The 144,179-nt window shown below is 37.6% G+C and overlaps 2 protein-coding genes and 2 long non-coding RNA genes across 8 annotated transcripts; 1 reads left to right on the top strand and 3 right to left on the bottom strand.

Annotated features, from left to right (window-relative positions):
- Window positions 1-26,086: 26,086 nt before the first annotated feature.
- LOC116267404 (phosphatase IMPL1, chloroplastic) lies at window positions 26,087-94,472 on the bottom strand. 2 transcript variants are annotated; one of them, XM_031649100.2, is made up of 14 exons: window positions 94,388-94,472; window positions 94,097-94,309; window positions 56,247-56,344; window positions 51,742-53,038; window positions 50,440-50,933; window positions 48,594-48,661; window positions 41,887-42,020; window positions 41,359-41,447; window positions 37,271-37,328; window positions 37,144-37,196; window positions 33,794-33,892; window positions 33,583-33,696; window positions 31,889-31,990; window positions 26,087-26,344 (listed from the first exon to the last, which is right to left on the bottom strand). In XM_031649100.2, exons 5-14 carry the CDS (start codon window positions 50,755-50,757, stop codon window positions 26,246-26,248), a joined length of 1,134 nt encoding a protein of 377 aa, XP_031504960.1. In that variant the 5' UTR covers window positions 50,758-50,933; window positions 51,742-53,038; window positions 56,247-56,344; window positions 94,097-94,309; window positions 94,388-94,472; the 3' UTR covers window positions 26,087-26,245. The 2 variants fall into 2 exon arrangements, with proteins under 2 accessions (XP_031504960.1, XP_031504961.1); XM_031649101.2 differs by having other exon boundaries at window positions 50,440-50,863.
- On the bottom strand, window positions 70,999-103,619 carry LOC116267403 (transcription factor TCP24-like). 4 transcript variants are annotated; one of them, XM_031649098.2, is made up of 3 exons: window positions 103,281-103,619; window positions 100,978-102,563; window positions 70,999-71,016 (listed from the first exon to the last, which is right to left on the bottom strand). In XM_031649098.2, the coding sequence occupies exon 2, from the start codon at window positions 102,385-102,387 to the stop codon at window positions 101,014-101,016; it is 1,374 nt and encodes a 457-aa protein (XP_031504958.1). In that variant the 5' UTR covers window positions 102,388-102,563; window positions 103,281-103,619; the 3' UTR covers window positions 70,999-71,016; window positions 100,978-101,013. The 4 variants fall into 4 exon arrangements, with proteins under 4 accessions (XP_031504958.1, XP_031504956.1, XP_031504954.1 ...); XM_031649096.2 differs by lacking the exon at window positions 70,999-71,016 and adding an exon at window positions 79,865-80,058; XM_031649094.2 differs by lacking the exon at window positions 70,999-71,016 and having other exon boundaries at window positions 100,782-102,563.
- A 3,934-nt stretch (window positions 103,620-107,553) lies between these two features.
- LOC116267744 (uncharacterized) lies at window positions 107,554-110,178 on the bottom strand. Its single transcript, XR_007572094.1, has 3 exons — window positions 109,749-110,178; window positions 109,406-109,463; window positions 107,554-107,801 (listed from the first exon to the last, which is right to left on the bottom strand). It is a non-coding gene; the product is annotated as an uncharacterized LOC116267744 (long non-coding RNA).
- An 18,350-nt stretch (window positions 110,179-128,528) lies between these two features.
- On the top strand, window positions 128,529-132,807 carry LOC126409220 (uncharacterized). The gene is made up of 2 exons (XR_007572015.1): window positions 128,529-129,876; window positions 132,135-132,807. It is a non-coding gene; the product is annotated as an uncharacterized LOC126409220 (long non-coding RNA).
- Window positions 132,808-144,179: the final 11,372 nt, after the last annotated feature.

Here is a 144,179-nt window from a genome sequence, read left to right as displayed (position 1 = left end):
AAATTAAATCCAAAATAGAACTTTCAGATCCAAATTAAATCCAAAATACTACTTTTAGATCCAAAACCCAAGTTCAGATCCAAATCAATCATTTAAGACTAATTTGCCCTTTCTTTGACCAAAAACCTCCTTTTAGAGGGTGATTTTAGTCTTTTTAAACAAGACCGATTTGCCCTCCTTTTGACCAAAAAACCTCCTTTTAGAGGGTGATTTTAGTCTTTTTTAAACAAGACCGATTTGCCCCTCTTTTGACCAAAAAACCTCCTTTTAGAGGGTGATTTTAGTCTTTTTTAAACAAGACCGATTTGCCCCTCTTTTGACCAAAAAACCTCCTTTTAGAGGGTGATTTTAGTCTTTTTGGTAAACAAGACCAATTTACCCTCCTTTTGACCAAAAAACATCCTTTTAGAGGGTAATTTTAGTCTTTTTGGGTGGACAAGACCATTTGCCCTTCCTTTTGGCCAAAAAAATCTCTTTTGGAGGGTGATTTTAGTCTTTTTAGGTCAAAAAATTCAAATTTTGGGTTTTGGCTCCAAAATCCTCTATAAATACCCCCCATATCCTCCCTCTTGGGCAAGATTGGTCCTTGGGAGAAACTCTAGTGTATTCTCACTTGAAGACTTAGAGTTTCTCTTGAGCTCTCTCTCTCTCCCTCTTCCTCTTTCATTTCCTTCTCCAACTTAGAGCAAGCACTTGGAGCTTCATTCAAAAGGGGATCTTCAAGTGAAGGTGTTCATCTTCCTTAGTCATTTCCCATTAGAGGTATGTAATCTTCATCCCTCTCATTTCTCTCTTCTTTCTTTTCATTAATATTCTTATTATTATGTTATTTCTTTTTCTTAAATAGTCTTGTTGTTGTTTTCATTTTCTCTTCTCATCTTCATCTCCCCATGGCCAAAGGAGATAGCACTCAACCTCTTTTTAGAGACAAGAGGCTATGCTCAAATGCACCGGGAGCATGATGAGATGATATTTTATTTTATGATTAAATCATGCTCTTTCAAGTATTCTTGTTGTTCTTGTTCTTTCTCTTTATAATATTTTCTTGCTTTTCTTCTCTTCAATATATTCTTGTTGTTGTTATTCTTTTCCTTAATGAATATATTTTTGTTGTTATTGTTATTTCATTTCTTCAATATAGTCTTGTTCTTGTTATTTTTTTTTTTCTCTTCTTCCTCTTCCCATGACCAAAGGAGATAGCCCTCAATCTCTTTTTAGAGACAAGAGGCTATGCTCAAGTGCATTGGGAGCGTGAAAAGATGAGAGGATCTTTCATTTCATGATTGAATCATGTTTTCTCTTTTATTAAATATAACATTGTTTCTCTTTCTACATTTTCTCTCATCTTCATCTCCCCACAGCTAAAGAAGGTAGCTCTCAATCTCTTTTTAGAGACAAGAGGCTATACTCAAAGTGCACCGGGAGCATGGAAAGATGAGATGATCTTTCATTTTAATCATGTTCTTCTTTTCATGAATACATTCTTATTGTTCTTTTGTTTCCTCTTATTTTCCTCTCTTCCTCATTTCTCCATGGCCAAAAAGATAGCTCTCAATCTCTATTTTAGAGTCAAGAGGCTATACTCAAGTGCACCGGGAACATGAGAAGATGAGGTGGTATATCAATTCATAGTTACATCATGTCTTCCCTCCTAATTGAACTTTGCTTTTTCCATCATCTCTTTCTTTCTTTCTTCCTTGAAGTTATCTATATATTATGCATGCATAGTTGCTTGGTTCTTTACTTACATGTGAATGCATGTCGGGAATGAGAGTGTGGTTTGGGGACTCTTTATTTTCATATTAATCTTTGAGGTTGGGACTTGTCCAACCCGGGATAAACCCTCACGAAAATGTACATGTTAATATGCATTTCCATATCATTTTGCGCTAGTTTCCTTCTTAATCATCACATTAGGAACCCTAACGAGTGCCTCGTTATGTTGCTTGTTTTCTTTCCATGCCCAACGGTGGAAAAATATATCCCTTACAACAAACCAATAATACATTCTATGCTTATATAATCATATTTTTCAAAACATTTTCAAAAAAGAACCTTCTAACATGGCCTTAGGACTTAGCTTAGACTCTTGCATGAGTCCAAGCTCCCCTCCGGCCCACATTAAATTTGAAGTTGGTAATTTTAAGTTGTTCCTTGATTTTTCTAATCTTGTGAAGGTATGGATGTATACACATGTTATATACATTTATGCCAACATGATGACCCCATCTTCCTCTCTATGCTTTCATTTTTTATTTTATAAATTTTCATATGTGCATGAATACGTATGTACATGTGCTCATTTCCTCTCTTTCAAATATTTATTCCTCTTTTCAGACAATATCTTCTTTTATAAATTTCTTATACCCATATATGCATATGATATTTTTCTTTTCCTCTAAAATCTCTCTTTCTCTTCGAATCAATACATCTTTTTTCTTAAGCTTTCATATATGTGTATATGTGATGGTATGTACACATGTATGCATGTCTTTCTCTATATCTCTCTCTTTCCTTTCATAAGAGTGTTTTATCTTTTATATTCTTTTTAACACTTCATCTCATGAACTTTCTATATACCTACTTCAATAGACCACAACCAAGTATGACCCAATATTGGAATCATGCTTGATGGTCTACAATCTCTATCACTTTTCAAAAACTTTTCCTTCTTATGTACAATAATTATACAACGAAATCTTAGATGTATGTTGTGTAGGAATGACATTAGATGAATGTTGTGGTAGGAATGTTTTACATTTTTTCAATCATATAGGGTAAATGCATCCATGCATTCTCACCCACTTTATTTCACTTATGATCACAAAACCTCTCAAAGAAACTTAAGCAAGAAGGGATGAAGCTCTAGCTAGGTGGTAACTCTCTAACCTACTTAAAGTCTTAAGAGAACACTAAAATGATTTCAAAATGTTTTACAAGCTTTTCAAATGATATTTACTAGTTTCACTTTTTCCTCAAAACATTTCACATTTTCATGCAATTCTTCAAGAACCTTTTCAAAAGTTTAAACTCCAAACTTTCAATATTTTCTACACCGCATATAGAATAAAAAAAGATGTTTAAGTTAAACGAAATGCATCAATGATAAACATAGTCCTTGGTTGATTACCCCCGGTAAAGGCGCCGGGAACGGTCGATCCTCGTACCGACGGGCGAGTCCCTTTCTTTCATCTTTCAAAAGAAAAACCTTATTTTTCTAGGAGCACTCCAAAACCAATGAAATTTTGGGATGCAAACAGATGGCGACCGTGATGGACCCGTCATCGTTTGGCTATGATTATTGATGCATTTCACTAATTTGAACATCTCATGTATTGCCAATGATAAAGCATGTCCCCTATTTTGGCCTCGACCCCATTGGCATTTCATTGCATTGTTTGATGATTGTGAATGTTTTCTTGCACATAGGACTAATTGAGAAGGATCAATCATGTTCACACATATTTATGATCACATACCACCCTTCTCAATTTAGGAGTTGTTTAAAAGCCATGTTTGCTCTTCTATTTTAATCTTCAAACTTAGGCAACATTGCATTAGAGACAACTCAATTTATATGATTTCTCATATTTCAAAATTCTTCATACCTATTTGTCCGGTCATCATGTTACGGGCTTGGTCTTTGGTAGTAGCACAAGACTAAGCCTTACAACTAGACCACACCTTGGGCGGGAACGCCCCCTCGTTAGTACCATGAGTGGTAATTTATGGTATATCGACGAGTGATCAAGAAGAAGTTGATGAACTCTACCCTTAGTTGCCTAAGGAAGAATCTATGCTCGTACTAAGCCATTTGGCTAAGGTATATAAGCATAACTTGATATCGGATTATCGTCACACAAAATTATCTCAATTTCTCAATTAGGTTCCTATACCCAATTTTTTAAAAAAAAAGAAAATTATTTCATGATAGATGTTGATGTGCGTGAAACCTTATGTGATGATTTGCAACCCATTCACACATCTACCTCATATTGTCTTTGTCAACCTAGTCAATGTTTTCCACTAATTCAATTTTTATCTTTTAGAGTCATCATTCAAGATGTATTCTTTCCAACGTGGTGTCACATTCCCTTATGATCACATCCTCTTTGGGGAAGGTCCCGAACGGTCCACCTACATTTCTCTTGAGTCTCAACCTTTGGCTCCCGAATAGTATCGGACTTGGTATCCCACCTTCTCTCGGATGTTTCCTTCTTACATTGAAGAATGTGGGCTAGAGACAGTGGCAGTTGGAGGAATGCAGTCAGTTAATGGAAATTTGGTACATGCAATCGCCGAGCGTTGGAACCCAAGGACCTCCTCTTTTTGGTTTCCATGGGGAGAAATGACAATATTACTAGATGAATTTGCCGAAATACTAGACCTCCCTACCCCAACTTGTGACCCAAATGATCTATTGGAAAAACAATTCCTTATGAGCCCAACCAAGGTCAATGCAAATGACCTCATTGCTCACTTTACTGGACAGAAAACTTGGCCTTTAGTAGAAAACCATGAAAATCAAAGCATCAACATGAAAAATTTGTATGAAGAATTTGGAACCTATGTTGAACCTTCTACCCTACCTCGAAAACCATAGGGAGAATTAAACATTGTATGATGCTCTGCACAGTAGGAGTGACCCTTTTTACCGATGGAAGTGACCTTTTAGATGTCCGTATTGCCCAACTTTTTCGAGTATTGGGATATAGAGGGACCCGACACTTGTCAGTAGCAATGACAGCCTTAGCCTTCCTTTACCGAGGACTCACCCGCTTTACCATTGGAGATATCGACTTCATAGAAGGATGCACATATGCTTTACAATTGTGGTTCCTCAAGCATGCGGGACCCCAAGCCAGTCTATTCAGAAACACTGATGGATCATTGACAACCTTGGAGCAATACCGTCATTTGATCGAGCAATTGAATGAAGGAGAGATCATTTGGGATTATTGTGATCGTCGGCAGAGCCTACCCCGATACATTCACCATCATCATGGGCGTACCACACTCTTGGGCCCTTACTTCATAGTTGATTATTGTGCTGATAGATGTATGAGACAGTTCTCTCAAAGGCAGAAGATGGTCTATGTGCATGCACCAATTGGAGCTATTCCCGAATTTGACCTTAGTTCTCCTCAATGGACAGCATTGTTTGCAGTAGCTCGACAAAAATGGAAGACACAAATATCATACACTTGGTTCATAGGCCCAGTGGTGAAGAAGGAATATGCTGAGTGGTGGGATGCCAACGACCACCATCCATCCTTCCCTAAAAGTTTTATGTTGTCAACTTTGTATTCCTTCTGTCGTTGTCATCTTTATTAGTATCTTTGGATGTAACTTTTAAAAACTTGTAATGCAATACCATTTTGTCATCATTTCCGTCCAATAACTCTATTTTCTTATGTCATAAGGTGAATACTTGAAAGCCAACAAGATGGTTGAAACTAGATCGCAAGCTAAGCAGACTCCTCAAAACGAGGCTTCATCATCTGAACTCCGTCCAGAAACACTTGGCCTCCCAGCAATCGAGCCAGAAGCTTACTATATGTTCTGTTTGTTCATGGAGCGATTCATGAAAGAGCAAGAAGAGCAAAAGGCCTTGATGGTTACTCCAGAGCCGGATAATGAAAAGACTGCCAAGCAAAAAAAAAAAAGAAAAACAAGTCTTTTGTTGAAAATCAGGATGAAGACTATTTGGGTTCAAATTCGGCAACTAGTAAAGAAGAAAAACTCGAACTGTTTTCTCTCAAAAAGAAAAGACAAAAAAGAAAAATAAAAAGGAAAAAGTTGTTATGATAGAAAACAGCTCACCCAGTCCTATCACCACTGAAAGTTCGGAAGAGAAGCCCAAAAGGAAGAGAAAACCTACCAAGAAAGTCAAAAAGACAAAGAAATACATCATGAGCAACAGCTCAGACAGTGAGAGTTTGAAGAAAAAGTAAAGGAGATCAAGGGCAAGAAGAAAAGACCAAGCCAGAATTAATCGAATCAAGTGATGATGAAAGTCCGACTAAGCGCAGATTCTATGAAATGGAGAAAAGAATGAGCAATCTTGAGCTTAGGGGGAAGGGGAAACGTTTATACTCATGTGAGGACTACTACCTTGGCATTGAAGGGGACGAAGACGTGAAAGGCTTGCCCAGAGAATTCATCAGATATGATGGAACCACTTGTCCACACGTTCATCTTTCAACATTTTTCAATGATTGCTACAAAATCCGGACAAATAACAGAGCTTTGTTCTGATATTTTCCAAGAAGCCTTGAAGGCATTGCCGCACAATGGTATAAAGAAAATATCAATCCGATCGAGCTGAAGGAGTTTGACAAGTTGATTAACATGTTTGTTGAAAGATTTGAACAAAATGCTCCCATGGCTCCAACCCTCAGTACCATTTGCAGTCTTCGTCAGAAACAGGGAGAAAAGGCTCGAGAATTCATCCAAAAATGGAGAATTCAATGCAATAAGATGAAGGAGCCCATTTCTGAGACACAAGCCTTGTCACTCATTAGGAAAATATTGCCCAACCCTTGAAAAGTCTCATCCGTAATGCCCCGATCAAAACCTTTGCTGAGTTAATTGAACAAGCAAACTCGATAGAAGAAGGGATTGAGGAAGGAGATTTGATGGAATTATTGCTCCTAAGTACAAAGAAGATGGAAAGAAAGGAGGAATGACACAACTGCCTGCACAATTCATAGCCAATGCTGGCATTAGAAAGGACCATGATAATAACTACAAGCATGACAAGGGAGTCAGTTTCAAGAAAAACACACAGTTTCTCAAAGGCGACGATGAAAGGAAAAACAAACACCCAGGTTGGAGCTACGACCGGAAATTCACTCCTTTGAGCCAGTCTCGGGAGAAGATCCTGGAATACCTTCTCGCCAAAGGAACTATCGTCTTGCCAAAAATATCAGAGCCTTCGAAAATGATGGGAGGAAATAAAGAAAAACTGTGCAAGTTTCATCGTACCCCTGGTCATGACACTGATGATTGTTTTGTCCTCAAAAATATTATTCAAGACTTCATCAACAAAGATCTCAAGATTGGTGATGATAGTACCCCTGAGATACTAATGAATCCATTCCCTGACCACGGGAAGGCAGCAGTAGCCATGATCACTATAAGCACTCCACTTTCGTACCATCCACAAGAGCACATTCGACCTTATATTGGGAGCAACTCACACAAAGTCATGGTGGTAGACCAAGGTAAGGAACCTCTAGATTTCATTGCTATGATGAATGGCAGGATAGAAAGTTTGCCCAAGAAACTTCTTATGATTCCAAAGACTTTTATCTTACAAGGCGACGAATCATCAAATGACTTCTCAGATGAAGATCCATGCTATTTAGACGTTCTCCCCTTGGAAGAGTGTATGGATGAGGGAGACTCGATTCAAGCTTCTAAAAATCAGTCAATTACCTTCTCAGAAAAAGACCTCTCAAAATGGGGATATTTCCATGAAGATGCTCTTTACATCGTTGTTCAGGTCAATGAGATGACGGTGTCACATGTTTTGATTAATGGAGGAAGTGGTTTGAATATTTGTCCTGATCTCACGGCTAAAACATTGGGGTTTCGTGAAAACAAATATCGTTCTGATAATACCAAGATCTACGGATACGATGGCCGAGGCATGAACAGCAAAGGTACCCTCGACATGAATGTGATCATTGAAAATACTAGCCATTGCATTGTATTTCATGTGGCAGATGTACCACCAGCATACAACCTGCTTTTGGGACGACCTTGGATCCATCAAGTACGAGGGATCCCATCCACTCTTCATCAATGCCTGAAATGGAATTTTGGTCCATCAGTCATCACTGTCCGTGCTGAGGATCCGATCGAGAGGTTGATGCAACCTATGCTCCCTAGGCCAACTGATCTGGTAGATGTACCGAGCATAAGAACAACAAAGGACAGACCTTTGGAAGAATGGATGCAGAACATGGAGATAGGGGAACCATCCGGGAATGCTTATACTATTTCAAGCAATCGTGCAAGTTACCAAGAACACCTATTGTATGTTCATTTCATGAAAAACCCCAAGGGTTTTCAGTTGCTTCTGAAAGGTGGCTACCGTCCATTCACTGGCCTTGGGAAAAATGAAGATGGCATCTTGCAACCGATTAGCATCTCTTTTCAGATGAACATGAGAGGACTGGGATATCATAAAGGAATTTGAAGAAGATCTTGGGGGCTAATAGTATTCACTTTTGTTTCAAAATCCTCCCATGAATTTTGTAATTTTAAACATCTTTTTGTCTGGTCTCATGAGAGGACCCATTCTATGAACTAAGAACCTTTTTTTTTTATATGCAAATGCAAGTAATTTTTTTGTTGTCAATTTCGTCCAACTCTTTCCTTTATCCTCTTTACAGGATGTCGGAACTCAATATGTCTCAGTTTATTCTTTTTCCACGAAAGTCCCCCAGAAAGCATTTATCGAACAAGCAGTCGGTGAAATGGAACCTATGGCAATACCCGAGTCAGAATTACCAGAATTCACTCAGATTCAGAAACAAGAACATCATTCATCTTTGGTGAATGATCCAATTGAAGAAATTAATATTGGAACCAGTGAAGATCCTAAAATTCTTCAAATTGGCACCAGTTTGTCAGTGGATGAGAAGAAAAGATTGGTGGACTTTCTTATAAGTAACCAAGAAGCTTTTGCTTGGACTTATGAAGATATGCCAGGCTTAGACCCCCAATTGGTCGAACATCGTTTGCCCTTAAATCCTAATTGCAAGCCGATTAAGCAAAAATTGCGCAAGCTTGACCCTCGACTAGAAGGCCCTATAGAAGAAGGACTAGAGGACTTGCTAAAGGCAAAATTCATTCGTGCCATCGATTACCCCGAATGGTTGGCGAACATCGTGGTGGTTCCCAAGAAAAATGGCAAAGTTAGGTTGTGCATCGACTTTCGAGACTTGAACAAAGCCACACCGAAAGATGATTATCCTCTTCCAAACATTGATCTGTTGGTAGACAGTACTGCAGGCCATGCAATGTTTTCTTTCATGGATGGATATTCGGGATATAATCAAATCAAATTAGCAGTCAAAGATCAACCTAAGACCGCTTTTACTACACCCTGGGGTACTTTTTGTTACACGGTAATGCCATTCGGGTTGAAGAATGCTGGAGCAACCTATCAAAGAGCCATGGCCGCCATCTTCCATGACTAGATGCATAAAATCATGGAAGCATATATCGATGACATATTGATCAAATCCAAGACAAGAGAAGATCACATTGAAACTCTTGCCCAAGTATTCGAGAGGCTTTTATAGTACAAGCTTCGCCTGAATCCTCAAAAATGTGTGTTTGGGGTTGAGTCAGGCAAACTGTTGGGTTTCATGGTCAGTAAGAAGGGAATTGAAATGGGTCTTACAAAAGCTAAGGCAATAATCGATATGCCACCACCTACCAATATCAAGGAGTTGCGAAGCTTGCAAGGACGAATCCAATCCATCAGACGATTCATTTCCAATCTGGCCATGAGATGCGAGCCATTCAACCAGCTACTGAGGAAAGGTGTCAAGTTTGAATGGGGTTTTGAATGCCAACAGTCATTCGAAAGGATCAAGAAATACCTTCTAAATCCACAAATTCTAAAACCACCAACGTTGGGTAGACCATTGCTGCTTTACATCACAGTGAATGAGTCAGCATGTGGCGGCTTTTTGGCACAGTATGAGGAAGGAAGTCGCATCGAATATGCAATCTATTACATTAGCAAGACTTTTGTTCAGTACGAAAAGAAGTACTCTCCAATAGAGAAAACTTGTCTGGCATTGGTTTGGATGTGTCAGAAGTTGAGACATTATTTATTAGCTTGTGAGGTCAAGATACTCTCCAAACTAAATCCTCTCAAGTACATCTTGGAACAACCATTCCTTAATGGGTGTATCGCAAAATGGCAAGTTCTGTTGATGCAATATGATCTTGAATATGTGTCTCAAAAGTCAATCAAAGGACAAGCAATTGCGGATCAGTTAGCAGACTTCCCTCAGTACGAAGAAATCCGAACAAATGATGAGTTTCCAGATGAACATGTACTAAGATTGGAAACGGGTCCTACATGGAAGATGTACTTTAACGGGTCCAGAAATGTGATGGGAGCAGGCATAGGCATCTTACTCATCACTCCAGAAAGCGAAATGATCCCGTACTCTTTGAAACTTGATTTTCCATGTACCCATAACATAGCTGAATATGAAGCCCTCATACAAGGACTTCGTTCTTTATTGAGTTTTCAAGTGAAAAGAGTGAATGCCTTTGGCGACTCTCAGCTTATTATAAATCAAGTGAATGGAGAATGGCAAGTCAAATATGAAAAGTTGGTGCCATATCAAGAAATTGCTACCTCCTTAATCTGTCAATTCGAAGAAGTACAATTGGCTCACGTAAAGAGAGAAGGTAACCCTATTGCGGATGGCCTCGCGAGCTTAGGATCGACCATCACTTTTCGAACCAATGAAGCAATCCGTTCTTTTGAGATTGGAAGATTAGAACACCCTGCTTTTGAAACGATGACGCATGTTCATCATATCCAAGGGGAGAATACGCCTTGGTACCATGACATCAAAAGGTACATTGAAAGCGGAGAATTCCCAACTAAAATGTCTAAAAATGAACAAAAATCAATACAACGTATGTCAGCGAGGTACTTTATCCTAGCAGGGGTATTATACAGACGTGGATTTGGCACTGAATACTCTCAGTGCCTTGATGAAGATGAGGCAAAGAAAGTAATCGAAGAATCACATCGAGGAGATTGTGGAGGCCATGTTGGTTACCAAACCCTCACCAAACAAATAATTCGAGGAGGGTATTATTGGCCTACCATGCAAAAAGATTGTCACCAATTTGTCAAAAGATGCAAAGAATGCCAACTGCATTTTTCAGTAATTCATGCCCCAGCCTCTCACTTGCATTCTGTGACATCTCCTTGGCCATTTTCAATGTGGGCCTTTGACGTAGTCGGACCGATATCCCCTGCAGCTTCTAACGGCCATAAGTATTTTCTTGCTGCAACAGATTATTTTACCAAGTAGGTAGAAGTCGTCACACTCAGAACAGTGGAAGGACGTCATGTAGTGTCCTTCATTCACAAAAATCTTCTTTGCAGATTTGGAGTCCCTCATGATATAGTATCAGACAACGGAACTCATTTCAAGAATGAAAAGATGAGGCAATTGTGCAGCAAGTACCACATCACGCACCATTTTTCAGCTCCTTATTACCCCCAAGGCAATGGGCAAGCAGATGCTACCAACAAGATCCTGATCCGCATCTTGGAACAGACAGTAGAAACTGGAAGAGATTGGCATGAAAAGATGCACAACGCTCTATGGGCATATCGCACCACTATGAGAACTCCAACAAATGCCACTCCAGCAGAGCTAGTCTATGGAACAGAAGTGGTTCTACCATTACATGTGTTGAAACCTGCTTTGAAGTTCGCTTCTCTCATAGAGCTCCCTCTTACTCGATATCAACAAAAAAGGCTAATGCAACTCGATTTGCTAGATGAAAAGAGGCTAAAAGCGGCTGAACATGTTGAAGCTTATCGCCAAAGGGTAGTCAGACAATTTGCCAAGTCAGTTATCGAGAGACAGTTCAAAGTGAATGATTCAGTCCTACGATCTGCAGTGTACCTGAGAGGACGACCACGAGGCAAGTGGGCACCAAATTGGGAAGGCTCATATGTCATTAAGGAAGTTTTGCCCCACAATTCATACCGACTAATTGATGCTGATGGGGTGGAATTTGCCGATCCTATTAATGCCCTTCACCTCAAGAAATTTTATGCCTAGTTCTCTTGTATTCATTTTTCAATCAATGTCAAAACATTTGTGTTTCCACATCGACTATTCAATCTAGATTCTTCCCAGTTGTAAAACATGACAATTACACTGGGGCATTTTTATTTTTTTATTTTTTTTATCGCTCAGGGCTTGAGAGCAATCCGTGCAGGTAAAGGGTTAAACCTGCAATATGAGGGCAACCCATGCAGGCAAGGGGTTAAACCTGCAATGCTAGCCAAAGCAACCCATACAGGCAAAGAGGTTAAACCTGTGCTACAAGCCAAAGCAACCCACACAGTTAAAGGGTTCAACTTGTGATGCAAGTCAAGGCAACCCATTCAGGGGGTTAAACCTGAATTTGAAATCGGCAAACCCATGCAGGTAAGGGGTTAAACCTGCAATTTAAGCTCAAACAACTCATTCAGGTAAGGGGTAAAGCCTGAAACATCTCTATGAAAATGTCTTGTTTGAAAAATTTGTGGCGTTTATCTTTGTCACTAAGCACGGCTAACACCGGCTTATTAACAAAGAGGGGCATCTGTAATCACCCCAAATTTTTCTAAAGGACTATGATGTTTTATCCAAGTGCAAAATTCAAATTTAAGCACAAGATTTCCAAAATACAACTTTCAGATCCAAATTAAATCCAAAATACTACTCGTAGATCCAAATTAAATCCAAAATACTACTTTCAGATCCAAATTAAATCCAAAATACTACTCTTAGATCCAAATTAAATCCAAAATAGAACTTTCAGATCCAAATTAAATCCAAAATACTACTTTTAGATCCAAAACCCAAGTTCAGATCCAAATCAATCATTTAAGACTAATTTGCCCTTTCTTATAACCAAAAACCTCCTTTTAGAGGGTGATTTTAGTCTTTTTGGGCAAACAAGACCGATTTGCCCATCCTTTTGACCAAAAAACCTCATTTTAGAGGGTGATTTTAGTCTTTTTTAAACAAGACTGATTTGCCCCTTCTTTTGACCAAAAAACCTCCTTTTAGAGGGTGATTTTAGTTTTTTTTAAACAAGACCGATTTGCCCCTCTTTTTGACCAAAAAACCTCCTTTTAGAGAGTGATTTTAGTCTTTTTGGTAAACAAGACCAATTTACCCCTCCTTTTGACCAAAAAAACATCCTTTTAGAGGGTAATTTTAGTCTTTTTGGGTGGACAAGACTCATTTGCCCTTCCTTTTGGCCAAAAAAATCTTCTTTTGGAGGGTCATTTTAGTCTTTTTAGGTCAAAAAATTCAAATTTTGGGTTTTGGCTCCAAAATCCTCTATAAATACCCCCCCATATCCTCCCTCTTGGGCAAGATTGGTCCTTGAGATAAACTCTAGTGTATTCTCACTTGAAGACTTAGAGTTTCTCTTGAGCTCTCTCTCTTTCCCTCTTCCTCTTTCCATTTCCTTCTCCAACTTAGAGCAAACACTCTTGGAGCTTCATTCAAAAGGGGATCTTCAAGTGAAGGTGTTCATCTTCCTTAGGTCATTTCCCATTAGAGGTATGTAATCTTCATCCCTCTCATTTCTCTCTTCTTTCTTTTCATTAATATTCTTATTAAGATGTTATTTCTTTTTCTCAAATATAGTCTTGTTGTTGTTTTCATTTTCTCTTCTCATCTTCATCTCCCTATGGCCAAAGGGGATGGCACTCAACCTCTTTTTAGAGACAAGAGGCTATGCTCAAATGCACCGGGAGCATGAAAAGATGAGATGATATTTTATTTTATGATTAAATCATGATCTTTCAAGTATTCTTGTTGTTCTTGTTCTTTCTCTTTATCAATATCTTCTTGCTCTTTCTTCTCTTCAATATATTCTTGTTGTTGTTATTCTTTTCCTTAATGAATATATTTTTGTTGTTATTGTTATTTCATTTCTTCAATATAGTCTTGTTCTTGTTATTTTCTTTTTTTGTCTTCTTACTCTTCCCATGACCAAAGAAGATAGCCCTCAATCTCTTTTTAGAGACAAGAGGCTATGCTCAAGTACATTGGGAGCGTGAAAAGATGAGAGGATCTTTCATTTCATAATTGAATCATGTTTTCTCTTTTATTAAATATAACATTGTTTCTCTTTCTACATTTTTTCCTCATCTTCATCTCCCCACAGCTAAAGACGGTAGCTCTCAATCTCTTTTTAGAGACAAAAGGCTATACTCAAAGTGCACCGGGAGCATGGAAAGATGAAATGATCTTTCATTTTAATCATGTTCTTTCTTTTTATGAATACATTCTTATTGTTCTTTTGTTTCCTCTTATTTTCTTCTTTTCCTCATTTCTCCATGGCCAAAAGATTAGCTCTCAATCTCTATTTTAGAGTCAAGAGGCTATACTCAAGTGCACCGGGAACATGAGAAGATGAGGTGGTATATCAATTCATAGTTACATCATGTCTTCCCTCCTAATTGAACTTTGCTTTTTCCATCATCCTCTTTCTTTCTTTCCTTCCTTGAAAGTTATCTATATATTATGCATGCATAGTTGCTTGGTTCTTTACTTCCATGTGAATGCATGTCGGGAATGAGAGTGTGGTTTGGGGACTCTTTATTTTCATATTAATCTTTGAGGTTGGGACTTGTCCAACTCGGGATAAACCCTCACGAAAATGTACATGTTAATATGCATTTCCATATCATTTTGCGCTAGTTTCCTTCTTAATCATCACATTAGGAACCCTAACAAGTGCCTCGTTATGTTGCTTGTTTTCTTCCATGCCCAACGGTGGAAGAAATATATCTCTTACAACAAACCAAATAATAACATTCTATGCTTATATAAATCATATTTTCCAAAACATTTTCAAAAAGAACCTTCTAACATGGCCTTAGGGACTTAGCTTAGACTCTTGCATGAGTCCAAGCTCCCCTCCGGCCCACATTAAATTTGAAGTTGGTAATTTTAAGTTGTTCCTTCACTTTTCTAATCTTGTGAAGGTATGGATGTATACACACGTTATATACATTTATGCCAACATGATGACCCCCATCTTTCTCTCTCTATGCTTTCATTTTTTATTTTATAAATTTTCATATGTACATGAATACGTATGTACATGTGCTCCATTTCCTCTCTTTCAAATATTTATTCCTCTTTTCAAAACAAATATCTTCTCTTATAAAATTTCTCATACCCATATATGCGTATGATATTTTTCTTTTCCTCTAAAATCTCTCTTTCTCTTCGAATCAATACATCTTTTTCTCTTAAGCTTTCATATATGTGTATATGTGATGGTCTGTACACATGTATGCATGTCTTTCTCTATATCTCTCTCTTTCCTTTCATAAGAGTGTTTTATCTTTTATGTTTTTTTAACACTCTCATCTCATGAACTTTCTATATACCGACTTCAATAAGACCACAAACCAAGTAATGACCTAACATTGGAATCATGCTTGATAGTCTACAATCTCTATCCCTTTTCAAAAACTTTTCATTCTTATGTACAATAATTATAACAACGAAATCTTAGATGTATGTTGTGGTAGGAATGACATTAGATGAATGTTGTGGTAGAAATGTTTTACATTTTTTCAATCATATAGGGTAAATGCATCCATGCATTCTCACCCACTTTATTTCACTTATGATCACAAACACCTCTCCAAAGGAACTTAAGCAAGAAGGGATGGAGCTCTAGCTAGGTGGTAACCGAATTAGAGCAAAATCTCTAACCTACTTAAAGTCTTAAGAGAACACTAAAATGATTTCAAAATATTTTCACAAGCTTTTCAAATGATATTTACTAGTTTCACTTTTTCCTCAAAACATTTCACATTTTCAAGCAATTCTTCAAGAACCTTTTCAAAAGTTTGAAACTCCAAACTTTCAATATTTTCTACACTACATATAGAATAAAAAAAGATGTTTAAGTTAAAACGAAATGCATCAATGATAAACATAGTCCTTGGGTTGATTACCCCCGGTAAAGGCGCCAGGAACAGTCGATCCTCGTATCGACGGGCGAGTTCCTTTCTTTCATCTTTCAAAAGAAAAACCTTATTTTTCTGGAGCACTCCACAACCAATGAAAATTTTGGGTTGCAAATAGTGGTCGTCGGAGATGTTCCAGACTTTAGTAAGGAAAAGTGTAAACAATGATAGAAAAGTGGGATGATGCTAAGGAATGGACTAGAGGCAAAACACCCGATAGGCGAGTAGTCGCGACGTGATGGGTGCGTCAACCAGACGAACGGACGAAGGCTCAATTCAAAAGAAATCAAGGGAACGGTAGCTGAACTTCTATCGCTCGGGGCAGAGTCATTGAGGACAATGACGATTTTGGTGGTGGGAGAATGTTGCCGGCCGGCTGTGTCTGGCCCGGCCAAGCCAGTAAAAGGTGATGCTGCTTGGCCAGCTTAGGCATAATTGGAAGGCATGTGGGATTCAATCGCGTGCCGAGTCTAGCAGAAAGCAATGCACGTGGAATGTGCAGCGCGGTAGTGCGACGACAAGGCATTTCAATGCATCAAGATCAGGGGTCCCTTTGGAAGTGCAAGTCCGTCGTTGGGGAATCCAGTGGGTTCCCCACGCGTAGTGTTTGGATACACAAAGGGGTGCGCGTGGGTTAGGGGCAATTCCCCCCAGTGGGCGCATACGCTGCGTTCCACAACCGCGTAGAGTCACGTGGGGGTGAGCAAGTAAATGCTCATCGTCGAGTAGGGCGATGGTCGGCCGCGTTACTTAATGACATATAGTCGTCAACTGGCTTCGGCTGGGGACTTCCTCCCAAGGGAAGTCTACCCCCACCCAGAATTCGCTTGGATGCAGATAGGCACTTGGAGGAATGTCAATGTTCTGACAGGGCCTAATGGCCACGGCTTGCCGATGGTCGACAATGGGATAAACCTGGGTGATGGTGTACCGAGTGCTTATCACTCCTCGTCTAGTCCACAGTCCCGAAGAAAAGATGAATGCTTCCGCTAGCTTAAGAGAAAGACGGCTGGCCAAAGGCTTTGGGGAACGCCTTCGGCGCCGCGCGGGCTGGAGAAACTCGGCCCGTGACACTCTCCTTGTATCGAGTCTTCATATTAATCAGGCAAAATGCTTTGTTAATCCATTCAAAGTGACTAAGGGTGTTTGTAGTGCTATTTTTTAATTGCCCTATCTCTTACTCTCCCACTTACTTTCTTGGGTTTACCATTAAAATTGCTGCCAATCACTTCAACTGATTGGACTACCTATGTGGACAAGATCAAGTCACGACTTTTGTCTTGGCAAGGCAAATACCTTACAATGGCAGGTTGTTAGTGCTCATTAAACACATCCTCTCCACCATTCCTGTGCATCTCATGTCTCTTGTTTGCATGCCTCCTAAAATAGTCAAGGTTATTAATTCCTATTTGGCACATTTCTTTTGAGCTGACCCATTATCTGGTGTTTTTAAGCATCATTCTGTTGCAGGGTCTTCGATTTGTCTTTTTGATGAGCAAGGCAGCTCGTCAGCTGCTAATTTTCAGCTATAGAGTGTAGCACTTTTCCTCTATTGCATAATATATATATATATATATATACACACACACACACATTAAGTACCTGCACCCGCTCCTCCAACATAAATATATTATACTGGAGCTAGCACTTCCCCTTGGTTCGTGCCACCATCATCCACCTCAGATGATTGCATATGCTGAACTTAAAGTTTTGTCACACTTCAGTGACCTCCCTTCACTCCCCATGTTTCCTCCATGTAGTGGCCTTGGGCTGAATGCATGACCGGCAGATTTTCTACTTCTACCATCTACCACTCTCTACTTTCCCCCATGCCAATGTTATACCTCGGTAGCCGTTGTCGTCTTCTAGGCTTCCATCTCGTATCAGACTATATTTTTTGTTCATTCTTCAAGACTAAGTTCAGATACAATGCAATCTTCAGTGATGGGGAATGCCTCTAGCGAGTCGCTGTGTGCTGTGTCAACAAGCCGAAGAGACTACGTACCCGATATTTTGGGCTTGTAAGGAAGTGCACTGCTTATATCATACATTCAGCTGACACCACCCTGAAACGGTAAAGGGATATAAGCAGAAACTGCTTAGAATGAAGATCATGCCAGATCTTAAATCAGCAGGACTACAATCAGCAAACAGCCAGAATGAAGATTACGCCAGCCACCCTACAGATCACGTCAGTTATTAAAGAATATGATGATAAAGGAAAGCAAGCTATGGTTACAAATGAGGATCGCAATCAAGGAGAGCAACAACCCAACAAGGAAAGTCAATCCCCAATCAAACGATTGTGTGCAGCTCAAAAGAGCAACATAATCTCTCCTAAAATCAAGGAGAAGATTGATGTGTAAACATTATAAATAGTGGAACGAACCTCTCCACCAACACACGATGGAAGAGCCTCTCTCGTGGACGTAGGTGTGCTTCACCGAACCACGTAAAAGCTTGTCTCTTGTTCCCTCTCTCACATGGTATCAGAGCTGTAAAAGCTTTCACGAGCGGATTTGTTTTGGTGACCTAGAGAAGCCGGCATTCTATAAGTGCCGCCGGTGGAAAGCCGGCATTCTATAAGTGCCGCCGCTGTTGTCCAAAAACTTTCCTCCGGGGCGCCTTTTTCGAGAAGAGCTCGGATTGATCTTATTTTTGGAGCGTCCCTTCCTCAGTGTTCCAGCTAACTACAGTCCAAATTTCAAATCAATCCGACGATCCATTGATTTTCTACGATTTTTTGAAGGTGGTGAGTTTTTTAGTATATCATCAATGGCTCCCATCGTCTCCTCTCCTTTCCCATACCCTTACAACTTAAATGTCGCAAACTTTGTGACTATTAAGTTGAACCAAACCAATTTTTTGATATGGAAAACCCAACTGCTTGGACTTATTGAGAGCCAAGATATGATTGAGTTCACTGAAGGAGAGATAGCTGCGCCCGAACCCAGCGTCCAGCATACCAAAGAAGACGGTACGGTGGAGGAACGAGTGAACCCAATCTATCAAGCATGGCAAAAATCGGATCGACTATTGCGTGCATGGATCACCGGCACTCTTGCAGAAGTCTAAAGGGGTATGGCATACTCTTATGACACATTTCTCTCATAAATGTCAAGAGAGAGGACACTTATGCAAAAACTTCAGACTTATAAGAAAAGAAATATGTCTATTGCTGATTACATTTGTGGGTTCGAAAAGATATGTGATGAGCTTGCGGCCATAGGCAAGCCTATAGAAGACCATTCCAAAGTTTTTTGGCTCCTTAGTGGATTGGGATATGAATACGAGTCTTTTACCACCACTATGATGAAACCCCCAACACCGTCCTACATAGATGTGGTAGCTTTACTTCAGAGTCATGAAACTATGCGGAGTATGTATCATGAGGATACTAGTCAACATGTTGCTTTTTACACCAAAAAATATTCAAATTCCAAGTTTAAATCAAATAGAAATCAGTTCTTTAACTCAAAGGGGCGAGAATTCACACAAGCAGCCCAAGGAAGAGTGTTTCAGTCGGCCCAAGGAGGAGGACATTTTTCAGTCGGCCCAAGGAGGACGACAATTTCAGTTCAATCCAAACAAGAATGGTGGACGCGAAGAGAACCAAAACAAGAACAAAGGTGTTCAATGTCAAATCTGCCACACAATGGTGGACTTCAAACTAATTGTTGGCATAGGTTCAATCATGCTTTTCAAGTACAGGAAGTACCATAGGCATTGGCAGCAATGAAGATAGCTGACGGACATGATGACAAATGGTTTCCTGATACGGGGGCATCCACACATATAACGTCTGATCCAGATAACCTTACAAACTATACTGAATATCATGATAATGATCAAATCATGGTGGGAAATGGCGAAAAACTAAATATCACCCACATTGGAAATGTTGATATTGAAAACGGAAAAAAATGTCTACCTCTCAATAATGTTCTGGTTGTGCCTCAAATTAAGAAGAATTTAGTCTCTGTCAGCCAGTTAACGTATGAATATCCATATGTTTTTCAATTTTCTGCTGATGTTTTTTCTGTTAAGGACAAGAGGGACAATCGTCTAATAGCGTCAGGCAGTAGAACCGGAGACCTTTATGCGTTTCAAGAAAACTCCAAGGATCGCCAGCATGCAGTCTTCTTTTCCAGCAGGTTTCGGTCAGTCAATAAAGAAACGTGGCATCAGCGGTTGGGCCATCCCCATCATCGAATAGTTGATTTTCTTGTTAGCAAAAATAATATTGAGGTGAGCGGACCTCAATCAAGAATGTCAGTTTGTTCTAGTTGTCAACTTGCCAAAATGTGTCGACTTCATTTTCTTCCTATAGAAGAACATTCTCAAATCTTTCTTGAACGTGTTCACTGTGAATTATGGGGACCAGCCCCTATCACATCTACACAAAAATTTCGTTTTTATGCTATATTTGTTGATGAAGATACAAGATTTGTTTGGTTATATCCTCTTCGGCACGTGTTCACTGTGACTTATGGGGACCAGCCCCTATCACATCTACACAAAAATTTCGTTTTTATGCTATATTTGTTGATGAAGATACAAGATTTGTTTGGTTATATCCTCTTCGGCACAAATCTGAACTTTGCCAAGTGTTTATGGATTTCCATAAACTAGTTGAACGGCAATTTGAGACAAAATTAAAAATATTTTAAACCGATGAATAGACGGATCCTAGAAGATTATTTGAGAAATCATGGCATCCAACATATTAAGTCATGCCCCAAAACGCCACCACAAAACGGACTGGCTGAACGGCGTCATCGGTCAATAGTTGAATTGGGTCTCACCATGTTCTTTCATGCCCATATACCCATGAAATATTGGGTCGATGCTTTTTTAACTGCTGCATGGTTAATCAATCGGTTGCCTACACCCACCTTGCAAATGAAATCGCCATTTGAATGTGTTTTGGGGATGAAACCAGATTATACATGCCTTCGTATTTTTGGAAGTCGTTGCTTTCCTTACTTGAAAGATTATGCCAAACACAGATTTGAACCACGATCGTTACCTTGTGTATTCTTGGGATATAGCTTCATTCATAAAGGCTATCACTGCTTATATCCTCCTACTGGCCGTATATATACTTCACGACATGTGGTACTTGATGAAGCTTGTTTTCTGTATCACAAACCTGGCATATTATTTTCCAAAGTCGAACATCAGCTGCAACCTGCAACATTCAACGATTGGACCGATTTCCCCAATAATATTCAAAGTCCGGATGATAGGCAGCTCACTGTTGGATCTTCCACTTGTATGCATCATGAAGATCTCCCACCGCCAGAAGTGTTACCACCTAGTTCTCCTACCCGTACTTCGTTCGAATTCTCTACACATCAACAAGCAGTGCTATCCCCTGTTGCCGCTGACTTAACATCTTTGTCTAATGAGCTTCTGCCTCAAGTGAGCCTGCAACGTCTTGCCACCATACCAGCGACGATTCCCATGTTGCATCTGCTCCTTCATCATCAAATTCTCATGGTATGATCACTCGAGCAAAAGCGGGTATTGCTAAACCTAATCCTCGTTATTTTCTTGCTATGAATATTCCGCTCGAACAAAAAACGGCGATGAAAAGAAGAACTCAATGACCTTCATCATTGTCAAACTTGGACACTAGTTCCACGACAACCACATATGAATGTGGTTAGCACGCGCTGGGTTTTTAAAACCAAATTAAAAAGTGATGGTACTTTGGAACGTTTGAAGGCAAGGCTGGTAGCTCGAGGGTTCAATCAAATTCCGGGGATTGATTTTATGGAAACCTTCTCTCTTGTTATCAAACCAGCTACAATTCGCATTGTTCTTACTATTGCCTTGACAAATCATTGGGAGATTAAACAACTTGACGTCAAAAATGCGTTCCTCCATGGCAACTTGGATCAAACTGTCTTCATTTAACAACCACCAGGGTTCGTTGATCCTTCCAAACCCACGCATGTCTGCCAACTACACCAGGCTTTATATGGACTTCACCAAGCTCCTCGAGCTTGGTACGATCGTTTTGATTCATTCTTGTTAACAAAAGGTTTCTATGCCAGTATATCCGACTCTTCCCTGTTTGTCTATCGAGAAGCTCAAGGTACAATTTTTCTCCTTCTTTATGTTGATCACATCATATTAACGGGCAGCAATAGTATCCTTCTTCAACAGTTTGTAAAAGAGCTGAGTATTGAGTTTGCCATGAAAGATCTTGGATATCTCCATCACTTCTTAGGCATAGAAGTGGTTAAGACCAGAACTGGACTCTTCTTGAATCAACATCGTTACGCCTTCAGTCTACTTGCACGTGCAAACTTGCTTGATTTTAAACCTACGATCACACCTTTGGTTCAACACTATCAAACTCCTGTTGATGATGAAGTTTTTTCCGATCCCACACTTTTTCGGAGTCTGGTTGGGGGGCTCCAATACTTGACATTTACAAGGCCAGACATATCATTCAGTGTTAATTATGTCAGTCAATATATGAAGACACCAAAGACTAGTCATTTTCAGCTTGTCAAGCGTATACTCCGCTACATTTATGGAACTATTTCTGATGGTTGTACTCTTTCTCCTCAGCATGACTTTCGGCTCCATGCCTTCTCCGATTCAGATTGGGCGGGATGTCATGACACTCGACGCTCAACTACTTGGTACTGCACTTTCATCGGCACCAATTGTATATCTTGGACAGCAAAGAAACAGCCCACTGTTGCACGATCCACAACTGAAGCAGAGTATAGGTCTATGGCCTCTGCAGCCGCTGAACTTACATGGATTACCTATATCTTGAAAGACCTTGGCATATATTTGAGCTGCGCTCCAACTCTATATTGTGATAATATGTCTGCCCTACAGGTTTCTATCAAGCCCGTTTTTCACTCTCGGATGAAACACGTTGAATTAGATTATCACTTCCTTCGTGAAAATGTTGCGCTTGGTCACCTTACCACGCAATTTGTACTATCATCTCAACAATTTGCTGATATATTCACAAGGCATTATCCAGCAACCCCTTTAATTCACTTAGAGACAAACTGGGCTTGACCAAAGCTCCGCCCAGTTTGAGGGGGGATGAAACGGTAAAGGGTTATAAGCAGAAACCGCTTAGAATGAAGATCATGCCAGATCTTAAATCAACAGTTAAGGAATACAATCAGCAAACAGCCAGAATGAAGATTACGCCAGCCACCCTACAGATCACGTCAGTTATTAAAGAATATGATGATAAAGGAAAGCAAACTATGGTTACAAATGAGGATCACAATCAAGGAGAGCAACAACCCAACAAGGAACGTCAATCCCCAATCAAACGATTGTGTACAGCTCAAAAGAGCAACGTAATCTCTCCTAAAATCAAGGAGAAGATTGATGTGTAAACATTATAAATAGTGGAACGAACCTCTCCACCAACACACGGTGGAAGAGCCTCTCTCGTGGACGTAGGTGTGCTTCACCGAACCACGTAAAAACTTGTCTCTTGTTCTCTCTCTCACACACCCATCGCCCATTGTCTCCTTTGCCTATGACCTTCTGTTTAGACCCCTTCTTGCTCGCCTCTCCAAAAAAATGGCCCTTCTTATGACGGACTTGATTGTTCATCTTCTGGTGGGATATTTGGAACACTCTAAATGATTTCTTCCATGGACTTGCACTTGATTTCTATAGTGTGCTTCATTTTATTCATTCGGAGATTTTGTTAGTGGTCAAAGCGTCCTATAAACCTCAGTTTAACATCTTCTTTCTCTGTTGTAGTTTTTTATTTGCTTCTATTTGTTGTTTTATCATGCACTTCTCTTGGATGTCGTTCTGTTTAATGAGAGTTCCTTTAAGCTCTCTCTCTCTCTCTCTCTCTCTCTCTCTCTCTTCCCTCCTCCTCCTCCTCCTCCTCCTCAAGGTTGGTATGCATGGGACGACGCCTAGTATTGGGGTTTACATATGTAGGCTGTAACACGTTTATCCAAACTCAATATTGATTCCCTATCTCAAGAGAAGACATCCAATATTAATTTTTCTAAAAAATAATCCTAGTAGGAGTCTACCTCCCCCTTAGGCACTTTTTAGTTTGTGTTCATGCAACTCTTTTTTTTATTTATCTTAAGCCTTAAAACTTTTACAGTCGCTAGAATAATCCGCTTGGTAATTTTTAGAAATGATATTTCTTATTTCCTGAATTTCTTTTATCTGGTCCGTGTTTACGGTTTAGCTAGGTAATTTTCACATTTTACTCTAGGAAAACAAAAATAAGAGACTTAATTACGAAAATTTCACTAATTGATCGACCAAAACATCTTAATCTTATTATTGTCTGCTATAAGTCAAAGCCAAAGTTTGGTCTGCACATGGAGAAGATGCCAAGCTTGCATAAAGCGTTCTGGATTTCAGTTGGAAAGAACATGTGCGGGTGTCTCAGAGCTGAACAGTCCACATAGCGTTATTTTGGTTCTTTCAACTAGTGCAGCACCTGATCGGCAACAGTTGGGATTCACCTTTGCCCCAGGTTAGTGAAGAAAAGGCTATTCGGGATCTAATACTTGGGAGGCCCCAGATGCGACGGCATTGGAAATGGGCCTTCTTATGGCTAGTATGACTCTTAACTCTACGGTAGGAGATTCGGAGACGCAGAAATTGAGGAATCTATAAGAAAACGGATCTAAATTCGCCAACTAATTCCTCATTAGAAATCCTAAATGTTGCCTGGACTATTTGTAAAAACCAAGAGATTAGCTGCTGCTTTTGTTTGTTTTTGGTTTCTTTTATGCATGAATTGCTGTTACCTTATATTATTTACGGTGGCATCATAAATAATTGCTATACCGTAACGTATTGCTAATGCTTCCATTCCAAATGAATGACGGACTAGCAACATCCCACCACCTTAAAAAAAAAAACTCGAAAGCCCTCTCATTTTCCCTACTGCGGGGTTCCTTGCCTGCCCCGCTCCTTGCCTGCATTTGCAACAATAATGGCAGCAATGCACCTTTGAACTTAACTACCATCAACCCATCACTTATGACACAGAAGCATAACAGGCATGGGAATTGAACTAGAGACGTGCTTCTTAACATGCCTCCAATCTTCACATGCCTCCAATCTGACCAGCTATACTATGCCCTTTGAGGGCCCAAGGCTGTTGCTAATACTTCAGATGCATGGTTTCTAAATATACAACATCCAGCAGTTGGGTAGGATTGTCACGAATTAAATTATAATCAAATTGCTTTCAATTGGTTATCATTGTTTGTAATCAGAGATTATACAATTCAAACAATTACGTATCCAATTCGAATGAAAATATCTATAGATAAACCCCTGATTCAAGATCGATTACCAATTTAACAAACAGACACACACATTCAAATAGCACAATCTTGATGTGGTTGTTTTCTTTCAGAACTAGCCTAAGAAAATTGAAGATCCAAAGTTTGTTATTTACAAGCAGTGGCAGAGCCCCATGTACCCACATGTAGGCTGTTGCCCACACTAGCCCACAAAATTTTATTTTCATAGAGGATCTTTTTAACTATTTGTTTATTTACATATGTTAATGCCACTAAAGGTATGAAAGTTTTTAAATTAGTGCCCCTCAGCCTAAAATGTCCGCCCCACCACTGTTTGCAAGGTAGATTATTTAACCCTGAAGTGATGGTCAGCGACAGCTCGGGCCATTAGAACCTTTTTTAGTACTGCTTGTCCCTGAAGATTCCGATTCTTGCAGTTCAAGCACAAAAGGCTAGCTTTCTAGTATTAATAGTACCATGTGTTTTAAATGATTTTAAAATAAATATTAAGAACAAATAATAAATTGTTAATCCTTAATTATCAGTAGTTGAGTAATCTTTGAAAATAAATATGTGAAACATTATTGCATCATTTACTATTTATATACTTATCTTTTAAATATGTTCAGATTTTTCACTTGCCAAAAAATTCCCAAGGACGAGATTTCTAACTGTCATTGCATAACTGTACGTAGCAAACTTATACACTACAATGTGCAACGCGAAGTTACTCCCACAAGCTCAAGTTCAAGATCTGACCTAATAAATCGGCCCCTCTATTGGAACAAATGAGATAACTGTTCTATCAAGCTGTTCTCATGCTTCACACCAGATCAAAGATGCTTTACGCACTAAGATCTGCTTATGTGCAAGATAGTGGTCATACTTATGCAACTGGGTTCAAACTCGACAGCTTCTGAAAGCAGTGAATTCTTCTCACGATACAGCAGTGTCAATGTTGTCCATAAGCCACTCTTTTCTATCTTTATTGTTGGAATGCAAAAGCCAACAAAACAACAAATGAAAAAGGATGACGATTATATTAAGATGAAAAGAGTGTGGCCAATGCTTCCCTTGATAGAAAGTCTCATATATTTCAAGGCACTTCTGAGATGACTGAAACATTGAGTAGCCCTGATTCTGCACCTAACTCTTGAAGTAACCCAAAGCAAAAAGCAATTCAAAGATCTGTTGGATAGTTCTCTGGTTTAAACCATAGAGAAAAATCAATGCCTTTGTGTTTAAGTTTCTCCGTTGCTGGACCAATCCTTTCTAAAAGCTGCATATATAAAAGTTCCACTGTTAAAAGGACACTAAATAAAAGCAGGTAACCGGAAGTTGAAAGAAAACTACAGTGGTGAATGGAAAAAGCACAAAGTTCACATGAGCATCCAGGGTCATTGAACCAAAAGAACACACAGGTAAGATAAGTGAATTTGACTAAACCAGGTGATAATGAGATCGTGGATTGACAGCCACGTATATTGGTCAAGGGGGTCCTATTGATATATCACTTAGTACATATGTTCATGCAGTAGACAGCATGGTACATGTTCATATGGATCTTCTTGTGTATCTTCCTATCTATCAATATATCCACCATACAATTGGGTGAATCTGTTCATGCAACAGTTCCTGTGAGAGGAGGACTTAAACAAGAGTCCTACATTAATGAGGTAGAGATTTTCTTGCGGGGTTCACAAACCTTTACCTGCCCATCACCCTGGTTCATAGCCTTTTTTGAGTGGCAACTGAAACTGACCACAATGCAAGGGGAGATTGCTATATCAGGCAATCTAGTGGTTTTAGACAGGGTCAACACAGTTGGTATACGAGTCAAGTTCAACATTTAGATCTACATATGAAAAAAAGTGTTTCCTAGGAGGAGGAAGAAGAGAGACGGGCGGTGGAGTGTAACAACCAATATAAGAGAACTTGAGAACAGTATCATATTGATGAAATTGAGATCCTTAAAAGCTTAGGCACTCTATACCAGTTCAGTTCGTCCATAGCCGTTTTTCTGACCAAAACCTACTACAAGGTTGAGATCCATCATATCAGATACTTAATCAATTTCGGACCAGACCAGAAAGAGTTCAATTTATTTTGCAAAATGAAGCAAGTGATCAAGCTATCAAAGAAAGATGAAAGAATTTATAACAGAAGAAAGCACTAAAATGTAAAGCCAAAGGGCAGGCTCAGTTGGCAGCTTACATCAGGGACTATCTATGTCACATGAGTGCTTCATTTAGGGAACCACACCTGCATCCACGTGATGCAGGTGCAGCTCCAACATGCACCCAGGCCGCACCTGCCTCTTGTCCTCTCAATTTTTTTTCTTTTTTTTTTCCCTCCTCTTTCTGTCTCTTTCTTTCCTTTTTACTGTTCGCTCTCTTTCTTTTTTGTTTCCCTTCTATTTTTCCCTCCTCTCTCTCCCTCCCTCCCTCTCTCTCCCTCCTTCCCTCCCTCCCTTCCCCCTTCCCCCCAACCCCCCACCCCCTTTTTAGAAAGAGGAGAGCACCTGGTTGTGCTTTTTAAAGAACAATCAGCCTATTGTCCATTTTAAAGGACGACAGACTGGTCATCCAATAACAAGGATGACCAGACTACCAATAACTTAAAACAACTTCCTTTTATTTAGTGAGAGTTTTCATGAGCCAGCTTTGTTTGTATCTTCCATAGAACAAGGAAATTTTTGTTACTTTTGTATGTGGATGACATGATTATTACAGGCGATGATTTCAAACTTATTGATTAAACAAAGAAAAAATTTGCACAAATGTTTGAAATGAAGGATCTAAGATTTCAAAGGTACTTCTTGGGTCTTGAAGTTGCCTACTCAAAAAGAGGTTTGTTTGTTTTTGTCCCAACATAACTGTGCAGCTGATTTGGTGACTAAGGTTAGACTATATGATGAAAAGAAGAAAATAGTTTCACCTATGGAGGCCAATGTGAAACTAAAGCCTTGCGAAGGGAAAAAATTGAAATACTTGACTGTTTATAGGCAACTGGTTGGCAGTCTGATTTATCTCACTATTTCTAGGCTCCTGACATAACATATACAGTTCCTGTGGTTAGTCAGTTTATGAATGCACCCAGATCAACACATTTAGCTGTTATCTTGAGAATTATTAGATACGTAAGAGATAATATGGAGTCATGGACTATGGCATGCTTTTTCATCATCTAATTCTGAAGACCTTGTGGCCTATTGTCATGTTGATTTTAGTGGATCAATTCATGACAGAATTTCCACAACAGGATTTTGTATTTTCCTTGGCAATTCTATGATTTTCTGGAAGAGTAAAGAACAACAAATAGTGGCTTTATCGACAACTGAAGCCGAATATAGGGCTATGGCCCAAACTACAGCTGAGTATTTGGATAAGATGGCTGCTAAATGAGATTGGGCTTCCAGTGTTAATAAGACTAGGTTGTTGTGTGACAACATGAGTGCTATTCATATTGCCAAAAATCTAGAGTTTCATGAAAGAACTAAACATATTGAGATTGATTGTCATTTTACAAGGAAAGCATATGAAGAATGATTAATATCTCTATAACATATAAGGACTGAAGACCAAGTTGCTGATATATTCACAAAGAGCCTGTCACCATCTAAGTTCAGAAATTTTGTTGGCCAACTTGGTAGCATGCCAACTTTGAGGGGGACTGTTAAAGATAATAGGTCTTGTTAGAATATCTTGTATAGGGAACCGGGTCTGAATATGGACCCGGTCCCATGGGCGTGGGTACCGAGAGTGGCTCGGTACCCTAGGCGGGTCTCCCTCTTTTATAATCCCACTTATTGTGTAACTGTTGATTAAGTGGAAATAACATTCTCTCTCCTAGGGTTGCGGTTTTGCCCTTAGGTTAGAGCTTTCACCTCTTACTGAGGTTTTCCACGTATATCGTGTGGGATAATTGAAAAAATTCAAAACATCATTTTTAGACATGAGAAGACGAATGTTGCACTTGATGATTCTGAGTTTTTCGATCATGTGCATAGAATTTTAGTAAGAAGATGGAACAAAAGCAATAACCCTTTGCATTGTATGGCACACTCTTTAAATCCCAAATATTATGGACAAACATGGTTGGCAGGAGGTACTGGTCGTGTTCCTCCTAATCGAGATCCAGAAATATAAAAAAATAGGGAGATATGTTTGGGAAGACTGTATTTTGATTTTCATCGGTTGAAGATAATAAATAATGAGTTTGCGAGCTTCTCTGGTGGAAGAAATGATTCAATACAAGCTGCAATGGCAAGATATGAAGAAGATCTTGTTAATTGGTGGTTGTGTTTTGGAGCATCGACACCAAATCTCCAACAACTTGCGCTGAAGTTATTATCTCAACCTGCAACCTCTTCATGTTGTGAAAGAAATTGGAGCACTTATTCTCAAATTCACAACATCAAGAGAAATAAGCTAACTAGTAAGCGAGCAGAAGATTTAGTTTATGTCCACTCCAACCTACGCTTACTTTCACGTACTTCAAATGATTACAGGTATTTCTTTCTTTTTGTATCTTTGATATGTATACATGATTTAGTTTATGTCCACTCCAACCTCTTCATGTTGTAAAAGAAATTGTTGCAACTTGCAGTTCAGGATCATCCAAGTATTGGGATGTTAATCCAAAGGACATTGATGTGGAACTTGAAGGAGAACATGATTTGCATGCTCTTAACATGGACCTTACAGAACCTGTTGCTCCTTCTAATCTTCATGATGCGACTGAGGAGAATCAAGAAAGCTGACATGTTTGTATAATTGTATGTTAATTACTTCCATACTGTGTTTTGGACAATGATTTTATTCTGTTTGCAATTTTTTGATATATATGTGTGAATATGTTATTTTGTTTGAAATTTATATATATATATATATATATATATATATATATATATATATATATATATATATATATATATGCCCGTGTGTGTACGGCCGTACCCCCGTACCCAAATTTTTTGAAAATGATCCGTACCCGTACCCGTACCCGCACCCGTACCCGTACCTATGTGACATAGCTAAAGAGCATAATCTATTAGTTAGAAACATAGTCACAAAGATCATTAATGGGTTTTAAACAGCAACTTTTTTCTAAGTATTTTTTGGCAAAGCTGAAAATCTTGGGAAAGAATCACCAATTTTGTAGAAAAAATAAAATCCTAAAAATTTGGAAAAAGTAAAATAAGTGATAACAAAAAAAAAACACAAAAAATAACTTGATAGAATGATAAAAACTATGTTTTGGTAATGAAAGAAATGAAGATAATTAACTTAACTTATGTTTTATACTTTAAAGCATTGTCACATATATCAGGTATTATACAACGAGGAATTTCTCGGGTATAATACGGCAAAGTTGTATATCTCGAGAAAATCTTGGCAAATTTTAAAAAAATTTAAAACATTTAATAAATCCTAAAAGTTATAAAACATAAAAATTAATAAAAATACAACAAAAATGCCAAAAAACACGTATAATACATATTTTTTTTAACATTTTTTCTTTCCTGGTGTTTTTTTTTAAAAAGACGCATTGTTTTCACATTTTATACGGTTGACTTATTTTTCGTGTATTATACGCGTTTTTTTTAATAAGACACGTTTTATGTGACAATTTAAAGCAAAAATAATGTAAAAATAACAAGAAAAAAAGGCTACAGAAACACAAAAATTCATTTGGGAGTTTTTTCAAAAAATGGGAAAAGATGGGTTTTTCCCATTTTCTTTGCTTTTAACATTTTTATTGGTTTTTTTTCGTAAAAAAGGGTTTTCTATGACTATGATATAAATGATGAAACATGGAAAAAGAAATATTATGAAGAACTGGCACATTTATGGGAGGGGCTATCAATTTGATCATGTAGAATAGACAATATGTAAAATGACGAAAGAGAAAGTGAAGTTTTTGCCAATAACAAGGGAGTGGCCGACACATGAGGCAATCAACCTGAACCTTTGTGAAAGGGAGACCTTCCACCCTTCGGGACCATGTCTACTCTACTACTTTAAGAGGAAGATGGCAGAAAAGATGAGGACTAAGTGAACTTGGAGAGGTTAGTTCTTGTTGGGCATAGCTTCATAAAGGACATTTATGAAAAGCAGAGGAAAGGCATCATCCACCCGAGGTTGTGGTAGTGGAACTGAGGCTGGGTGTAAAAAGACATGCTAAGAAGATTTACATGGATTCCTGCAATCATCAAAGGCATGGTTTATAAATCATCATTCAGTTTGAACATGAAAAGTATGAGTAACCATATGCCATTTCTGAGAAGAGATGATAAAGATCCAATATTGATTATCCGTGGATGAAATTACAATCATAGATGATGATGATGAAGCAGGAACAAAAGACCCAAAAGCTTATATAAGAGCATTTGATATGAAAGGCTTGGATGTTATCTTATCTCTTTAATATTGAAGACCTAGGATTAAGATAAGGCACTTTTCTCTTTGAGAAATTGTGTTAGACCTACTAAAGTGGGACTGCTTAGATATAAGAACTCAGAAAAATAAACAGCCCAAATGTGTCATGGTTTCTAAATAGTCTCATATCTAAGATTTGAGTAGACTTTAATTTCCATATATGCCTGTAACATTACTTTATGCCCTTATTTGTGTCTTTTCCTGGATATGAACTGAAACAAGGGGGCTCTTGATATTACCTCAAGCCAGTTTTGGCAAGGTCAAAGAAATATTTAAGAACTATGAAGCTGAATTGATAATAAATGACATCCTATTCAAATGACTCACCAATCATACCAAAGATAAAAATTAGTGGGTAAGAAAATATATGCATTTGCACTGACCTTTCTATGCAGAACACCATTGGAAACCAAGACAGATCGATCAAAAACACAGAAATTACCACCGTCCATGCGTGTGACGGTGCCACCAGCCTCTTCAACAATCTGATAATGATGAGTGAGAGAGAGAAAGAAGGATTATGAAAATTGAAAACAGGATTAAAAACATAATTACCCTGCATGAGAGGTTAACCAATTCAGAAAACTTCTATTTTTCCACCTTATGGAAGGAAGTAAACCAAGAACTAGTAACAGTAGAATATATAACAAGTTCAGAAGAGTTCCATCTTAAGATCCATTGAGCGAGCTGTTGGCATATCAAGTGCATGAAACATAGAAGTGCAAAAAAATTTCATGATTGAATGCCATGAAAATCTTTATCACAAATGTCAAAATAACACAGGTCTATGTTTTCAAGGGACTCACAGTGCTTAAAAGAAAACATAGTGGTAATGCCAAAACCTTTGTTATCTATTTTGGGAATACATCAATCCATGTATGTTTTCTATCTATAACAACAAAAAGGGACACTCATGAAAACTAAATCAACTTAAATTCAAAGAGTAATTTTGTCACTCCAACGAGAAGTAGACGGCCTCCGCAATGAGAAAAAACCACCCAGAATTGAAAGGCGAACATGCAAGGACACAATAATAAAAGGAAACGAACAACATAAAACATTCAAACATAAATTCTCAGTTCTTTTAATTCATACGAGTTACTGCCTAATATCCATTTCTAACAAATATGTACAAGTTTGTCGTAACGGCTTTCTGCTAGACAAATCGTGAATATCATGCTAACAATGCATATCATTGTATACATATGATTTAAACTGAAGCTTCTGAAATAGATTTCTCCAACTTGGTTCCTTCAAGAAGTGGTTGAAGTGCTTCCACGGTTCCACCAATTGAGACAAGGACATTAAGCCAATTATGCCCCCATCTTATTGAGATTGTAGATTTTAGGTCTAAAGAAGAAGAAGAGGAAGAACATGAAAGAGAGATGGGACAGAGAAAACTCAATCATCTATTAACCCTAATCCCAAGTTAAAAGCGACTAGGGAGCAGTAAACAGAATTATAGAAGAAGTCCAAACTATAGAACATAAATATTAAAGAAGACCTCCTGCATTAATAATATCAACCCATGACTTATTATTATTTACCAAAAGAGGCCCACGACTCCAACTGTTTATTAAAAAAACCTACACTAATATTAACTCTCAACACTCCCCCTCAAGCTACAGCATAGATGTCGATCATGCTTAGGCTCTCAGCTTTTACAACATCTTGTAAAGTCAACAATGGGAAGTGGCTTGGTGAAAACATCTGCTACTTGATCTTCTAAGGATACATGAATGGTTGAAATAGTTCCTTCTTGCAAAAAGGAATTGAAAGATATTGACATGTGTAGCCATGAAAAAAGTGTCGTTGATGCATTATACAATATACATATAATTATAACAACAAGAAGGTGTCAATTTTTAAGAAACTGAAATCAAATTTGTTCCAAAGTTCTGCATGATCATGATGTGCATTTAGCATAACGATAGAACATGTCATCTATCAAGATGCAAATCATGGAAAAAGCACTTAAAACCTATAAGGTAGAACACTGACTACTCCTCCAGCACATACTGCTTCAGCAAGCAGAAAGGAAACGTAGGAATTCCATCAGCAGGGATATTATTATTACCAGGACCCCAGCAGCCATATCCCATGGTTTTAGACGATATTCCCAGTATGCTTCTACAATACCCAATGCCACATGGCACATGTCAACAGCAGCGGCACCAAGCCTTCTTACACCCTACATAAATAACATATAGTGGACCAACTTTAGACAAAAAAACAAGACCTCAGGAACTACTAAAAACTTATCTTTACAGTTATATAAACTTATATACCCTGCTGATGTCTGTAAATTCTTTGAACAAATCAATGTTAGTAGCCCATGCATCATCATGCTCGTAACCAAATCCAGTTACAAGTAAAGATCGCTCCACCTAAAAACCATATGCTAAGCATCAGTTGCACTTTCAACGAAACCACCAAATATTGCTTAATGACCAATTTGGTTCTGACAATGAAACTACAATGAGGAGACAAGTTACCATAAAATTAAAGAATAACTTGATGCAAGGGGAAATATGCTGTAAGATATGCAATAATAATCCAGAACTGCAAATACAATTAAAGGCAGTTAAGAGTAGAAGGTAAAAGACAAAGAAAACACATTTATAACGATCCAAATAAAAATCCAAACTCTGAAGCATAATATATAGAAATATTTCCTAGTTTCTGTGCTGTTTGAAGGAAATCCAGAAAGTGTCCAAAACGACTTCAAAGACTAAAGTCCCTGAGACTAACTAATTACAACAACCACATTGTATTAGATGTATGGATCTGGAAAAATCTCATCTAGATTATCAACTATCGCTGATGCTCCTTGGACTAAATTAAGGGATTCAAATGATAACTAGAATACATTTCCATATTATTAGAGGCTTATATGCTACCTTATTGTTAAATACATCTTGCGGCATCCAAAATAAATTGAAAATAATCATGGAAGACAGAAAACATCTGGTTTTTCCATCTGTAGCTTTGTCACTTCACTATACTTATTTGTGAAGTATATACGAACTGTTTCTAGCCAAACTGCTGCCATATTGGATGAACCTTTCAAGTTAAAATGACTACCCATCTTCATTTTGCAGCTCAATCAGATGTAACTTGTAAGTATATTTTGGAATTGCAAATTGATAGAACAAATAAGTTGAATAAAAAATGAATATTAGTGTCAGACATGGTCATGCTAAGCCATCGAGATTGCTCGAGCCACATCCTATCACCTTGGTCATTTAGCCTAGTCATGTAGCCTGAATAAGGGTCTATGCCCTTCATGCCTATTATGAATTAGTTGGTAGTCAAAATAAGTACCCTGCACAAATCGTAATGAAAATCTTCTACCCAAAGCTTAGACTTCAAGGCATTTCTGGAGCTGAACTCAAACCCCACCAACCTTTGGTAGCGGCACAGCTGGAGAGCCTTTCTGCCTTCAACAATAGAAAAGTTTTCTTTCTGAACCACAAAATTTGTCTGAGTGTGCATTTGCTTGAGTTGAAAGCCAAAGCCTGCTTACTAAGGATGGTCTGGTCAAATAAGGACCAGATGCCATCTTGTGGATCAGCCCATGACAACTGGTGTTAGATCAGACACTTTTCTGGACACTCTTCTGCAATCTATGTTGTCAACGCCAAAAAGTTTGGAGACAAATTAATGTACAAGATTACAAAGCAGCATCATGTTAATTGAAATGGAAGTGAACAAGTCAACGACCCACTGCAGACAGACAAGAAGCATAGAAACAAGAAACACGGAGCATCTAAATATGGAGAAATTTCCTTGGGAACTTCCTTAGGAAAGGAATTTGTACACTTGGATAAGAGACACATAGGAACATGCCAGCTAGTGGCTAAACGAGAAGAGATGAGGATGGACTATCCTAATGAGTAAACAAAATTCCAATACCACATGGATGCTCTCCTCTCCCAGTTCAGTTTGTGACCTCTAAAAGTTTGTTGCAGGCCTGGCAGCTGAATTGAACAATGTGAAACAAAAGGGCTTAATGCCAGAGAAGGCCACAATAAAGTGAGTCTTTCTAGAAAATTGCAACAAAGAAAATGTCAACAGCCACTGCCTCTCCTCCCACAGTGCATCTGCCTCCCTCCTGCTGCCACAGCCAGATATGCTCGTCTTCGTCCACCTTTTCTTCTTCCTCTTTCTCCTTCCTATTCCTCCTCCTTCCTCCTCCGTTCTCCTCTTTTTCTAATTTTTGACAACTTGGCTGCTGTACCCAAGCAGCAACTGCACCCATGTCATGCCAACATAGGTGTGGCATCCAAATTGGCACATTCACATGACATAGGCCTCAGTTGTTCATTAATAATCAATACAGGTGTGACACAACATTGGCACATCCATGTGACATGGACCTCAAAAAATTTCATCAGACCATAGACTGGCTTTGAGAGCATTATTAATGATAGGGATGCACACTTCAACAGGAAATTTTGTCACGAAGCCTTCAGACAAATTGGCCTTCTAGCGAGCTACCACTCACAAACAGATTGTCAAACTGAATATAGGAAAAGCTTGCTGGAGGAATACTTGCAACACTTTATTGGAAAAAATCAAGCAGGCTAGCTGTGTCTAGTTCAAGTGGCATAATTACTTTACAATGTCTACAAGTCCAAACTCTAAACCTTCTGACAACAGCCCATCCAAAGTTGTGACTGGAAAATAATCTGTCATGCCACACAATGTAGAAGTTTAGGGTTGTAACAAGGCACCTTTTGCCTACTAGTTTCTAAAGGGCCGGCATTACCAAGCAGGGTTCACAAATACATTTTTGAACAAGGTAACAAGGTGCACAAGAAAGTAATGTAGATGAAAGTTGGAGCCTAGATACCCAAGAAAAGAGAAGAAATGCTGGTGTAAATGTACCCTAACCAAATGGGAAACTTTCAACAGCATCACTAGAGTCTCATCGACCAGTGTGATGGTCCCTTCACTATCAAGAAGCAGATTGGCAACTTAATGTACAAGTTGGATCTCTTGGAGAGCTTTCAAGTACATGTTCTCCAGATTAGCAATATGAAGTCATTTGAAGTTAAAGGAGATTCAGGTTGAAGATTCAGTCTGGTCATAGAAACTTTAAATGAATCCTAAATAACATCAATACCTACTTGGGTGAAACAGTTGGATAAGTGCAAAAAATCCAGAATACAACATGAAGAAGAAGCAACAGCCAATTCAGAGGATAGATTTAATTTAGACAGGGAGTTGTGTTCCTTGCCCTTTCGCTTAGAAGGTTCTTGGTATTCATGTCTAACCTTCACAACTAAGTGTCAACCTAAGTGCCTTGTGCAAAAACTATCTTCTATTTGAAGCATTTTGCTTAAAAACAAATTCCTAGAGATGAACTGAAACTCTTCACTGATCAGCAGCAAGTCACATGCAAACATGCCAATCTTCTGCCCCATAATGCACAGGTTTTACTTTGAACAATGAAAGATGCTTTTGAACCAAATTCTCACGCATTCTCTACATTAGTGTGTAGTTCTACTTGTGTGCTCATGTAAGTTCGCCTGTTCACCAACCCAGCTGTGTCAAGCACGAACCAGATGCCACCACAGATTCTGCAATCAGCCCATGACAGATATAATGTGAATAACATTTCTCAACAATTCACCTGATCTGTTTTGCTAACAGAAATTCTTTGGCCATTGCAGAAAGCCCCTCCACCTGCAAGGATTTAAGGACATGAGAAATAAGCATTGTCACATAAGGAACAAGCACGACAAAAGATATCCTTTTACCAGCAGTAGCAGAAAATACTCGGGTATTCCAACACATGGGACCCCCCACGAACTCAACCTGTACATATACTATTTTCAATCAGAATCCAGTGGCAAAAATAATCACAGCATTTAATAATAAAAATATAAAAAACAGCATATGCACACATCTAATAAGAATCAGGCTAATAGGCTCTTATGAGCTTGCAACATCAAGGAATGTGATTTTTAAGTCTTGACATCTACCTTTCAGCAGGATTTGTTCATAAGAGAAGTCAAAAGCTTACTAACACCTTGTTAGTGGTCCTTAGCCTGGCTCCAGCTACTCTTCTCCTTTCTCCCACGCTAACTCTCCTCTACCTCTGTTCTTCTACAGTCATCCTCCAATCTACCACAGGCTATCTGCTTGTCTTCCCACAGCTGATGACCTAATGAATGTCAAGAACCTGAACCATTCTCTCCAGCTGCGATTTGTGATAAGACGTATCGAATTTGGTAGTTCTGGATTCAGTCCAGATCCACATGTGTAATACATGCAGCTGTATACAATGATATACTTTGATATTCATGCACTTAAGAGTATTTTTGTCACACCCTGACCTTTTTTATCACATTCAACCTTTGTAATAGCAGATCAAAGGTCCTGTATGACTCATATGGGCCTATGGCCTTGTAATCATATGCAAATAATCCCCTGGCATTTGTTTCCGTCTGTAGTGGGTAAGAAATGAATGCAATCCCTCTCGAACTTGCATGCACTGAAATTGAAAGAGAGAGGTGCAGCCAATGCCACCCTTTCCTCATGAAATCTTATTTTTCAAAAGATATTGCATCCCTTTTTCTCTTGCTTTCTTGCTCTCTTGCAATTATTACCCATGAGAATGAGACCACTGTGCAAATTGCTTTGGCAAGTGTACGATACCAAGATTGGCCTCGCCTGTCAGGTGATGAACTCATTGCTAGAGGGACAACTTTCTGAGTACCATCAGTTAGGCTGTGACTGCAATTGTTAAAGCAATCGATCAATGTGTCTGGTCATTTTTTTGAAGGCTACAAGTAAAATAATTAATCAGTCACTAGACCGCGGTATGGAACAACTGGAAGACAGCTTTTAGCATAGCTAGGAGAGGATGAATTGCACATTCTATTTTAGGGGCTCAGAACTGATCCTTGGAGAATCAACTATCTCTACTGGGAGAAGTATGAGCCATTGGTGGTGTGCCACGTATGGAGTTATTGAACTGAAGAGATACAATGGAGCTGAAGACATGAAAGAATTTAAGAATCCTTGTGACATTTGGAGTAGTATCTAGAGCTGAATTAGATTCAGGGTGATTTCCTGAATATAACTACAGTTGTAATGTTTCCGATAGATGATTTCGTACTATGGTTGCATGGGCAACATACTGATGCTGATAAAGGTCTAAATTCAATATGAACTTACGATGAACTTAAACAGGAGATGCAAGACTATCTCCTGTTATGTGGGCAATGACAGCTCATGAAACCTAAACAGACAAGGTCAATCCGCAACCATGTTTGGCTTTTATGACCCAAGATGTTGAAAATCTCAGATTTTCAAATGCAAATAGTTTGTTCCTTTCATGATTTGACTACAAGCATGAGCCTATGCACAAGTGCAGAGTGCAGGTGATATAATATATATATATATATATATATATATATATATATATGCTAGTTGTCCATAAACAACAATATTATCAATAACAAGCTATCATTCTTATGATTCCGTCATTGAACCAATGACAGAACAACAAATTAACAAGATACATAAAGTCTTCAATTTTGATGCTGACGACTTTTACAGTTTCATCAATATCTTCCATGTTCTCATTGTGATTACCAAAATCATCAAAAGAAGGAATAACATGACCAACTAAACCCATGTTAATTGCTGGTTTCACAAAATACTATGACAATTATGAGTATGATTGATGTCTATGCTCTAGCTTGAGGGGGAGTGTTGAAAGTTGGTGTTGTAAAGGTTTTCTTGTTAATATTTAGTATATGTGCCTATTTTATATTTTTTAGTGTTGTGGGGTGTCTTTAATATTTTTGCTTTATTTGCAGACTTCTTTGTAATTTTTTTTATTGACCCTAATCCCTTATTATTGTGGGATTAGGGCTAATGCAATATTTTGATTCTTTCTTCTCACTTTATCTCGTAACATATGACCAAAATATGTCTCTCCCTCTAAGCATGATAGAAAAACTACAAAGAGCAAATTCTAATAACTTGTACAAGCTCAGGCCCTTCTTCTTGTTCATCTTTCAGATTGAAACATAATAAACAAAATAAAACAACAGCAAAAAATAATAGTACACAATAATCATAATAGATAGCCACATAGTAACGATGCATAGAGTCGTAGATAAAAAACAATTGCGAACAATTATTTGGAAATATTAAAAACTTAAAAAGTAGTGGACTACCCAAAAATAAAGTTTGAACGGCACTTGGTAATATTCATTCAAAATTTCAGTTACTAATAAATTAGAAATTTAGAATGTTAAATATGGACCTTAGTTATTGCACATTTTCTATTATACAAGTTGTAGTAGTAGAGGTGCACATCTCAACGCATGAAGCATGGCCCTCACTGTGCCTCACCAAAAGAATGCCTCAAGGCATCTGGGTGATGCATCCTTGACCAGAGGTGTGTAAGGCCGGGCATCAGGCCAGTCCTGGCAGACAAGAAGTCCGGCTTGGGGCCCAAGCTGACATATACAAAGTATTCTACAAATATAATTAATTCTAATAAAATACATATAATCATATGTATATATCAATGAATTAATATTAAAAGTAAATTATTGGTTGGGCCAGCCCAGCCCAGCCCGACAACTTATTAGGCCGGGTATCAAGTACCCATGGGGTACCCAGCCTAATGCCCAACCTTAGAGGTGTGTACCTCACACTAATGTGTGATGCGTGCTTGAGGCACACACTTCAGGTCATAGTTAAGAAAAAAAATGGTTTTGCTTTTTGTTTTTCTCAGCAGGTTTTATGGATGATGAACCATATAATAAGGGAAGTCAGCAGTTGCCATAGAGAGGAACCACCTAATGGGGATGCCATAGATGCTTCAAAGCTTCCCTTAAGTGATTATTGGCATTAATAATCTACAAAGGATCATCAGGCAGTGGATTAGATGGTGGTGCTTGGATGATGGCAGTAAAATAGCGACGGCAGTGGAGAAGAGGGGTATCAGACGTTGAGTATTTACACAGGATCAGAGGTTGCTGGTTGTTGATAGTTGCCTGAAATCTGCCATGGGTCGACTGTCGATCACCCCCAGCAACTTTACTCTCTCTCTCTCTCACTCTGGTCGAGCGTCCACAGCAGATTCACTTTCCTCTCTCACTTGGTTTTTCATCTTGCTTTGGGATCTCCAGCTTGCCCATGAACCCCTCTTCTTTCTCCTCCTCTTCACATCTTGGGATCTATTCCAATGAGTTGGAAATAACATTTCGGGGAAAAGAGAGTGCAGTATTTCGGGGAAGAGAGGGGCAAAGAGAGTGCAGAGTTGTGTAAGAAAAATAAAATACAATCTGACCATCCATAGACATTTGATGGTATGTAAGCAAAATAGGAAAAATTAGAGAACAACTATAAAATAAAAAACAATTGACGGAAATGGGAAACTTCTACTAAAAATATATATTGTTGAAATAAATATTATTTTTTATGAATATTATATACTTCATAATTTTAACTGTGATGCTTATGCTTCGCTTCGCTTCGTTCATAAGTTGAGCACCTCGCTTTGCCTCATCACATTTAACAACATTGAGTTGTAGAACTTGAGACTAGGCTTAGCTAATATTCTTTTTGTTCTAACAATATTGTAATCAAACATAAAGGGGCTGAAATGAAGCTATAAAACAGAACTTAACAAAAAAAACATAATTTGAAAAAACTAGTTAAAAATGACAAAAAGGACTAGTTTGAGAAGATTGATAAATATGATTCTAAATGAATATATACATGCATACATACACACACACACACACACACACATATATACACATATACATGTACAGATTTTTATCTAAACCTTAGTACATCCATGGAAGAATATTCATACCACAGCTGCAGCAGCTGGCCTTCCTCTAAAGAGAACTCCAACAGACACAGCAAAGCTAGGATAACCATGGGCAAAGTTTGTGGTTCCATCTGTATGCATTACGGAGAATTGACAATAAACTTAGAATTATGATTAGTTCAAGTGATGATTCAGATGGCACAGAATTAGCAAGGTTGCTGCATGCCATCAAGCACTTTTGTATGACATGGATAGTACAGGACCAACCAACAAGAAAACTATGATACTAATTTGTAAACCATTTAAGAAGAGAATAAGCAAGCACCATTTTGCAGAACTCTGAAGCATGTCTACAACAAGACTATGAAAATAATTTTGCAAGAACATATGCATATGTGTATATGTATATATATATATGAAGATTTTAAGTGGACATGTTCTTCTGAAGATGGTTGCATGAGATGTGTGTACATAGAAAGTAGCTGTTTATTTAGGTACAAGCCCAACCATCAGTGCTGACACTCAAGCAGGAAAACATGCACAGGACTGTAGCAGTTGAGATCAACAAACCAAGAGGATCAATGCACCAAAGATAATCAGATGAAGTGTCTCCTATAAGTCCACCCTCCTCCCCCAAGATAAGGTGATCCACAAAGTTCTTTCTCACAACATCTAGGATGACAGTTTCACTACGCTTGTCTGTGCTGCAAAAAATAAAAAAACACCATATTCATGTAGGTTTAATGTTAATATTTCAGTAAAAGAAGAAAAAGAAAAAACAATAAAAAATATTATCACAATAATATCGCTGAAGTAACAAGCTAATAGGGCTTAAATATGATAATAATCGAGAAAGAAACAGTGTATACACATATCAAAACATTGCAAGACCGAGAAGATAGCATTCAGTAGTTCTCAGTGTGTGTATGTAAAGACAACATAACACTTACAGCCCCAAATAACAGTCATGTCAAATGGTTCAGTCATCAGACCTTAGCTCACAAACTACATCATCACCATACAACAAGATGCATGAAATTTGCAAAGTATCATCAAGCAGTGGATAAGCAGGGGGACACTAAATTCATTTACAACTTGAACTCAGGAATTAGGCATTTCAAATCTGTTCGACTATCTGAGATGCCAAGCATACCAAATTTGTAATTTTCCATTTAACAGGCGTATAAGGAAATTGAACCTTCATATGTATTAGATTTGATTTAAGTCACATGGGTCTAGGTATAGGTATGGAGACACGGGCACAGACATAGCAACTTTAGAAAATGTGGGTACGGGGGTACGACAGGATATGTATGTATATATGCAAAATGACACAAAAAAATCAAAATGAAAGCAGCATTTAAATAAATGTGTGATTTTAAATAAAAACATTACATGTTGATGAACGATAACTCTAAAAACAGAATGAAAACTGAGTTGGAAAAAGTTAAATCACATAAAAATTAAGCAGTTTAAATCAGTTTTGATCTGAAAAGTACCCAAGTGTGTCCAAGGACCCACTTTGGGTACGGGTATGGGGAGACGGGTATGTGGACCTTATTGAAGTACCCATATGACTTAGGATTTGATTTATGATAGCATAGAAACAAAAGCTATTTGAATATGTAATGTAATGAAATACGTCTCAAGCAAACCCTTGAATGTCAAAAGGTTGACAAGAAACGATTATTCACAAAGTACTGGGAAAGAAGGAACAATATTGTTACAAAGGACAATTCACAAACACACTCAGATACTCAAAGTAAAAGAATAAAAGTATTAAAGCTGAACATGCATGAGAACATAAATAGCAACACTGTACTATTTGCAAAAGATTAAGGAAAGAAAGAGATGATAGACTACAACAAGCTAGCCAATTGGAGCCCCAAAGCAAACTGTTGACTAGATGTTAGGACCTCCGCCCGTTAGTTTAACAGTTAACAACAAGAAAACAGGAAAACGGAAAAGAATATACGGAAATCCAAGAAAATACAAAAATAGAAAACAATATAACGATATGTATATGTATATATGTATACATATTGCATGTATGACACTTAATGTGTACCTTGTGTGGAAAATGAATATAAATATCATCCACATACTCTGAGGACAACTTATGCAAATCCTACCACAATAAACCAGGTCAATAGTCAGTTATGGACCTGCAGTCGTACTTCTATCACTTGGGGCATATTTGATTTGCTCGGATAAAAGGCATGTCTGGGTGATATTAAGCTTAATAAAACAGTAGAGAAGTTATTTTAGATAGCTTCTCCATTTTAGCATACAGAATGCATGACTTCCCACATTTTTAATTGGACGTGGGAAGTCCAACTGAAAATCATGATAAACTTTTCAGGTTGTGCCGCACTGGAAAAGTTTTTGGGGCAATTAAACATGCATACAGAGTCCAGAAATGCAGAATAGGTGCAATATGCAACATGAACTCTTCGAGTCATTAACAGGATATTAATTACTGTATATATGGAAACAGAAAATATATTAAAGAATTGATGTTGCTAAATCAGTCATTCCCATCATAGACACCCATACTGTTCTCGGGCTTTTTGTTAATGAGGCTTTTCTTGGGTATTAATCAGAAAGTTTATTTTTCTCAGGAAAATGTCGCGAATTCAAAAAACAAAATGATAATGTCTAGAGTATAGCTCATGGGTACTGCTACTTCAGTAAGTTCCACATACCCGTGTTGTTGTACCCATACCTAAAGTGGGTATTTGGACATACTCGGGTACTTTCTAGCTCGAAGCTAACCAAACTACTTAATTTTACTGGAATTAATTTTTCTAACTCAGTTTTCATTCTGTTTTTCAGAGGTATTGTTTATTAACATATAATGTTTGTACTTTGTATTTATATCAGTTGTTTATGTAAATATTGCTTTCATTTTAGTTTATTTGTGTTATTTTGCATGTATACATGTATATATATATATATATATATTCTAAAGTTCCCATGTTCATACCCATACCTTAATCATGCCCATACACATGTGACTTAGTGTATAGAAGTAATAGAGAAATTTATGAAATTATAAGCTTTTTACTGATTATCTTACAAAAAAACTTTGACAACAATTTAAAATAGTTATTAAAATGTTAACCAAACCCAGAAAACTTTAAAATGTATTAAAATGATTTTTTTAAATACTGTGATAGTTTTCTGGCATTTTTATTTTGGCAGTATACTAAAAAAACATTGCAACGTTGCAAAATTTTCCCATTTCCTTTGTTTCACTTGTTTTGTGGAACTTTGTCACAACAGACAAAATATCACAAATATTTGTTACTATGATTTTCATACAGGACCAGGAATCTCTTAGAAATGATACTCAAGTAGACAGTTGTCAAAACAATATGAGAAAAACAGGCATTAAAGCTCAAAAGGTGCACATGGAGTCTATACTTAAACTTGCCATTCATTATATCAAGAAATTTGCACTGTAAAGAATATATGCTGCTCAGGCTGTGTGCTACACCAACAAGGTCACCACGAGCTACTTTAAATACTCTAAAACCTACTGTACAAAAATGATGTTTTGGAAGAGGACCAGCATAAACAGCAAAAACGTAATACCTAAGATCTGGAAAGAATGCAGCTAGCAGGAAGTGAAATGTCTGGCTTTGTGAGTCTGTGACCAAATTACAGTCACAAAATCTCTCAGCAATTGCTCACCAAGGTTTGCCCTATTTTTTTTCCAAGATGTGGGTTTTCTTGAAAAAAGCCAGCAAGATCTCACGAGTTTTAAAACTTGAAAAGGTACGCAGTATAATAAAAGAGTATGAGATATACTCTTCTTAAAAAATATAAAGAAATAAGTAAAAAACTATTTGAAAAAATAAATGAAATAAAAGGGAAAAAACACATGGTTAAAAATAACAAAAAATTCTGAAAACCATGACAATTTATCAGGATAATATGACAATAATAGTCGGATATCTTGTTACCCATGTAACATGGGTACCCGTGCGGATACTAGTTTGAGGCATTATCAAAAAACTTGGGTGTGGGGACACGGCCATATCTATACATATATATAGGATTTTGAGTAAATAAAGACATATATTCATTGTTTATATACATAAAATATAAATTACTAAAACAAAAAATACCAAAATAATATAAACAATAAGTCTACCATGTCCCATACCTGCACCATGTTCAGCCTAGATGACACAATACACATTGTACAATGACTTCCCAGGAGTGTCCACGTGACATGGCTCATAACTTGTCTATTTTGATAATACTGCAGTACTTTGTCAATGCCATCAGCTGGCTTCTAAATGGTGATGTTATCACAATACTTTAAAAGTGTCAGATTTTGTAACTAGGGGTGAAAAGCACACGTAAGTTGGTCACAGAACCTGTTCCCAGGAAACAGTGCCTAGGCAACATGACTAGGTTAGTGTTAGGGCCACCAAAGCATGCCTTATTTTAAAAAGTGAAAATGAAATTTTTAAATAATGTCATTCTTTGAAGATGATATATACATACATAGGTACATACATGCATACACATATGCATGTTGTGTGTGTGTGGAAAGAAAGAGACCCTGCCACCCATCGTATTTTATGTGTATGGACTGCAGAAACTTGAGGACATCTGCGGAGAAGGAAGGGGAGGGAATGTGGAGGGCATCAGAACGGGGAAAAAGGCAGTAGGGACAAGTGGCTTTGGGGTTTGAGAAGATGCATGGGAGGAGGAGGAAGGAGGTTGGGTTTAGGAAGAAACATGAGAAAGAGAGAGAGCGAGACAGACATGGCCTGATATGCCCTCGTACCTCTTTTCATATATTTTCAATTTTTGTTAAATTCAAAATTTATGGGATTAGATTCAGTCAAGTTCACCAAGTCCAGTTTGTTCACCACAATGCACAGGTGTGCACCCGAGACATGTTGACCACACAAGACTCACCTTTGACTCTAGACAAGCATGCACTCAAAATTAGATGCAAGTGTGCAACTGACCAGGCCCATCTGATTGCACGACTCATTTTAACACTTATTTTTGGTGAACCAGTACCCATACTCGAAATGAATCACCTCAGTTGTAGAATCCATTGTATCCTTGGTAATCAAATGCTTTTGCAATTAAAAGTGCAGCCAGCAACCCACCTAGGAATTAGGCAGCGAAGTAGCTGCCTTGATTGAGGTGTCAATGCTGCCCCAAAAAAAATAGGTTTTCACTTTTAGTTGTAATCTTTTTGTTCCACGGTCATGCATATTGCTGCTTTCTCAAAGAAAAGAACAAATGGAAACTAAAGACAAATGAGAAGACATGAAAAAGTAATGATACTCTGAAAGAAACCAAAATGAAGATATTAGAGGAAAAAAGTTGTAAAACATATTTTAAGTTTTTGAGGCTTCTTTAACATTTTGATAGCCATATTAAACTTTTTAAATGTTTTTGGGAAAAAATTAGTAGAAAAATTAAAGTTCCATATTTTTATTTATGGAAGAAAAGAAAAAAAAAACTTCCTACCCAAGAAAAACCTCACTGATACAAAAAAACCCAAGAATAACATTTATGACATGGTTTGTTTTATTTCCTAATATATTAACCACAGCAGATTTTTTTGAAAAAATCTCACTTTATTTCCTTTTTTCTTCCTTCTTTTGTGGAATAGGACACATAGGCCATTTATGAGGCATGCCATGCAGACCCACCTAGCACTTTTAGCTACATAAGTCAGAAGTGTCCCTAGGTGTTCCATGTTGATCAGTACAACTAGGTGATGTGACTAGTAGAGCTGGGTATTGGGACAGGCCGGCCCATTAGGTAATGGGTAAAAGCTTCACAGGCACTTACAGATGGGAAGACACACTGATCATCTCATGGATTTGAATTTTAGAACTAGGCACTTAAATTGCAGACTTTTGTCATGTTCGATGTTATTGCCATGCCTTCTTATGTTTGGACTCTCCAATATTAATTATCGTGGTTCACACCTGTTTAATTTTTTGGGACTATGTGTAGCTCATTTTATTTCACTATTCTTAATTTCTTCGGCCCGCCTATGCCCTGCCTAGTCCTCTTTGAAGGTTCACCACCTATTGGGAGTGCCCACGTGACTTAAGCTGGAAAATAAATTGATGCATCTAATATAATAAAATGCATAGTTGTTTTTAAAATTATTAAATAGGCAAAATGGCAAAAAGTATGAAAAAGAGAGAGGAATTGTTGTTGGTCTTGACATCCATGGCAGAGGCACGTTTAGGCTGATGTGGGCACTTGCCCACACCAGACCATACAAATTCTCTTATTTCCATAATGATACTTCATTATCTTTTTACTAAATTGCATATGGATGCCCCTCCAAATTAAAAAATTAAACGATTAATGCCCCTTAATCAGAAGTTTCTGGTCCGCCACTGTTTGATATGTTGAAAGCAAGTGCCTGTTGGATATCCTACCATCTAAGAGGTACCTTGTACCAGGTGTGTACTGGCATCCTAAGGTTCGAAAAGCCTATTATTAAGCAGCTTCTTTTCAAATTTACTTCTAAAGGTGCAGTACAAGCTTGAGCAAAGGGCCACTTTAGGACTTGGACATTAAAACTTCCAGTCCAGATAGGCACCTCTATGCCTCGATTCTTCCAACAAACTCTTGTTCATAGTATCCATCACAAGCATAATCACAAATTGAATATAATGTTAGCACATACAAACAACAAGTATAGCTGTATCTTATAGCAGTGACATTATTTATACAAATTATCAGGTAAATGTAGCAGACCCAGTTAATCATAATAACAACAACCTGCTAACCAAGCATCCACTCACCCTGCTGAATGAGAAACTACAGAAGTAAGAAAATGACATATTCTCAAAACATTTTCCAAGTTCCCAGCAGTACAAATGTCTAGTTATTTGATTTTTTTTTTATATATGAACAAATTTATTGCACGAAGAAGGTGAAATATCCCACAAATTAAATAGCATAGGCTAGGAACATTATGTGGTTGCTACTATTGACCAAGTATGATTATTCTCAAATTCAGGACTAAAATCTCAATGTATAGGACCATAGAAGATATCATACAGGCTGCAGTCAATGATAAAATTGTAAGTTCTCTGTATCATGGTTGTGAGGATGTACACTTTTTAGGGTTGAAGTTTCATACAAGAACATGCTTTCAGCAGAAAACACAATCTAACATCAAATTAAATGAACCCTTCCAACCCATTACCAAAGAAGCTGATAATAACAACAACTAGGTCCACTTAAGATGATTATGCATGACTTTTCCTTACTCGGTCACCAAATCAGTTGTTCCTTTGTAAGAGATATTTCGAGGCTTACTAACAGCTTCCATCACCACCTGGAACACATTATAAAACTGTATAAATTTAAAAGATACCTAACAATGTTCAAGATGAAAAGCTTGCACACCAAAGGCAAGCACTTACAAGGTACTCACACAACAAATTCTGTTTATGATGAAAGAACATGGTTATACAGACACAAATCAGACACAAATTCTAAAGTTGATATAATATTAAATAATTAAATATCTTTTCCAAGTCAGTCATATGCTGAAGCTTAACTCTTTCATAAGGCAAGCTTAAAGCTTGTAAGAGAAAAAAAGCATTTACTGCAACTATTAAATAGATTAACAGAATTTGGCCGTCTGTAAGCCATCTATCTAAAAGGGCTTAGAATTGTGTCAGGAAAACTTGTAAATACCTAACTGTCAACCAGCCAACTTCAACAGATTCTGACCTAATAAGCCTCTCATGTTCTCTAATCCCATAATTTACAGTTCACTAAAACATAAACCTCACAAAATTTTATTGATGAAGAAGCAAAACTTAAAACCAGAAAGATTCCATGGAAGCTCATGCCTTACGGTCGCTGCCTCTGTTTTTCTACTTTGAGTTAAAAAATAATGTGCTGGTTTCTCACTTTCACTAGACTTAAATTCAAGTGGTGCTTCCGGATATTCCTTTTCCTCTGCAGTGTACCGAAAGTAAAAACCATCTCATCTATTAAGCTGATTGGTGTCCCTGTCTACCAGAGAAGACAACCAACCTCAGCCTTGGACGAATTGAAGACACACCAGTGGACGAGGCAACCATATTAAACCTAGTAATGTTGTCACACCTCTAGACGAGCAGCACCCTCATGCACATTTTTTACAAAGCCTATTCCATGGTTTTCGCATGTAGAATGTCTTGCACTTATATCACCATGTACATTCGCGTTGGCACTTTTTTACTTTCCAAAACTCTCCTGGGGTTTGTAAATCACGTTTGTTCCTATTTGACACACTAGCTTATTCTGAAGATTTGCCACATCTTCGAGATGTTGGAACCACCAATGGGATCAAGTGCTCGCTGACCTTGATTGAATTTGAATACTGCAAAGTGGTTAGAGGATCATTCGCCCCTTCCTTCTTCTGTATCAATGATGTAATACATCAGCATAGAGAGTTATGTGTACAAGCGGTAATGTCCAAACATCCTCTATAATAATCTGCATTCCCTACATCCGTTGGAGACGTTGAATCCATAAGAATTTCAATGCAAACGCAGTCTCCCATGCTCGCCAATATCATGAACTTTATAAACCAACCGCTAAGTTCCTTTGCTAAATCAAAGCAAGACGTGAGCTCCTTGTAATAGAACCAACAACAAGTGCAAAGCCGTGTGCACTGAACAACCTCCGTCGAAGCAACCATAAAACTAACAAGCCGGTATCAACGATCAACGAAGTTCATGCAAATAACTAAACAAATTCCAGTTCCAGGCCAATCATAAAGTTCGAGAGAACACCACGGCTTGACCAATTACAACTCATGCTAGAAGCTTCCAGAGAGAAGTAATAAGCCCACCACCGTTCTAAGTTTCAGTTATTATTGACCAATGTCAAAATGTTCAAACTTCACAAATTAAGCAGAACGCCATCCAAGAAACTAACTAATAAAACACCTGAAAAGCAACGAAGTTCCTCAAATTCCCTCATTGTTGGCAAAAACAATAACGTAGTACTTGAAAAAAAAAAAAAATATATATATATATATATATATATATATATATATATATATATATATATATATATATATATATATCTATTGAATGCGGAACAGCGGAACCCAACCTCGGCCCCGGCCTTTGCAGCGGTTTCCACAACCTTGAGAAGTTGATCCGCGGGGATCGCTCCGGTCGATGCAGCAGAGCCAACCTTCGCAAAACTTTCCCCCGCCTTAGCAACTTCAGATAGGCTAGCTCTGCACCCAGATTTCAAGTTTGCTTTTGCAAGATGAGCAAAGCGTGCCTGCGTTCGGTGTTCAAGGCCATTCGTGCTGAAATAGTTGATGAGATGGAGCCTCGCTGGGAGGGTGGCGGTGTTGCTGTTGGCTGCACGCAGCTGCAAAAGTTTGCTGGAGGCGCTCAGGAGCAATGACGAAGAAGCCATCGACGCACTGCCAATCTCCGAACGATGTTCCCTCTGCTTACGCTGCCTTGCTCTCCGGGATGGACGTCAGAGGCCCACCATTCGTATTTGGGTCTGATACCAAAACCTTGAGAATGACATCCGGATTAGTAATTGGAGTCCGACTTGATATCTTGTCGTGGATTTAGCCAAATAATCTGTGAAAACCGAACGTAATTTGATATGAGTTACCACCTTCAAAGCGGAGAGCAGATTGGTGCCCGCTACCCAGAAAAACAAGCTGGTACTAGTTAATTATTTTATCAACAACTTTTTAGAGATGAGAAAAGTTCTCAAGGCCAAGTTTGATTGCCTGATAAAGCTGTAAGGAGGTGAGATATGCCTGCACCGGACAAAACCCAGATTCAAAGCTTTCGCATAACACGCATTATCTACAGCTTTTTGGAAAATCACATGCTTGAGCAAATTAGAGGAACATACTCAAGTTCTATGAGCTTTCAAGTCGTCACTTTAAAAAAATTTATAAATTCGGTCAAATTCAGATCAATTGCATGTTCATTTGGTCTTTTTGATGAATGCCAGAAAGAAGCACTTGAAGTAACAAAACATGAATATTATTCGTATTTCGAGAAAAACTCTTTTGTTATATCAATCAATTATTTCGAATTGTTTCACTGATTATCCACATCCCAGGAATAATCAAGGGGATAATTCTGAAAAATACCGATGATGAAATCCGAAATAGTCGGCAAAACGGGAGTGGTTCTAAAAAATCCAATTGTTTGGTCATCAAGAAACAAGCATTAAGAAAGATGAATAAAAAGAAAGGTGACAAAAGAGGGATAATTTACTGGGTATGATCCATCTTATCTTCATCTATATATAATGTAATGTATTGATTCGAAATATTGGTCCTAAAATGCTAAAAGCAATGTGGGTTAAGCAAAATCATTTACCATGTAAGCAAAATTATGCTTTTGTCCTTGGGGCAAATCTCTTTCCTACCTGATCATGTAAAGCTGCATTCTGTTGAGCTGCTCCCAGCAGTAATTGGTGGAAACAGGTCCAGGTCAGGTGCGGCATTGACATTGGCACTGGGAACCTCTCTCTCTCTCTCTCTCTCTCTCTCTCTCTCTCTCTCTCTCTTCTATCTTCCATCTTTCTTCCTTGGTGCCTCTTGGTCTCTCTTCCCTCTCATTTGTTATGTATGATTGTATGTCTCTTGCTCCCCTCCTCCTTTGTCCCTTCCCCACGCCTTCTCGCATTTTTCCTCATCCTTCTACGGTTTGCTCAGAAAGGACTTCATCTACTTTGAAGCAAATTTGGCCTTGTTGATGCATGTTTCCTGTCTGATTTAAAGATGCAGCTCCCAATCGACCGCGTCCAAGATCCCCATATACTTTTGATTGAGTGTGTGTCACACGTGTTTCGACCTCAACCCCTGCTGTGGTCCTCCTTTGTCATTGCCCCTCCACACATTTAGCATTGAGCCAGATTCCTCGAGTCCAATCATATTTCTTTGCTTGGGGACCTCTTTTTGTATTTGGGACTTGTTCGTTGCATCTACTGTAGGGTTATAGGTTTTATTTTCGCTTACCTTCTTTGCTTGTATTGAGATGCTTATATGATCAATCACCTTGAATTCTTTTGTGATCAACCAACCAAATCTTCCAGTACTAGCAACCCATGTTGTTGGGTGTGGCCAACCTCCCAAGCATACTATGAAACCACAAATAGCAACAACATCCCAAATTCTAAAGAATAAAATCCATCAACAAACTATCAATATGATCTAAGAATAAGCATATTTCTCTGCAAAAAAATAAGCTGGTCTTCCTTTAGCAGTTGTGTCCAACCACTACTTTAATATTCTTGGATGCATGCGGGGGTGGGATGTACACATTCCCAGTTACAAGCAACAATTGAAATGGAGTCCTGTTGCCAGCAGTGTCCAAATGAGCCTGGTAAGGCAATACAATGGCATTCTCTTAACATTAAAGCAACATGCCAGTTATATTGACAAACTACTCCATGGCATCATCATTAACCCCCACAAGTGCTAGGGTCATCTGTTGTTTGCAACTGAAGTGTTGCAACACTGTCCTGCGAACATGCTAGTGCTTTCACCCTCTGCCATGGGTTCATTTCATTAGTATCATTCTGGGCATGAAGCATGGTTTGTGACTCTTCCCTGCCATCCTAAGCTAATGGATACATGAGATCATATCATGACATGTAGAATCCAGCTTCTTTGATTGCCAACATCTATCTTCAACCCGAAACAACACCAATATCATATCAGCTACAAATAACAAAAAACAGTGAAAATTGAAATCATGAGTCAAATCAAACACAGTAACATTGAATTATGTTCTAGATAGAAATAAAGATACACATCATAATGTGATCTATTATATTATATGAACATAGTAGGCAAAGATGTCAGATAACACCCTGATATATGAATTAATTGATTTCAAGCCTACCTTTTAACTAGTAAAAATCAGAACTTGAAAGCAGGAAAACTTGGCCAATAAATGGTGCCTCAAGAAGAGTTTTTGATCTGCTTTCTTTCCAAAATAGATTTGTAGAAAATCACATTTATTTAGAATGTATCACTAAATTTAATAAAAAAACACTTATAATTAGTGAATGCTGGAAGACAGAAAATAATATGTGGATGCAGTTGCATGATGATCTTATCGTGTGTGCATAAAAAACTGCACTACAGAAAGTGTTTTTGCAAGAAGGGTTGAGAAAAAAGTTATTCTTACTGTTCGCACCCTACCATCTTTTCAAAGGGGGTCAAAATGTGAATCAGAAAAATTCTTTTAAAATTGAGGTTTTGAGGAAATTTTTTTAAGAGAAATGGATCTGCCCATCGGTACGAGGTCCAACCATTCCTACTGCTTTTAACATGGGTAAATGGACCAAGGACTAAGGATCATTTGGATCATGTACGAGTTATTGATGCAAATCCTATATGCTTGTGCATTGAGGTTTTGGATTTAAGAACCAAAATTCACTTTGAATAAGTGATTTGAACTTGTTTTGAAAATGACTTTCTTTAATTTGAAGATTGGAGGGGTTTTCAAGTTGATTTAAAAAAACTTTGTTTTGGTGCCATTTGATTTGAAATCCACAATTCTTGGGGATTTTGAAGATTAAAATTGAGTTCTTCGTTGAGAACTCAAGATGATTCATGAGTTGAAATTGTGATTGTTTTATGATCAACGTTTTGGGAAAGTAACTAAGTTTTCTTACCAAACAAAATTGATTTTGAATTCTTCTTTTGCCAAATCGTGTGATTTGGTTAAGTAGAGTTCATTCTTATGATAGAACATAGGTTCCAAATTGTTAAAAAACTTGTTGTTTTCTAAACATATTTTGACTGAGATTGTGAATGCATTACTTGTGTTTTCTTTTGAAGTTAAGTGAAGTTTACAAATTCTTATTGAAATATGACTTCATCACTTTTTGCAACTCAAATTTGAATCACTTAATTCCTTGACAATGTGCATGTGGTGCTATTGACTTTGAGTGAAAGTGAATGCATGAAATGAGAAGGAAAACAATATGAAACATTCATTCTTCTCTCCCTCATAATCTCTCAAGATTCATTCATGTAAAACATGCATTCTTCACCCTCTCATAATCCCTCAAGTCCATTCATTGCAATCACACGTCATACAATCTATGCATGAAGATTGATTTTAATTAAAATGTAGGACATTTTCTAAATATGTTCATCATTTATTAAGCATATGAATTAAATATGCAGTCTACAAGCTTGAGTCACGGATGAGAAACTCAAAACAATTAAGAATTAAACAATTGAGGATGAAATCAAACTTTAAAATGTAGAGGAAACTTGAATATCATCCGTTTTCCTCAAAATGTTCATAAAAATCAGATTTTATTCTGATTTAAATGGATTAAAATTTAAATATTGATTCTAAGAGTGTTTGAATGATAAAATTCAATTTTACTTCATATGAACTAAATATCCAAGTTGGCAAAAATTATGTGCCATATGTTCTCATTCATGTCATGGGGTTCTAAGAACCTTTCTTTCTCCCCAAAATCAAACAAAATTTCATATTCTTGTCCTAGAAGATCCATTCATTTCTTGGACTATTAAAACACTTTTGATCTTGTTCTTTAAGGGATACAAATATTAGGGTTTTTGAAGTATGATCTTACATCATTTTGGAGACTCAATCAATCACATGTAAGTCTTAAAATTGGTGAATGAAATCAGAAATTTTTAAAAGGCTTTTAGATAGCCGATTAGGTAGGGCTAGAACCTTTTTATTGTTCTTCAAAACATAGCCACTTTGTGGCTGGAAATTGACATCTCAAATATATAAAATTTGACATTCTTAAGCTAATTCCTATCAAACTTGGTCTGATTTCAACAACTTACATACACTTTATATATGGATTGCTGAAATTAAACAAATTTTAAGATGAAATGAAAGTGATTTCATAGCTTTGTACTACGAAAATAAAAAAAATGATCCATTTTTTAAAAAAACCAGTTTGGAAACATGTTCCAACCCGATTTTAAGAGAGGAAAATGATTTTTGACAAGAGATTGCAGATGTGTGTGTGTATATATATATTCACTCTTCAAAATGAATATATATATATATATATATATATATATATATATATATATATATATATATATATATATATATAGTTATGTGGTCCCTTGATAAAATTTCATTTTGAAGAGTGAATATACACACACACACACACACACATATATATATATATATATATATATATATATATATATATATATATATATATATATATATATATTCACTCTTAAAAATGAAATTTTATCAAGGGACCACATAACTCACGAATCATGATGCTTCATGGTTGGGTTCTTTTACGTAGGAAGATTGAAAACTTGTTTCAAATCTCTCATATTACCATTGATCAATTGAAAAAGCATGAAACAAAATAACTTTAAATAGAAAGAGATAAATGAATGTTCAACCTAGTTCATCCTTAGTTTCAACATACAAATGTGGATTACATTCATGACAATGCATCCATCCTTAATAGGCTTTTTTGTCATATATATTGTAGCAAAATCACTCTCTCACCACGGGATTCTCTCATGGTGGGGAGTTCAAAATAGTTTTTAAGCTGGTTGTTATCTATCCTTAATAGACTTGTTCGTCATATATATTGTAGCAAAATCACTCTCTTACCACGGGATTCTCTCATGGTGGGGAGTTCAAAATGGTTTTTAAGCTGGTTATTTTGAAAAGAATGTGACCTTGGGGCCCTTTTCAAAATTTGATTCATAGGTTCATATTTTTAGAAAAACTGACTCATGCATGCATTAGACATTAACATGTACATTTAATCGTAGGTTTCTTGTAATTGGACATCATTCTCAGCTATAAAATAAATGAAAATAAACCCCTCCCACTAAAATGAACCAACAAGAAGCTAAAGTAGATGAGAAATGAGTCAAAATCACCTACCTTGCGATCGGTCTTGATGCTTGACCTTTTTCTTCACTTGTTTTCTAAATCGAGTAGTCCTAAGCAAGAATCCAAGCTTGGATTCGAGCTTAGCAAATCTAGAAAAAGAATAACTTGCTTGTTAGAATTTGCAGTGGAAAAAAGAGCTTCTCGCCACGAAAATTCTAAGGGTTCACTTAAGCACTCTAACTTAGCAAAATCAATAGAGAGAATAGAGGAAAATGAAGAAGAAAATGAGAGAAAGGGGAAAGGGGGCTTGAACGAATTCTTCTTCTCCTCCTTGGTTTTTCCCTCTTAGCTCCTTAGTTGCAGCAACTTGATGCAATACTCTAAAATTCGTCCTCCCCTTGGTTGCCAAAGAAGAGTTTATATAGAGGAGAGGAAGAGTTCAACCACCTTCTTTAATTTACCTAAGAAGTTTAATAAAGGCTTAGGGAGTTAGAAAATAGATTAAATGAGTTTTTAATTGCTCTAATTAATCATTCTTATCTCATTTACACGAGCTAGGTAGGATGGGCTAGGTGTGGTCAACCTTGGTTCAGACCTAGCGGACCAACTTTGACCAAAATTGTAGACAAAAATGCTCTTGCGTAGGGTTTTGCCTTATTTTGTGCTATTTATTTTTTTCTTTATTTGAAATCAAGCTTTTTAGGTTAAAACCTAGTTACTAAGCTTCAAATGCCATTGAATTATGACAATTTAATTTAAATTTGAATAAAATTTTTAAAATTCTATCAAATTTGGTTTGAAAAGGGTATTTTCGTCCATAGCTTGATTGAAGATGGATTTCAATTGAATCAAACCTTGTTTTGAAATATTGAATTTTAATTTGATATTTGATTTATACATTTGACAAATCTAAATGTATATGTGCCTTTCATAAACAAATTTAGGCTCTATAATCTCAATTTGCTCATAAAAGGGCAAAATTATCCAGATTGGTCAAATTTGACCAATTGACTAAAGTCAAAGCTCATTTGTGAGTAGTTTGACTTTGTTTGAGGTAATTTGATAAATTTGAGCTAAAAAAACTCTTAATTGAGCTAAATTGTACTTTGACTGAGTTTAGTCAAAGTGAATTCGATTTGGTAAAAGTCTATTTTCGTCCACTGATTGGGTCGCGGGACAGACCTACTCTTTTGGCCAAGCTTAGCTCATGTTGACTGAGCCTAGCTGAGATTGGTGCCATATTTGGGTGCACTAGGGTCGAACCTACTTGAATTAAGTGGGTTTGACTAGCCTAGTTATTGCTTTTTGAAGAATGACCCTCTACAAAGAGGACCTAGTTAAGGAAAAGAGAGGGGCATAAATGTCTCTCTTTTCCTATGTTTTTAGTTATGATTTCATTATTTTCTCCTTGAAAATGATTTTTTCATTTAATTGAGATAAAATATTTTTTCTTTTTTTTTAAAAAAGGAGGTGTGTGACCCCTGGGGGGCTCTTGACCACACGGGCTAGGTGGGGCCCACACATGGGTCCCATGTAGCATTTTAGACTGAATTAGATTCAATTCTCGGATTTAAGTCAAAATTTGAATTTTGCAAACTGAATTTGTATTTCAAATGACATTTGCAATTGGATTTGGATGTCAAACCCTAATTTGGACATAGTTTGGACTCGTAATCTTGCATTGAGATTCATGAATCTAAATTGTTCTTTAGATTCGAAATTGGCTTTGCAATTGTATTTTACACAATTCTTTTGTAAACTTTTGACATTGCTTCAATTCTGATGTGAAAAAATTTGGGGTGTTAACACTTACCTCAATGCAACATGTCATATGAGCATTGGATCTTTGCAGTATGATAAAATGTGATATCCACAAATTATGGGCAAGGGCCATGGACATAGAGTTGAACTGGAGACTTAGGGAAGGGGAAACTAATGTTGGAAGTGAGTTTTCTTGAGATGGGGACAGAGAAAAGGGCAGGCCAGTATTCTTGTGAAGGCGAGAATGCTAAATTGTGCTCCTAAAAGTCTATTTATAAAGAAAACTCTAGAATCCATTCCAAAAAAATCTACTAGGAACTATTTACATTGGACCTCCATGTGGTTTCCAATTATAAACCAAGTTTTTGCCACAATCAAAAACTTTTAAGGGGTTCCAACTTGTAAGAAATTTTTGGTGTCACTTACTCTTTGCTTCAACAAGTGATTATTATGGCAGATGAATGAGCGGCTTTAGGTGGCAAAATGCCCTCACAAACTATTGCTCTATTGTTTGGCCAATGGCGGATGAAGAAGCAATTGTAAGTGGAGAAAAACCCACATGAAATGCTGCTGCATCATTTGGCTGATGGTAAGCGAAGAAGCCATTATTGATGGTGAAAATCACCTCATGTAATGCATATGGGTGTATGACACAACATCTCACCTATATATAATAAAAAATAATGTGGTAAATGGCTGGAATGGGTGATGGTGATGGCTGAAGTGGCAACTTAAATAAACTAGAAGCTCAACATTAAATAACAATTTCCAAAGTATATGTTTGGAACTTCAAAATAACGATTGTTTTCAACACTTGCATTGATGTTTTCATCAATATTTGTCCATGCTAGACTGATATTTTGCTTGTGTCTTAAGCAAATTTCGTTTTAGCAGCCACCTATTAGTTGTCGAAACTACAAAATGAAGAAATCATTCTCACCATCTACGTATTGCAAGCTATTGCTCACACATAATATAGTTTATCATTCACAAGTTACAAGCTACCATATCCACATTACAAGATATCATTAACAACTTGCAAATTATCATTTTTCAAGCTATAAATGAGCAAGCCGCCAACATTGATCTAGGCAGTCGGCTTTTTTGGTAGGCTTTGTGGGCATATTGCCAGTTGTGGACTGACACCACGTACTAAAGAAAAATGGTATATATCAATAATGGATTATGGCACTGGCAAGGACTGGCAAAATTGAATAACGAAGAAATTGACAAGCCATCAATTGGTAGCTTTCAATATTAAAAGATGAAGAATTTATTGTTGCTATCAGTCTATCACTCACTATTGTTTGCATGTTAGATTCTGTTGTTTGTGTATGGACAATCCAATCTATCGTTAGTATATATGTGGCAAGCTATCAAACTATTGTTAGCACATCACAAGTTATCATTTTCAAGCTATTTTTCATGTGAAGCCAACGTTAGTTTAGGAAATGGAAATATATAATGATGGTTATGTTGAAGGTGTGACCTAATTAAATGACAAATACTTAGCATGCTACCATTTGTTAGCTATCAAAATTTAAAAAAAAACCATTATTTTAGCCATATTCATATTGTAAGCTATTGTTATACATGTCACAAGCTATCGTTTGCACATGGATAATGCAATATATAATTTGCATGTAGCAAGCAAGCTGTCATAAGCATGTTAGCTATCAAAATTAAAAATGAAGCAATTATTGTACCCATAATCATATCGCAAGCTATTGTTATACATGTCACAAGCTATTCTTTGCACATGAACAATGCAATCAATAATTGGATGTAGCTGGTGAGCTATCATAAACATGTTGCAAACTATTGTTAGCACCTGGTTAGCATTCACAATCTATCATTTACAAATGCCATATCTTAGTCTATTCAATAGCTGCCTTCACATCTTGGTAAGCCTAGTATATGCATATCAGCGGTTGCCAACTTACATTGTTAATTAAAAAAGGTGGTCCACCCAGGCCCTGAAGCAAGTCAAAACCTTGCAGGCATACAAGTATGCCTTGGGTTTTTATGATCAAAGTAGTTTCCCCTAAATAGACATTTAAAAAATAAAGAACAAGGTGAATGGTGGTAGCATATGATTGCAATGGCAGTGATATCCTCTAGGGCTACCAAGGACTGGCGGCAAGAAGGAGAGGGGGACAAGAGGGGGAGAGAGATTAGCATAATGTCATTAGGGCTAAACGCGCCCAATTAAGAACTTACAGCCTAAACAAAGTGGGTCCTTGCTAGGGTCCCGATCCAAACTGATAAAACCTACTAAACTCTAATAAACCCAAACATAATGAAGGCAATGCTGAAATAAGAATAAAACAAAGCATAACATTACTCCCCCCTTCGAAAAACACCTTGTCCTCAAGGTATGAATAAAGGAAAACAAGACATGATGTTTCACCATCTTTCCATGTTGCTGGTGCATCTTCATTGGACAACAATTCAATCAGCCATTGGTGATGCCATTTGCCATCTATCTTAACTTTACTCATGCCGATGCATCTCAGAGGCGAAAGGGTAGGCAGTTCTTCTAGGATGGGAGCAGATTGGATATCGTCGCCGGTTGGAGATGTGGAATACCAGATGTATTGAACTGCCGTCCGGGAGAAGGAGCTTGTAAGTGAGTTTACCTATTCGGCGGCTGATCTTGTAGGGTCCCACATAATGAGAGAGTAACTTTTGCTGTTTGGCTCCCTTTAATTGTCGTGCGCTATGGTGGTCTTTTCAAGAATACCCGATTGCCCTCTTGATAGGTCACATCTCTATGGTGGCAGTTGTATTGTAAGACCATGCGACTTCTAGCGGTCGCTAGATGTTCTTTGAGGTCCTTCAGAATAACATCTCGGCAACGTAACCGCATGTTGACCGTGTCATTGCGTGCAATGCTCGGAAAATAGTGGTGAATTGTAGGAGGTGGTCACCCATACACAACCTCAAAAGGGGTAGTATTTGTAGATGTGTGCCAGTCGGTGTTGTATGTCAATTCCGCCCAGGATAAATAGGTTGCCCACTCCTTAGGGCGTTGCCTTGCAAAGCATCGAAGGTAGGTTTATACACAGCAATTTACTACCTCTGTTTGGCCATCCGTTTTTTGGTCATAGGCTGTAGTCATCTTCATATTAGTGCCCTGCAAATGGAAGTACTCTCTCCAGAACGCACTAAGGAATATTGAGTCCCGGTGACTGATAATGGATCGAGGCATACCATGGAGCTTCCCCACGTGTTCTTCGAAGGCATGGGCGACAACCTTGGCTGAGAACGGGTGACTCAAAGCAATGAAGTGTGCATATTTGGACAGTTGATCAACCACCACCAAAATTACCGACTTGCCACGGGACCGGGGTAATCCTTCAATGAAGTCCATCGAAATATCTTCCCAAATTTGCTCGGGAGCGGGTAATGGCTACAGCAATCCTGCTGGTTTTTGTGTTTCATACTTATTACACTGACAAGTGTTAGACCCCTTGACATAGTCGTGAATATCAACGCGGTTCGTAGGCGGTGATATGTCCCTTCCACTCCCTCGTGACCACCATCTTTAGAGTCATGAAAATGCATGATCAAGATGCATGGCAAATCAGTGTCTGTGGGCATATAAATATGATCCCGAAAGTAGAGGTAAGGAGGCCTCCATTCATAGCCATACTTGCACATAGGATCCTCTTGCATAGTGGTGTGAATGCATTGAACCGAGGCTGCTATGCTTTGCACCTGAGCTATTTGATCCCAAATTTGAGACTGTATAGAAGTGGCGGCAAAGAACTGACTAAAGGATTCCCACGCCCCATGCCTAGAGAGCCCATTTGCCGCTAGGTTATTTCTCCCTTTTCGATGTTTGATCTCAAAATCAAAGCCACTAAGTTTTAAAACCCACTTCTGTACCTTAGGGAGCAAAGTCTACTGTTGCAGGCGATAGCGAAGGCTATGGTGATATGTAAGTACTACGAAGTGTCGGCCCAATAGGTAGTGTTTCCAACACAGCGCTGCTAGAAAAATAGCAATTAGTTTGCGAACATAAGCCGACTTACTGTGGAAAGTCGAGCCCATTGCGCGATTGAAGAATGTGAGTGGGTGATGATTCTGACTCAAAACTACCCTCATGCCTACGTCGGAAGCATCGGCTTCCATTTCGAAGGGAATATCAAAGTTGGGCATTACTAGTACTGGCACCGACATGACCGCTTGTTTTAATGCCTCGAATGCCTTGTCCACTTGAGGAGTCCACTGGAAACCATTCTTCTTTGCCAACTAGGTCAAGGGAGCAGCCATGGTGCTGAAATTGTGAACAAACCGCCTGTAGTACCCTGCTAGTCCAAGAAAACCTCAAAGCTGCTTGACTGTCCAAGGTAAGGGCCACTCCCATACTGTCAGTACCTTATCTGCCTCCATCTCGACACTACCACGACTTATAACATGGCCCAAGTACATGACATGAGACATGTCGAAGGTACATTTGGATAATTTGGCATATAAGACGTGTTGCCTCAAGAGAGATATGACAGCATGCAGATCCTTGAAATGTGCATCCTCATCTGCGCTAAACACCAAAATTTCATCAAAAAAGACAGGGACGAAGCTGTGCAGATACGGTCAGAACACGTTATTCATGAGAGACTGAAATGTGGCCGGCACATTGGTGAGCCCAAACGGCATCACACGGAACTCATAATGGCTGTCGGGTGTGAGGAAGGCAGTCTTAGGCACATCTACCTCTAGAACTCTAATCTGATGATAGCCGGCGCGAAGGTTGATCTTGGAAAAGAATGACGCTCATTGTAGCTCATCAAGAAGATCCTCCACCATAGGGATAGGGTACCGATCCTTAATGGTGATGGCATTTAGGGCTTGATAATCCATGCAAAATCTCCAGCTGTCACCATTCTTTCACACTAATAGGGCTAGTGAGGCAAAAGGGCTCTAACTAGGTTAGATGATGCCCTACTCTAGCATTTCTTGTACGAGCTGCATGAGTACCTCCCATTGGAAGGGGTTATAGTGATATGGCCGTTGTTTGATGGCGACTACTCCAGCTTGAAGATCAATCTTGTGGTCACAGGAGCGTGGGGGTGGTAGCCCTTTAAGAACTGAAAATACGTCAGAGAATTCATTAAGAAGTGAGGATAGACGTACTCCATCTATGGTTGGTGTGGCATCCGAACTCTCAGTTGGTTCCAGCTAACTCATGAGGATCGCACCAAACTCGCAGCTGTGCCTCTCAACATATTGAAGTTAACCCCTTCTGTAACCACGGTTCGTGAGCTGGCTGCTTGTGTAAGTCGACAACCATCACTTTGGGTAAAATACATTTGCATACCCACAAAATCCCACACCACTTCACCGAGCCCTCGCAACCAATGCATGCCCAACACGAGGTCAGCGCCTGCCATGGACAATGTATATAGTTGCATGGGAAAAAAATGACCTTGAATTTCCAGCTTTTCTTCATTGCAATGACCTTTACATTTCAGGGTGCTGCCATCCCCTACTACCACGTCAAACACTAGCTCACAAATAAAGTTGTGAGTAGAGAGCTCGTATCAACCAGCACACTCACTGTTCGGCCCCTTAACCGCCCTTTGACTCGCATCAACTATGGTACCTCATTCCCGGCTAAGGCATACAAAGAGATTTCGGGTGAGCAGCCCACGGTCATGTGTACGACCGACATCTCCCCGAGCGTTTCGGTGGTGTCTCCTTCGTACGACTCTTCCTCTTCCTCCACCAATACATGTGAAGGTGTTTGCATGAGTGCCCTGCGGTCCATGGTTGATCGCAGTGGAAACATACCCTTGGCGTCGCTTGTCCCGAATCTGGTCGAGTGTGAGTTGTCGCACAAAAGGCCATGCAGGGTCCTTGCCAAGAGGTGGGCTTGCTCACTGGCTTGCCTTGTTCGATCGGAAAGGCAGTAGGTGGTTGGAGGGCATGTGTCATGTTAGACAGACGATTTAAGCTCAGGAAACAACAATGCTTCTCCTCAGGCCATGCGTAATGCAATAAAACACACGTGTAGGGTGGCGAGTCATAATACTTGTACCTCAAACCGCAATTCCTCCTTAAGGTCGCTGACAAATGTGCCAACAAGGGCCTCAATAGGCCACCCGCGGACCATGTTGCTAAGTTCCCCAAAGTGCTCATGGTACTCCACCACACTTCCCTTCTGCCGTATCATAGAAAGCTCTGCATTGTAATCCACATAGACTGGCGGTCCAAATCGTGCCATCATGTGGTTACTGGTTGCTATTAGTTGGGTCGACCATGTTGCGAGACCAACCATCGAAACCACCGAATGGCGAGTCCTTCAAAATTCATGGTAGCATAGCTAACCTTCATTGTCTCCAGAATTCCTTGGCACTCAAAGAACTGTTTGGTCTTAAAGATCCAATTAGGCAGGTCATCTCCATTGAAGCGGGGAAAGTCCATCTTGATCGGCTTCCATTGGTTGAAGTCTCCTCCTCCAAATGGAAAAGTGGGCGGCGTCGAGGAAGGACTGCCTCCAGTGGGTGCCAAATTCATATTGCTAGAGAAAATGCCACATGTAGTTGGTCCGACACCTGCATGGATAGCACCGAAGGTGCTGATTGAAACACCGAACCCTCCATTGATGGGTGGTTGTTGTGCCGGTGGAACAGCTCCCATCACGCTTCCATGTCGAGGTTGGACGTATGGGCCTGCGCCCGATGATATTTCATGAACCACACCAGGCGTCCCGAGAAGAGACTCGCCTGGGGGAGGCAGTGGCGGCGGCAACGTAGGAGGACCGACGGGGCTGCAGTGGGTCTGGAAGGCGTCACGAAGGCCAGCGGTGACAGTTGCTTGGATGGTGCTGTGCAAGCATGCTTCGGAGTCGGTGCGATCATTCGATCGTTTGGAGGCAGCGGTTAACTTCGATAATGGTTTCCTCTGTCCAGGCATAGTGGGCTTCAATGGCTGATAAAACGACATTGTCATCCACGGCAACAGCAGAATTCATCATGATGGTTCTGATACCAGTTGATAGCCTCTAGGGCTACCAAGGATTGGCGGCAAGAAGGGGAGGGGGATGAGAGGGAGAGAGAGATTAGAAGAGAAAAACAATCCAGCCTAATGTCATTAGGGCTAAACACGCCCAATTAAGAACTCACAGCCTAAACAAAGCGCGTCCTCACTAGGGTCCCGATCCAAACTGATAAAACGTACTAAACTCTAATAAACCCAAACATAATGAAGGAAATGCTGAAATAAGACTAAAACAAAGCATAACAGGCAGGGAATGACAAAATTAAATAATACAAAAATTAACAAGCCATATTGCTAGGTGTCAAAATTAGAAAACAAATAAATTATTCACACCATCTACAAATTATATATTGTGATGACTCCATTAACAATTACACTTGTTAACAACCCATATTATAGCGGATGTGAATCATATGTAGTGTACAAATTCGTATTCGTAATTGTTGAAGAGCATGTCTTGTCATATGATGCACTATAATAACTGCCTACATAGTTGGCACATAGCTCGACTTGTCATAACATATACATCATAACTAATGTGTTATACACCCATACTCTGGTGGTCAAACATACATACGTACATATATACTTTATCTATACAAAAGAGCATTGCCCTACTTGATAGAAATATATAGAAACTGGATCAACAAACTTAAATATGACACATAATGACTTAAATCATGATGCCCAGCAAGCACCCTCTACCCTAAGAGCATCACGGTCAAGAAACACTACCTAGCAAGTACTGAAAACAAAGATCAAAGCATGTAACTCTGACTATAACCTATCTTGAGCATACAATGCATAATCCAAACAAATCATAAGATAAGAATACAATATGTCGACACACAATATAACTCATCTGTATAACAAAGTAATCGTCATAAATAACACAATACAACAATCGTATGTACACCTACATACACAGTCTTGAGCATTGAACGACAATGTATTCTCTTGTAGGATGTACACAAAATTATTGTGTAGCTTATGATCATCACACACAAATTAATTCACTGAGGAAAAAAGAGAACGAGGTAATCTCAACTGTGACTCCAAAGTAGGCCTGAAATCACATCCATGCAAGCACTGGTCCAACGCTAGTCCATCAACCTCAATCATAATATAACATATCTCGAAGAGGTCTACTCACAAGCATAACATAGTCGTGGTGCTCGTGATCATCACATCATACCATAATAGATCAGTGGGTATAATCATATAGAAAGACTAATATATGAGTATGCAATGTTGCTACTACTAATTGTTTGCATCCCCAAAATTTTTGCTTAGTTTTGGAGTGCTCCAGAAAAATGAGTTCTTGTTTTGAAATAGGAAAGAAAGGGACTCGCCCGTAGGTACGAGATTGACCGTTCCTGGCACCTTTACCGAGGGTAATCAACCCAAGGGCTATGTCTATTATTGATGCATTTTGTTTTAACTTAAACATATTTTGATTCTATATGCGATGTAGAAAAACATTGAAAGTTTGATGTTTCAAACTTTTGAAAAGGTTTTTGAAGAGTTGCTTGAGAATGTGAAATATTTTAGGGAAAACTAGAATAAAAAATCCTTATGAATATCATTTGGAAAGCTTGAAAAATAATTTTGAAATCACTTTAGTGTTCTCTTAAGACATTAAGTAGGTTTGAGATTTTGCTCTAATTCGGTTACCACCAAGTTAGAGCTCCATCTCATTTTGCTTAAGTTCTTTTAGAGATGTGATTGTGCTCATTTGTGATATTAAGTGAATGTGAATGCATGAATGCAGAAAGAATGAAACATTCATACTACAACATTCATCTAAGGCATTCCTACTATAACATACATCTAAGGTTTTGTTTTTATAATTATTGTATATAAGAAATGAAAGTTTTTGAAAATAGATTAGGGTTGTAGACCATCAAGCATGAATCCAATATTGGGTCATTACTTGATTCTTAGTCTTAGTGAAATCGGTAAATAAAAGATCATGAGAAAATGTTTAAAGGAATGGAGGATATGCAACATTCTTATAAAAAGAAAGAGAGAGAGAGAGAAAAAGACTTCAAAGAACATTAGATGAAAGATTTTGAAATAAAATGAGATATATATTCTTCATATTTTATGTATACATATTTGTATAAGCTTTTAAAAATAAAGTCTTAACTTAAATAAAGAGGGAAAGAAAAAAAAAAAAAAAAAAAATATATATATATATATATATATATATATATATATAAGAAATTTGTGGGATAAGACATTTATCTTGAAAAGATGAACAAAAGGTTCTAGAGAGAGAAAATAAAACACATGTATATATGCATTCATATGTATACGAAAATTTGCAAAATAAAATATGGAAACATAAAAAGAGAAAAGAAAATCTTCATGTACACATATATGTATATAACATGTATATACATACATGTCTTCATGGGATTTAAAATCAAGAAATGGAAAATAACCGACTTCAAGTTTCGATGTGGGCTGGAGGAGAGCTTGGACTCATGCAAGAGCCTAAGTTAAATCTCCAAAGCCACATTAGAGATGATGTTTGCTTTTAAAAATCTTTTTAAAAATATGATTTATATACATACATAGAATGTTATTATTTGGTTTGTTACAAGGAAAAATCTTCCACCGTTGGGTATGGAAGAAAATCAAGCAACATAACGAAGCACTTGTTAGGGTTTCTAATTGAGTGATTAAGAAGAAAACTATACACAATGACATGAGAATGTATTTTTAACATATACATATTTGTGAAGGTTTCCCCGAGTTAGACAAGTCTCAACCTTAAAAATTAATATGAAGATAAAAATAAAGAACCCCAAACCACACTTTCATTCTTATCATACATTCACATATAAACGAAAAACCAAGCAACTATACATGGGTAATACATAGACAATATTCAAGGAAGGAAAGAGAGAGAGAGAGAGAGAGAGAGGGAGAATGATGGGAAGAGAAAAGTTCAACTAGGAGGGAGGGCATGATCTAACTACGAAATGATATACTATCTTATCTTCTCATGCTGTCGGTGTGCTTGAGCATAGCCTTTTGTCTCTAAAAAAGAAGTTGAGTGCTATCTCCTTTGGCCATGGGGAGATGAAGATGAGAGAAAAACGAAGAAAAAAACAATGCTATATTCAATAAAGAGAAAACATAATTTAATCATGAAATGAAAAATCATCTCACCTTTCCATGCTCCTGGTGCACTTGAGCATAGCCTCTTGTCTCTAAAAAGTGGTTGAGTGCTATATCTTTTGGCCATGGGGAAGTGAAGATGAAAGAAAAATAAAGAAAGAAACAATGCTATATTCAATAAAGAGAAAACATGATTTAATCATGAAATGAAAGATCATCTCATCTTTCTATGCTCCCAGTGCACTTGAGCATATCCTCTTGTCTCTAAAAAGAGGTTGAATGCTATCTCTTTAGGCTATGGGGAGATGAAGATGAGAGAAAAATAAAAAAAGAAACAATGCTATATTTAATAAAGAGAAAACTGATTTAATCATGAAATAAAAGATCATCTCATCTTTCCATGCTTCCGGTGCACTTGAACATAACCTCTTGTCTCTAAAAAGAGGTTGAATGCTATCTCCTTTGGCCATGAGGAGATGAAGATGAGAGAAAAATGAAGAAAAAAACAATGCTATATTCAATAAAGAGAAAACATAATTTAATCATGAAATGAAAGATTATATCTTCTTTCCATGCCCCTGGTGCACTTGAGCATAGCCTCTTGTCTCCAAAAGAGGTTGAGTGCTATCTCCTTTGGCCATGGGAAGATGAAGAAAAGAGGAAAATGAAGAAAAAAACAATGCTATATTTAATAAAGAGAAAACATGATTTAATCATGAAATGAAAGATCATCTCATCTTTCTATGCTCCCGGTGCACCTGAACATAGCCTCTTATCTCTAAAAAGAGGTTGAGTGCTATCTCTTTTGGCCATGGGGAGAGATGAAGAAAAGAGGAAAATGAATAGAGAAATGAGAGGGATGATTATTACATACTTCTAATGAAAAATGACTTACGAAAAATGAACACCTTCACTTGAAGATCCCCTTGAGTGAAACTCTAAGATGATGCCTCCAAGAGAGTTGTAGCTTGCTCCAAGTTGCAAAAGAAGATGAGAAATGAAAAGAGGAAGAAGGAGAGAAAGAGAGCTTAAGAGAAGCCTTAAGTCTTCAAGTGAGAATACTCTAGGATTTCTCCCAATGGCCACTATTACCCAAGGAGGGGGGGGGGATATTGTGGGGGTATTTATAGAAGATTTTGGAGCCAAAATTCAAAATTTGAATTTTTTTGAATTTTATAACATTTTCATCTAAATTTCACATCATTTTGATTTATTTTCAATTTTTTATAAAATAAATAGGCTTCAAATAAATGGTATTGGCCATTAGGCCTATAAAAACATTTTTTGATGTGGGCAGGGCTGTTGCCCACCCAAAAAGACTAGAACCGCCCCTTAGAGGGCATTTTTTTGTCAAAAAGGAGGGGGGGGGGATGGGCAAATAACAGCGCCCGGACGCAACAACGCCGGGTGCTGTCCCGCGTAACGTGGCACGGGCAGTCACGTGCGCCATCGCGTGACCATAGCACGCACAGTCACGTGCGATGCCATGTGACCGCGAGACGCTTTGTCGCACGATTGCGTGCGTGTTGTACTCGCGCGCACGCGTGTCGCGATGCGTGAGAACTCAAACGTTTTTTTTTAAGTCAAATAAAATTTAATAAAATCTAATAAAATAAATATGAGAAAAAATATTGTTTAAAACCAAGTTTTTTTCCAAATTAAATATGCCAACGCGTAAAGCAGAAAAATAAGTGCCAATCCTAGAATTTGGAGTGAAACCATGCATACTATGACCTGAATTTAATCAAAACACAAATTTTGAATTCTAAAACCCTTGATGAAGACACATCTACATTTTTCCTTGTTTTGGTCTGTGCTAGACACCCCCAACTTCCTTGAACGACTTCCTTGGCTGCCCTAGCAGTTCCTTTTTCTCCCCATTCTCTTCTTCCTCTCTTGTCCCCTCTTTTCTTCTCTCTCTCTCTCTCTCTCTTTCTCTCTCACACACACACATTTAGAAAGGGTGGGGATCAAGTTCAGTACTTGACCTCCCCCTTTTATCTTTTCTTTTAAAAAAAACTAATAAATCTTAAGAAATTTTCATTTAAACTAAAAAATAATTAGTAATGTCATTAATAGTGAATTATTTAATTAATTAAAATTAATCTATGATTACTAAGGTTAATCATTGATTAAATATTACTTAGTAATGATAATCACTAGATTAACAAGTTACTAATCATCCAATTGTCTTATAGCCAAGTTCCTTAAGAGTGCTCAACAGTTTCACTTAAGTGGCTCATTAGTTTTCCAAAACTACATTCAGGCTTTCTAAAATTCTTCAACTAATTTTTTTTTCATGCTTTATCAGAATTCAACTTAGTTAGTATCGTTGGAGAGCTGATGAGTAACTCTACACAATCATTACAATCTCATATGATGATTCCAAGCCATTTGGAAGTAGCATACATACAACATATAAATCAAAAGATTCATATTAAGAAAGTGAAGAAACTGATTTTAAACATACATACTATCTGAAATGTTACCTTATAGGCAATTGTTTATGCACTACAAGCTTTTGACCACACATAGATAATGCAATGTATCATTCACAAGCCGTAGGAGATCATATGCACATCACTAGCTATTGTTAGCAACTTACCAATTATCATTCTTGAGCAGTTGTTTGCACACATCCAATGCCAATTGAGCAAATATGGGCCTTTATGTCTTGATAAGCCTTGTGTCCACATAGACAATTGTGGACTTATTAAATTAAGAAGACAGTGGATGGCTAGGAGGTGACAAAATTAAATAACAATGAAATTAACAAGTTATTTTTTGTTATATGTTGAAATTAAGATACCATTCTATCCATCAACAAACTCATAAGCTATCATTTGAATGTTGCAAGCTCATTTGCATATAGGCAATGTAATATATTGCAAATGTCATGGTGTCCTAGAAGCTCATGCATCCATTCCTACAAAAAAAAGCAGTAAAGTAGTAAAGTGCTTGTACATGGGAATGGATATATAGATAGTGTGTCCTAGTAACTCTATTTGGCTACAATAAAGTTTTATTGGATTTGCCATATAATCACGTTTATTGGCCAACCAAGCTTCACCATATTGGGCCTTAGTGGTTCTAGTTGCACTCATTGCACTAGTTTGTTATACATTTTATTGTCTCCAACAACATTTTGAGACAATTTTAGCAATAAACATAAAAAAGTCACATAAATATCAATAGCAAGATGCAATAAGACTGTCATTGTTAACCTATTTTAGGAATGTCGCAAATGCCCAAGAATTTGGTATAGTGCCACATCACGTACACTACAGGCACCTCTTTGTTGTTCATGCTATCCAACACCTTCAGTGCATGATGAGAAAGAACACCATTGAATTCAGTTTTCTGTATGAGCAATGAAGTATTTTACTTTTGCTGTTATATGTCACATTCTAGACCCCTACCCGAAGTCAACCTATATTGCCCTTGCTTTCAGTTACTTCAATTGTATAGTTCATAGATTCAACAAATTCAATTTACACCCACTTGAACATAGTCAGGGTGAACACTTACGTAACATGTATCAACACCTTCCTCTCCATTGTCAATATAACTATGATAAATCCTTTGTAGTCTTATAATTCATTGCTTCTAAAATTTTCTACAAACTATTCATACTGCTCAAAAAACCGAAATATTGTTAAACATGTATACAAGCTCTTCTTAAGTGTTATATGCATGTTGTCACCCTTTGCATGGTAACAACATATAGAGAAAAATATTATTGGTCATTATTCTAGAGATAACTTCTTTTTTTTCTTATATAGCCACTGCAACCATAAGTTGTCATGTAATCAGTATTGATTAACAATTTTCTTCTACGAAGACAAAAAATCTTCTTCATTTTGTGGCTTCAAAATGCACCTTGACAACCAACACTTGAACCCAAACTTTTGGTTTAAATGTATCTTATCTTCTTTACTGCATCTTAAAATTTGTGTCATAAGGTAGTGATACACATATTCCCACATCGAGTCTATGGTAATGCAATTGCATTGTCCCCGTTTATTGACACAAATTGTAAATGCAACCTATTTATTACCTCAGTAAAATGCATTAACAACCATATAAAATTTCTGTTGTCTAATCTTATAGAATTGCACCATTGAGTATGCAACTCTGGCATGATGGTTCATGGCCACAAACTATGTGAAGGACCCTTGATAAGTGTTGATTTTTAGTATTGTGTCAAATACAAAACCATTATCGAATCACTCATCATTTACCTATGATTAAGCCATATTCCTACAGCAAGTTAATTTGTTATGCATTCATCAAAATCCAATTGAAGGGCATTATGAAATCCAAGGTTCATATGTAACTTCTTATATAGATAACCTACTATATCATGTATTTCCCACTCTTCATAGAGTGTTCCCTCTATTGTTCAAGTTTGTTTCTTAGTTAGACTATGTAGAAGCTGCATTTTAATCCCTATTATCTGACTTACTTATGTAGTCATATGTCTACCTTGGAGCCACACCAGCATTAGCTGTTAATTCTCCAATTTGTTGCATGAGTGCAGGTTATCTTAGGATGAAACCTCAACATACAAGCAATAGCAACTCATGCAAATTCACCAATGAAAACTTGCACCATTATAAATTTCCCATCTCTACAGTACTAATGAGTCAAGTTGAATCCATAGCGAGTGGGATCATGTGATGAGTCCAGGAATTGAATTTAATTTTATTAATACATGAAGTAAATTACTCACACATGTCAATGAAAACATTCACACAAAATTAATAAACCTAAAACTATTGCTCAAATCTTCCGTAAGTATGTGCTAACAATTATACAAGAGAAAATCATCATATATCAATCTAGTCTCAAGACTAAGCCTTTAAAAAGCATGGAGATACTCAAGGACACCTAAAAACATAGAACAACAAAGTTGCAAAATAGGAATAAAAATAAGCAAGGTGAGAAAATAACATATTGCACTATACAATGCAAAAATAAGGTTCAAGAAAAATTCTAGATTTTGGAAGTTTCAGGGGTAAAATGTGTCCAAATATAATAAAATTAAGGTTATTGGATATCTGTCATATAAAAAATTCCAACCGATTACATTATTAGAAAATCATAAATCTTAACCTATCAATGACTTAAGTTTGACAAAATTCTGTCTAAATGTTGAAATAGCAGAAAACTACGTTACAAAATATTTTCAAAACCTAAATAAATTAGGTTCTAATTATATAAAAATTGGTTTGCAAATAGTTGACAAGTGGACAAAAAAGTGTAAAATCAGAAATTAAAATTCAAAGTAAATCCACTTGAAAAGGCTTCGATAAATTTATTATAATTATGTTTAGCTAAGATTTGTATTAGATTTCAAAACATAAGAGACTACTATCCAACTCTAACTTAGATTCTCAAAAACAAAAGAACCTAAGTACGATAAGTTTAAGAATCTCACATTAAACTAGTTAAGACCACACTGATATGGACTAAGACAAAGAGAAATAGAATTAGAAGACCTAAGCACATCATACTAAAGGTGGGGTCCATAGAAAATTATGTGGGCCTAATTTTGGTCACCTAGGGTACCCATCAATACAAAGAGTGGGTGGAATCAATGACATTGCAAAAGCGTTACCAATGGGATTTACCGATGGTAATTCAATTTCAACGTCAATGAGATTGTCAATGGAAGTAGCGTGGATGGTTTATTTAGTGACTAAACATACACCTGCCAAAAATGAACTTTATTTGTCATGATGACACTATCATCATTGAATTGGGGTTAACGACGATCACACTGCATCAGGAATTAGTATGGCTATGGCTAGAGACCATCCTTATTAATGGTTGGGCACCATTAGTGAAACTGATATACATTAAATGGTCAGACATCATCACTGATTTTTTGTCCATCAAGCCCAGTCAATGGCATTGATGGTGTATGATGACAGCAAAGCAATGTCATTATAGATCCACATTTATTAACAAAATATGTGTGTCAATAAAACAATAAATGTTTGATATTTTGACAGAAATTCAACGTCAATAAATCTTGCTAGAGTGGAACATATATTTAGTCATATAGTAAGCAAGTAGATTAACATAAAACTACCATACTTAAGAGTTACCATGGTAAAACTCAAAAACCCTAGTTTCCCTCGACTATTTGGGGCAAAAGTTGCTCATTACCTAGCTCAAAGTTGGACCCACACCCAAACTTAGGTTTCCTGGAGAATTTTCTAGAAAAGGACGTGTAAAGTGTGGCCCAAAAGCATTAATTTTCCTTCTTTAAACTTTAGAAGAAGCTCCTAAACTTTAGGAAAGTATTTCAACAATGAACTCCAGCTTTACCCCTACAGAGATGCATCTAAAGTGCAATATTACCTAAATTAATGCACCTACTGACCTAGTTACCTTGAAGACACTAGGTTAATCCATGAAACACCTCTAGAAGGTTGAGATCTAAGGAGAATTTTAGAGAATTTACCAAAATATCTCCTAACTATTTTCTATTTTTTAGAAACAATCCCTAAAATAAAGGATTGACACTTTTATCCGCTTTTTCTTAAAATATTGTCAAATAAAATCCAAATTTCCTAAAGTTATCCTTGTTCTCATGAGGCTTGAAATCCTACTGTCTTGAGGATGCTTAGAAACTAAAAAAGCACATACAAAAACTTTGTTCTCATGAGGCTTGAAATCCTATTGTCTTGAGGATGCCTACAAACTAAAAAAGCACATATAAAACTTACTAATATGCAGGAGAATAGGTGACATAACCATAAAATTTTAGAAATTGAAAAATTTAAACTCTCACTAGCATTGGCCTATTTATCAAATTTCAACATTATCTCTGTAAATGAAATAAATTTTAAATATGATAAACGTCCAGGCAACGAAGCCTCACCTTGCTACAAAGAAGCATAGGTTATGCAAGTTAAAATCAAAGCTGAAAGCAAATAATTGATTTGAAAATAAACATCAAACATTAATTGGTTGGTATCCAAGGCAAACCATTCACTATTCAACTAACCTACATATAAAACTAATACAAACAAAACAGATGAAGCTATAATAAAAATCAAAACTTCATAGAGATGAAAACAATTAGATAGCAAACCCAAAAACATGTTTCCACACTAGAACAAAATAAATATAAACTGCCAAAGATGAAGACAAAACTTGGCTGGTGATAACTATCAGTTCATCAGCCAGCCACTAGTCTAAACTTAACTCTACAACCAAAGCAAATGTAGTTCAACCACAAGCGTGCATCCTATTCACTGAAAATCAAAGATATAACTCCAAATTAAATACCTAATGCAAGCAAGAAAAACAAAACTAACATGGGCCCAAGAATTGACAAACCTAAAGAATGAGGGAGAAAGTCTTATGAGTAAGCACTAATGTCCTAATGAATAGAAAGAAGAAGAGATTATCAATGGTCTCCTAGCATCAAGGATGATCTCCTTCACATGTTCACACCTAGAAGGATGGGTCTAAAAATTCCAACATGTTGAGGCCTGGAGGAAGATGGAGAGGAACATAATGGCAACTTGGTTACAAGAATCCTCGATCACACTGAGCTAAAATGGTAATGTGAATCCTCTTCTACATAAGAATCCATCCCATTTTTTGCTAAAAACCTGTAAAACTAGCAACCTAGCTAGATGGGGAAGAACAAGGAAAAGTGAAAACATAGTGAAAAAGGTAAAATGATGAAATCAAGCAGCAAAAAATCTCAAACATGCTAGCAGGAGAACACCTTCCCCACTGTGAATCCCCTTGCGTGACATGGTTTGGAGGAGATGAAGAAAAAGGAGTTAAGAGTGTAGAACCAATGCAGAAGATGTCTTTCTCAAGTTTTATTCAAGTTTCTCACAAACCATATTACAATGCCCCTAAATTTTCACTAAACAGTATATTGATTTAGAAAATTTTTGAAATTCCAACATAGGGAAGTTACCATGATGTCAATTATACAAAAATTTATTATTTAGAACTCATTTAGATTGGGATTTTGGGCTTGAATCTATGAATTTGATATGGTCTATGTCCCATTTAGTCTCCTTGGATCCAAATCTTGATCCAGTTCTTTTATAGGATCCCCTCCCAAGCACCAAACTAATTATAATTTCGCCATTTTAATCCCAATTGGCATTCAATTAAAAATGTGAACTCTTCTAAAAGCAATGACATGTGATATTTAACTCATTAAATTTCAAGTGAATGCATGCAACTAACAATATGAAGCATTTCATGCATCATCAATACGAGCCAAGGGATGATTGCAGTCACCTAAAGCTTCTTTAGCACCAGCCATGCATGACATATGAATTTTCTTGACCTTATTATCCTTCAACATCCCCCTATCCAACACATATAAGTTTTCTCTCTTTTTTTTTTGCATTTTCATCATGGCTATCTTTTTTACACTAGACCTATGGTAGAATGTATATTGATTTTAGAAGATGAATGCATCTTCAACATTAGTGAACTCCATTTCTTCAAGCAGCATGTTCAAGTTAAACATGTAAGGATCCTTGTATGCATCAAATTTACCATATTTTGTTTGTCTATACACCAACCTACTAAAATACTTTCATCTACTCCATCTACATCAAGCTCATTGGTCCTCTATTTGAGTATGAGGTCATCCATTAGACTTCTAGCTTATGTACTACAAAAGTTATCTGCAATTTCTGTTTCACCAAGTACGTCTTTAGTAGATTGAACCATGTCATTTGTATCCTTCTCATTGTCATTAACATTAATAGCTACACTAACAAGCAAAAGTTAAGCTACACTTCCTAAGTAGTTACAACAATATGCACTTTACACGTTGTGTACAAATAATTAAAAAGAACAATAACATTAGAAAGTTGACTGCAATCAAGTATATTGGAGGCAAAGAAACAATAAATGCAAAATGCCAATGAGAACTACAGATAACTATCTTTTATTTTGTATCTTCATCCACACCCATGACTGTTCAACATATGATTTTGTTAAGCTAAAAAATCTTTACCAACTTCCAACCTCAAATGCATCACCTACAATGTGTAACAAGCTAAATAACTTGAAAAGTATTAAAAATAACTAGTACCAAACAACACAAATGGAGGGAGATTAAATGTTGCCATTGGTCAACTTTGTTAGCGACTTGCAATTTAATGAGCCGCTAATGTCATGTTTGAGAGTTGCCAATAATAAGCACTCAAATGTTCTTCAAAACGATCAGCCCAGACCATTCATGTTACTTGCAAACTTGAAATAAGAAAATTGCTACCTTAGAACACAATTTTTTTACAACTTTGTCTAGTACAAGTTGACAACTATATCTATTAACTATAGTAGTAGGTCAAAAATATATGTTGTAGCAAGGCATTAACATCATTTGTGCATCTATCTTTTACTACACTTATGATCAGTCAACATTAACTCATTTAAAAGTAAATTTCATAAAAAAGAAACAAATGTTGCCATGTGTAATGGAAAAACTGTAACAATTATGTTGTTGTAATAGTTAGTCTTTAATAAAAAAGAAAGATGTTTTCCTACCATTACAAAAATGCAAAATGGACCTACTTGATCAATATGATGACAAATTTTTTGCTTTTTCAATGGAAACCACTAATGAGAAATCTATGGATAGATCTATTGAAATCATGGTCAGACAATGAGGACTTTGAAGGTTTTCTCCTTCATAAGGCAACAGTGAATGGAAAACACATGAGGTTTTGGTGCTAGAGTGGAGAAAATGAAGGCTCTATTCAAGTGGGCCAGCATTAGTTGTTTCACCAGTGATTCATGGATTCATTACAAGAAAGTGTGTAATTTTCTTTTATCCATGAATGTTTTGAAGAATCAATGAAGAGAGGTATGCAACTCATGACTTTTCAAGTGATTTTAAATCAGAAATGGTAGGTTTGGATACTTTGAATGCTGAAGAGAAGAGTGTGAAGAAGCAAAATAAAGAGTGTGGAGAATGGAAACGGGTAATTTGGAATTCGATCCACAGTCAAAAAGTTCAAAGAACATGGAGAATTAGTGACATCAACTAAACATGTGATAGTCTTTTTGTGGGGAATCCTAATATGACAAACATATGTAAGGAGTTCTAAAAAATAAATATATGGAGAGAAAGAGAAGAGAGAGAATGTGAAAAGGAGAGTTTTAATATGGCTAAATCTTGCAAGTTTCAAAACACATAAATGAATTGAAAACATAATTGACAAAAAAAAAAATTGTTTAGATATTTTGATTGCCCCTTATCATTTTTTTCTTCCCTTTTCATGATCAAGGATGAATATGTAAACCACCCATGGTCATATTCTCTTGGAGTTCCTGCATCACCCTACCAATGATAATAACAAAATTGTTAATGGTTAAACATAGAATTGTGTGAGTGATTTAAGAACAAATGTGCCTTTATGATCATTTTACATTTATTGTCAACATAAATGATTAAAACCAAAATGAATAAAGATGACTCTCATTGTTGTAAATCTTAAAACAAACAACAACAATTACCCAAAGCTGTCATAAATTTTGAGCTTGAGGAAATAGTTGACGAAGGCGTGCCAATTTGACAAAGTATGCTATAAGATTACATGTGTTACTACATGCATTTCAACAGCAGGTAGTAAGGAAAACTTATGACTTAGAACAAGGTAAACTAAATGCCTTGATGACAAGCTTAGTTCATAAAATCTACTTGAACCTTAGAAGCTGCTATCATCTCTCCCTCTCTACCATATGCTCGCTTAGCATATCAAACATGAAAAAAAGAAAGAAAGCATTTTATGTTTTTAATAAAGAATAACAAAGAATTACACTACTAAGGGGTCATGCCTTTTGAAAGTAAAACCCTTGAGTATGCTCTAATTAACCTAATCATGCTACCTTAAGAGGACAACTCTACAAAATCTTCACATGACACTAGTAAGATATGAACTTGATTAAGGATCATCACCTTAGCACCTCTCACAAATCCCTCTTTACCATCTCCTCTCCAGTAGTGCTTGTGAAATGAGAAAACAATAAATCAACTTGCTAGCCTTTGTACAAGCATTGTTGTCTTTAATTCCTTAAAAAATTTGACTTTGCCCAGCTAGCAGTAAAATAAAATATATTTGGTTTTAATACATGGAGTAAAAAGAAAAAGACCCTTTTTAATTTACAAATATCAGGCATATGTGGTAGCCAACAATACCTCTACTGCATGCAAATGATGTAAATACTTGCAGCTTTGAAAGCAAAGCCATAACCTAGTTGATCCCTCACTACTACTTCAGTCAAAGTCACAATGGCAGTGTAGCCTAAGTGCTTAGACATCTCCTTGTATAATTGCTTGGATAGTGTTAGTCTCTTCTTAATCTTAATGTCAATGTGTAGCAGTGGGGTCTAAGGCATTGCTCCTCTTGTTGCTTTTCCTCCACTATTTCAACTCGGGATTGTTGCTTGTTTCTCTAATCAAATAAGGTCATGATTGATTAACCCATGCCTAGGAAGACATATTTTTTCATTATCTCATCAGTTGAGAAGTTGGGGAAGAAAGAAGGGATAGAACCTACAACTCGTACTATTAAAAGTTTCTCTTGAGCCATTTAAAATTCTTTCCCAGAGCCTAAAGCCTATCTCACCCTAACACTTTGACCCTCAAATAACCTTTTTTTTTTTGTTAAGAACATAAAGCATCGAGATGCGACGACACAACAATTCAAAGAGAGCTATGGTCACCAAAAGACAATGGGGCAAACATTTCATTATATAGTAAATTCAGTTCATATAAAATTCACTTCATATTTCTCAATAATACATATGACAAAAATGTCTCAAATCACAACATTGATGCCTAACAAAAACAAGACATCAATAAAACTAAAACATGATGCATCGGCACTACAATAGACCCAAAACATCTCCAATAGGATGTGAGTTGAGCCATCTAATCAACCTACTGTCCTAGGTCTACCAAAACCTGCAAAATAAAACAACAAAAGACTTATCCTTCGCAGTATGGCAACACCCTAGATAAATCCCTAACCATCATTCTCAAACTAGGTCTATAACAAGTCTTTCAAGGCAAATCACAAACGGGCATCACCAAAATATGTCAAAACATCAATCATATTTTATATGTATATATCACAGTAAACATCAAAACTACAATAAAAGTTCAATCAAGTACTACGTACCTGGACAACATGGCTTCACAAATAGACTTTAACTCACATCCATAGTGGGGTTTTCCATAGCTCTGATACTACTGTAACAACCCGACCCACTCCTAGGCTTAGGTCCCTGATTCGATGGATCCCAACCCGCCCCTAATAGTTTCGGCTCCAACCCCAAAAAAGCTAGGAACCAAGACAACCATATATTCAGAAACCTCCTTTATAAGCCCTTGAAGATCCATCCAAAAGTTGACATTCTCCCTCCACTAGAAAGGAGCAAACCTCTTTTTTTATACCAACACTTCCTCGAAGGGCAAAAGACCACTTTGCTTATAGGGGCCTACCTTTGAAGGCAAATCCCTGGAACCCCTGAAAATGTCCTAATTACTTTGCCTCAAGATGACAATCCATAAGAGCTTTATAGTGGATTGGCAAGGTAGGAAATTAATTCAAGACCAACAATTCAGCACCTCTCATAAATCCATCCTTATCACCTCCTCTCTAACAAGGGTTGTGAAACGAGAAACAATAAACCAATTTGCTTGCCTTTGTACAAGCATTGTTGTCTTCAATTCCTTAAAAGTCTAATCTTGTATGGCCAATTGTCCATGCTAAAAGTAGAGTTTACATGACCGGTATGCATGCAGCACATAGGAAAACCCATTATTTCTCAAATTTAGGAAGCATCATGTATATGTGGCAAGGATGATGCAGACATTACATGTGTATATGTGGCAAGGATGATGCAGACATTACATGTAAATGGTGCAAATGCTTGTCAAAGATTAAGATAATGATGTCTTTTTACTTCAAACCCTTGTATAATCAACTATACTGAAATATATTTACCATCAATAATAAAAACATTAATTATCAAGACAAATTGTACTTGACTTTTTCTTGAAACAAATCCTAAACCTTGTCTTCCCAATTTTAGGTAAGCTCATGCTTTATTAATTGTTGAGAACTTTAGTCAAATGTCTTAAATGCAAGATAATGTCAAATGCCCATAAGATTGTTTATGATATTTTCCATTGCAATTGAGAAGTATATGGTATTTATTCCAATGATCTATTGTGGTAAATGCAATGCAGGATGCAAAAGAATAAAACAAGAACAATTTTCTAATGTAATGACCCATAAATTTTTTAGAACTAGGCATTATTCTCATTTTACCTAGCAGGCAACCAAAGTCTGCCTGCATTATCTAATTGTCTAGGAGAAAAAAGGTCTTGGCAACAATTTATTTGTTATAACATCTTACCAACTGCTTCAAATATTTTGATTTCATGCAAAAAATGATTTCTTGTGAAGTTCATGTCTTACAAGATTAATGCTAAATAAAGATGGATGTAATGTGCAAATCTCATCCAATCATGATGTGCTTAACTACAAACATATGAACTTTTTTTACACTAGTCCAACAAATCCATTTGAGTTTAAATTTTGTCAAGTTTTCATAAAAATAAATCAACGTTCTATATTACACTTTCTACTTATTAGTTGTTAGGTTTATTAAAATCTTAATTATTTCAAATGTGGCACCCATGGCCAAAGCACCTCAAAAGCATTTAAAATATAGACATAATTTGGCAGGCCTTTCTGCTCCTCCTACTAGAGTCACAATAGCATTTAGTTGATGTGCTTAGTCATCTACTTGTGTTTGCTTGGATATTGGCAACTTTTACTTGTCATTAACTCCAATGTATAGCAATGGGTTCTAAGGCACCCCTCTACTCATTGCATTCTGTATACTATTTCAGTTTAGGACTAATGCACTTTGTTTCCCTCTTTGACACCTCATTTTCTCCTTTGGATAAGGTTGTGATGGCATCAACACATGTCATTAGGGAAGACGGCTCTCACTATCTCATTGTTCAAGGAAACAAGAGAGAGAAAAAAAGGGTAAAGCATGTCAGCCATTGCATTGAAGAAAAGGGTAAATCTCAGCTTTCTCCCATTGCTAAAGAGGAGGAGGCATCCCGTTCTATGCTAGGCCCACTTTACAAAAGTTTTGTAATGAACTGGCAAAGTAGAAAGATGATTCGTAACCATCATCTCAATACTTCTCACAAATTCATCCCTATCACCTCCCATCAATAGTGGTTGCAAAATGAGAAAACAAGAAAGCAACTTGCTGACCTTAGTACAATCATTGTTGTATCCAATTCCTTAAAAATTTAATCTTATATGGCTAGTTGGACTTGCTTAACAACAATTTTTTTTTTTGTCATGACACGTACAATATGGAGAAAAAGTCTTCTCTTCAAATCTAGAAAATCTCATGTGCATGTGGTAGTGATTATGCCTATGCTACAAGCAAAGAATGCAAAATACTTGCTAATGTACTATACAATAACAACATTTCAAATATTTGGTCTCATCAAGTATATTGAAATGAATTTATCATAAAAAATAGAAAGCTTTATGCAGACATGCAACTTTATGGAAAACATGCATGAACAGAACATTTTTTTGAAACAAATCCTAGACTTCTTAGATTCAAATAATCTTTTTGCTTATTTTTTTCTTTAATTCTCGTTACCTTTAGTTAAATGTCTGAAATGCATAGACATAGAAAATGCTTAAAAGATCGTGAACTTATTTTCCACTGCAATTGAGATGCACAATGCACTCATTTTTATGGGTATGCAAAATTTGCTCAATCATAAAGTGCATTTAAAGTACATTCGTCCACCTGGGTCCGACACATTTTTTTTTAACTCTATTAAATTTCTAAGAATCAACAATCTAGCACTTTCTAGTTATTAGTTGTAGCAATGGGGTCTAAGGCACTACTCTACTAAGTATTTTTTCTTCACTATTTCAGCCCAAGACCAATACTCATGCTTTTCTTCTTTGATGTCTCTTTTTTTTCAGTTGATAAGATAGCACTTGGATCAGCCAATGCACCTAGAGAAGACGACTTATTTCATTATCTCATGGGTTGAAAAGAAGAGGTGAAGTGAAAAGGAGTACAGGATGTTGCTTGTAGTATCAAAGCTTCCTCTCCAACTAAGTTCTTTCTAAGATCCTATAGTCTATCTCAACATCTATAACTTGACTTTCTTCCATTGCTAGATAGGAGTGAACCTTCTTGTTCTACACCAACCCCTCCCCTCTCCTCCCTCCCACCCCCTGCCCCCTTCTCACCCAAACAAAAACTCCCAGCTAAAAGGACCACACTACTTAAAAGGGCTGTCTTTTAAATGTAAATCGACCAGCACTCCCTAATTATGATGCATCAATTAAGTGGCAACCCTGGAAAAGCTATGTGGTGGACTAGCAAGGATGGAACTTGATCCATGACCATCATATCAATACTTATTACAAATCCTTCTTTTTCGCCTCCTCTTCACCAATGGTTGTGAAACAAGAAGGCAAACCAACCAACTTATTGGACATTGTACAAGAATCCTTGTCTTAAATTTCTTGGACATTGTACAAGAACAACTTCTAAATATAAGGAACCATATTGAGCTATGTGCTATTCTCATATTGTCTAATTGGCAGACAAAGCCTGCTTGCATTCTCTAATAATGTTTATAAGAAAATAAGGTTAACAACAATTTCTTTATTAGTTAAAGGTCTTTTATACCTTAAGTTGTTTAGATGTGGCACCTCACAAATGGCCCCTAAAGAACTTTGAAAAGAAAGCCACAATATGTTTGGCCCTTCCAATGTCTTCTTACTGCAGTTGCAATGGTACTGGAGACAAAGAACTTCGTTATCTCCTAGTATGCTTACTTGGAGATCATCAGCCTTCACTTGTCATTAACATCGATGTCTACCAATGGGATCGGAGATGACCAGCCTTCACTTGTTATTAACCTCAATGTGTTATTGTGGGATCTAAAGCAGTGCACTACTATTTACTTTACCTCTATTCTTTTAGCTCACGGTCGACACTTGGTTTACCTCTTTCATGTCACCATTCCTATTTGATAAGATTGTCATTGGATCAGCTCATGACCGTAGGGAAGACTTCTTTTCTTGTTATCTCACTGTTCAATGAAAAGGGATATGGCAAAAAGGGCAGAGCTTATCACCTGTAACATTTAAGGTTCCTCTCATGCCATCTAAGATTCTTTCCTAAACCCTATCGCCTTTCTTAGCATCCAGATATTGCTTTCTCCTATTGCTAGAGAGGAGCACATCTTCTCATTCTACACCAACCTCTCTCGTTCTAGAACACTAAAGGGTTTATCATTCAAAGGGGCTTTCCTTTTGAAGGTAAACCCCTTGCGTATGTTATAATTACCATGCCTAGAGAGGACAACACCACAAATGCACTACGGTGGACTGGCTGGGTTGGAACTTGATTCAAGGCCATCAGTTAAGTACCTCTCATAAATCCCTCCTTAGGGCATCCTCTCCACCTATGGTTGTGAAACAAGAAAATGACAAACCAAATTGATGCCTTGTGTAGAAGCATTATTATTTTGAACTCCTTAAATCTAACCTTGCTAAGCCATTTGAACTTGCTTAAAAATAATGTTTATTTGGCCATGGTATGTGTAGCATAGAGAAAACGTACTTTTTAAAATTTAAAAAACATTGTGCATAGGTGGTAGTTGACAATGGCTGTTCTACTGCAAACGATGCAAATACTTGCCAAAGCATAAGGTAATAATATTACCTCTTACTTCAAGTCTTTGGTGCTATCAAGCATATTGTAATGGATTTACCATCAAGAATAAGAACATTTACTAAGACCCAATGGAACTTAAGATTTTCTTGAGACAAATCTAGAACTTTAACTTCCTAATTTTAGATAATCTTTGCCATGAGATTGAAGTTATTTCCCCATGTAATTGAAAAGCACATGGTACACATTTCTAATGGTCTATTGTAGTAAGTGAAGTGTTTCATGCAAATGAATAAAATGGGAGCTAACTCAAATATATTGAACCATAAATTTTTTTTAGATAGGTCATACTATCATATTGCCCAGCCAACAGTCAAAATATGTATGCACCACATATTTATGTTTGGGAGAGAATGATGTTTAAGAACGATTTCTTTATTACTTAACCTCTTACCAACTGCTCCATATACTTGAATTTCATACAAAAAGATTCTTTTGAAACTCATATTTTCCGATATTGCTAAATCAAGATGGATGAATTGTGCAAATTTCGTTCAATCATGATGTGTTTAATTCTAGACCTACAAATATATTTGTTTACTTTCCATCCAACACAATCATTTGACTTTAAATTCTACTGATTTTCCACGTAAAGTCAAATTCTATATAGCACTTTCTACTCGTTAGTCTTTGTGTCTCTTAAGTAGTTTAAGTGGTGCACCAGAGGCCAAAGCCCCTCAAGAACTATGAAAAATATAGCCATAATCTGGCTGGCCCCTCCCAACTCCTCTTTCCAGAGTCATAATGGCAAGGTTGTCATTGTGCTTGGTCATCTCACTATACACCAATTCGAAGATCATTAGACTTGGACTTTGTTAACCTCAATGCAAAGCGTTAGTGAAGAGACAAAATAAGAATTTATCTCTCATGTGATGGAAAGCATTGTCAAAAAAGAGGCAGCTATCTCAGATGCAAGGCAGAAAGTCAAAGAAAACATCTCTTTTTTGATGTGGAGCCACCAATGCAGATGTTTTCGTACGTAGTGAGTTGTCTTCTCTAACACAAGAAAAAAATGTCAATGAAACTTACTTTCCTGACATTTCAGGATATGTCAGAAAAGACCCACCATAAGTGTACTTCCTCTGGTGTTGGCGACCAATGTCGATGAAAAGGGATTCACTAATGCATAGTAAAGAACGTAAGAAATTACCCCTACTTATTGACATTTGTAGAAATACATCATAGATGAGGGCTCACCATTAAAGTACCTTTATTCCGTGTTTTCATAAAAACGCCAATGAAAAGGTCTCCACTAACGTGATAAATTACACCACAAAAAGCACACAGCAAGTGCAGTTTTTTTGACATTGTGAGAGAGTGCCATTGAAAAGGACTTCACTGGTGTGCAGTGGACAATGTTAGAAATGGCCAACACATTATTGATGTTGGAGGCAAAACATATAAAAACTCAACCTTCTCTGACACAAGGCTGCCACATTAGAGAAAGTAGATAGCTACCACAAAAACTTTCAATGATGCAAAAAAAAAAAAAGTCCCACTAAAATTCTATCACTAAAGTGTAATCGATGATGCTAGTGATGGACCAGTTTTCTCCGACATCTTTGAAGTGCTTACTATCAATGTAAGTGCGTTGATACAAAGCGATGCGCTAAGGTTATGAAGTGATGCATAGTGAATGATTATTCGTATAGCATCCACAAAAATAATGTTAAAAATGAAAAAAAACAATCAAAATAATGTATGAGTAATGTGATTGTGGGAAGAGAGAGCAAGAGAGAAAGGGAGGACTACCCGCCAGTTCGCTGGGTGGCCGGAGAAAGAGCAAGGGTCGCTGATTTGCATATCCTTAAGCAAAGAGAGGGAAAGAGACGCAGGGGCGGGGCAGGGAAGAAAGAGGTCGTTACTGTTACGGATGTCAATATATCCGATTTGAATCAGATATTTGACCGAATCAATCCGAAAAAGTTGGATACAGAAAAAAAAATTAATATCTGATTAAGAAATCGGATCAGATTCGGATTTAATAAATGGCATCCGATCAGATTCAGATTTGAATATACATAAATATCCAATTGGATTCAGATTCGGATTGAATTCATTTTTAGACAAATATCCTTTATCTAATGCTATTAAATTTTGAAAATTGGTAAAATCCGGTTCAAAATTTGGATTCGGGTTCGGACATAATATAAAAATCAGATTTGAATAGTAAAATCAGATTTCATATTCGAATTTGGATATGACTGTTTTTTTATTCGAATTCGAATCCGAATATATGAATATCAAAAAAGCAGATATGATTAAAGATACATCCAATTCAAATTCGATTAGTTGACATCCCTAGTTATTGCCAGTCTATTTGCTAGAAAGAGGGTGTGTTTTCTTAAACTAAATCAAAGGGTCAATAGAGGAACTCTTGGGTGGAAATTGCTATTCATGTTAAAAATGAAAAACAAAGCATTTTTGACATGCTTTAAAAAAAAAGGGTGCCTGAAGCGCACGCCTCTAGGACACTTCACATCATACAGATGCGTACACCTCATCCTCATGAGGCGTACATAACAGGTCATCTTACTTCTCAAACATGGATTTTGATGCGTAGTGCATGGTAATGTGTGTGCATCAAGCATTGAAGCGCACACACTTAACATTCAGGAGATAGAAAGAGAGAGAGAGTTATTAGAGATGCATGGCAGCAAAGAGATAGGTGGTGGTGGCGGCGGCGGTGGGCTTTTGGCAATGGCCATCCGGCAATGAAGAGACGACCAGCAGCTGAGGCCAAAGAGATGGATAATAAAGAAAGAGAAAACCGATGAGTGAAATGTGTGTGCATCAGGCACGCAGTGCATGCCGGTTGGAGGTGTGTGCATCTTGTTAAACACAGACCACCGATGAACTTGGTGCGTTCAGCAAGGTGGTGCAATCGATGCACACGCATCGCTTGGTGATGCGTGAAGATCTAATAACAATGCTTACTTACTGAAGAATAGTCATCTATGTTTGGATTTCTCCTCTTCATGCATACACAAATGATATGCCCTAAAACAGGATTATACTCATGCTAAATCATTGAATTAAACAAAATAAACTTAACTGTAGCGGAAGTGTACTTGAATCCATCTGAAGAACTGGATGGTAGATCGCGGTAGGATCTTCCAGGGTCTTTGCTGGCGCACGTGAGGTCTCTCTGAGATGGGGAAGAGACAACCCTAGAAACCAACGTTTCTGGAAACCATTGCACGACCACAGGGACCACTACCATTTTATATTAAGGGCAATTGCGGATTCCACCCATCAAAGAGGTCGTAATTGCGTACTGGTATCTATACATTTCAAAATTACCTCATACCATCTAAAATGACGTAATATCCCAAAACGCAATCACTTAAGCGGATATTTACCTTAAGACAGCCATAATGTCTGAAATTCCTCATACACATATGCCAGCCCACCAAATGATCTTACAATCTCCCACTTGGGCCAAATATGTCTTTATACATTTAGACATTACATAAAACCTTAGGAGCTCATACTGCTATCTTATTAAACGTCATTTTCACCAATCTCGTCCATGATCACATCAACACAAAACCAAAGCGGCTTTCGCTATATCAAAATTAGCTAAACCTTCAATGATCACAAATGTTAACACAACCAATGACATAGATCTAATACGGATGTATAGCATGAGAATTACATGTAATGTGATTACAACATATTTATTCTCAACTGGTCCAACTTTAAAACCTTATGGAGATCAAAAAACACATAAATACAGAATGGAACCAAAGAACTTTAAACTTTATTCTGCAGAAAACTGAATATGTGTCCATACATAAGAGCAAACAAAATACAAACTCCCACTAAACCAGCACATCATCCAAAGACAACACCTCCATACGAACAACATGTTCGTGAAAGACCTTAGGTGTTAAACCTTTGATAAGCGGATCTGCAATGATAGAGTCTGTCCCAATATGCTCTAAAGACACATGACCATTCTGTATCCTCTCTTTAACAGCCAAAAACTTAATGTCGATGTGCTTCGACTTTGACAAACTGTGGCTGTTATTAGAGTACATGACTGCTGAATTACTGTCACACAATAACCTTAGTGGTCTTTCTATACCATTCACAATGCGCAGCCCCGTGACAAAATTCTGCAACCACAAGGCATGATTGGACGCCTCGTAACATGCTATGAATTCCGCTGCCATGGTTGAAGTAGCTACAAGTGTCTGTTTGACACTTTTCCAGGATATAGCTCCTCCAGCCAATAGAAATACATAGCCTGAAGTAGACTTGCGACTGTCTTGGCACCCAGCAAAGTCAGAATCTGAATACCCAATGATCTCCAACTGGTCTGACTTCTTGTATGTGAACATAAAATCTTTTATTCTCTGTAGGTACCTCAATACCCTTTTCGCTGCTTTCCAATGATCCATACCTGGATTACTTAAGTATCTGCCTAACATTTCAACGATAAATGCAATATTCGGATGGGTACAAACCTGAGCATACATAAGGCTTTCCACAACAGACGAATAGGGAATTATTTCTATTTCCTTAGATTTGATTTCATTTTTAGGGCACTGTTTGAGACTAAACTTGTCTCCTTTAGCAACTGGAGTATCTCCTGGTTTACAATCCTTCATGCCATATCACTGAAGCGCCTTATCAATGTAGGTCTTTTGTGATAATCCAAGAATACCCCGAGAATGATATTAAAATATTTGGATCCCTAATACAAAAGATGCATCACCAAGATCCTTCATGTCAAACTTTGTTGACAAAAATTTCTTAGTTTCATGCAATATGGCCACATCATTACTTGCCAGCAATATATCATCGACATATAAAATCAGAAAGATAAATTTACCTCCACTGAATTTTTGGTATACACATTCATCAACCATATTAGTTTCGAAGCCACATAAAACTATAACTTGATGAAATTTGTAATACCACTAACGGGAAGCTTGCTTTAGCCCATAGATAGATTTCTTAAGTTTGCAGACCATTTTTTTTACATCTCCTGAAACAAAGTTTTCTACTTGCACCATATATATTGTTTCATCAATGTCTCCATTTAGAAACGCTGTCTTTACATCCATCTGATACAGCTCTAAGTCAAAATGAGCCACAAGTGCCATTATGGTCCTAAATGAGTCTTTCGATGAAACTGGAGAAAAAGTCTCTGTATAATCAATGCTTCCTTTTGAGTAAAGCTCTTTGCAACAAGACGTGTCTTATACCTTTCGATGTTTCCTAATGAATCCCTCTTGGTTTTAAATATCCATTTACAACTAATGGGTTTCACACCTTCAGGTAAGAGAACAATATCCCATACATCATTGTCTATCATGGACTTTATCTCCTCATTCATGGCATCTATCCAGTTATGAGATTTAGAACTCTTCATCGCTTGTTGGAAGTTGATAGAATCATCTTCCATTAAGCCCATATCAATATCATGTTCTTGGAGATAGACAAAATCATTTGAAATTGTATTTTTCCTCTCTCTAGTGGATCTCCTCAGTGGCACCTCTACTTGATTTTCTTGAGGTTGTTGAGTTTGTTCTTCAATGGGGAGATCAACATCATTGCCTTCTTCTGAATATGTTGATGGAACAATGGCAGGAATGAATACCTGACTATTGCTTACAACATCCGTATGAATGGACTCAGGTCTCTCTTCAAAGGCAATGCTTCTAACCTGATCACCTCCCACAAACTCAATATCTTCAAAGAAATGAGCATTTCCCGTTTGAAAGAAACACTTACTGGATGGATTATAAAACTTATAACCCCTTGACCTATCAGAATACCCAACAAAGTAACAGTTAACCGTCTTAAAGTCCAGTTTCCTTTCGTTTGGCCTATATGGTCTCGCTTCAGCTGGACATCCCCAAATATGAAAATGTCTCATACTAGGCGTTTTGCCTGTCCATAATTCATATGGGATATTCGGTACTGCTTTTGATGGTACTCTATTTAGAATATAAGTTGCAGTCTTTAATGCTTCTCCCTAGAGGGACTCTGGTAAGGTAGAATGATTAATCATACTCCTTACCATATCTATAAGAGTCTTGTTTCGTCTCTCAGCTACACCATTCATTCTGGGAGAACCTGGCATGGTGTATTGAGGGACTATACCGCATTCCTCTAGGTACTTAGCGAAAGGCCCTGGACGTTGTTCACCTGATCCATCAAATCTACCATAGTATTCACCACCATGGTCATATCTAACGACTTTAATCATTTTGCCTAATTGATTCTCAACTTTGGCTTTAAATGACTTGAAAACGTCTAAGGATTGAGACTTCTCATGAATCAAATACAGGTAGCCATAACGAGAATAATCGTCTATGAACGTGATAAAATATTGTTGTCCATTCTAACAAGCCGTAGGGAATGGACCACAAACATCCGTATGAATCAGTTCTAAGACATCTGAAGCTCTACTTGCACCTGTTTTCTTAATGTTTGTTTGTTTTCCCTTTATACATTCAATGCAAACATTAAAGTCTGCAAAATCAAGGGACTGAAGAATTCCATTTGACATAAGCCTTTTATTTTCTTTTCAGAGATATGACCTAAGCGCCTATGCCATAACAAAGCAGAATTCTTATTGGATAATTTTCTTTTAGTACCACTAGACGTAACATGCAAGGTTTCATGATATGAAGCAACCGTATCAAGCAAATAGATGTTATCGCTACCAGATAAAGAACCAGTGGCTATCAAATTTGAGTGCAGAAACAACTTAAATTTACTTCTTTCAAATGAACAATAATAACCAAATTTGTCAAACGAGAAAAAGAAACCAAATTCCGTCTAAAAGACGGTACCACATAAGTTTCTGTCAAATTCAAATAACAACCAGTCTTTAACAATAACCGAAAATCTGCTATGGCTTCAACTTTCGCTTTCTTGCCATCGCCCACATAGATGAATCTTTCAGCATCATTTGGCGTTCGACAATTTAGGCAGCCTTGCATATAGACACTTATGTGAGCAGTAGCACCTGAATCTACCCACCAAGTGTCTCTAGGTACTGAAGTTAAATTAACCTCAGAACAAACCAAAGTGAGAAGTGTACTCTTCTTTTCACGCCATGCATGAAACTTAGTACAATCCTTCTTTATATGACCTTCACTCTTACAAAAGAAGCAGCCTGATTGGCTTTCTTTATGCTTCTTCTGTTTCTTAATGGATGACAGGTCAACTGCAACTTCCTTAATAGTCTTTCTTTTCTTACATATAAAAATCGAATCATTGAACTCAAGAATAGTACTCAAATTTACAGATATCATGGAAGCAAAACTCACTGTACAAAGAACAAACCAAAGCATGCTCGCAATCAATACATGTACAAAGATCAAACAACAAATATAAATGAATTTAAACACAATTGCCCAAAAAAACTCATCACAAGGTACCGGTGCAACGTTAATATCCAATCTTTGGATTCAAATACTAACTGCAAGTGGTATCCTTGGTCAACAATGAATATGGATAATTAACCTTCTCAAACAACGAGCCTATCTTTGGATTGACTCACTATTCACATGGAAACCTGAAAATTATCACATATTCATTGCCCTGTATACTTAAACCTGACCAAACAACAATCCTCCTTTGGGTTGATCATTGACCGCATGGATCAAGTATATTATCATCTATTGTTCAAAACAGGCAAATTCGTACAACAGATGTCACTTTGACGACATAACGTACTAACCTACTCATTTCAAACAATAGACATGGCCAAAGATCAAATTCATAATCCAAACATTCATCTAAAGTACACCCATAATTTTAATAGCATGCAAAACATAATACATAAATTAAAATTGCATACAATATTATCCCAACATTGAATCCAAAACCAAATGATTCAATGATATGGGCCCAAAAGAGTCCAAAATTTTATAAATCGGTACCATAATCGTCTTAAGTGGGTCAAGAACCACTGAGTTGGCTTTAAAATGGTCTGTATCGTTCTTAAACCACAATAAACGTACCCACAAGGCCCTAAATAGGGCTGAACCAGTTTAAAAATTGAACGAACCGGTCAAATTAGACCGTATCGATTCTAAAACTGAGTGAACCGGTCTGAAAAACTCTGAATCGGTCTGAAAAGGGTCCAAATCGGTTCTAAAATGTCCGAGCCGGTTCTAAAACTGAATGAACCGGTTATGTTTTAAAACCAGGCCGTATGGATACGGGTCAGGTCCGTCAGGACACGACCTGATCCAGAAAAATTTAACGCGGGCGTATTCGGGCGGCAAATGATTTTTTTTTTTTTAAACTGATGGATCCGGATCGGGTATGTCCTGACCCGACCCGGTCCGACCTGCCCTCTCGACCGCGCGAGCGGTCGTGGGAGTCATCTCCACCGATCGCCTGCCGAACGCCAGGCGGGCAGTGGTGTTCCACCGGCAGGCCACCCAACTTCGTGGGTGGCCGCCGGCGGGTGCCGCCAGGACAGCCGGCCGTCGCTCGCCAAAAAACCGGCCAGAATCGGCCCTGATTTTCCAGATTGAAATTTGCCCCTTTTCTCTGTTTGTCGGAGATTGAAAACGGCAGCGGGAAAGCCACCGACGGCCCTCCTTTCACGTTGGGTGGGCACCGGTGGGTCGCGCGAGCCCGTCCGGCGACAGCTAGGTCGCCGGCGGTCGCCCTTCACCACCGTCGCCCCTCACTGCCGTCCCCTTACCTTTTCTCTTCCTCAGGTGGCTGCAATGGAAGCTAGGGAGCCACCGGCGGGCCACCCAACAATGTGAATGGCCACCGACGGGTCAAACCAGGGCGGCCGGAGGTCGGTCGTCGCCTAATGACCGACCGACGCTCGCCTGAACGGCCTGAAACCTGCCGCCCCTTTCCCTAATAGAAGTCTGACAGCCTCCAGCGTGGTGGTGAGAGGTCCATCGCACGGAAGCCCAACGGCTTCCATGGTTCCTCTTCCTCACGGCTGTAACAGAAGCCTGATTGCTTCCATCGCCCACGCCCCTCTCCTCTGCCCAACGGCAGCCACCGCCAACCCGACCATAAGCAAACGCACAAAAATTATCTAAAATCAACGATTCAACAATAAACATGGGCTCTGATACCAATTGTTGGGATTTCTCCCCTTCATGCATACACAAACGATATGTCCTAAAACAGGATCATGCTCATACTAAACTATTGAATTAAACAAAATGAACTTAATTGTAGTGGAAGCGTACCTGAATCCACCTGAAGAACTGGACGGTAGATCGCGGTAAGATCTTTCAAGGTCTTTGCTGGCGCACGTGAGGTCTCTCTTAGATGGGGAAGAGACAACGCTAGAAACCAACGTTTCTGGCAACCATTGCATAACCCCAGGGACCACTACCATTTTATATTAAGGGCAATTACGGATTTCACCCATCAAAGAGTCCGTAATTACGTACTGGTATCTATACATTTCAAAATTACCTCATATCATCTAAAATGACGTAATATCCCAAAACGCAATCATTTAAGTGGATATTTACCTTAAGGCAACCATAATGTCTGAAATTCCTCATAGACATATGTCGGCCCACCAAATGATCTTACAATCTAGCCTCCATATAAATCATCTTGTTGTCGTTCCCTCTGGGGCCAAAAAGGAGCTTTGACGTGATCCTCAGCATGTTAGTAAAAGAATCATATTTTCTAAAGCTATCCTTATTTGGGATCAGTAAATGGCAGTAGCAGTGGGGTCTATGGCACTGCTCTTTGGAATGATAAAGGAACCAAATTTCTAAATTATGAACTTTGAAAACATAAGAAGACATAGTTTTGGGGGTCGTTGTTGTAGAATGATTAGCGCTGAGTGCATACCCAGTCCAGTCGCCAGAAACAAGGCTGTTCATCAATGAGTTCGAGCCAAGTTGAGCAGTTTGAATTCGGCTTGACCTCGAGTCAAGCTCGTTTCTATTAGCTCGAACTCGAGTCGAGTTCTTAAAACTCAAACTCGGCTGGATTCGAGCTTGATTTGAGCAATCTACTTTTTTTTATAACTTTATGAAACGTATTTTGTATATTTTTTTTCTCGAACTTAACCGAGTTTAACCGAGCCGAGCCCACTTAACTCAAGCTCGACTCATTTAGGTTGTCGAGTTCATTTCTTAACTTGAGTTTGAGTTGACCTCGAATTAGCTCGACTCATTGAACAGTCCTCCCCACAAATTGCGAACGACAATCAAAAAGGTTTTGGCCTTTGACGAATTTAGCCCTTCACAAATTTTCACGTGCAGCCTTTGAGGAAGAATGGGGAAGGTTTTGGCATTGCGATTAAACTTATTCAAATCGACATTCTTTACATTCCTCCTCCTACCACTCATGGCGGGCAGGCTGCCCATGCTAAATTGCAAATGATAGATCGGTGGTAACTTATCTCTCATGTAGCATTTATCTAATATAATTAACAGGGCTACATTCATGTGCTTTTTTTCCTTTTTCGTATTAATTAAGTATGCTTAGTAAATACTAGCATGAAAATATGTTCACGCTAGTGGCTGAGACATATAGGGGCTGTTGTGGGCCACTGCCTATCAAAAGTTTCATTTTAAAATTCAAAATTACAATGCGTTAAAAAAAAATTACATAGATAAACCCACGTTAGACTTGGGCCTGTAACTCAAGTGTTCTTGCTCTGGTTTTCACTAATAAATTAGCTTCTCTTATTGATTCTGAATTTATTGCAAAAAAAGGTCCTTAGTGATGGTGGTCACTCACTTGCGTTCCGTTATAGTGTAGATAATCATAAAAATGTTTGCTAATGGGAATGGGGATCCGTATATCGTTTGATGTTATGGCATAATCAATAGTACATTAGTGTTTCAAAAACAATGGAGTACACTAACTCTGGATAACAAATTTCAAGCACATCATAAACTTCAATTTGCATAAAATGATCCATCCAGGCGGAATCTCAACCATCAGTAAATCTAATGTGAAGGACTTTTTGTGTTCATGTAATCTACATGTTGAAGAAGATGCTGAAAATGCGGAAGGGAATAAATCGTTCTCATGAATATAAAAGGCGTCAATGTCTCAATGGCGTAAGTTGCAATTGCCTTGATATGAGCTTCTCTGTCCATACATGCTAGTCTCTCAGAACTAACTGCCCTTTTATATCCTCCTATTTTTAGCAACCAAATAAAAAGTATTTCTGGGAAACATGATCTGTGAACATATATATCCTTATGCCAATGCCTTTGAACCGTGTTATCCAGTTAAACCAGAGGCATGCATGAAGATACATTTCATCAGGAAGGCTACTCATGTCATCCATGATGGACTATAAAATAAAATTTCTCTTTACCAATCATAATCCTTTCATTTTTAAATCGATAATCTCTCTATTACTTTGCACCCCTATGCCTTGGTTCGGCGTACATATAGATCAATTAGGTAGGGAAAATAACTCCTTTTCGTATATATATGTAGCCTAGGCAGTGGATTGTGTCTACGGTACAGAAAGTAATAAGCGGGACTAGATGCACTAAACAGTCCAAAAAGAATAAAAGACGACCAATAAATTGCATTATTAGTTGTGAAAAATAATAATAAAATTGGACGACTTTCAGTGAAAAGCATGGCTATCAACTTATATTTACGGACAATTAAAATGCATGGTAATATTAATACGTTGAAACATCCGTAACTTGCTAATAAGTGACAACTGAAAGTTCGAAGTTTCAAATTTAGCGCAGTTCATGAACAATTAAATTTGAAAGGTTGCATAACTTTGCAATACATTAATACTTTCAAATGTTCTAAAGGATGCAAAATCTTCTAAATTCCTAAGTCCGAAGAGGTGAGTCTCTACTTTCAACTTCTCAAATATAAATGCTTAAATAAACCCAAAAATCGCTAATCTAATTTTTGAGGAAAAAGATAAATGCTCAACATAAGCAAAATTTTCATATTAACATTGCTTGTCTTCAAACTATCTACATATATAAGTCTGATAACCAAAATGAGCGCCAGGAAGAAAAAAAAAACATTCAGAAAAACGAAAGTCTACACATGAATAGAGGAAGAAGAGATGAGAAAGAGAAAAAAGAAAAAAGTTTGCCCCAAATGGCATCCCAAAAAATAAAAAAAAATGGGTTGGTAGGCAAGTTTAATCACAATGACAACATAGCTTCAGCATAGAAATTTAGGCACAACACTCGCAAATTGTACTTCAAAATTTTCCAAGTCGCAGGCAATTCAACAAGGACTATAGATAGTAACCCTTTATGATATGCCACTAGAAAATTTCAGTCTCTTTTGATATCTCAAACTTGAAGCTTGACTCTGATCAAGATTCATAAACATGAAAGAGACGGTAGAATTTAGCATCATTACTACAATCTTTGTTTATATTTCCTAATGATGATAAACAGGAAGCTTCTAAATCGCTAACCAGAGAATCAGTAAGCGGGTTCGACAAATGCTCCGCAAACAAGATGGTGAATTTTTAAAACAACTACTCGCAAAGATAACTTTCGTCCAACAAGAAACATATTGAAAGAGTTGAATTACAAATTTCCCATCTTTTCGTTTTTCACTTCTCACCTAACATATCCTAAAACTTGCTTGGATACTCTCCCTCTCACTCTCAATCTCCCTCTTTCTCTCCAAAAAGAAAAATATACACACACATATATACTCCCTCTATTACCATGAAGATATGTTTTCTTTGTCTAGAAAATGTTAGAAAAGTGTCAAACTTAAGCAGCGGTGAAGGGGATCTATAAAATCAAGAACGACATAAAACCCTAAAGACAAGTTGTATATTTTTCAAAAATTATATGCTGTAACAAAAAGGCCCAGTAGCTACAGGAATTCTTACAATTGGTACACTACCCAGCGTCATCTAGGCTCTCCTTTTCTTGGTACTTTGGGTTAACTCATTAATGCTAATGTGAGATCAATCATGTGATATTATTATTATTATTATTATTATTATTATTATTATTATTATTATTATTATTATTATATTTTCTCCTGGACAAGACTGCGGGATATGATTCGTACATCTGGCAGTCTTCTCATACCTCCTTTGCGTCCTTTGATAACAATTTACGGTCTTTACTAATATGTAAAGTATAGCTTGAGATTCATAAGTGATATTAACTAAAATAATAAAGTAAGACTAAGTCAAGTTTCATTTCAATTAAATCATTTTGACTGGCTGTTTTATGTAGATAAGTAAAAAAGCAGTAGTAACTAGAACGACCAGCACAGCAACAATAAATGCAAGTACCTTTACTTCCATAAACTCAAATTTCAATTTTATTTTGCTTTTTAAGAAAACAGGATCTAATGCTATAAAGATGGTAAATTATTTCTACATTATTTTGAAATTCACTGGGATGAATTAAATATAATGACACTGAATCGGAATATGATATCATGGAGACCTATTGATATCCTTAGAATAAGCACTGCTAGTTAATATCTTCTATTCATGCATAACAGAACTTCATGAACAGGTTTAAACTTAACCTTACACATAATAGACAATCATTTCTTCGTTGGTGGCACAAATCCGAAGGCTGAAGGAGTTCACAATTCACATTTCATAAACCAAATTATCAATGCTTCTGAAATTTTAGTGGATGCATGTGCTTGTATCTACCTAAGGATATTGTGACACCTATATCCTATCTCTGTACATAATCTAAAAATTTGTTTATAAGTTACAGTAGCATCTCACGATCTTGAAATAACCATCCAAAAATGCATTAAGATCACCAATTGTACAAGAATCTTATTTGATAGACATATAGAAAGAAGTAAAGCGTCTCACGATCTTCAAATAACCATAAAGGGACAAAAATGCATTAAGATCGCCGAATAGTACAAGAATTTTATCAGATAGATATTTAGAAAGAAGTAATATCACCATAAATAAGATGAATGTAAACCACATAAGTATGCACATTTATTTCTCTCCAAAACTTAGAACCCAAAGAAACCGCAAAAATGACCTTGAAAATAAATATAGGTGGTGAGCAGGCTGTAAAAGGAGAATGCGAAGCAGTAGTGGAGCCATGTTATACTTGGGACAGCAGTTGCCCACACCGCCTTACAAATTTGCCTTCAAAAGTATTTTTGTTGTAACCATTCCTTTATTTAAGTAACCTGAGTGCCCTTATCGTTTTTTTTTTTTCAATTGTCCCTCAAATTATTCTTAACTTTAATCTTTTTGCCCTTAAAAATAAAAATATGCAAACCAAGTACACGTCATTTTAAGTTGAGAAAAGGATCTGCCTTTAAATTTCAAATTCATCTTGCGGACGAATTTTCTGATATATTCTTGTATAAGACCTAAACATAATGAAAAGCTTGAAAGCATTCCTTTACAAAATTATTGTTTTACGTTCGATAAATGTAACAAAATTCACTGTTCAGTTTAAAAAATTTATATTTACTCTACACATCTTCGGTTGCCGTTAAAAGATGGAAATGAACAAAACTAACGTTTCTTATTTTATTATTGTTAAAATATAGAAAATGCCGCTACCTTTTAGCTTAGGATGTAGAAAATCGTTTGAAAACATGACAGGCATAACAAAATTTATGAAACATATGTCAATATTTTCAAGAAGCTTTTCTAACAGTACCAAGAACATACATTTTAAAATATAAATTCACGAAAATATAGAAATTAAGATTATAATTTATAAAAATAAATAAGACATATTTTCATATTATGCTAGATTTTGTGACACATGGTCATAGTTTTTCTTTACATATAACACAAAATAACAGAAACCATTTTATTTTGATAGCTAAAAAAATTGCAAATTTTTTGTTTCTACTTTAAAATTTGAGTTAATCCAAAAGATTAGAACTCTTTATTTTTACTTTGAAATTTGATTAGAAGATTCTTTCCATTAGATAAAATTACTTGCTTTGCCATTGACGTGAAGATGTTATATGTGATTCTAACTTATTTATTTTAACTTTTCGTGAATACGGTGTTATGGACCCCGCATCTTACCTTTCCAATATGGAATTACTCTTGTGAAGAGGCTCAATTCCGAAACCAAGTCTAAGCCAAGTTTGTTGCTCTTGCACAGTCGTGCTTCACTTCCTGTATGCTCGGGAGTTTCTTCATCCCAAACAAGTTTCTTTATCGGAACTCAATTTCTCAGCTTGAAACCCTTCTGGTAAGGCTGTCACGTGCTTTTCAGGGAACTCATTAAAGCTGTTATAACAATGGTTCCGTCTTTTTCTGCTGCACAATGTGTCCTTTTAATGTTTTTCCATTTTTCTACAGCACACTCATAAGGGCAAGCGGTCCGGAAAACCTGCAAGTGTGTGGATCCCATACTTAATGTGATCCATGTGGCACATAAGAATGTGATATATCCAACATCCTAAATCAGGGGAGGAAGAGGCAGAACAGCCCCGAGCTCAAGGCCCACGCGGAAGGGAATGCACCATAAAACTAATGGAGCTGTTGACGAAGATGGCACACGCCGATGGATCTCATAATTTCAAAGTATTAATCCCACGAGCTTTCAAGCGGTGCTCATGCTAACTGCATGCAGCTGTACTTATGACGCTTCTCGTCTTCATTAAGAGCTTTCAAACGGCCTGCCTCGGCCCCCTACTGCATTTCAGGTATCTGATATTAAAAGGAAAGAGTTTTGTTCAAGCACCGTATTTTCTCAGCTTTCTGTGCACCCTACCACGAGCGGCAGTGGCAGGCCCATCATGCGGTTTCAGGAAACATTTAATCCATCCATCAATCAAAAACGGGTGCCATCAATCCCATGGAGACAGTTGCAGGAAAAAGGTAAGGACCACTCGAGAAACAAGGAACAGATAGACAGACAGTCCGCCGATTGACAGCACCAACCAAGGACAACGCATGCGTCGAAAGGAATGCTCGCATGATCAGGGAAAGCAAAACATACTAAAAGATTATAATAGCAACAATTACAACAGAGACGATGATCCGAATTTTAAAAGGAAAAAAAAGATGCGACGGCAACATCGATGGCCAATAACCGTTTGCCTCGTGTGTGATAATGGTATTGCACTTTGGGTAAAATGAGGAAGATAAAAGAAAGATGTCGATTGGTGGTGGTACCTGAGAGAGAAAGAGAGCCCACCACTTGACAGGCCATCAGCTCTTCCCTTCTTCCTTCAGATCGGTGTGCCTGCTTCCGTCGCTGTAATACAGATGAAGGCGAGCGTCAAGCCCAGGTTGGAACTGGCTCCCACCTGTTCCCTGCGTTTGACCGATGAAGAACGGCAGCCCTGAGGACGCTCCTTGGTTGTTGGAAAACGGAGGGGCAAGCTTCTGGTGATGGTGGTGGTGAGACATCAATGCAGACGAATTGGACTGAAGGGTCCCCCTATTGGAGCCGGCAGCGAAACAGTTGTAGTCGTTCGAGTTGGCGACAGGGACGTGGTTGCCTTGCAAGAAAGCGAATTGCTGGAGTTCCGTGTGGTGGTCCACTAACCCCAGGTTACAAGGCGGGTTCAACGGAGCACTGCTCATCAGCTGAGACGAGTTCACGAGGTTCGGTGAGGGCATGACCAAGGAGGCCTGAGATTTGCCCTGAGAGAAGACGGAGGCGGCGGCGTTCGTATTGAAATAGTCCAGGACGGGCGAAAGCATTGGTGGAGGCTCCGGCTTCTTCACGGACACGGGTTGCCTGTTGCTGGTCTTGTACGGAAAACCGGGGTGCTGATTCTGAAGGTCCATGAGGAGGTTAGTGAAGGAGGAAGATGAGTAGGGTTGTTGGTGTTGCTGCGTGTTGCATTTTTGGGAGGCGACCTCTTCAACCGATGTTGCGGTGGCGATCGTGGCAACTGTGACGACCTTATCCTTCGCCCTCTCCCTGGCCCTCTCTCTGGCCTTGACGCGTATCTCAGAGCGTGAAAGTGATAAAACGGAGCCTCTGCTCGTCTCAGAGGTGCTGCTGCAGGCTGATCGGGTGCTCAGAGGAAGAGGTTGGGCAGGGTCCTGGTCGGGGCCGGCGGATGGCAGCCTGTCCAAGAGCGTGCCTTCCAGAGATGGAAGCTCTGCTATGGCGTCGGCAGCAGCTTTTATGAGCCAGTCCACAGCCTTACTGGGCTGATCGAAACCTAACCTGTCCTGCAGGTCGTAGAACTGAATCGCGGTTGACACCGAGAGGCGCACCCTGCGGTCACGAAGGCCCTTCGCTGTCAGTACCTTGCTATGCCGGTCCTTGCCCCCAGACGCCCTCGAAACCCTAAAGATCCTGGACGTCTGCGGATGCTGCATCTGCAGCTGCATAGATTGCTGGTGCTGGTGCTGCATCTTCCAAGAGGATGACGGCTTCGTGTCCTCTTCTCCGTCTTCTCCTTCCTCCTCATCCTCTCCTCCTGTCCCTCCTCCTCCGTCTTCTTCCTCGTCGTCGTCGTCTTCTTCTTCCGTTGTCGCCGTTTGCTGCCTCACTTCGTTTAGAAGAGCTTTTACATTGTTCCTTGATCGCTTCGCTGCGTACGAGAGCGTCTCTTCCGCTTCCATGCCGCTTTCATTAGTCCTCTCCCTCCCTCTCTTTCTCTCTCTCTCTCTCTCTCTCTCTCGCTTGGTAGTTGGTAGAGTTACCGGCTTCCTCCTTCCTCCCAAATTAAATTTTCTCGAGATTTTTTCACCTTTAGACACTGAGGGAAATGAAATCCTCAATCAAGCTCCTTCTTCACCTAAACAAAAGAAGAAAAATTAAGTGGAACAGCAAACAAGGGAAAATAAAAGCACAAAAGGAAGGTTCTTCATGCTCTGCCTGCTTTTGAAGCAAAACGGCGGAAGAGTAGAGTTTATTGCGTTAGTATTACTGTCTCCTTCTCAGTCTCTATTTTAACAAGAAAAAATGATCTGAACCATCAAAATCCTCTAAGCTCCTGCAACACGAGAGACCTGGCCCTTCTACAGCCGGGAAAAGGCAATCCGGCTGTGACCCCGGTAAGGGACCAGCAGATTTTATAGGGAATCTAATGGTGAACGCGGTGCTGTCGGTCTCTGTCATTCTTACTCAAACTAAAAGCAAAATAATCGAGAAATTGTGTTCAAAAAATTTAGCCCTAGGAAAAGTACGAACAGCTAGACAAAGATCGGCTCCTCAGGAACGAGAAAATGAGAAGCAAATCCAAACACAAAAAGGCACAAAAAAAAATTCGGGGGAAAGTTAGCCGCTTAAGCAACGGATCTGGCCTACCCGTTCTTACGAAGGAAAGCCAAATGCTTAAAAGTAGGCGGAAGCAGAAGTCATTTCAGATCTCGCTGTCCTAGCTTGCTTCCACCTAGTCTACAGGAAGAGCAGAAGAAGAAACCTGAAACACGCTTCTGATTTCCTGCTCCCAGCTCAAGGACGTCTATCTCTATCTCGAAAGCACAAAATATTCAACTGAAAATTTTCTCACCTTTTGTTTGACAAACTCCACGGTGCTTCCTCGTCCCCTCCTCGGGCGCCATTAACGAACGACAGGAACGCCCGAAGCTTCACTTCTTTTTCTGCTTGTCTCTCTCTCCACTCAGGCACGGTTCGTCCTTCCTTCGCCTAGCGCTTCGTCGCCGAGAATCAAATTATCATCGATATCAAAGGAAGGGGATGGAGTGAAAGCGATTAAAAAAATTCACATATTCGATTTAAAAATACTTTTCCAGTAAATTGGGCGTTTATTTCACGAAAATCTCTCTCCTCTCTCACGAATCTAGGCAATGGCTCGGCATTCGACGTGGATGCCCTAATGCGCTCCGCCCCAACCCAACCATTCCTGTCCCTTTTCTTCTCCATTGGACGGCCGAGCCAGCCGGCCAGTCGACTGTCCAAAGCCCAAGCCGTCGTCTTCGTCGGGGATGGACGACGGGTGGCTCAGTCGCTAAAGACGGCGCGGCCCTCTGGCTCGATAACATATTAGAGTAAAAGAAAAGATTGGAAGACAATACCTTCTACAGTTAACAAATGCCCATGACCTTCCACACAATTACAGTGCCTGCCAATTTATCCGAGGGATCTCCATGGCGGAGCGTAAAGTTTGACTTAGGCTTTACACTGAGTCGCCTTTATCATCATTTATTTATAGTTCAAAAAAATATCATCAATAACTAAATTCTCACCTAGTCACTAAACTACCCTACCCTCCTTGGAACCTTACCACGTGAAGCAACTTCTGTTATGTGTTTGAAAACTTTGTGTAATGGTATTTAAAAAAGAACCATTCGCCTTAGGATAAGATCGATTTGACATTAAAAAGGAACCAATCTGAACATTAACTTAATATTACTTTTTGTATTTTTTAGTCAGGGCCAGAGCCAACGGGAGGCCGTATAGGCCTTGTTCCCTCCTCAAAAATTAAAAAAAAAAAAACATGTAAATTTAAAAAAAAATTACTTGTTCTATATAAAAATTTTAAAAAATAATATTTTGATCCGTGTCAAAATTTAAAAACTTTAATTTAAGCCCCCTCACCAAAAATTTTAAGTTTCATCCTTCTGTATGCAAATTACAAAAGGTAACTTTTTGTTTGTTAAGATATTGGAAAAAAAACTTCATACCACTTTTAAGAAAAGTTGAGATTTATACTCGTCACCGTCACCAACTTGTTCCACTTACAAAAACAAACAAAAAAAAATATATACTAAAAAGTCAATGGGAACAAACGATTGGAGGTTTTACTACCTCTTATTGAACATTCAATAAAGATGGTGAATCTTAAAGAGAAATACCAGACTTGTTCGAACTTTGAATTTTATATGTACGTGGATGTGTGTGGGAGTGAGGAAGATATAGAGTATTTTAACTTTGAAATGTACAAACTGTCAAACATCATCGTCTGTATTTGAATTGAATAAATTACAATTGCCACATCCAAGTTAACTGTTGAAAAAGATTACTGACAGCTAAGGGTGGCCCGGTGAGCTTGGCCCAGGCCCGCCAAATAGCCCCGGTCTCGATTCCGGCTCGGCCCGACTCATTCAAAATTAAAAAATATTTTTTTAATTATAAAATATTTTTTAAATATAAATTATATTTATTAATAATAAATATATACTATTAAAACAAAAAAAAATTAATTTTTTAATTTAAATAAACTTAACGGGCGGAGCCCGGCCCGACACCCAGGCCGGCCTACTGACAGCTTGTACTTTGATTTTGTCATTAATTAAGAACTCAAAATTATTTTATATATATATATATATATATATATATATATATATATATATATATATATATATATATATATATATATATATATATATATAGAGAGAGAGAGAGAGAGAGAGAGAGAGAGAGAGAGAGAGAGAGAGAGAGAAAACGTTGACCTCGGAGGAGGCGAGCAGCTCTTTCTAGAGAAGCACAATTCACTCTGCAACTTTTCTTCAAGGGCAGAAGACGTGAACAGCAAATAGACGAAGTCAATCAATTTTACTGTGGTGGCCTAAAATCCTCTTCCTACTTTCCTTTGCCCAAAGAGTCACATAAAATGCGTCCTTTTACCTAAAAAAAAACATAGAAACGTTAAAAACAATGAAACGAGAAAACCCATTTCTTTTAAATGCAGGGGCCTGGCCTCTTACTTAATTTTTTTTTATTTCACATGTAAATTTTAAAAAATTATTTATCTTATATAAAATAATTTAGAAAAAGATATTTTTCATCCTCTCAAAATTTTGAAACTATTTTGAAACTATAATTGAGTGATGAAAAGTTTTTGGCTCCATTCTTACAGATGGAGGTGGGAGAAAGAAGTCGACATGGGAACCTGATTTTTGGGTGATGCAAACCTATCTTTCCCCTAAAGATATCTAGGTAACATGGTAGAAAACCTACCAAAACAGCACATGATTCAATGAAGAAAAGACACAAGAAATGATGGGAAATGAGGAGAGAGATGAAACAAGTCATAATGATGCCAACCTGACTTTTACTGGTGAAGAAAACAACATGATGCAAACTAACCTGCAAGCTAGTTGGATTGGAGAGACGAAGAAGAAGAACTGGCAGCTCCCAATGGCCTCCTTTGACAAAGCACCTGCGGGTGGCACCAAGTTGTGGTATTTTGGAGAAGCATAAAAATGTCTCTAGAATTGCAAAAACAAGCTGCCACTCCTAATGAGGGGTTTTCTTTATACATTTTTCTTCATCTCCTCTCTTGAATTTTATTTGTGATTGGATCTTCAATTTAGACGTGATATTTGATGCATTTAGACAATATGAACTCGAATCTATGCCAAATTTTTCTTGTTGTGTCACTCCAATGTACCAAAATTGCAATGATTTCCCTGTTTTAACTCTATTAAGCATGGAATTGATTTGAAAAAAAAGATAGAAAAAAAACACTCAACAAATCAGTCAGTGATTAACAAATCTCCCTCCAACTTTTGAAGTTCAACAAAAAGGCTCCCAACTTTTCAAGGTAATTCCCAAACAGCGGCTTGTTGATGTTAAAGTTAAACGTTAAAATGGACATACGATGCAAATAACAAATTTTTACCCATTAAAAAAAATGGAAAAAGCAGCCCTCGCCGGACCCAAGAGAATAAGAAGGTGAGGGAGACGCATTGTATGGTCTCTGCCCATTCTCAATTCTTTTTCCTCCTTTTTTTATTTTTAGTCTTGTCTATTTCCTTCTACATATTCTGGAAGTTTTAATCCCAATGTTTTTTTTTTTGTGAGCATTAAGATGTATTTGTAAATCTACAATGATATTGGATCCATGGATTTAAGGTTGGAAACCCCCTCACCATAATCCAACCTTAAATCCATATAGTTTTTTACATATAATGTAGAATTAAGATCCATGGCACTAAGATCCTCACTTTGTTTAAACTGAGGATCTTATAACACCATGTTAGTGTAGCCTCAGATCTAATATCCGAAACTATCAAACACTACCTTATGGAAGTGAAATTTGTTCAATTTTGGCATGTTTCATGTTTCGTGTGTGAATCAAATCTTTAAGAGAGTTTTGGATGAGTTGCCGATGGGAAAGGATTGTTTTTTTAACAGGAACAAGGGTGTTACCATAGTCTATGAATCTATCTCAATCTTTAGGATAAATTCATGAGACTAGAACAACTTGTTACTATTGTCAAATGTGCTCTGAGCGAACTAGCAACTGACACCAGTTCTTTTGTAAAGAGGGGCACTCATTCAAAAAGTCCCTAAATACAAAAATAAATGATTAAGAGGTGCAATGCAAATAATTAAGGGGCACATAATATATAAATAAATTAGTTAAACTGCCTGCCAGATGGAGTTCCTATTCTCACCCCTTTTTCTCTCCATGAGCGAGTGAGAGGTCGTTTGATTGCTGTCCACTGAGACAGGACAGACAAGACGTCCTGTCCATTACACCACTGTCCTGTTCTCATGGACAATGGTGTTTCTTGTCCACCGTTTGATGATTTTAAGAACAGAACACTATGTTCTTCTTGTCCGGCGTTTGTTTCGTGTGTGTCTGTTCTGTCCGTCCTGTCTGACGTTTGTTTTTGTCTTGTCTGATCTATCCATTCTGTCCGATGTTTGTGTCTTCCATGGTTAGTTATATATGGTGTTTGTTTATATTTATTCTTCTCTAATCAGTTTTGGCTATTATATTTGTTTTGTCCATGATATCTTATTTTTTGAACATGTTATATCAAAACAAGTATAAAATTCATAACATGTTATATGCAAATAAATACATTCGATAATACAATCCATAATACTATAGCAAAATCAATTTTTTCAATACATTCATATATATAACAAAATATTATTACTGTAAAATGTATCAACTAAAACTACAAAATACAAATTGTTTAAAATATTCAATTGTTGTAAGCCATAAAACAAAAATAACTATGACAACTCGCTAAATAACTAGTCTCATGTCTTGCACACTACTCTTCTCATCAAATCCATGTGATACTTTAGAAGATGCATCATCGTCTGGTTCCTGCATTTTAGAAATTTAAAAGACAAACAAATAATTAGATTATCATCATAAAATATTAAAATAATCAAATATAATTAAAACAATGACATGTAATATAATGAGAATGTATTGTCATTAAAGGACAAGATTCTAAAAGACAAGTTCATGCGGCAATAAAGAGAGATATCTAGTGAAGACTCATTCATGTGCCTCAAGAACATGACTTGTTGAGTTATATGCTTCTAAAAGTCAGATCTGGAACTCCAATCACCTAATCAAGGGGGCGAAGCTGAGCAAAATAAGTACATCAATATAAGGTTACGACTCTATATTAGCTTATATCACATTTCTCGAAAAAAATCTTGTCTGAGGTCACAAATTTTCTAGATATTTTTCATTTTCATCACACAAAAAAACAAAGATCTGAAATGTTTTACAACAATCTATAATCATTTTTGCTAATTAAGCTTAAAAAGTTTTGGTCAACAAAAACTTGATTATCTTTAGATAATTGGACCATCTTGGTTGTAGATACTGCACATTCTTTTCATTTATCTTTCTTGCTTGAGGTAGTTTTCTACTGTTTTAGGAAAACTCAACAAGGGTCAGAAAGTGTATCAAGTGAACAATCATGTATAACTAAAGCATTCAAGTCTCTTTCTTCTCAAAGACTCAAGAAAGGAGTTTCATTTGTCTAGAAAAGAAAGAAAGAAAAAAAAAAGAAAGAGAGAGAGAGAGGAGGAGGGGGATCAGTTGTCTAGAAAAGATCTCCCTCAGTAGGGACAAAAGGGAACCTGTCAATTGTATTTTCATGGACAGATAACAGAGGTAAAGAGGCGGTTTTGATTTCTAGTCGAATCTCAATTTTACTGTTGTATTCACCACTCAGTTTTACTACCTAAGATTTTAAATATAGGCCAAAACTGTAACATGCTTATGACGCCTACTTATCTGATCTGGTTTGGCATCGGTGGCCCCTCTTAAACCTCCACAAAAATAATGAGGGTAAAAGCTACAAAGGTCTCTGATTTCATCCATTACCCAATCGTTTAATTCGCTCTCTAGCCTATTGCTGATTCACTATCTGTTGCTTTCATCATAGAATTCTTACCCGAAGGTTGGGCCAACCCCCATGTAAAGAGCTTCAAAGAATTCACTATTCACGGCAAGAGAGTTGAACAAATATACTTCTACGAAAAGACCGTACTAGCTCTCTTTCATATGTCATTTTTCTCTTTGTTCTACTTCTATGCTGTAGGCACGAAAGTAGCCAAGGAAGAAAAAACTTCATGTACAGTTCACTGATCAAGTCAAGAGAAATTAGCTTTCTTCATTTTTTCCTTGGGTTCTGGTTTGGACAGCCGGACCCATTACCATGGAAACGTGCTTCTTTGAAAAAAAAAAGCGACACACGAAGAGAAACTACAAGCCCAAAAATTCTCAAAATTATATTGGCCAAAAGAGAAGTTCCGCAGCTGAAATCCATAGACAGATGTATGCAAGATGCCAGACGTTACATAGAATCAAAATCAGTATACATATGTTGTTCAAAAATATAAAGGGTCATAAAATTACATTTCAAATAAAATTTCAGCCGGGCAAGCAAAGAGGGGAAACACATTTACCTCTTCCTCAACAACGTGATTCCACATATTCGAAATTGGGAGGAAGTGCGGAAGACGCCTGCAAAGAGGAAAGACAAAGCTGATCAACAACCTTGTGGGCGATCATTCGGGTGTTTCAGAAAGGAAGACAGAGAAAGATAGAGAACGAGAGGAAGACAAAAACATAGAGAGAGGGATACGCAGCCACAAAAAATGTTTTCTGAATGCAAATAACTTAAAAATTCTTTTTCGCAGGCAAGAAGGGCCTACGGGGCAACCCTAGTTACTGTAAATCAACTGCAAATCAAAGACAAGAATGAGCGAGCGAGAGAGAAAACAAGCTGAAAAGAGCTGTTCACCCAACTATGGACTTGCAGAAATGAGGTGATTGCTCGAGATGAAGTCGTAAAGCAGGAGAGGAAGGCGTAGAGCTGTGGAAAGGGAGAGGTGTAAAGCAGTGAAAGGGGAGACTCAAAGATCCAATCGTTCGTTCTGTCTATTGTGTACCGTGGACAGCGTTTGATAACAAAATCAATTAAACAGGACACGCATGTCCTGTGCCCATGAAATGACATCTGAGAGGAGGAAGGGAAGAAGATAGGTGGAGGATGGGGGACGGCTGGACGGGAGGAGGAGGAGGAGGAGGAGGACAAGGGATGGGAGGAGGAGGAGGAGCATGGGGACGGGCCGCACCATCGGGTCCGGGCCCGACCGGGCCGGGTGCCGGATACCCAGTGGCGGCCCGGCCCGATGCCCAAGCCTAGATTCGCATCGCCCAGTGAGAAGTCCGAAGACCCTCTGCCTTGCTTACATGCGGTGCTTCAGAATTATATCAAGACCTAGGTGAACTTGAGTTACTCTTTCAGTTTGAGAGTAGTGCCTATCCTTGTTTGCAGTTCAAGAAAACAATGTTAATGGAACCGATGACCAGGTTCTCACTAGTGTCTACTAACGTAACTTCTTCACAAAAGTTATATGCTTGAAAACTTTGTGTAATGATTTTTCAAAAAAAAAATTGTGTTTCTGTTTTGTCATTCTCCTCATGAACATTATCTTAGTATTATTTTTTATAGTTCTTAGTAGCCTCGGTAGGCTTGCTGAAAAAAAAAATGTATTTTCTATGTAAATTAAAAAATATAATTTCTTGTTTTGTTAAAATATTTGCAAAAGAAAAGTTCATATCCTTCTGTCCCACTTTTAAGAAAAAGTTAAGATTTTAGACTATAATACTCATCACTAAGTTGTTCCACTTGCAAAACAAAAAAATATATATATTAAAAAGTCAATCATATTATGGGAACCAATAATTGGAGATTTTACTACAATTATTGAACATTCCATAAAGATGGTAAACTGTAAAGAGAAATGCCATTGATTTGTTCCAAATTTGAGTTTCATATATGTATTTGTGCGTGTGTGGTGTGTGTATGTGAGCGATAAACCATACACGCTATGAAATGTACAAACAGTTGACGTCATCCTGTGCATTTAAATTGAATAAATTACAATTGCCACATGTAAGTTAACTGTTCAAGAAGTTTTCTGACATCTTGTACTTTGGATTTGGGAAAATAACATTGCATAGAGCAGCTCATGAGTCCCGGAAATGCATTGATTAAAAACTCATAGTTAATCTGCATTCAATTTTTCATACATATTTTAAGAGCTAACGTGGACGTTATAGGAGCTTTCATTTTTCTATTTTTTCTACTCATTGGTATTTTTTATCTTTTTATATTTTTACCAACATGGAAGAGGAGGGGAGCTCTCGCAAAACAGCAATTCTATTTGCAACTTTTCTTTTTAAGGGCAGAAGACATGACCAGTGAATAGAAGTCAAACAAGTTGCACATGTCTAGTAATTTTATTCTCGTGAATGCTTAAGGGGTCGTTTGGTACTCATAACATATTATTGCTGTCTAGAGATTATACTCAAAAAAAAAAAAAAAAAAAAGGCAGATTCATAGATAAAGATGTCAATGGATCAAATTCAAATTAAATATATATCTTTAACCATATTTGCTTTTTCGGATATGCACATGTTCTAATTGGAAATATCTGAATTTGAATCTGAAATCTGATTTCATGATTTGAATCCAATCCGAATCAGGATTTTACATACATATCATCCAAATCTGGCTGATTTTCAAAATGTAAGAACATTGATAAAGAATATTTATTTAAAATTAAATCCGATCGAATGTTTATATATCCTAACCCAAATCCAATCGAATGTCATTTCCTAAATCCAAATCCTATTCAATTTCTTAATTAGTTATTAAACTTTTTCTATAGCTGATTTTTTTAGAATGAATCAGTCGGATGTCCAATTGAAATATGATATATTGACCATGGAACATTATGTTACACTTCTATGAATTTGCCTCATAACAATTTATTGCTAGTACCAAATAACCTTTAAAGGATTCCCTTATTTCTTTCTTTTGCCGTAACCCCAATCACATAAAACACATCTTTTGCGAAATAAACACGATAAAAATGTTAAAAACATAAAATCAAAATAACCCATTTTTTTCTTCTTCTTTATTATTATTATTTTTTTAACAACCAACACCAGATCTGTTGCCCTTGAAGCTCCCACATGTCACGAGAAGAATAGAGGTGGTAGAGAGGAGGTGGAGCACCCATATTCAAGTTGAAGCTCCAACTCAACTCATTTAACTTGTTTATGTTAAGCATGCCTCGTTACTTTTTAACTCATTTAACTCAATTACTTGTTCAACTTGATTAACTCGTTTAGTTGCTACTCAATTAACTATTTCCTCATTATAATTCAACAATTATTATGTAATCAAACTCAAATTCAACTCGCTTAACATTTTGAGCATACTTTTGAACTCGAGCTCCGTTAACTTATAAATGATTCTAGTTCGAGTCAAGTTTGTTAGAATCGAGCTCGAGCAGGATATACTCCTTATGTAGCGCAACTCTGTTAGGCATAAAATTGATTTTAAAAAAAATGGATAAAAGGCACTCAACAAATGAGTGACTAGCAAACCTCTACCCAGCTTTTCAAGGTAATTCTTTTTCCTCCTTTTATTTTAAGTCTCTTCCATTTCCTTCTACGTATTCTGGAATTTTTAACTCCAATGTCGTTTTTGTGAATACTAAGGTGTGCTTGTTTCACAACTAATATGAAATCCACGGTGATTTGAGACATAGATTTTATGGTTGGATACCTCCCCATCCACTTTTACATGTTGTAATATGGATTTAAGATCCTCAAGTTGAGTTTGATTCCTCACAGTTATCATATCTGAAGGAATCTCAAATCCATGATAGCCGACGAAATTCACAGTTCTATCAAACTGGGTCAGACTTGAAAACCACGGATTTCAAATTTGCGGTAATCAAATGCGACCTTTAAAGTGAGGATCTTACATTGCGCACCTTTTATGAAGCCTCAAATCATCTGGGAAGCAAAATTTGTTCAATTTTAATGCTTTCCTTGTTTTGGGGTGGGAACCAATTCTCTAGGGAGTTTGGAGGAATGCAGATGGGAAAGGATTCTCTTTAAGCTTTAGTTGGCGTGCAAGAAGAAATCAGGTTCTTAGGAGCAAATAAGGGAGAAAATGAGCGCTGAAATTGTTGGAAGCTGCCACTCGAGGAACAATGGGTTTTGGGAGAAGATTTATTGGAACTTTGGAAGGAGGTCTGCACACTAGCTAGTTAAGCTTGAGTTGAAACAGTTCGAACTCGACTCGACTCAAAAAACTCGACCTCGACTCGAACTCAAATCGAGCTCAATAGAATAAACTCGAACTCGATTCATTAATACAATTTCGAGTTCAAACTCAACTCGTTTAACTCGGTTATGTTAAATATATGTCCTTTCTTTTAACTCGTTTAACTCAATTAACTCATTTATTACCTACTAATGCTCTCATTATAATTCAACATTCATTATGTAGTCGAGTTGAATTGAGTTGAATCAAGCCAAGTTATTATAATTTGAACTTGACTCGCTTAACATTTCGAGCATATATTTAAACTTGATTGTTCTACTTGTTCATAAACGAGTCGAGTTTTGATGAGCATGTTTCAGTCGAGCTCGAGCTGGCTAAACTTGTTGTGCAGCCCTATTTGGAAGAAAAAGTTTTCATGAAGGACTTTTGTTTTTGGTTTCCTTCTCCAATTTACTTTTCCTTTTTCGCCACGGTATTTTGTTTTTGCTGGTGAGGTTTGGAAACCACGCTTGCTTTCATCCTTTTCTTTGTTGCATGGTGTATGGTTCTACTGCTTGATATAATTGGTAACTGTGGGCAGCATTTCTTTTGCTCTTTGTTTTTTCTTTTGAAAGTACTTTTGCTTACAAGGTTAAATTGGTAATTTACTACCTGTCCACTTTAATGTTTACCCTCAACAGGCGGGCGGCTATTGAGAATTAGCTTGAAAAGTTGGTGCCTTTTTTATGAACTTCAAAAATTCACCGGTTTGTTAATTGCTCATTTTTCGGGCACCATGGAATCATGATGAATGCATGAAAAACAAGGTAAAAATGCAATGCACTAGCAAGTGACACGAGCACAAAGAATTCTCAATATTAAAGAAAAATGAGAGAAAAATATAAAATCCTCGTAAAAATATGAAAATATAGATTTTTAAGTTTTAAAATACAGTCATCTCAGTTGTAACTACTTATATTTGCGTATTGGTACGGTACTTGGTCAACTGAGTTGCTTAATATCCTATAATGATGTTCAAAGTTAAAATGTGCATTTTATTTAGATTAAGGAAACCCAACTCTTTTTCCTATCTTTACTACGAGCAATAACGTGGATTGGATCTAACTTCACTTCATTTAGAAGGATGCTCAATGTCATCCGTGCTTGTCACTTGCGCTGGTTTGTGTAAAATATGTATAATTTTGTTTGAAGATGACACCAGGTGTTGTTAGATGTGTGGGCATGAAGGCATGATTGCACACATCACTATGCATCATATAACGAAACTCCTAGGCAAGGTGCATTTAACCTGCTGGAGACGTTTCCCGGCTTTTACTAAGTGCCGGGAGAAGACTCACAAAGAAAAAATTTTGAACTTGGAAAAGATGTTTAATATTCTCTACCCATTCGGCAATAGCATTAACGCACCCCCCACTCTTTGGCAAACCCTTCAGCAACCATTACATGATCTTTGATGCACGTTTGATCCAGCTTCGATGAGCATTCCTATTCATCTCTTATATATTTCTCTCCTCCTTTCTTCTAATTGAATATTTGATATATGTGGACAAGAATGCCAGATTAACTGGTAGCCATTCTTGCCAGTTCTCTTTGATGTAATATGATTTCTAGTTCATCCATAGACATATCAATTTGACTTTATGTTGCATGATATTTATTTTAAGGAACAAGACTTATGGACTTAATTTCATCAGTTGTTGCGAGTTGCTTGTAAGTTCTTATATGTTAAACTCTTTCATTTTTCATTTGACAAGTTTTATGAATTGAAATTCAAAATCTCTTTCTTTGGTGCGCACGTAGGACCTAACAAGTAGAAAAGAAAAAAACTTCAGACCTTTGGTTTTTGAATTTTCATGAAATCCTATTATACTTTGAAGAAACATGTTTTTTTTTTAATCTTTGTTTTTCGGTTTTGTAAGTTGGAGACCACACCTCTATAATTAGTTTTCATTTATAAAAAATATATATACATATGTAGTTTTTCATATAAATTCAGTTTCCCAAATCATTTTTATCTTCTCATTTTTTATATTTTTCATGATATTATATATTTCAAAATTTTAGACCCGATGCTTACGCATCACATCACCATATTGCACATTGTGTCGCTTTATGGGCTCAACGCATCGCTTCCCATCAATGCGCTGAACAAGATTGGGAGACACTACATGTACACATCCTAATCTAAAATAAGAACAAAATATTTAGGAAACATAAAAAGAGATGTAAGCTGCTCGAGGCAAGTTCCATGGTATTGGAGGCCATGCGCCTACAAATTTTGTACTTCCTTTTTTAGAGTCAAGAAAGACTTGAGAGAGAAGAGTTCACCTGTAAATACATTGACAAGGTTTGGCCATTCCTAACTTTGGGATACAAAAAGAAAAAAAATTGAAGAATGACTTCCAGCTTATTTGAAATGAAAGGAAAATTGTGGTGAACATTCTACCAAAGGCTTAGAAATTGTAAGGGATTTGGAAAATAATTTTATATTAGACAAGGAGTCTTGGTTAAGCCCGGTGAAAAAAAGAACAAAATTTTAGAAGTTCTGGGACGAAAGATAGATATGGGATATGTAAGGAGGGACGCTTTTATAAAGAGAGAAGAACATGAGTTAGGGGTTCTAAAGGTATAGGTCAAGTTTGAATCCTAGATTTGGATCTTCATCATTAGTAGTCAGAAAATAGAAGGGGTAACTGCTTTTCGAAAATGGTTTGGAACTTCAAGTTTGAATCTTGAATTTGGTCCTCGATCATTAATAGAGCTCGAAAAGGAGAATGCTTAAATGCATCTACTACAAAAGGCCGTTAATTTGGGTTTCAGGTTTGGTTTTTGAATTTGGATCCCCATCCAATATTAGAACGTAGAAAGCGAATATTTACATGCGGATTTGAAAATGGTTTGTGTCTCCAGCACTGGATCTTGAATTTGGATATTCATCATTAGAACCTAGAAAAAATGGAGAGTTCAAATGAGGTTCTGATCAGGGGCAAAACCAGAACTTTTTTATGAAGGAGACCAAATTAAAGTTTCTAAATTTTGACGAGGGACAAAATATCATTTTTCAAAATTTTTATATAAAACAAGTGAAATTTTCTAAAATTTAGATGTAAATTTTAAAAAAGAAACATTTTGAGGTGGGGCTACGGCCCAAGCGGGCCCTACCTTGGTTCCGCCCCTGGTTCTAATAGAATCCCCTGAAAATTATTTTTTGAAGATCCATTTCAAAAATATCATTTCAGCTGGAGCTTACAAAATTTGGTGGGCTCGTATTGAAGATTAAAGAAATTCAAGTTATCACCTTGTAAACCTTGACTATGAATAACGACACGGGCTTAGAGCCCCATTCCTTTCCTCCATCAGTGCTGATTTTGAGTGAGGATGCATCATGAAGCTTATATGCATTACAAATCACTATGGGATGGAGAAGAAATATCTGTTTCCGTTGAGTAGGAAGAGTATTTCATTCTATCGTTTGACTGAAAGCCTAAGCCTGCACTCTTCTCCCTATCCCCTTAGGATAATAGGTATGCTTTCGGTATCTGAACATGCTGCACTTTAAAAGTTTAAACTTTAGATTGTGTTTGTTACACTGCAGATCTGAGATCCATAGTGATCTGATATCAAATCTATGAAATTAAGGCCCGACTCTCCCACCCAACCTCAAACCTTTGAGAACACCCAACCTCAAATCTTTGGTTCTCAACATGAAGCATTGATTTAAAATCCATCCTATAGGATCTCTCAAAACATACCTCTTAATATAGGTTCGGATCTTAGATTTAAGACTATCAAATGCAATCTTTAAAGGTTGAGATGAGATATATAGGACATTCAGTGTCGGCTTAATGACATGCCTAGGAGCTTCATCTCCGCGTATGATGCTGAAAACTTGAAAACCATGTGAAAAGAGGTTTGTTGATCCATCAATTTGATTTGATTCGAAAGACAGGACCAAAGTTGAAATTGAAGGTACCGTATGGTAAGTTTGGAAAATTATGACTTTCTAGTACAAGTATGTTGTTTACGTTTAAAAAACCCTTTTAACATTGTAGGAATAACCTATGTGGCTTTAGGAGGCCTTTGAATGAATACAGTGGCTGAGCAAGGATATTTTGGCTAAGAGGCACTCGAGTCACCATCATAGGTAGGATGTGCCGCTACTTTCATGTAATTTTTAAGTCATCGCATTGTCATTTTCATTTTAATAATGACACTTTTGATTGTGTGGGCGATGGCCCGCCTATCTCCACCACTTGCTCTATAATGGGCTGTAAGGATGGCTGATGTTTAATAACTATTAGGCTTTAGTGTTTGCCAACTGAGAGTAAAAGGACACATTTTGAGAGTTCAAACAAATTTAGAAAATAAAAGTTACCGTGTGGATAGGTGCAACCCAGCCGGACAGACCTCGACCATGAATCAAACGATACATCAATTGCGTGTTTCGAAAACTAACCAGACTTTTTGTTCTATAATTCATTTGGAGAACATCTGGTTGATGAAGTTGCGTTGTTGTGGGATAAGAGCATATTTGACAAGTTGTTACTGTTATATGTTTTATATTTACCTTAAAGATTGAAATAAATTCATGGATCATGGTAATATAGTGTTCTATGAATTTGATAAGACAATAACAACTTGTTACTGTACTGTTGCCAAATGAGCCCTACGGTCTCCATTAGTTGTTCGGCAATACATGTTTACCAAACCCTTGGGGCCGTTTGGCAACAGGAATGCTCTATGAGTGTCCTATAAATCTGCTCTACACTGTCGTGCCCTGCTGCTGTCCTTTTAAATAGCTCCTTGCCTTTTTGCTCTACCAAAGGGGCAATCTCCATCCCTATCGAGCCGCAATCCACCTTTTACTGTCTTCCCATCGTCATTATAACTTATCTATGGATTTGCAAACACCTGGTAAACCAAGTCCTACATGGATACCTGGTATGGATATGGATAGGAAAGAACGGATGTAGCCACAGAAATTTTAAAATTTGTGAATAGGGGAATATGACAAAGCACATGTACATGTATTTATGTCTGCACAAAATTTTACAAAAACAAATACAAAATCAGTATAAAACATGGAAGAAAAATGCAAAAAAAAAGAAAGTGAACAATATATTTTATATAATTAATACGAAAAAATAATATAAAAAACTTTAAGATTAATATGAAAATGTAAAAAATAATATGTTTTTTAAGTGATGTACAAGTATGTTGCTAGACCATGTCCGCATAACGACACTGGTACGATGGCAATTTTGCCGTATCCATGTAACTTAGCTGGTGCTGTTTGTCGGAGCTTGTGGGAGTGAAAAACTTGAGAATGACTTGATGCCATAGGCCGCGACCGCAACGGGCTGAAACAACAAAGACAAGTGTATGTTGGGAAATGGGAAGTCAAATAATCATACAAATTTATTTAGGCACTAAAGGCAAAATAGCTTGCAATTTTATGTAGTGATTATGTGCACATTCTGCTCCATTACATATGAATACAAGCTCGTGTATCGATGTCACAAACAAAGTAAATTAAATACAATAGTAGTAAAAAATTTATTGTAATTATGTGCACACTTAACTATAGAGTAGCTGCATTTGACTATGTATGCATAGTTACCTTTAGACCCGGGCATCGGGCTGAACAGGTACTCGATACTTGGCCCGGCCCGATCTGCTCGAGCCCAACCCCAAAAAAACCGGCTCGAGTCATTTAGGCGGGGCTTCGATTCGGCTCGATAACAAATAAAAATTATTTTTATTTTATTAAAAATATATTTTTTATTATTTTAAATATATTTTTTATTCAAAAAAAATATTTTATATTAAAAATATTTTTTATTATAACCGCAAGCTCAGGTTTTAAGTATCGGGCTAGGCTTGGGTTTTGAGCATCAAGCTGGCAGGCTCTTAATGGGCCAGGTCAGCCCAATGCGTAGGTCTAGTTACCTCGTATGTATGTATGTAACAGTTAGTCAGTCGATCACCACAGACTCACGTCACATGGGTCTTTACATATGACATTCGATCAATCCTACTAACGCAACCATTTTTCTCTTAGTTGTGAATGACAAGTAGAAACAAGTAAACGGATACAAATAAAAACAAATGTATCCAAAAATAATATTAATATTAATCAGTACATTCAATCTCTTGACACGGCTCTGTTTCTCTGCGAGCACCAGCCATGCAAGAACATCATTTTATTGCAGGTGTGGGCACTGTGTGGGCAAAGTACTTATTTTTTCATTGACACTTGGGAGAATTTTTTTCTTATTTATATGTTGATGCTTCTTAAAAATTAAAAATTCATTACCAGCACCCCTTAACCAAAAGTTTCTATCTCCGACCTCGCTGTACTGCATTCCATGTGCACCTGCCCCAGAGAAGTCCGAAAAACCTGCTAACTCACTTATAAGATCCGCACTGTACCTAACGTCAGTAGTTTTGGACCCTACCTCAAGGGGGAATGCATATCTGTTTTCTGTTACAAAAGAACAGTGGTAAACATAGGGTTAAATCTGTTTTCTTCCCTCTTCTTTTCTTTTATGTTCCTTTTAAACTGTTTGGAGTCTTCCGGTTGTTTTTCTCTAATTGATTTTAATATGTTTTTATGGTGTGGGTGCTTTGTCCATAGATTTCCATTGAAAACACGGTGGGTTTTGCTATTTTGTCTAGTTTACCTAGCCTTATTTATATTTGCATTTTTTTTTTCAGTGTCATTCATTTAACTTAGGTCCTATCTCATTTTTGTTTACAAATGATTCTTTTAGGTTTTGTTAATTAGGGACTGACCAGTTTTTCACAAAAGCGAGCAAGATTTTTACTTCAATTATTACTTCTCCCCCTCCTATTGCCAATCGCCATTGTTATTTATAGGATATACGAGCATTGGATTTTCAATTGGTGATTTTGTATAAAAGCTATGTTCCCTTTTTGCTCGAAAGTGCTACTCCAAAATATGTTCTTGAGCTCATGGATGTCAATTAGGTTTAACAAATTTCTGTCTCATCAAATTTCTGGGCTTGTTTTCATTGGGTTGTAATTTATTACTTGTCTTCTCTACTTCTGCGGTTCTCTACTATGCTTGTGTCAGTAGATATTTATTTCAGGTGTTCTGCTTTAATTTTTTCTTTTTTTTTGTTCTTTTTCTTTAATATGCCGCAAATTTGCTTTTCATTGTTTAAAATAAATAGCATTTTTTTCTGCCAATAGTAGCTGATCGTAGGTGAATAAGATGGGATGGAAAATGAGCCAATGCAGTCTTACCCAGATATAATCATCCATTTTATTAAGATTTTCAAAGAATTGCATGAACTACATATGTATTCTCCCTCCAAAAATATCATTGGAGAGGCATTAGCCAAAAAATAACAAGATGAAGTTGCATAGTTCCCTATTAATATTTATCTCTAGGCTTGTGGGGATATTTAACACGAATTCCTCATGCAACCAACGTTTGTCCAACTTTTCTCATCAATAACTAGGACTTTCCATGCATGGCTCATATAATCATACTGCATGCTGCCGATCATGGGTGAGATGGCACTTCAGTGTAGTGAGATGGCAAACATCCTGCAGAATATTTGTCATATCAAATTCCTCAAATTGGAACATACTGATGTATGGGTTCACGTATCTCAACATCAAGCAGCACTCGACTTGACTTGATAAAGCTCATCTTGAGCTAACCCATTTCACAAACAAGTCGAATTCAAGTTTTCACATAAACTCGTTTATTTAATTGACTCTAGCATTTCACTGAAGTCGACTTGATGAAATTCGACTCAAGCTCGTGCATCCTCGATTCATTTAATTATTTTTATTATGACTGATGTAAAAAGAAAAAAAAAGACTATAATGATATCTACATTAATTACATTCTCTCTCTCTCTCCCTCTCTCTCTCTTTTTGATGTTTAATGATCAACGATGCCTCCCCTCTCTCTCTCTCTCTCTCTCTCTCTCTCTCTCATGTTTAATGATCAACGATGCCCCTCTCACTCCATTAATCAGATTTTTTTTTCTCTTTCTCACACATTTATGATAGACGACACCCTCTCTGTCTCTCTTTCACATTTAATGATAGACAATCCCCTCTCTCTCTCTCTCTCTCTCTCTCTCTCTCTCTCTCTCTCTGGCTGACATTTATTATTCTGTCTCTGTCTCCATCGCTCACTCTCTCTCCTTTTTTGGGCCTGATTTACCCACTTCTCTCCATTTCTCACTCTACCATTATTTTGCTTTTTTTTTTTTTGCCTCGAGAAAGTTGGAGGCAAGTTTGGTTGAATGTTTGAAAATCAAGCAAGTAAACTGATCGAGTCGAGCTCATGCCTAATTTGTTGAGCTGGATCTGAACTCGAGCTGAATATTTCAATGTCGAGCCGAGTGAGCTGCCCCAACTCGAGCTCGATTTCCTGTCATGTTCAGTCCTAAGTGGCACATCCATATACAAAAATTCCCTATCCAAAGTACCGCAAAAAATGTGTGGCCATTAAGCACTCGTTTTGGAACTCCAATAACTCCACATACCAATTATTGGATGTCTACCAACAGCACCAAAGAATAAAAAGGTGTTTGTCCCCATCTGCTCTCAACAAGCTGCAAGCATCTAACATATGTGATAAGCTTTTGAAACATATGACATGCACCCAAAACTTGTCAAATGACAACCATTTACAACATGTGACACCTTTAAAAACATGGACAACCATCCAAACATCTCAAGTGACAAGAATATGCAACATGTGACAACTATATACGAAGATTAAACAAGCAAGTGCAACAAGTGGCCATCACCTAAAGCACGAGACAACCACAAGCGACCAACTTAAAAACATGTGACAATCATCTACAAGTGACCAGGATATTAAACATGCAATGCAATATGCATCTATAATAAGTGAGCGATATCTAAAACACGCGACAACTTTTTACAACAAGTAACAAAGTTCTTGAGTATGTGACATTCATCTACAACAAGGGAATGTCAGAATTTTAAACATGCAATAGAAATCTAGAACAAGTGACTGACATCTAAAACATGGGATAATCGGCCACAACAAGTGGCCGTGATCTTAAACATGAGAAAATAATCTAAAACAGAAAAGCATAAAGAAAGTGTACCGTCTAAAACATAACAATCATATGCAACAATCGACGAGCATCTAAAATAAATAATTACATACTACAACAAAAAAATCTTTGATAGTTTCATACCTCATCAGAGTTCCTAACAACCACTTTTCGTCATCTACGAGTACCCCTTCTCTTCCTCTGCTCTCTCACATCATCATCATCCTCTAACTTTGTTCCACCCTCTTCCTCATCTTCTTTATTTGGTTTAAGATACTCAATTTTCTCGTCATCCACATGTTTCCCCACATTTTGTTCTTTTTTTTTTATTTCCTCCACCTCTCCTTTCTTGTTCTTTTTTTTCTTTCCCTTGGCTTGGCATCCCTGAGAATGTTCCAAATGTACTCTTTGCCCATTCCATAACCGAGTGAAATTTTGTTTCAATGTTCCCTTTTATTCAAAGCCTTGCTAACTAGAGAGGTGTTGGATAGTGGTCCTGAGCCCTATCTCTACATCTCGTAACTGCAAGGATTAAATTAGAAACTGTTTTAAATTAGAAATTATTAAATTAAATTGAAAAATTTACATATTTACGTTACCTCCCCCTAGCCGTAACTGTTGCTGGGCATTGGGAAACCCTGGGAGGCAGTCTATAGAAGACCAGCTAACTTCAAACTTAGTGTGAATTGTGAGATTACCTTACCCAGCGCCTCCCAAAAGCAAACCCGGGAAACTACCCTAACCCTGTTTTCTCTCTAGCTTCTTCCTTTCTTTCTCCATCTGTCACAGTTGATGCCTCTTACACTGGAGACGCCGCTGGTGCGCAGACTCAGTGCCGATCACAGACACCGTTCTGCTGCAAAAGATCCAACAAGGCGAAGGCAATGACCTCTGTTTCCAAAACTGCAACTCAATGTCAATTACACGTAGCAGATGCTCACCAACCATCCAGTTGCCAGACTCTATGTGTGATGCAGCCCACTGTTCCTTTGAGCCCATGCCTTGCTCAGCATATGGCAACTTGTTGCTGCCGAAGGCGACAACCTCTACTCCTCTGGCTGCAGCCTCAGCCTTGTCTAAGTGATTTTTAGAAGGAGGTTCATCCTCCTATTTTGCGTGCACTACTGTTGGTTCGTTAGTTGATTTGGAAGCTATCACATGCAACTGTTTATTCACCAACTCAGATTGTTGGAGCGGGTGGACAATTGCGTGCAACATCAAACACCTCCTCTCCCTTGTTTGTCGCTAAGACTCATGCATTACCCTGACATCTAAACTCACGCAAGTAGCCGCAAGCAATTGCTTCTCCTGCCCCTTAGCAAATGACTTGCACCTCGCATCTCAATATGGAACAAACCACTCAGGAAGTGCATCACTGCTATCTTCAAATTCGCTTAAATTAGCATGATAATCTCAAAAAATGGCCACATCTTCCATCTTCATGGTTGGTTTCTTGGTCAATTGAGGATGCTTCAACATCTGATTTTGCTCCCCTTGTTCTCACCATGTCTACGAGGTAGCGAGCAAAATCAACATTGTACATGAAGGGCAAAAGGCATGTTTACTTCCTTCATCTTTGCTTGGTGATATGGTTTCTGCCTAGAACATCATATTGTTGGAACTTTGATGTTCCGCTCAGGATCTCTACGCACAAGCTTTTACTGCAACTTAATCCTGCACAACAACAAAAATGGGGGAGAGGAAAAAAAGGAAACAAGAACAGAGATTTTCATGGGTTTGCTTCTAGGAGGCGCAGACTTGGTTAATCATGTTGATCAACCCTATGCAAAGGATAAGCTGGGCATTTATAGACCATCTCCTAGGTTTTCCCAGTGCCCAGCAACAGACGGTTACAGCCAAAGAGATTAATTTTCTCAATTAATGGGTAATTTTCTTATTTAATCATGTAACTGCAAGTGGGCCCTCTGGGTGTTATAAGATGTACAGATAGGGCTCAGGGCCACTATCCAACATTTCTCACTTGGCCATGAGTCTATCAGATTGCTTCCACTATTTGTGGGTTTCCTTAATCTTTAGTTACGAGGTTTCCATAATTGGTTTGTCCATCATAACTTGAATTTTCGTTCAAGGATTGTAACGAGGTTTTCCTTTCAATAGTTTTCCATCGCAACCTTTCAAGTATTCAATATATTTCACATATGTTATGAGGTTTTCTTTATGCACAAATATTTCCATCGTAACATGTTAAAACTTAGTCTCATGTGGACCACAAGCTTTACTTAAAAAATCATCAATAATTCTCTTTATCAAAATGCTAGCAATCATATAAGCATTTGAAACATACATGCATATTCTCTTCTTATTCAACAATGAAATGAACATGGATACTTTTCAACCACCTCACAATGAGGCAGATCAGGATGTTCTTAGCCCCATACGGGCTACATGCTTAGCAAAAAACAATCATTATGAATTTATTTTGCTAACAGATGCTAGCAACTATATGAATATATCTTTGTTTCATTCATACATCTGAAAACATTTAACTGCCTTAAAACAAGGTCAACATAGACTTTCTTAATTTATACTAACAAGCCAAATTAAAAAGCTTGTATCAAGTCCCGCACACAAACTAATATACATCGAAAGCAAATGATATATTTTCTTTTTATTGTTTTCCACAATTACTTAACTCCTTTAACAACATGAGTTCCAAAGCATTCATGCGATACATAAACATATGGCAAAACACATATTAGCTGTCCAACATAGCAAAGGGCATATTCAAGTGTGCTCTCACTTGTCAAATATTTACATAGTCAACAAATTTATTAGCAACGCCTAATCTTTATTATGATTGTTTAACAGAACGAACAATTAACTCGTAGTCTATCATACAAGAACTTTTCATCTTGTATATTTTTCATCAATATACTCTCTCATAAAAAGAGTTTCATTTAACTCATCAAAGTCAATGCATAGCTCTGCCAACAAATGCATGCATCAATAATTCAAATATCTCCTTTCAAGTATTCCACAAGATGATCATTGAGGTTACTAATAAGCTTCAGCCGGTTCATTACCAAACAGATTCTTAGTCGGTTCATTACCTGACTGCTTATTAGCATATTCAATCGATCAAACTTGATCATCAAATGAATAGTTAGTTCTTGTGCACATAACCATGGAGCTCTTGACTTTTGTGACTATTATCAATGTCTCAAGTATAGAAGAATTTGGACTCAGCTGGTTATTAACCAATCCATAAACTGATCCACAAGGTGATCAATGATCTCATTACCCAGTCGGTTCATTACCAGACTGATCCTCAAATGTATCTTGATTAGTTGGTTCATTATCAAACTGTTCTCCAATCGGTTCATTATCAGACTGATATTCAAAAGAATCTTGATCAATTAGTTCATTACTAAACTGTTCCTCATTCGGTTCATTACCAAACTGTTCCTTGCTCAGTTGGTTCATTACCAGACTATTTCTCAGACAATTCATGCTCAGCTAGTTCATTACCAAACTGATCCCCAGTCGGTTCATTACCAGACTGTTCCTTGCTCAGTTGGTTCATTACCAAACTGTCCCCTAGTCGGTTCATTACCAAACTGTTTCTTAGACAATTCATGCTCAGTTGGTTCATTACCAAACTGATCCCCAGTCGGTTCATTAACAGACTGATTCTCTGAATAAATCAGATCTTCTAGTAGATCGTTATGATCTTCCACTGGATTATTTTATTTGTTATTGTTATTCGAACACATCAATCTTATGCATAAAAACATCATATACCATACTTTTATTTAGGTATTCAATACACATGTATTTGTAAACATATTCTTTAATTTTTAGATCTGCACTTGACATGCATTCTGATCTCCAAAGATCTCAATGTGGATCTAATTAGTGTGGTTTTCATGATATTCATGAGTGTTATATTACACTTTATGGTAAATATTAACATCAAATTCATTCTCAAACAAGAACTTGCTTAGTAGCATGCTAACATAGTTCGATCCACAAATGAACAAATAACATATAGTAATATCAACAATACTACTGATATAAATTTAAAACACATGATCCTCTTTGAAATATTATACAATACGATTCAATAACCATATTTGGATCATTGCTGACTCATCTCTCTTTTGAGAAAAATTAGTTATCATGTATTGACACTTTAGTACTATAAAGCTTCAAATAAATACATTCTTGTCAATATGAATTTAGGTTCAAGAGCTGTTATATTACACCTCTTGAGCTTGCATTAAAAACAAATTCATTTTCATAAGAAAGAGAAATAAATGAAGCTTTATTAAATAATTCTTCAAAATAACCTTTGGATCTAGAATTGCAACACATATTACAATATGATCATATCCAAAAACAAACATGATAACATATATTGGAATTAAAGCAAACAGGATATGATTTTTTTTTTCTTTTTCACATATCCACACAAGTCAGTTTAGATCTGAAGCTAAACTTTATGTAATGTGGATTTTATCAGTTCAAATATAAAAATTTGGATCAAACCAGCAATATCTATAATACAACTAATCTGAATTTAAAAACACAAATAATCCATATGAAATATTGTACAACATGATTTCAACAACCATGTTTGGAGCAAAACAATAGCCCAATTCTTGAATAAGGTGAAACAAGAAAAATTTCTTTACCTTGCGATGATGCATGTCTGTATCCATACTAACCCATCACCCTTATGAGCAAATAAAACAAGTCTCCACATAAAGACATTCAAACTCATATGGGTTTCAGTTCAAGAGTGTTACATTACACCTCTTGAACATACATTTAAAACAAGTTCACCTCATCAATGGAGTAAATAAAACCTTGTTCAATAGCACTTTAGAATGATTTGAATTCATATGTGCTAGCCATCTTTGATAAGGGCAAATAAAATTTTATGTACTAGAACTTATAGTACAACAGATCTTCAAATAAAATATTTCATTAATATGGATTGCATCATGTTTAAGAGTCTTACCTTACAAAAGCCGAACATGATGATACATTGTATTCAGTGTAAGTACGAGTATTTGGAGCCAATGATCCAGCCAAGTTAATCTAGATCAAAATTTATCTTGAACCTAGCACAATGCTATATAGATCTCACCATGTCTAAGAGTATTGATTTACACCTCTTATCATATATTCTTTCATAAAAAGCAAAAGAAATTCATCTTTTAGCACTCTAGTGCTACTCACATTGAAAATGTACAACTCGTAAAACTATTATATCTAAAAATCAATGTTCATCATAACATGTTTGGATCTAATATAAACAAGATATAGATCTTGAACAAGTCAAATCAGAACATGCTCCAAAAGAGTGCAACGTTTAGTGTGAGATCTAAATTCAACAACTAAATGGATGTATAAAACAAAATTTTGATCAAAACTAATATCATCATGGAGCCAAACTGATGACAAATTATCCATAAGGCATGCATAATAGCATATTTGAACCAATATAAATAGGATATGGATTTTAACCAAGTCCAAACCAATTCAGATCTGAATATGTCATCATCTCAACTGAATACAAATATGGATCTTAAGTACGATTAGATCCAAAACAAAAATTCAATGGTTATTGAAATTCAGATCAATCCAATGTGGATCCAAACATAATGATATCAACAAAAGGATCCAAATTCAAATCCAATATAAACGTGTTTCAACATAATATCCATATCCAAATATGATTTTAGTTAGTGTAGAAACACTAGGTTTATGCCACCATTGGGTCATGTATGCACAAAATAACAAAATTGCATAAACATACAAATATGTTGCTAACCATTTTTCAGTTTTCGCCAGTTCTGAGGCTCCCACTCTTGAAGTGGTTTCTAAATTCATTCCATGGCAAGTATAGAACAATAATACATTGAGAGCAACAAGGCGAATAATATATCAGAAGATCTTCAATAACATTCTATGGTATCATTTAAAACAAGGAAAACTTAATATTAAATTTTTAAACCACGAGTTTCCCTTCCCATTTTCAAAGTTATTTTCACAACCTTTTTTCTGCAATTTTGATAAGCAGGAGTGGTACCTATATGCAATTTTACATAAAAACTCTGTTTTTCATCGAAATTGTAAAACAATTTCCTAGAACCCTCTTTCAGCAATTTATAATAACTGTGGGTATCATAACGTAATTTCATATAAAATTCTAGGTTTTCACCAAAATAAACTTTCGCAAGCCTCTTTCTAAAAAAGTTTTCAGCAAAAAGGCTGCGGCATTAGTACTTAAAAAATATGACAGCTTTTTTGAAAATTATGCGAAATTGGTGGACGAAATCCGTAATTTCAATTTAAGTTTATAAAATCCCTCAACTCATGTTTTCTTCATTTTTCTCGCTCGATACTCTCTCTCCTCTCGCGAGAGCCCTTTGCTAGAGTTTCGCCCGCCGCACCTCCGCCACCTCTGGCCGATTTACGCCATTATCGCGAGGAGATGCTCCTGCCACTTCAGAGAATGACCCTGCTTCTTCCGGCAAGCAGCGAGCAGATGAAACCCCTCTGCTCGTTCTCAGAGAACCCGCACTCTGCTCCCTCTGCTCATCCCTTTCCTCTGCCGGCAGCCACTTCTCCCGTAAGTGAGAGGCCCACCGCCGGCCATGGTGGTGGCCGTTCCCCTTTCGAGTAGGGTCTCTGCTCAAGCATAAAAAAAAAGGGAAAAACAGTAGAGGTAAACTCCCTCTCTCATAATGTGCGTGCTACCAAGCCAGACCCTCGATGAGGGTTCTAATATCCTTTTTTTTTTTTTTGAGTCTGCTACCAGAATTCTGGACAGGGGTGTTTCTTCCCTTCGTCGATGTTCTTTTCAAGATCTGAAATTTATGTACCTCTGTCGAAGGTTCTTACAGAACAATCAGGACCTGTGACTAGCGGGTGAAAAAACTTTGTTTCAACAGTTAATCACGCTCTGGTCAAGAGGACGACTCTGTTCTCTGTCTCTCGCAGGGATACAAAAGAACAACTATGGAACAGATCGCTATATAGTATCTTGAATCAATCAGGAAACTAGCATGCTTTATGCATTCATGTCTAATTTTCAGTCGCTTTGATATTCATGAAAGATGTTCAAAAACAGCATGATATGTGCATCACATGCACCATAGGGTTCGGATTTCACTTACAGGAAATTCTACAAACAAGGCTCTGATACCAATGTTGGCACTTTGATGTTCAGCCCAAGATCTCTATGCACAAGTTTTTACTCAACTTAATCCTGCACAACAACAAAAATGGGAGAGAGGAAAAAAAGGAAACAAGAACAGATATTTTCATGGGTTTGCTTCTAGGAGGCGTAGACTTGGTTAATCATGTTGATCAACCCTATGCAGAGGATAAGTTGGGCTTTTATAAACCGCCTCCTAGGTTTTCCCAATGCCCAGCAACGGATGGTTCCAGCCAAAGAGATTAATTTTCTCAATTAATGGGCAGTTTTTTTATTTAATCATGTAACTGTAATAGGGCCATCTTGCAATTACAAGATGTAGAGATAGGGCTCAGACACATATGTGGGTTTTGCATGTGTCCACCCCCATGGATGGATAGAGGGTCTTCAAATTCATGCATCTTTCAAGTACCTGCCCATGGAAACCAGCGGACGCACACGTGACATGATTCGAATGAGTTGCAGATTGTGTTATCCCTCATCAGTCTTCAAGTTGCTACTGCCTACTGCTACTAAGCTTTTGTAAGAGTTGTGTGTGTGTGTGTGCCTCCTCCCTTAGTGAACTTTTCAATGCTTTCTCTATGTTAGGAGTAACATGTTAACATAATAACATGAAATTTTATTCAAAATATTTACAGTAGAATTTTTTTTCCAATGTTAGGAGTAACATGTTATCAAATTCTTTTGTGATGTTATTGACCAAGGTAATGTTATGTTGCAAAGTCATGCGGGTTCCAGCATGAGTGTACGTACCATAGCCAGTGCAGGTGCAGACATAATAAATTTTAAAAGAGTGGGTACCAGGGGTGGAGCCAATAAATTCTCGTTAAGGGACACTAGTTATAAAATTTTAAATTTTTAAGAAGCAAAAATATGTAAACAAGAACATCTTTCCTGAAATATCTATATGAGAATATGAATTTTTATCGGTCTGTGAGAATACGAATTTTTTGTGGGTCCGTATGGGCAATTATCTGCACATTACCCATACCTGCCTCCGCCCTTGGTGAGTACAGAATTGTAATAGGGCCCATGTATATGTGTGTATGGGAAAAATGCTTCGTAATACAATTAGGCTAGCTAAATACGCAATTCCTATTGCGTTGTGATACTTCTTTTTTTTTTCCTCTATCTGTTTAAATCAAAAAATAAAAATAACAAATATTGGCTATGACCAAATTAAAAGATGCCAAACCTCTTTCTTTCTCTCTCCAACTCTTTTCTACTACTATTCTGTTGGTTTATACTCCCCTATTTCCCTTAAGAACCCCATCGGCTTAGAAGCAGAGTTCCCCCAAACGAGAAAAGTAACAGTCACAGACGAGGGAGACGACATAGCTATCAAGGGCAGAGTCAAAAAAATTTCATGAGAAGGCCCGAAATATAGTTTCAAAAATTTAACAGGCACGAAAATATAATTTTTCAAAAGTTTTATATAGGATAAATGAACTTTTTAAAAATCTACATGTAATTTAAAAAAAAAATTGGGTGGGGGACCCGGCCCTCTGCAGGCCCCCATTGGCTCTACCCCCGTTATCTACCTCGAGATCTCTCTCTCTCTCTCTCTCTCTCTCTCTCTCTCTATATATATATATATATATATATATATATATATATATATATATATATATATATATATATATATATATATATATATATATATATATATAACCACAAGGGGCCCCTTACGAAAATTTGCAGTGGATGATGTAGGCGGTAAGTCAAATTTGGTTTTTGATATACCACTGAACAAAAGGGGGGATGGAGGTCACTGTAGATTGGGATTTTTTTTAGAATATGAATTTATAAATAAGTACATATTGTTGGTTCTAATAGGTGGCTGGCATGTGAAACCATACATGCTGACATTCCCGAAGACCGAATTGATTAGAGTTTGCATCCTGGCGAGCAGATTTTAGTATGACTGATTCATTGCTTTCTTTTTCGTTTAGATGATGAGTAGCTTTAAATAGTTGATTTATTGTTTGTAGTGAAATTGTTAAGTCATATGATAGACTAATTATGAATTTCGATATTTGTAGCCGGTTTGTCTTTGCTTAGATCCTTCAAGAATGGAACCTCAAATAAGAGAGTGAATCTCCCTCGAGGCAATAGAAAAATTTATTATAAGGAAGAAGAAAATCAAGTGTTTAATAAACAGTGGTGAAGAAATAAGTTTAGTTTAAGTACGTCAATAAAGTCAGGCCTTATTGTGTGTTAGTATTGTGTTATCAATGATCTTCTTGCTGATCGCGTAAATATTGATTGAATTGTCTCAATATTACTATAGATCTGCTCATTGATCCATTAGGAGTCACTACTTAAGTAAGGTACTTAAGTATTTTCCTTTTCAGCTAAGCGTGATAGAATTACCTGTGCTTCAGTTGGTTGATGCCCTTAAAAAAGAACTCTTAAAAGAATAAAAACACTTGTTGCTGACCGAAAAAACATTGATTCTACCACTGGCCATACTTACATGTTCGTGTCCCTTCAAATTTAAATTTTTTATATTTGGTGCCCTTTAGCTAGAATTTTCTTGCTCTGCCTCTGTAACAACTATATAAGAAACGAGAAATGGACTTGTTTGCTTTTTTGTATTGTGGACATAATGGTTTGTCTAGATTTTTTTAATATGTTTATATAGTGACTCGAAGTGCTATGTATTTTCCATAATGTCATGTTCAAATTCTCATTTTTATCATTTTAAAGTGTTCTGGTTAGTGAAAGTGCTTTAAAAATGCAAATTCTCATAAAGATTTTTTTTTCAAATACTTTCCAAGTTGATACGGGTCAACCTAGACCTCCTCCTAGAAGCATGTTTGAGCACGGCGAGAGCAGTCAAGCCAGGGCTGATAAGCTTGAATTACAAGTCAAGCAAGGCACTACGGCAGTTAGTGAGAATAAACCTGGACTTAGCGCACAAACAGTGGGTGGCGAGGCGGGAGATGCAAAAGCTCTAGGTCCGGATACACCAAGAGAAGACCATAACTTTGGAGCAGATCCTACTACAGAAGGCCAAATTGAAAGTGTTACCTCCGGTTTAGGCCTAGTCCAACCTAGTGTCGGTCAAGATCCAAGTCTTTAGAGGCAGTCTAAGGCGAGCATAGGTAGGAGTCTCGGCTGGCCTTGACTTAGCCGAAGTAGGCCGAGCTGGTTCATGGGAAATCCAAAGTCTACACGGCAACCCAGACAAGTCCCCCACATTGCGCCTCACAAGCGCAAGGGTTTATTCCATTAGAAGGGGCATCACGCCTAATTTTACATATTCATTTGCTTGTGCATTTTAATTCAAGTTGTGTGGACCAAGAAAGATTGCATCTCGAGTCATTTGCTTTGAGTAGTAGTGAACCGGTTCGATCCATCTGTGAACCGAGTCACTTAGGAGATTATTTAAACATTGTGTAATTTGAATTCCGCATGCAATTCGAGAAATAAGATTTCATTTGAGTCCTAGCACTCTCTCTCCTCTCGTCTCCTCTCTCTCTCTCTCGCCCCTCTCTTCCTCTTCTTAATCCCCTCTCACTCGTCGGCGGCGGCTGGCCCCTTTCTCCCTCACGCATCTCTCTTAGAACCCGACGGTCTTTCCTCCATCTTCTCCCATTTCGTGGTCACTTCCTCAACCCCCTCGACCGACGGCTTGGTGGCTGAAGAATCCAAGGTGTGCCTCGGCCCTTGCGTCTTCATCAAACCATGGATTCCCCACTTCAATTCCGGCGAACAACGGTGCAGCCTTCATACACCACAAGTGGAGGTTAGAGGCCAGATTCGTCCAAGGGAAGGCTGCAACTCCTCACGGTTGGCAACATACGACAACATCAGCATTTTAGAGGTTAGTACGTTGGAATCATAGGTTGAAATTGTGCAACATTGTTGTGTTAATTTAGGTCAAAGTTCGGCCAACGAATTGGATTGAATACCACGGTCTCAGCTGTGAGTTTCAGCCTAATTCCACGGTAGAAACTCCTCCTAAACTAGCTCTTACGAGTCACAAGGGATATCTTAGGTTTCTTGTATGTTTCCTTGAAGATTGCTATTGATTTGCGGGTAATATTTGGTTCAAAAGGGGTTAAGAACCATTCTCGTGTTCTACCTGAATTCTCACCAGAAAAACAGAAAAGAAAGGTAGAAAAATCAGTGAAAAAGGGCAGAAAAAGAAAAGAAAAGAAAAGCCCACAAAAAAGAAAAAGAAAGAAAGAATTCCGGTTGAAACTGAGTTAGAATCGGTTTGGTTAGTGCTGACCAGAATTTTTGAATTTCCCAGCCATCGCTGCCATATTTCCGGCATTCATTTGGGACTTCCTGCCAACCTTCCTGCCGTGGACACATCTGCCCTTCGACCAGCATAGGAGCATCAACATTTGGTAGGGGCAATCTTGGGGATTCATGTGGCAAGAGAAGGACACGCCTAGGGTTTCTCTGTTCCTAGTGACCGGGCGCACATTTGGGACATTTGGCCTCAAGTCACATTTGGTAAGGGTAATTCTTACTTGACCGTCTACATTTCTTCACCCTTTGTTTGGGACACGTGGCCAGCATCCAAGAGAGTGGCCAAGCCACCTCACGAGACAAGGACTCCCACATTTGGTAGGAGTCCTCACCCGCACACCACCTCTCCACATTTGGGCGAGAGGTGGGCCGCGCGCCCTCCTTGCTCCACATTTGTTGGAGTCGTCTTTCCTAGATCAGTCTCCTCCTCCCTTTGGACTCAGCCAACTCGAGCCACCTGTCCTCGCCAACATACATTTGCTTCTAAGCCGACCCCCAAGCATCCCTACCTAACCCACCGGAAGGAGAGTCCACATCTGGAATTAAGTCCAATCGTGCGTCCCTATTAGCCTACATTTGGTATCCCTTCCTAGTTGTCATTTCCCTTAGCCTATCTCATGCAATTCATCCATTTCCTACCCAATCCATAATCCCAATTTTACCCTTAAGCTTGCGTGTTATCACCTAGCCTACCCATACCCGACCTACCTCCACTAAGCCTAGACCTAGTCAACTAGACCTGAGTTACTTAAACCTCGTCAAATCTAACCAAGCTCATTGGAACTAAACCTACCCTAGCCGGCCACACCATGGTTCAGTCTAAGCTCTACTCAAATCTAACCTAGCAGCTTGGCAACCTCCGCAGCAAAAGGCATCGGCCGCTGTCGGATATTGGACAGGTGGCCTTCCGTGGCACTTCAGAACCACCAGCAGCCGATTATTGCGGCAGCACCAATTGGCCTTCTCCAACATTGGTTTTCTCATTTCCTATTGTTGTAATACCCGGTTGGTATTTATCCCTCTCTTTTGTTGGTAAACCAAGCTAGCCTTGGTAAGGTACGTGTTCTCTACTTCCCTACTGACCCAGTTTAAAGGAGTGATTCTTCGTCTTCGTTTAGTGTTTGCATTTCGGTTTTAGTGTTCTTGTAGTTTTCCGGTGGCTATTGGCCTAAGACCCGACTGCGAAACACTAGCTTTTCCATTGGCTTTATTTCTAGTGATTGATGCATCTTTTTATTTCCAGTAGAGTAGTTTGATTCATTTGTGTTTGTTTGGCCTCACACACGTTAGCATATTTTGTAGTAGGATTCAGCCTTGGGATTTGGGTTTACACGCCCCTGTATCCACTTACATAGGGAAGTTTAGTACCAGGATATCAGTCCGGCCCGGTAGAGTCATTGTCTTATTGCCTTCTCTAGGTTTGTTTTAGGTGCCCTCAAGAGATCTTGGGGATAGGATCGGCTGTAGGAAAGCGTGTAGCCCTACTGCGGAGCAACGTCCTACCAATTTGGTTTCAGAGCCGTCTTGAGGTGCAGCAGATAGATTTTTCATATTTGGCTTTTGGATTCTAGTTGCAGATTTCAGCTTTTAGTAGTTCAGTTTTGGTGTTACAGTTGATTTCAGATTCGGTTTTTTGTTTAAATCAAACATCTTTGATTTCGGTTTTGAATACTTTAGCTGAGCAGTGTTCTTTCTAGTTTAAGTTGAGTTGTTATTATCTGTGTTTTGTGGGATTTACAACCTATCCCACATGACGAGGAGAGGCAAGCAACCCGTGGCACCAGAAGTAATCGAACTGGAAGAACACAGTTCAAGCCACGATGAGCGATCCACGTTGGAAGCAGAGGCTCATGCCATAGGACGCATGGTTCACATTGAGAACGAGATGTTACAGATGCGTCAAGAAATGGGAGAATAGAAGAAGAAGCTGGATAAGTTGAATGAGATAGACGTTCTCAAGGAGATAATCAAGTCAATGTCTATCAACCTTGAAGCCAGAAGACAAGTCCCATATGATCATCCACCCAGTCCTGACAAGGGAAAGGGCATCTTAGGAGGAAACCCTAGACCTGATCCCCATGCCCAAGCAACACACATGGGCACTAATAGTGTAGGAACTAGAATATATGAGGGACAACCAAGTTTAATAGATTACGAAAATCGAGAGCTGCAACGAGCTCAAGGAGAGCCTCACAAAGAATCGTAACAACCCCCACCCATGGGTCAACATAGCAGGAACCAACGTAGGATGGAAGAAGAAGAATGGAAAGATTATAGAGAGTATAGAGAAGGACAGAATAGACAACCATATATTCCGAGAACCCCATTAGTGAAGATAGATTTTCCTCGCTTCAATGGCAAAGAGGCGCAAGATTGGATCTTCCAAGTGGAAAAGTATTTCATGTGTCAAATGATTCCTGAGCATGAATGGATTCAAACAGCATCCCTACACTTTGAAGGTGAAGCTAAGAGATGGTGGAGATGGAAAAAGCAAAACCAACCAGTAACTGATTGGGATGATTTCACGGAGTCCGCCCAATATAGGTTTGGCGAGTCCATGTATGTGGATTACGACATAGAATTGAAAAACCTCAAGCAAACCACGTCTGTGCAAGACTATCAAGGTGAATTTGAGAAACTTGCTAGTATGGTGTCTTGGACTCCTAAGTCACTCATAGCAGCATTCATAGGAGGATTGAAACAGGAGATCCAAATCAGTATGCGTACTGAAAAGTGTACAAACTTGGTTGAATGTTTCGCCAAAGCACATATTATTGAAGAAAAAAAGAAAAAGAAAATGGCTTTGAAGAAGATCCCAAGATATCCAGAACCAAGTAGGCCAAGGCCTAACCCACCTAGGAATCCCCCTCCACTGGCTAGGAGAGAAGAGCCTAGACCCTCACACTGAGACCGAATCCCTACTACCTACATTAGTAGGCAAGACCGGGAGAGATGATCGCTAAGGGGTTGTACTTTTATTGTAAGGATAAATATGAGAGGTGACATAAATGCAAGAAGCTTCAACTTTTTGAAGTCATTGAAGATAGCTCCGATGAGGAGGAGCAGCCCCCTACACCAGCAATTGATCCAGCCGCTCAAGAAGTAGAGGATGCATCAGAGTCTATAGGTAACGTTGACAGTGTATGCCATTTATTAGGTGATCCTGATAAGCCTAATGCCATGTGAGTTTTGGGAAGGCTTAGTGGACGACGTGTGCTAGTCTTATTAGACTCAGGAGCTACTCACAACTTCGTGAGTGAAGATGTGGCCAAAGAGCTTGATTGCGAGAAGGAAGAACAGCCACCATTAAAGGTCTTAGTGGCCAACGGGGCCAGCCTATCATGCAACAATAAGTGCACTAATGTGGAATTAGTGCTGCACAAGGTGCCATTCAAGGTAGACTTGTTAGTAGTACCCTTGAGCAGCGTGGATGTTGTCCTTGGGGTACATGGTTAGAAATTTTATGAATGATTTCATGGGACTTCGCTAGAATGACCATGAAATTTCCTAAAGAGGGTGGCGATGGACAAGTTACCCTCAAAGCTGTTAATTCGACGGTGGAGCTAAAAGCAGCCATTACGGGTCTTACTGTGCAACAACCAGCCTTATGGCTTGTGTCAGTAGCAAAGGATGTGGCAGTTGAGGAGAAAATTGAAGAGGTGATACCAAGTGAGATACAAATAGTGTTGGGCAATTACAGTGATATCTTTGAGGAACCCAAAGGGTTGCCCCCTCAACAAACTTATGACCACCCCATTGTACTGACTAATGGGGCAGAACCAGTGAGTGTGAGACCTTATCATTATGGATACGCACAAAAAGCAGAAATAAAAAGACTAGTTAAGGAAATGAAGGAATCGGGCATTATTAGGTCTAGTTCTAGTCCTTTCTCTTCATCTGTACTCCTCGTGAAGAAGAAAGATAACACATGGAGGTTTTGTGTAGATTACAAAGCTCTAAATGATGTCACAGTCAAAAACTGCCATCCTATACCGGTCATTGATGAACTGCTTGATGAGTTGAAAGGAGTGTCTATATTTTCTAAATTTGTCCTCAAAGCTGGATATCACCAAATTCGAATGGATGAAAGGGACATATCTAAGATGGCGTTCAGAACCCACGATGGTCACTACGAGTTCCTAGTCATGCCTTTTGGGCTGACCAATGCCCCAGCTACATTCCAAAGATGCATAAATGACATCTTTTGTCGATACCTCAGGAGCTTTGTGTTAGTATTCTTTGATGACATCCTAGTCTATAGTAAGGATGTGTGTGAGCATGCTGAGCATCTTAGGATCATCTTGCAAGTAATAAGGGAGCATACCTTATTCGTCAAGAGGTCCAAATGTAGTTCTGGACAATCATCGATCGGTTACTTGGAACACATTGTGTCCAAAGATGGTGTGGGAGCAGACCCTGAAAAGTTAATTGCCATGGAGCAGTGGCCTCTTCCAAAGGACCCTCAAGAACTAAGAAGATTCCTTGGGTTGGCAGGTGTTAACACCCCAAATTTTTCCACATCAAAATTGAAGCAATGTGAAAATTTCACAAAAGAATTGTGAAAATTTGCAATTTCAAAGCCAATTTCGAATCTAAAGAACCATTAGATTCAAATCGTGAATTTAACCCGATATGCGAATCCCAATGCAGGATTACGAGTCCAAATTCAATTGCAAATGTCATTTGAAATCCAAATCCAATTGCAAAATGTAAATTTTGACTTAGATCCAAGAATTGGATCTAATTCAGTCTAAAATGCTACGTGGGACCCACGTGTGGGCCCCACCTAGCCCGTGTGGTCAAGAGCTCCCCCAGCGACCATGCCCCCTCCATGTCAAAAAAATAATAAATAAATATTTTCTCTCAAATTAATTGAAGAAAAGTCATTTTCAAGAAGAAATAAAGGAGAAACCTAGGAAAAGAGAGACATTTATGTCTCTCTCTCCTCTTTAACCAGGTCCTCCTTAAAGAAAAAAATCATTTTCAAGGAAGCAACTACTAGACTGGTCAAACTCACCTAACCTACTTAATCCAAGTAGGTTTGACCCGAGTGCACTCAAATGTGGTGCCAATTCCAGCTAGGTTTGGTCACCATGGGCTCAACACAGTCAAAACGTAAGTCTGTCCCATGATCCAATTAATGGACGAAAATAGACCTTGACCGAACCAAACCCACTTTGACTAAACTCAGTCAAAGTACAATTTAGCTCAATTAAGAGCTTTCTTGATCCAAATTTATCAAATTACCTCAAATAAAGTCAAACTACTTGCAAATGAGCTTTGACTTTGGTCAATTGGTCAAAATTGATCAATTTAGACAATTTTGCCCTTCTGCGGTCAACTCAAGATTAAAAAGCCTAAAATGGTTTATGAAAGGCAAATAAACATTTGAATTTGTCAAATGCATGAATCAAATACCAAATTTAAATTGAATTTCTCAAGTGAAAGTTTGATTCAGTTGAAATCCATTTTCAATCAAGTTTTGGACGAAAATACTATTTTCGAACCAAATTTGATAAAATTTTTAAATTTTATTAAAATTTAAATTTAATTATCATAATTCAATGGCATTTGGAGCTTAGTAACTAGGTTTTAACCTTATAAGCTTGATTTCAAACAAAAAATAAATAAATAGTACAAAATAAGGGCAAAACCCTGTGTAAGGGCATTTTCGTCCAAAATTTTGGTCAAAATGGTCACCTAGGTCTGAACCCATGTTGACCGAACCTAGCCCAACCCACCTAGCTTGTGAAAATGGGCTGAGAAATAGTCAATTAGAGCCTTTAAAGTCTATTTAACTCATTTTACAAGTCCCCAAGGTCTTAAGCAAGTTCCCAAGGTGAGTTAAGAAGGTGGTTGAACCCACCTACTCCTCTATATAAACCTCCCCTTGGCCACCAGGGGGGGAGACGAAATTTTGGAGCATTCTATCAAATTGCTGCAGCCAAAGAGCTATGAGGGAGAAGCCAAGGAAGAGAGAAGAGGTTCGTCCAAGCCCCCTTCCCCTTTTTCTCCCATTCTCTTCTTCACTTTCTTCTATTCTCCCCATTGATTTTGCTAAGTTAGGGTGCTTAAGTGAACCCTTACTTAGGATTTTCGTGGTGAGAAGCCCTCTTTACCACTCCAAATTCCAGCAAGCAAGCTATTTCTTATTCTAGCTTTGCTAAGCTTGAATCCACGGTTGGATTCTTGCTTAGGATTGCTTGAGTTAGAAAACAAGTGAAGACGAAGGACAAACATCAAGACCGACCACAAGGTAGGTGATCTTAACTCACTTCTCTTCTACTTTAGCTTATTATTGATTTATTTTAATTCCAGCAATTCGTGGGAGGGTTTATTTTCATTTGCTTACGGCTGGGAATGATGTCCAGCTAAGGGAAACCTACGCTTCAATGTACATGTTAATGCATAATGCATGCATATGTCGGTTTTTCTTAAATATGAACCCAAGTATCAAATTTTGAAATGGGCCCCAAGGCCACGTCCCTTTCAAAGGAATCAACTTAATAACATTTTGAATTCCCTACTATGAGAGAATCCCATGGTTAGAGAGTGATTTTGCTACATCACGTATGATGAAAATGCCTATAAGGGATGGATACATTTTTATGAATGTGATCCACCATTGCATGGCGAAATGATGATGAATAAGCTTGAGTATTGCTTTATTTTCTTTCTTATTCACAGTCATTTTGATTCATGTTTTTCAATTTAATTAATCAAGGGTAGTAGGAAAGATTTGAAACAAGTTTTCAATCTTCGTACATAAAAGAACCCAGCCATGAATCATCATGATTCATGAGTCATGCGGTCCCTTGATAAAATTTCATTTTGAAAAGTAAGGTACGTATATGTATACATTGTTATATATGTACATATATGTATCTGATTTCTTGTCAAAAATTACATTCCTCCCTTAAAATCAGGTTGGAACATGTTTTCAAATCGGTTTTTAAGGAAATGGGCCATTTTTATTGATTTTCTTAGTGCAAGACTATGAATCATTTTCATTTCATTTTTACTCAATTTCAGCAAATCCATACGTAAGATGTATGTATGTTGTTGAAATCAGATCATATTTCATAGGAATTGGTTTAAGAATGTCAGAGTTTACATATTTGAAATACCAACTATCCTAGAATCATCCAAAAGAGTTGACGATCTCATTACTATCAAATCTGGAATTTGAAACTATTTGAAAGACTTGTCATTTCCATCTAAGAAACAACATATTTATTAGAATCAATGTCGACAATTTTCAGCTATTTAAATCAACACAATGTCTGATTTTTAGCTATTTTGAGACAAAAGTGGATGTCCTCCACGTCTCCCATCCATTTCAAAGATTTAACTTGACATCATTTATATATTTTCACCATTTTGATAATTTTATGTCAAGCCTCAAGCTTATGGACTACATCTCTAATTCATGTGCTTAATCATATAATGAGCACATATAGAGAAAGTCCTACATTTTGATCAATCTTCATGCATACATTGTATGACGTGCAATACGGACTTTGAGAGATTATGAGGGAGTGAAGAATGTATGTTTCATATGAATGAATCTTGAGGGATTATGAGAAAGAGAAGAATGAATATTCCATATAGTTTTCATTCTCGTTTCATGCATTCACTTTCACTCAAAATCAATGGCACCACATGCACATTCTCAAGAAATTAAGTGATTCAAATTTAAGTTGCAAAAAATGACCAAGTCATATTGCAATGAGAATTTGTAAACTTCACTTAACTTTAAAAGAAAACACAAGCAATGCATTCATAATCTTTTGGCCAAAGTGCATTTGAAAAACAACATGTTTTCTAACAATTTGGAACCTATGTTCTTTCAAAAGAATGAATTCTACAAATCACATGATTTGACAAAAGAAGAGTTCAAAATCAATTTTTATCATGAGATGATCATCATCATCTAGAGTTCACAACAAAGAACTCAATTCCAAATCTTCAAAAATCCTCAAGAATTATGTGTTTCAAATAACACCAAAACAAAGGTTTTTAAACCAACTTGAAAACCCCCAATATTCAAATTCATTTATTCAAAAAAAAATGAATTTCGGTTCTTGAATCCAAAACCTCAATGCATAAGCATATAGGACTTACATCAATAACTCGTATATGATCCAAATGATCCTTAGTCCTTGGTCTAATTACCACTGTTAAAGGCGGCAGGAACGGTTGGACCTCGTACCGACGAGCGGATCCCTTTCTCTTGAAAATTTTCTCAAAACCCCAATTTTAATAGAATTTTGCTGACTCGCATTTCGACCTCCTTGAAAAAGGAGTGGGGCTGCACACAGATGGCACACCCGGTGGGACCCGTCATTGTTTGTCTAAAGACTTATTTGGATCATATATGAGTTATTTTCACCAATGTCGGACATCAATTGCACAAAAAAAAAATTTGCAAAAATGCATACCGACATCATGTAGTGTACATTGAGGAGATTTCATGAACCTTATTCATTTCAATTTATCCTACCCCTCCTCAATTTAAGGATTGTATGCAGCCCATGTATGCTCTCAAAATTTCAAATCCATCTCTTAGGAATGTATGCAATAGAACCATCTATTTTGCATCTTCTCATGAATTTTGAAAAACAAATCCTTACCTATATCATATCCCGGTCATCATGTTGCCGGGCTATTTCTTGGACATTAGTCCAAGATATAGCCTTACAACTGGACCACCCAATTGGACTGAGAAGTCCCCCCATTAGTACCGAAACGGACAATAGTCCCGGTATATCGATGGGTGAACAAGGAGAAATGGAGAGCCCAAATCTAGAAAACCCTTGGAGGAGTCAATGCTAGTACCATAAATTTGGTATATAGGTATACCATAAATTTTGGATAAATAAAGAACCATTTACCCATTTATTTTCCATAGGTTCCAAGACCAATTTTCAAAATAATGCATATAGGCAAGAGTCCTAGGAATTGCATTATCAATTTTTCATTAACTGCTTGTTTGGACGCATGTGATGTTTTACTTTGCCCCTAAGTCCATGTCCAAACCCAATGTCAAAACTCTTCTCGAGTCTTTATTGGGTCAATTCATGTCAAAATCTAATACCTTCTCTTGTCTAGATGGACTCAGAAAGTATCTTCCCATATGACCACATCCTATTCAGGTCATGTCAAGGCCGATCCGGACTTCGCATCATCCCAAGTGGAGTCTACCTACCTCAGTGGTATCTTTCATGGTACCCAACTTTTCGGTGTATGTTTCCGGATCACTTAGAGGATTGCGGTCTTGAAGAAGCAGTCAGTCTTGCCATACAACCTATCAATGGCAATCTAATCCATGCAATTGCTGAAAGATGGAACCCAAGGACCAACACATTCTGGTTTCCATGGGGTGAAATGACAATCACTCTTGATGAGTTCTCCAACATTATGGGTTTGCCAGAACCAAAAGGTGACCCAAGAGGTCCAATTGAAGACCAGTTCCTTGTAAACCAAGGTCAAGTCAAAACTCTAGAAGTGATTCGTAAACTCATAGGGAAAAGGAGTTGGCATTTTCTAGAGAAAGATGGACATCAATATCTTCAACTACAAGAGCTTGGTGAAACATACTCCCAATTTGTCAACCCTGCGTCACTATCTAGAAGTGTTGCAGACAAGTACAAAAACTCCATGGTGACTTGTACCGTGGGTCTTATCTTCTTCAATAATGAAGAACACATAATGGATTTCTGCATAGCTCGCCTCTTCAGGAAATGGGGGCATGTCAAAGTCCGTCACATTTCCATAACAATGGCAGCCTTGGCATTCCTTTACAGAGGGTTGGCCAAATTTTCAATTGGAGATGCAGACTCGATAGAAGGATGTGTCTTTGCACTACAAGCATGGTTCTACAAACATGTGGGGCCACAATCATGTCATTTTCAAAACACAGACGGTCAGTTATCCAGTATGGAGCACTACCGCAGAAAGATGGAGGAAGTTGATGACTCCACCATCATTTGGGACTTCTTTGATCGAGAGGTCATCAAGTCAAGATACACTTACAACCCAGTCAGAGGAAGTCTTCTATTGGGACCGTTTTTCATAATTGAATATCATCCAGAGCGTTGCCTCAGGCAATTCTCACTGCGTCAGAGGAAGGCATATCCAATTGAATCGGAAGGAGCCATTGTGGAGTGTGAACTAGACACTGAAGAGTGGTCCGGGATATACACCTATGCCCAGCAATGTTGGGAATCATTTGCTCACTTGTATCTTGTCCTTGGTCCAGGAATGGGTCCCGAATATGTAAAATGGTGGGATGAAGTCCGCCCATCTATCCTTCTGTCCTAGATTGTCATGTCTAGTTCATTGTCATTAAGCCAAAATTTGTCAAGTTTTGTCAAGTTATGTTAAACTTTGTCAAGTTATGTTAAACTTTGTCAAGTTTTGTCATTCTCATCTTTCTTTTAATATGTAATCAAAATTTGTCATCTCTCATCAATTCACATCCTAACATTTTCAATTTTTCTTCTTGCAAGGTAAACATTCGCTTTATGGTTGAAACCAGAAGCCAAAGCAGGAGAAGG

Source organism: Nymphaea colorata, chromosome 14, assembly GCF_008831285.2.
Source record: "Nymphaea colorata isolate Beijing-Zhang1983 chromosome 14, ASM883128v2, whole genome shotgun sequence".
NCBI lineage: Eukaryota > Viridiplantae > Streptophyta > Magnoliopsida > Nymphaeales > Nymphaeaceae > Nymphaea > Nymphaea colorata.
The sequence above is the reverse complement of the archived record's forward strand: the minus strand, read 5'-3'. Positions and strand labels throughout refer to the sequence as shown.

Coding starts and splice junctions, on each gene's coding strand:
- LOC116267404 (XM_031649100.2), bottom strand. CDS start 50,757: ATGGCTTCTTCGTCATTGCTCCTGAGCGCCTCCAGCAAACTTTTGCAG. Junction 42,021..48,593: donor ACAACTGATTTGGTGACCGA/GTAAGGAAAAGT, acceptor TATTTTTTGCAG/CACAGACAAGCGTAGTGAAA. Junction 33,893..37,143: donor CTGTTAGCAAAACAGATCAG/GTGAATTGTTGA, acceptor TATGGTTTTTAG/GTGGAGCGATCTTTACTTGT.
- LOC116267403 (XM_031649098.2), bottom strand. CDS start 102,387: ATGGAAGCGGAAGAGACGCTCTCGTACGCAGCGAAGCGATCAAGGAAC.